This window comes from Periplaneta americana, chromosome 3 (assembly GCF_040183065.1).
Source record: "Periplaneta americana isolate PAMFEO1 chromosome 3, P.americana_PAMFEO1_priV1, whole genome shotgun sequence".
NCBI lineage: Eukaryota > Metazoa > Arthropoda > Insecta > Blattodea > Blattidae > Periplaneta > Periplaneta americana.
Window position 1 is genome coordinate 206,525,760 of NC_091119.1, and position 144,179 is coordinate 206,669,938.

At 34.9% G+C, this 144,179-nt stretch overlaps 4 protein-coding genes and 1 non-coding gene across 7 annotated transcripts in view; 4 read left to right on the forward strand and 1 right to left on the reverse strand.

Annotated features, from left to right (window-relative positions):
- The first annotated feature begins 8,779 nt into the window (after positions 1 to 8,779).
- On the forward strand, positions 8,780 to 31,990 carry LOC138697188 (uncharacterized). The gene is made up of 9 exons (XM_069822756.1): positions 8,780 to 8,859; positions 17,176 to 17,315; positions 19,390 to 19,486; positions 21,172 to 21,218; positions 22,368 to 22,403; positions 23,954 to 24,071; positions 25,876 to 25,958; positions 28,142 to 28,169; positions 31,060 to 31,990. Exons 1-9 carry the CDS (start codon positions 8,781 to 8,783, stop codon positions 31,110 to 31,112), a joined length of 681 nt encoding a protein of 226 aa, XP_069678857.1. The 5' UTR covers position 8,780; the 3' UTR covers positions 31,113 to 31,990.
- TRNAY-AUA (transfer RNA tyrosine (anticodon AUA)) lies at positions 13,462 to 13,534 on the reverse strand. Its single transcript has one exon. It is a non-coding gene; the product is annotated as a tRNA-Tyr (tRNA).
- Positions 31,991 to 36,757: 4,767 nt separating the features above from the next.
- On the forward strand, positions 36,758 to 55,890 carry LOC138697189 (uncharacterized). The gene is made up of 9 exons (XM_069822757.1): positions 36,758 to 37,097; positions 41,386 to 41,483; positions 43,241 to 43,346; positions 45,939 to 46,039; positions 50,743 to 50,778; positions 51,053 to 51,164; positions 52,558 to 52,640; positions 52,759 to 52,786; positions 55,747 to 55,890. Exons 1-9 carry the CDS (start codon positions 37,028 to 37,030, stop codon positions 55,800 to 55,802), a joined length of 690 nt encoding a protein of 229 aa, XP_069678858.1. The 5' UTR covers positions 36,758 to 37,027; the 3' UTR covers positions 55,803 to 55,890.
- Positions 55,891 to 64,450: 8,560 nt separating this feature from the next.
- LOC138696974 (uncharacterized) lies at positions 64,451 to 89,907 on the forward strand. Its single transcript, XM_069822519.1, has 9 exons — positions 64,451 to 64,592; positions 68,925 to 69,019; positions 73,293 to 73,404; positions 76,984 to 77,048; positions 78,085 to 78,120; positions 78,227 to 78,338; positions 83,988 to 84,070; positions 85,339 to 85,366; positions 89,699 to 89,907. The coding sequence occupies exons 1-9, from the start codon at positions 64,520 to 64,522 to the stop codon at positions 89,752 to 89,754; spliced, it is 660 nt and encodes a 219-aa protein (XP_069678620.1). The 5' UTR covers positions 64,451 to 64,519; the 3' UTR covers positions 89,755 to 89,907.
- Positions 89,908 to 110,553: 20,646 nt separating this feature from the next.
- LOC138696975 (uncharacterized) overlaps positions 110,554 to 144,179 on the forward strand; it is a 49,539-nt gene continuing 15,913 nt past the window's right edge. For 2 of the 3 annotated variants that reach the window (XM_069822522.1, XM_069822520.1), the window contains exons 1-6: positions 110,554 to 110,639; positions 113,186 to 113,280; positions 136,118 to 136,238; positions 139,458 to 139,522; positions 139,914 to 139,949; positions 140,057 to 140,168. In XM_069822522.1, coding sequence (XP_069678623.1) covers positions 110,567 to 110,639; positions 113,186 to 113,280; positions 136,118 to 136,238; positions 139,458 to 139,522; positions 139,914 to 139,949; positions 140,057 to 140,168 — 502 coding nt within the window. In that variant the 5' untranslated portion in view covers positions 110,554 to 110,566. The remainder of the gene's footprint in view (positions 110,640 to 113,185; positions 113,281 to 136,117; positions 136,239 to 139,457; positions 139,523 to 139,913; positions 139,950 to 140,056; positions 140,169 to 144,179) is intronic. The other variant, XM_069822521.1, reaches the window with a different exon arrangement.

A 144,179-nucleotide genomic window follows, 5' to 3' on the forward strand; every position in this document is an offset into this window, starting at 1 on the left:
TAAAAATATTTTAATTTTTCCATCTTGTCAAAGGATAAATTTCCAACTTATATATTTCCATTTCTTACTATGTTTTCAAATCGTTTGTGAATTTTCTCAAAGCATATTTTCGTCATCCGCATAAACAAGCAGCTGATATAACCCGCTGAATTCCAAACTCTCTCTTTTGTCCTGGACTTTCCTTATGGTATATTCTAGAACAAAGTTAAAAATTAAAAATGTGATGGTGGATCTCCTTGCTTTAGCCCGAAGTGAATTGGAAATGCATCAGATAGAAACTGACCTATACGGACTCTGCTGTATGTTTCACTGAGACATATTTTAATTAATCGAACTAGCTTCTTGGGAATACCAAATTCAATAAAAATATCATATAAAACTTCTCTCTTAACCGAGTCATAGGGGAGAGTCGGGTAGTATCGGACAGCGGGTAATATCGGACAGTGCGTTTATTTCATCTACCACCATATGGTAGTACCTGAATGACATGGTTACGTTCCTCTATGCGACATCACAGAAGCGTAACCATGTCAATCAGGTACTATCATCGTGTGGTAGATGAAAGAAACTCACTGTCCGATATTACCCGACGTCCGATACTACCCGACTCTCCCCTATGCCTTTTTTAAATCTATGAATAACTGATGTACTGTACCTTTATAGTCCCATTTTTTCTCCAATATCTATCGAATAAAAAAATGTGATCAATAGTCGATCTATTAGCCTTAAAACAACATTGATGAACCCCAATAATTTTGTCTACATAGGGAGTTAATCCTCTCAAAATAATATTTGACAAAATTGTGTACGAGAAAATGTTTTACTCCTCGAAAGTTACAACAGTTAGTATTTTCCTGTACCGTAAAGATAGGTGCAGGGACATCATTTTATTTTGACTTCAATTTTTATTGTACCTGAGTTTTTAATGCACTCCACTCCCACACCTTCTACTAACGAAGTCCAACCGTCCTTCACACAGATCCAAGACCGCATATTCAGTCATAGTAGGCATACGGTCATAGTAAACAGTACGTTCCAAAAATATGTTCGCGTTTTCCAGTAACGAAAGGGCTTTTAATATTGAATCATTTTCGCATAGGTACTGCCGTCCATTTGCCTATGTCACATCCTTGTTTCCCCCACATGCTTCTATTCGCCTCTCTGTAAAGGTAGTGGCTGGGATGTCTTAGCTCTTTTCTAAGAACATTAATTGTTGTTAGGAATTGGACGTCTACGTAATATTATACCCATACAGCTGCTTAAAATAACTTAAATAAAAGGGCCTAGTTAAGTAATTAACTGTCACGTGATTTCCCCCCCCCCTTTCTACGACCCTGCGACATAACCACTTGGACGGACAGTAGATAGTATGTCTGAGTAATTTTATTTTTTCGGATCGGACAGAAGTGTAGATTGAATTTACAGTACGTAAGGTACTCTTTTATAGAGTAGGTACAGAATTATTTCAACATGAGTTAGTACGAAGGACGAATCTGGTAATTGGGATTAGGTACAATAGTCTATAGTGCGATAATATGCACATTAGAACTGAAGCCTGTATGGAAATGAACGGCCACGTTTTTTAAAAATGTGTTTAAATATCCATATTATGATTATTTTTCAATTTAACTTCATTCTCTATATTGTACGCTAATGTGATGTAGACAGTATAATATACACTGCATAATGAATACGTCCGCATGGACAGCTCAGTTCGTGAGTAAAGCACTCATTGTTAATACGGTACTGTATTTTGATTAAACAAAAACCTAATGGAAATTATCACTCTCAAAAGCGTGATATTTCCTACTTTACGTAAATGGATCAACTACTTTTCTTCCCTCCTATACCTAGTAAAGTGATTTGTTTGTATTTTACGCCAGTATCATCGAACTCAAGTCGTGGAAGGGGGTAGCAAACTGTGTTTTCGGTTCTCAACAAAGTATAGCTAGGTTAATATTAGAAATGTTAGTAAAAATAAAATGATGTCACTGTACTATTATGATATGCTACCTAGATAATTATCCACAGGATCCCCTTTCAATCCCAGACACGAAAATGCAAATATTATAGGAAATAGCGAACTTTTGGCGACTGATCAGCAAGTTTGGTTCTTATAAATGCGTATTTTCATATTTATAATCCTCGCAGGAGAGAGGATGAACTGGTGTAATTCATCCAAGGTACTCGATGAAGGAGTGGTGGTGATGAGTCCATGTCCACAACTCTACTGACCTACAATCGGGACTAAAACAACTAGCTATAAAACTGGCCATAAAGCAGACCCACACTGTTTACACCTGACTTCTTGTTTCATAATAATGACTTCACGCACTGCTTCCACCCGTGACCTAATTCATGTGTTTATTCCCCTCATTCGCGATGGATGAAATCGTGTGCTCGAGTACAAGAAACCAATGCCTACAGTTCTTGAAGAATTCTATCGTTTCTGCTATATTATCTATATTCATATTCATATTTATTGTCATCACACGGCTTTCAGGTAGTGGTTTCCCACACATTTCTGCATACGGTCCACCACTACCTTGCTTACATTCCATCATACTGGGTGTTCAGTTCAAAATGTGTCTTGGCTCGCTGCATGACGTCATGTGGCTAGCTGATGAGCCTAGAGAATTCAATCTTCCTACATTTCCGCAGCTCAGGTGTGTAATCTAAGAGGCAGAGAAGTTGGCTAGCAAGTACGGCGTTCATTCTGAAGAGTACGTGCCGATACGTACGGTAACGCCAGTAGTGGCAGGAATGTGAACTGTTTGGAAATACGTACTGTCGAGATATGGGGAGAGGGTTAAGACGATTACTTACGTATTTGTTGACATTAACTTCGACGGTCAACATGGACATGGAGCATTTGATTTGTGTTGTGGAATGTTACCATACGCAACCGATGATAACAAATACCCTGCGTACGACTTGCCGGCGCAAAACACAGTTCGAAAGAGGTTATGGTAGCACACAGACCGTACAGACCGCCATCTGTTGCTACGACGTTCAAGTTATACCGTACACGTTCTCAAGTTCAGATTGAAGAACGCCTTAAATAATAGGCAACTTCTCTAACATATAAACTGAAACTCGCTTCAAATCGGTGACCCAACAACAGTGACGTCATGACACACTTTGAAATGAACATCCAGTATATCCTTTATATTTCTCTTATCATCTATGTCTCCCCAGATCATTCAATTATCTAAAGTTTAATCCTGCTTCTGTCTATTTCTTCCTCCATCCTTTCTGATGTACAGTATTTACAACTCTTAACCTTCTTTATCATCCTTCAATATAATTTCCTAATGCTATGCAATACTGTCCACTTTACTCTTATATAGAAACATTCTCGTCTACATCTACTCCTCCATCTCTACTACTATCATTGTCATCTTTCATTACTGTTATTCCTGCTTTTATGTTTATCGTTAAAAACCTTTTTATCTCTGACTAGTATTCACTAATATTTCTACTATCTCATCTACTTTATCTTATTATATTATTTGTCTCAATTATTATTGCAATGTTCTAATGTTTGTGATACCTCCTTGCTATTTCTTGTTCGATTCACTTATCACTCTCACTACTTGCACTCACTTTCTACCTCCTCACTTCCCATATTTTCCCTCTGAATTACATCAAACCCTACCTATTATTTACATACTATCTCCAACTCTTATTAGTCTCACTACCATGTTGCTTTTCTTCTCTCTAATTTACTCTATTCATCTTCTATTAACACTTCATTACTTGTTCCTCTATATTATTCACAGTTCCATTTCAGTTACACTAATTGATCTAATACTCACATTTTTGGCCGCATCTAATGCCTCAGACTAAGTCAGATCTCTCCTCTAGTTCACTTGTTACACTTCACACGTCTTAGTTTGCACTTCCTTGTTTCTTTAACTATCACATAACTCGCTGAATTTTTATGTAAGTTTCATCAAGTTTTTCGCACATCTTTTTTAGTTCCCTCTCAAAATGATCCACGGCTGCTGGACTTTGACCATCTACGCTCTCGTTGTCTGTTGCATTCTCGACTTCTTTCTTCTCTTCCCCGCAGTCCCTTTCGTGACTTACACTCGGACCTGCACTCGCAAAGACTCCTTTCCTTATACTCTCCATATTCCCCTTAGATGATTCTCCTATTATTTCCAACCCTGGACTCCTCTCCTTCTCTTTCCTTCTTCTTACCTCTATTATCCCCTCACTTGATTCATAGCAATCAGTAGCTCCCCCTTCTTCACTAGACTCATTCATCATTACACAACTTAAACTTTTCTTTCTCTTATCATTCGCATATTTTTTACCGCTGTAGCCTTTATGCCACTCTTCTTATATTATCTATATCTAAAATACAACTTCACAGTTTCCATTCAACAGATCCACATTTATATGACATTCAGAGGGACTGGAGAAAGATTTGGTTATTTTCTTTGACTGAGTGTCTTACCAATGAAAAGTGTGTTTTGTACACCGAGAAGTCCATTTGAACACATGAATGAAATCATTCATTTGAACGAATATAAAGTACACGTCCGGCAACATAGCTGACGCTGGTTGAGTTTCTATATCGGAAGTTAATCTAAATCTCTCTTCTTGAATTGATTTATTTTATGACGCTTTATCAACTGCGATGAAATGAAGGTGATAATGTCAGCGAAATGAGTGCAGGGTCCAGCGCCGAAGTTACCCGGCATTTGTTGTTACTAGGTTGAGGAAAAAATCCGGAAGAAAACTCAACCAGATAACTTGTTCCAACTAGGATTTGAAACCGGACCCTAAATCTCTCTCCAGCAATATCAGTTATCTCGATGATCACGACGAACAATAACAATTGCCGTTCTTTTCATCATATTACTATTGCAATATTTATACCTTGGAAGTAAATCCCGAAAAGACAAAGTATATGATTATGTCTCGTGACGAGAATATTGTAAGAAATGGAAATATAAAAATTGGAAATTTATCTTTTGAAGAGGTGGAGAAGTTCAAATGTCTTGGAGCAACAGTAACAAATATAAATTATACTCGGGAGGAAATTAAGCACAGAATAAATATGGAAAATGCGTGTTATTATTCGGTTGAGAAACTTTTGTCATCTAGTCTGCTGTCAAAAAGTCTGAAAGTTAGAATTTATAAAACAGTTATATTATTATTATTACTATGTTCTACGTACTTCTTAAAAAGACGCAACCGTCGTCACGTATTAATTATGATACGAGAGATTCCGAATTCAATGAACCTTTTTCGTACCCTCTGCTTCAATCTTTGAGTTAATTACGTACTACTAGTATGGTACTACCGTTTTAGATAATTATTTCGCACTTTCACTCATTGTGCAATAGTACGCGTATATTACGATAGAAGTTTGAGAAGTATTTTAACAAAATCGAGAAAAAGTTTGAAAAAGGACCAGAGCGAGTTTTTCAATTTCTGAGATTCTGTAATGCACTTCACAAACGTGTACTGTACAGTATTTCTTGTACTATAGTATATTTTGAAAATAAGGTAGGTAAAGGTATCCCCGTAACATGCCATGAAGGCACTTGAGGGGCATGGAGGTAGAGCCCCATGCTTTCCATGACCTCGGCACTAGAATGAGGTGGTGTGGTCGGCACCACGCTCCGACCGCTTTTTACCCCCGGAAAAGACCCGGTACTTAATTTTATAGGAGGCTGAGTGAACCTCGGGACCCTTCTGAAAGTTTGGCAACGAGAAAAAGTCCTGTCACCACTTGGGATCGAACCCTGGACCTTCCAGTCCGTAGTCAGCTGCTTTATCAACTGAGCTACCCAGCCGCCCATTTTGAAGTAAGTACTTCTCAAAAAGACGAAACCGTCGTCACGTATTAGATTGTGATACGAGAGGTTCCGAGTTCAATAAACCTTTTTCGTACCCTTTGCTTCAATCTTTGAGTTAGTTTACGTAACTACTAGTATGGTAGGCCTACTACCGTTCTAGATTATTATTTCGCACTTTCACTCATTGTGCAATATTACGCGTATATTACGATAGAAGTTTGAGAAGTATTTTTACAAAATCGAGAAAAAGTTTGAAAAAGGACCAGAGCGAGTTTTTCAATTTCTGAGATATTATAATGCACTTCACAAACGTGTATTGTACAGTATTTCTTGCAAGTATATTTTGAAAATAATATTTTTAAAAATCTTTATATACAGTACGTAGCTGCACCACACTATGAACAGCTGACTGATGTTAGCAGTCTGGCCAACGTACAAACTTCACCATCAACTTCAATATGAAGTTGTAAAAATGATTCAGGTACTTGTAATATTTCGTGTTCAATTGGAATAATGTCCATTTCCTTTTGTTAAATGAAGTTTCAATTGTTTAAATAAAGTTCAGTAAATTTCAAATGCAGTGATTTGTTTAGTATAATGTATACTTGTCCACACCTGTGGAGTAACGGTTAGCGCGTCTATCCATGAAACCAGATCGCCCGGGTTCGATTCCCGGTCGGGACAATTTACCTGGTTGAGGTTTTTTCCGGGGTTTCCCCTCAACCCAATATGAGCAAATGCTGGGTAACTTTCGGTGTTGGACTCCGGACTCATTTCACTGCCATTATCACTTTCATCTCATTCAGGCGCTAAATAACCTAAGCTGTTGATAAAGCGTCATAAAATAACCTACTAAAATAAATAAATAAATAAATAATGTATATTAATTAACATTGCCTTTTGCATATCAATTTTAGATGCATTGTAGTATTGTAACATACATAGGAGGCAGTGGTTTTCATTACATATATAGAGCAGTTATTTGTAATATTTCAACATACGCATAGCCTATAGGTTGGCAATTCTGAATTAAGTGACGACGAGGCCCTCTTATTTAAAGAATAAAGAAGAAATATAATTACAAAACAAACAAAGAGAAATACAAATAAAATAATACAAGCAATATAAAAAGAAGATACAGTAGTATTAACAAAATAAACAAAGTAAAATCAACATTCACTCGTAGCGGCCGTTTGCTGTAACGACGAGAAAATACACTATCGTGCAAAATTGCTTATTTGTTTATATTTTAATCACCATCGTCGATATCATCAAAATCACCATCCTGACATGCGGTGCCCCTTACTAGCCTGTTACAACCCCCAAAATAAATAAATACAATCGTTGTCCACGCTTCTCTGCCATATATCAAGCACAAGTTGAGACACTGTTTTATAGACTATTATTCTGACGACTTTTTGGACGAAGCTCAATTTTGAAACTTGGCTCATTGTACCCATAACTGAATTATAATTCCAATTATCCACCCCATTATTCACTGATGCCAAGAAAAACATCATAGAGACGCAATAAATATATCACTGGATCAGCAAGAACAAACTGCCATCTCTAGATCATGAAATTTGTGGAAGGAATTTAAAAATTCCCACTGCATGAAGTAAGAAATTGAACAATCTCCTCCACAAATGACGAAGAGATGATGAGGAGCAAATTCAAATAGACATCATTAAAAAATTAAAGTACATAATATCATGCATATGATTTAAGGGTTATATGTACGTGAACGACCACAAATGTCAGAAAATGCAGGCTCTAAATTTCTAAAATTTTATAAGAAAATGAACTCACAATTGGACAAAAATTACAAGGTACCACAACAAGACTTATTAGAACTTAAATATCCGATAAAAGTATAAAAAAGGTTACTAATAATATCTTTCAAACCAGTTTTATCAAAGTAAGAAAAAAAAATTCTGCAGTTACATCATTTGGTAACCATAACATTGTTATGGTTTCTCTGACATCTTTAATATTTTTTCTGCGTGTAATGAACACTTACTTATGAAAAGTAGACTACTCTCAGACTTGTAGAGTTGTTTATTTTAATGCAATTAATTTTTTATTTGTCCTATATAAAATATATTAAGATTTACATAATGTTTTGTGACCTAATTTTTCTATTTTCAAAGAAATAGGCATTATTGTATTCTACCTTTTGCATAAATGCATGTTAAATCAGTGTACAAAATTTCAGAATTCTCTCTCTCATGGTTGTGGAGTTCTGAAATAATGTGTGTGAAAATTTTCAAATTTTGGAAAATTTAATTCAAAGTAAAAAGTGAATTCTAAAAAAAATATTATTAGTAATCTTTTTTATACTTTTATCAGATATTTAAGTTCTAATAAGTATTGTTGTGGTATCTTGTAATTTTTGTCCAATTGTGAGTTCATTTTCTTATAAAATTTTAGAAATTTAGAGCCTGCATTTTCCGATAATATTTGTTGTCGTTCAAGTACATATGCCCTTAATGTAACCTGGAATAAGCAGCAACAACAACAACGAAGAACGACACAATGTCGGCCACATTTAAATTAGTATTTGCCCTGCAAAGTTATTTTGAAGTGAAATTCTTACTTAGATTTTCATCTTCCCAATGTTTTACAGTCAAATGTAATTAATAATATTCAGGAATAATAAACATACAATATATTATCTAACCCATGAACACTGTTCAATTGACCTTACATGTGTGATTTAAATATTCAGCAATATTTCTGATACTGGAAATTACACAGAAGTAATCTTTCGCTAAAATACTGCCAATTATCTGCAGGCTTTTTAACATAAACATTTCACTCGGCTTTGTGTGGCCTGACAGTTGTCGGCTGTGACCTCATTCATCTGCCACCCACAATCCGTTATGCATTGACCCGACGGAAGATGGCTTCCGCACAACGTTGCGTGTGATAGCAAACCGATTCATTTGTCATTTTATCGCCGCCATGGCCGCGAGCAGCGTCACGCTGTGGTTGTCGCTCTTCTGCATTCTTCCGAGAGGTCTTCAACATGCGCTGCACCCAGGTTTGTGTCACTCAGTATTTAAAGGCCATATTCGTAAGTTTACTAGATCTCACATCTGTCACTATGCTGACATTTAGACGTTATAGTAGAACCTCTATTATCCGTGGTAATGAAGTGGGTGAGCTGAACGGTTAATCCAAAAAGTCGGATAACCCATACCATAGAAGACTTTCATAAATTAAGTGTTGCATAATGCAGTTTCGTAATTTTCTCAGTGGTCATATGTTTTAACACATTAGGTAGTGGTTCAGAAGTTTCAAGCATAATAGCTCTGAATAATTTAAGGAAAAATTGTTTCGGGGCCGGGTATCGATCCCCGGACCCTTCGCTTAGCGCGCGAACGCTCTACCGACTGAGCTACCCCAGGAACTATACACGACAACGTCACAATTTTTCCTTTTATATCCACACAACTCACATGAGCTGACAAGACGCCAGAACTCAACTATGAGTGCACTCAAATACTGTGTGACTTAAATTGTGGCTTTCTCTTCTGGGGTAGCTCAGTCGGTAGAGAGTTCGCACGCTAAGCGAAGGGTTCCGGGATCGATACTCGGCCCCGGAACAATTTTTTCTTGAACTTGCTCAAACTTGCTTTACAGGGAGCTACTACCTGAAAGACAGATTTGTATAATACATTCGTTACTGGAGGTACGTTAACAGAAAGCCACAATTTAAGTCACACAGAATTGTGTGCACTCACTGTTGAGTTCTGGTGTCTTGTCAGCTCATGTGAGTTGTGTGGATATAAAAGGAAAAATTGTGACGGTGTCGTGTCGTCCTCGGGTAGCTCAGTCGGTAGAGCGTTCGCGCGCTAAGCGAAGGGTCCCGGGACCGATACCCGGCCCCGGAACAATTTTTCCTTGAAATTATTCAAATCTGCTTTACAGGGAGCTACTATCTGAAAGCCAGATTTGTATAATAGCTGTGTTGGAAAGAGTGGATGAAGAAAGAATAATGCTGAAACTGATCAGGAAGAGAAAATGGAATTGGCTGGGTCACTGGCTGAAAAGAAACTGCCTACTGAAGGATGCACTGGAAGGAATGGTGAACGGGAGAAGATTTCGGGGCAGAAGAAGAGATCAAATAATAGACGGCATTGAGATATATGGATCATATACGGAGACTAAGAGGAACGCAGAAAGTAGAAAAGACTGAAGAATGCTGGGTTTGCAGTGAATGAATGATTTTTTTTTTATTTTATTGGGTTATTTTACAACGCTGTTATCAACATCTAGGTTATTTAGCGTCTGAATGAAATGAAGGTGATAATGCCGGTGAAATGAGTCCGGGGTCCAGCACCGAATGTTACCCAGCATTTGCTCGTATTGGGTTGAAGGAAAACCCCGGAAAAAACCTCAACCAGGTAACTTGCCCCGACCGGGGTTCGAACCCGGACCACCTGGTTTCGCGATCAGACGCGCTGACCGTTACTCCACAGGTGTGGACTAAATGAATTAATGAATTAATTAATTAATTAATTACGGTTTCTAAGGATCAAAGAAACTTCCTATGGTGGATTTCTGTGGAAAGATAGGAAAAATATAGGTCTCAGTTTGTAGATGTAAGTAATTTATACACTTTATTTTGTTTTTTATTAAATCTCGCACAGTTTAACTCTAATCTCGTATTCTGATGTGAGATGAACCACAGTTCCTCTTTTCCAAAACCACTCAATTATGCACTTCTCTTCTATACTTAGCACAACATGTATTCTTTTGGCACTTCTAGAAGACGTTTTGCAGAGAAATTAAACAGGTCAGTCGAACAGTAGACCATAATGTGTAAGGGCAAATGCTTGTAAATCACTCTCTATAAAAAATTACGTAGTAATGTATTGTGCAGTACTCAATATTTTTTCTGCAACAAAAATAGGAGAGAATGACAGACGGATAATCCAACAATCGGTTACTAGGGTGACGGATAATCGGGGTTCTACTGTATTAATAAATTGCAAAGCAAGGATTGCAGAAGTAAGAAAATTAAAAACATACAGAGAAGTATTTAGACCTATTACATAGTCAGCAGCTGGCAAAGAACCTCCAAACCATCCCGTGCCCTTGGACATAAAACGAGTCAGATGACGAGAAAACATTTTTGTTGCAGCAATCGGTGACCTATCAGTTTCATTTCATTATTGTATTCCATAACCTTATATCAGCATTGCAGCTTTGAGATGCTGAACAAGTCAAAAGTTAAACAAAAATATGTAATATATTACATGTGCACATACAAACCTAAATAAGTCATCAGTTGAATAGAAGGTATGAGTTAACTCTGAAACGCAATATCAGAATAAGGAGAGATTTTCCAAAATAATCTATACTTCGAAAACGTGTATTGTACAATATTTTTTGTACGATACCATATTTTCAAAATAATATTTTAAAAAATCTTAATATACAGTACGCACATTATACTATGAACAGCTGACTGAAGGTTAGCAGTGTAGCCAACGTACTAACTTCACCATCAACTTCAATGTGAAGGAGTAAAATTGATTTAGGAACTTGTAATATTTCGTGTTCAATTGGAATAATTTTTATTTCTCTTGTTAAGTGAAATTTCAATTGTTTAAATGAAGTTCAGTAGATTTAAAATGCAGTGATATCCTTCGTATAATGTATATTAACACTGCCTTTTGCAAATTAATTTTACATGCATTGTAGCATTCATAGAAGGCACTGGTTTTCATTACATATATACAGAGCAGTTATTTGTAATATTTCAATATACTTATCTAGGTTGGCAACTCTGAAATCAGTAAAAATCAACTTTCAATCGTGACGGCCATTTGCTGTAACGACGAGACAACATATTATCGTGAAAAAAATTGATTACACATGTCTGTTAAAGTACTTTCCATCCACATTACCCTTTTAAATTAATGAATTGCTATCACAGATGTGCAGAAAATAATTACACAACTACATCAAATCTTCATAACTGTAAATCTGCAGGGAAAACGAATCAAGAATGACTGTCCTAATGCCGATAATGAAATACTGGTCACTGCGAAATAATAGCAATGTAAGAAAAATTGTGATCAGACCTAGTTTGTTTCTCGTCAGTAAATTCACTAACTAGACAACCTGATTTTCATAAATTATAACTGGAAAGTCCCACAGTATTATTTCTTAACAAATCTGACTCCCGCGTCCGAATTGTGCAATGTTTCAAACAAAACAAAGAAAATAGCATCACTCACCACAAAACTGAGTCTTCTAGCGACATCCACAGTCTCCAGACTTATGTATAGATGCTGCATCCAGGCTTCCCTGAAAGTAGAAGATTAAAACAATTTTACTGTATAGTTTGGTAGTATTTACCATAAATAAATACATTAGATCTCCAGCTCAATGTAAAGTCTCGAGAAACTCTTGAAATTGTAAGAAAATATTATTGCCATTGGTGGCAAAAATCGGAACTATACTCATGTTACGTAGCCCGATTGATATTACAGGTATCTATTATACCAACAATTTTATTATTAATAGCATTTTTCATATTACTTTTCAAAGCTAGATCGCACAAAGATTTATCTACATAATTTCACTAGAATTTTTTATTTATCAAGAGAAAATCAAAACTCGAGTGGGATTTAATGCACTATTACACGATTAGAAGAAAGTATATAAAGATTAGAAGAAATAAAGTGTTTTAATACAATAAAATATTAATTGACTTACTAAAATACTAAACTGTCTTGGAAATGTATTTTTGTACCATCTCATCATTACAAATATTCCGCTAGATGGCAGTAGTGTGTTTGATCAGCTGTTCTCTTTTTACCACTTGTGCCAACTATACAATCTTCATTTAACTCTATGGACGATTACTAGTCAAGAAGGCTTTGTTATTCAGTTTCATTTTTATTAAAACAGTTGCATTCCACTTCAATTATTATCAATATATATTAAACAATCTCTGATACGTGACTATCCATAATGTCATGCAGCAGAAGCTGTAACATAACCTAAATAATATAAACAATATAAATGATATAAAAGTTTTAATTAAGGATGATGAAATAAACATGAATCATTTTAAAAGGTACAATTATTGAAAGCTGACAACAAACAAATGCTAGGGAGATGATAAAAACAAACAAATGCTAAGGAGGTGATACAAATTGTAAGATACGCAGCCATGATTGATTGAAACACGTCGTGCCGTACCGTTTTATTGGTCAAATGTAGTATGACGTAGTAAAAGTGTAATAGTCAGTTCAAATGAAATGTTTAAGCACAACATGCAAACTACATAATTATGGTTTTTAATTTAACACATGCCTATGAATATAATGATTGAACATTAAACTGAAATCATTCACAACAGATTTCCTCTGCTATCTGAACTGTTCATATCAACGACCTCTGTCTAATTTTAAAACATATGAGAATCGCCAACACCTAGTTAGACCAGCTGAAGAAAAGTGACCAATATGGCTACTTCGTATTTGAATGAAATTTTAAATCGACTATACAAAAGACGATTTTACACTTCATTATTAATAACAATGTTATAAAACTGGCAAATTATTCAAAACGTTATTCATAATATAGGCTAAGTCTAAAATTAATATTTGAGGAGAAAAATTCGCTCCGGCGCCGGGGATCGAACCCGGGTCCTTGGTTCTATGTACCAAGCGCTCTGACCACTGAGCTACGCCGAATTCAATCCACAGCACGGAACGGAACCCTCCCCCTTCAATGTTTCCCTTTTGGCCTGACTCCAAGTTAGGCATATATGTTGACGTATATGTCCAATGTCAACTGCCATTATACAAGGGCGCACTCAGCTGAGTGACTTGTTTCGCCGGGAATGCGCAGTTTAGTGCACAGTAATCTGTACAGAAATATGCACTGCTAGCTATGACAATATTAAAGATATATATATATATATATATATATATATATATTTTAATTTGTCCTACAGAATATCTGTAATACTGACAATTAATATTTGAGGAGAAAAATTCGCTCCGGCGCACAGTGGTCTAGAATGCAAATTTAGCGGGACATATTAATAACTTTTCAGCTACATAACAGATTTTTATGAAATTTTACACAGTAGTTACAGGTAGCATATATGTTTTGTATACAAACTCTCGTTACGTTGGTATAAGGGGAACTACCCCTTATAGGGGGCGCAATTATGCAAAATTAGAAACTTTTCTCCCATCTGACAGATTTTTATGAAATTTTACACAGTAGTTACAGGTAGCATATATGTTTTGTATACAAACTCTCGTTACGTTGGTATAAGGGGAACTACCCCTTATAGGGGGCGCAATTATGCAAAATTAGAAACTTTTCTCCCATCTGACAGATTTTTATGAAATTTTACACAGTAGTTACAGGTAGCATATATGTTTTGTATGCAAGCTCTGATTACGTTCGTATAAGGGGAACTACCCCTTATAGGGGGCGCAATTATACAAAATTACAAACTTTTCTCCCATCTGACAGATTTTTATGAAATTTTACAAAGCAGTTACAAGTAGCATATATGTTTTGTATACAAGCTCTGATTACGTTCGTATAAGGGGAACTACCTCTTATAGGGGGCGCAATTATACAAAATTAGAAACTTTCCTCCCAACTGACAGATTTTTATGAAATTTTACAAAGCAGTTACAAGTAGCATATATGTTTTGTATACAAGCTCTGATTACGTTCGTATAAGGGGAACTACCCCTTATAGGGGGCGCAATTATGCAAAATTAGAAACTTTCCTCCCATCTGACAGATTTTTATGAAATTTTACACAGTAGTTACAGGTAGCATATATGTTTTGTATAGAAGCTCTGATTACGTTCGTATAAGGGGAACTACCCCTTATAGGGGGCGCAATTATACAAAATTACAAACTTTTCTCCCATCTGACAGATTTTTATGAAATTTTACAAAGCAGTTACAAGTAGCATATATGTTTTGTATACAAGCTCTGATTACGTTCGTATAAGGGGAACTACCCCTTACAGGGGGCGCAATTATACAAAATTATAAACTTCTCTCCCATTTGACAGATTTTTATGAAATTTTACACAGTAGTTACAGGTAGCATATATGTTTTGTATACAAGCTCTGATTACGTTCGTATAAGGGGAACTACCCCTTATAGGGGGCGCAATTATACAAAATTAGAAACTTTTGTCCCATCTGACAGATTTTTATGAAATTTTACAAAGCAGTTACAAGTAGCATATATGTTTTGTCTGCAAGCTCTGATTACGTTCGTATAAGGGGAACTACCCCTTATAGAGGGCGCAATTATACAAAATTAGAAACTTTTCTCCCATCTGACAGATTTTTATGAAATTTTACACAGTAGTTACAGGTAGCATATATGTTTTGTATACAAACTCTGATTACGTTCGTATAAGGGAACTACCCCTTATAGGGGGCGCAATTATACAAAATTAGTAACTTTTCTCATATTTAACAGATTTTTATGAAATTTTACAAAGTAGTTACAGGTAGCATATATGTTTTGTATACAAGTTCTGATTACGTTGGTATAAGGGGAACCACCCCTTATAGTGGGGGCGCAATTAGACAAAATTAGTAACTTTTCTCCTATTTGATAGATTTGTATGAAATTTTACAAAACAGTTACAAGGAACATATATGTTTTGTATACAAGCTCTGATTACGTTCGTATAAGGGAACTACCCCTTATAGGGGGCGCAATTATACAAAATTAGTAACTTTTCTCATATTTAACAGATTTTTATGAAATTTTACAAAGTAGTTACAGGTAGCATATATGTTTTGTATACAAGTTCTGATTACGTTGGTATAAGGGGAACCACCCCTTATAGTGGGGGCGCAATTAGACAAAATTAGTAACTTTTCTCCTATTTGATAGATTTGTATGAAATTTTACAAAACAGTCACAAGGAACATATATGTTTTGTATACAAGTTCTGATTACGTTGGTATAAGGAGAACTACCCCTTTTAGGGGGCACAATTAGACAAAATTAGTAACTTTTCTCCTATCTAACAGATTTTTATGAAATTTTACAAAGTAGTTACAGGTAGCATGTATGTTTTGTATACAAGCTCTCATTACGTTGGTCAAAGTGTAAGTACCCCTTATAGGGGGGGCGCAATTAGACAAAATTAGTAACTTTTGTCCTATTTGAAATTTTATACAGTAGTTACACTTAGTACATTTTATTTGTGTACAAACTCTGTTTACGTTGGTATGAACAGAAGCGCCCCATACAGGGGGATGCATCTAGACAAAATCTTATAGGGGAGAAAATGTAACATTTTAGGTACTATTGCACCTTTTGGACACTCGGAAAGCTTATTTGGTACATAATTGACAAGCTGTCATCTTGAATTCCCTGAATTATATTGCGGAAGTAGATTCGGCTCACAGATATTGAAATAACTGCAACCGAGAAAAATTGCACTACTGCACCTCGAAAGAATAGTGCTCATGAATTATTACTTCCGCAAATCTTCGCACCTTAAGACTAGATTTAAAATAGAGGTAAATAGTGGAGGAAGTGAAAAAAAATCATTTTTGGACGAACCAAAGGGGTTTTTTTTTTCTCTACCTTAGCAAAGTCTGCCCTCAATGGTTATATTTATATTTTGTCCCGTGTCCATTCATGCTAATTTTACATACTATAATAACATTAAATGTAACACAAACAAACAGTGTTACATACCCAAAGAACTACTTGACATGTTGGTACCAAATATGAATGGAATCGACCACTTACAACAGAGTTACAGCACAAGGAAAACGGCAGACTCGCGGCGCTTGCTGAGTAAGAACGCTGGGTGGCGAAATGTGGCATGTTACCGGCTTCTTATCTCGCTATGCAGCCACCTCCGCTGATTAAGATTATCAATTGAGTGTTACTCAGTTATATAGGTAAAATAATTTAAGGGTTTAATTTCATTTTTTTACATGTCATTTTTCTGCATTTGCCTCCTAAATATGGATTTTAAACCACTGTGGGCGCCGGGGATCAAACCGGGGTCCTTGGTACGTAGAACCAAGGACCCGGGTTCGATTCCCGGCGCCGGAGCGAATTTTTCTCCTCAAATATTAATTGTCGATATTACGGATATTATCCTGTAGGGCAAATTAAAAAAAAAATCTTTAATAAGTCTAAAATTGTCAGATTGGCAACACTTATCATCACCATTTTTTCCCACCATTCCCATCTGAACTCAGCTAGCAACACTCCGATCCCAATGCAGCAAACTGTCTAACTTCCATGATGATACACCTTGCATGATAAGAGTAAAATCTTCTTGGTACTTTTACAGTATTTTGTTCATTGCAGAGGACTCGAGACTGGTGCCAGTTGGCAGCCCTGGAGAGGTGCACAGTAACACTACCCGTGGAAACGTAAAGTCTCTGACAGACAGCACAACGGAGAATATGAACGTTGAAGATGAAGACGACTCGATGAAGGAGCTTGTGGTACGGACTTCGTTTTCATTACTTCCTAAGTCAGAAACCTCACGTTATAAATTCGCTTCTGAAGACCACAATTAAGGTTATGAGTTCGTTCACTGAAGTATCAACTAATGCTAGGCTACAATGAATACTTATTATTGAAAAAAAATCGTTGCGGCACTGGGAATCCAACTCAGGACCTTCAGGTTGGTGCGCTGAGTGCTCTTACCATCTGAGCTTTGCCGGGGCGAATTTTTCTCTATTAATAAGTACCTACGTGATGACTACATAAAGTCACTGATTACACAATGTTCAATAGAGGACGGCGAGGTCCTCTGATAAAGAATATGTATAAATCTAAAATGAACAGTTTTACACAGAACATATGTACGTGTTTAGTTTTTCGTTAGTAAAAATATGTCTGCGGGCAAATAAATTGCGAGAACAGGTATTTTCGGAGTATTTTCCTTTATTCTGTCATTAAAAAATCTTAAAAAGAAAGGAACAAAAAAAACTACTGTACTACATCATTTGTCACAACACAAATTCTATGTGATTTGTACAGAAACTAACAGAAGAAATCTTTGGAAATGGCACCAACGTTTAAGTCTGATGATAACTTCGGGCACTCCAAGTCAGCTATTTTTCTTATCAACTCTGTTATACAGGGACATCATTTTATTTTTACTTCAATTTTTATTGTACCTGAGTTTTTGAATGTACTTCACTCCCACCCCTTCTACTAATGAAGTTCCAACTCCAGACAGAATCAAGGCCGCCTATAGTAAACAGCACTGAGTTAGTGAGTATAGTACGTTCCAGAAATATGTTCGCGTTTTCCAGTGACGAAAGAACTTTCCATATTGAATCATATTTTCGCACAGGTACTGTCCGTTTGCCTACGTCGCATCCCGATTTCCCCCACCTGCTTCTGCACGCCCCTCTGTAAAAGCAGGTCTGTCTTAGCTCTTTTCTGAAAACATTAATTTCTGTTAGGAATTGGACGTTTACGTAATATTGCACAACTGTTTAAAATAACTTAAATAAAAGGGCCTCGTTAAGTAATTAACTGTCACGTGAGTTCCCCCTTTCTACGATCCTGCGGCATAACCACTTGGACTGACAGTAGATAGCATGTCTGAGTAATTTTATCTGTGCGGGTCGGGCAGAAGTGAAGATAGAATTTACGGTACTCTTTTATAGAGTAGGTACAGAATTATATCAACATGAGTTACTAGTACGAAGGACGAAACTGGCAATTGGAATTAGATGCAATAGTCTATAGTGCGATATTATGCACAAAAGAACTGAAGCTTGTATCGAAATGAACGGCCACTATTTTCAAAAATGTGTTTAAATATACATATTATGATTATTTTTCAATTGAACTTCATTCTCTTATTGTACGCTAATGTACTGTAGACAGTATAATAGACACTGCACAATGAATACGTTCGCATGAATAGCTCAGTTCGTGAGTAAAAACACTTATTCTTAATACAGTACTGCATTTTGAGTAAACAAAAACCTAATGAAAATTATCGAACTCAAAATCGCGATATTACCCAGTTTACGTAAATGGATGAACTACTTTTCTTCCCTCCTATACCTAGTAAAGTGATTTGTTTGTGTTTTACGCCGGTATCATCGAACTCCAGTCGTGGAAGGAGGTAGCGAAAGATGTTTCCGGTTCTCTAAAGGTATAGCCAGGTTAATATTAAAAATGTTAGTAAAAATAAAATGATGTCCCCGTATTTTCTAACATGGAAAGAAAGGATAAACGGACGGGTCTCGAACTCCCGATTTCTACATTATCTATCCAATACTTATGCTCTGGAGGTTAGAGATTAACTAAGTACTTTGCAGGCAGCTTATTTAGGTGCCAGTAACTTTGAGACTTGTATAATTTGGCAGTGCTTTGTTTAATTTAATATTCTTCCTACCTCATATATGTTGCCTATCAACAGAAGCAACTCACTTTTAAAATCAGCATACATAAAGAAATCTTGGCATGCATGGATATTATAGCTTCATTTTTTCAGATACAGAAAATAATCTTTTAATACGTATCTTAAAGTGTACCATCGTCATTTTCCAGTGGTGCTGCAATGGTCCTTCTAGTGATAAAAATGACACAAAGGAATACGAAGGAATTATGCAGGAATGCAGGACTGAAGTAAGCAAGAAGCTGGAAAGTAAGTAGACTTAATTACTTCATGTGATGATATTACTAATTTTTCATCCTACAGAATTCTCCGTTATTAATAAACAATTAATTACTTTACTGACGGGTTCGCTTGTATAAGAATAAATTCACAGGATGTTCCAATGAACATGCAACAAATTACCTAGTACAAATGTAATGTTTAAGTTTACTATCTGATCAATTAATCCGTTCCGTCCTTGCTGTTTTTAGTCGCTAATACATAGCAAGTTTCAAAGTGGTAGAGTAAGTGGATGGTTTTGATAGACTGTGGTTCTCCTAAACGGCCTCACGTGATGAAACGTTCAGAACTTGATGAACTTCGACATTTATGTTGAAACGATGGCTGAATATCTGGAGTTTTCACAAAACTCAACATTTCCATATGAAGAGTCCACTGCAAAAATGATGGATGTCACTTTCTTGTCGAAAATGAACCAAGACTGTCAATGCATAGCTTAAGACATATAGAATGTACATACAGAGTTATATGGCATTAACACTGATAGTCATTGTCCAGTAATGATCGGAAAATCACAGTTAAGCTTTGAGCGCTAAGCATTTCAGACTTTCAATTGCGTCTCCTGCAAAATGTATTCCAAATGACATCCATCATTCTTGCAGTGGACTCTTCATTTCTTTCCGTTATTATAAGATTTTTTTCCTAGATTCATGTGGCTCTCAGAATGAAAGTTTTACCATAATTGCTATGCTTACTGGTTATCTAGAAGATTCCGCAGTTTAAAATAAACTTTCTTCCTATCCCTTGTAATAGTTACCATAATCGAGTCATTGGTTTGTCTACTTTCTAGCGAAATAAACTATGTCGTCATGGTCAAATGTATTCTAAGATCCACACAAAAATGTTCTACAATTCTACTGAAAACACCGCATTTGTGGCTTAGCACTATCGCTCTAGTTTTTCATCCAGACTATCCGTGTGAAATTTGTAGTGGACAAAGCAGACGCAGAAATTTTGTCGGGATACTCCCGTTTTCCTTTTCCATTCCACTAACATTCTCCATCTTTCCCTCATGTATCTATCATTTCCAGTAATTAAAAATAAGCTCGGGGTTTGTATGGGTGTCCGATGTTGATAGAGACTTAATGGACCCAGGAATGGAACCTGGCTCTGTCAAGACTGATGCAGTATGACTCGCATGTCGGCACCTGGACACGAATACCAACCAGGTCACCTGTCAGACTAGAATAATCGCGTATAGGATATAAAATTAGCCCTAAGTGCATAGGTGCATTGCGGCACCGGTCCTTGAAAACCCAGCCAGCTAAACGGTCTATTGAAGTCACCTTCCGCTATGCGAGACAATTAAATATTCGCTTAAATTCCACACATTATGCAGTCTATTCGATTGTGACCTTCGAAAATTAGTCATAACTTGAAAAGAGTTACAACTGCAGTACAGAAATATCTTAATTCTTTGAACAACCAAAAAAAGAAACAAAAGTGTCACATTTTAAAGCCAAAATTACAAGTTGTTACGCAGATATATATTAATGAAGTGGGAAATGTACACTAATTTCAATCTTTTGCGTCTTACTTTATATTAACCAATTCTTTTTATTCTTCTTCCTCACCAACACCACCAAACCCCTCTCACATTGAATATTCCGACCGTGAATAATGTCACACTCATTAACTGTTGTCTAAATTTTCAGATATGACACATTTACCGAACAAACAACGCACTCGCAATGAAATGGACGTAAGTATCAATGTCTTAAATTTTTGTAACACTATCGAAATGTACGACGAATATTGGGATAAAAGCATTGTTGTGTTAAAGGAATATTCATTTAACAACACTTGCGTTTAAGAAATATTCATTTAACAACATTGTTATGTTTAAGAAACAATCATTTAACTACATTTTGTGTCCAAGGAACATTCCTTTAACAATATTGTTGAGTGTAAGGAATATTCTTTTAACAATATTGTTGTCAGCAAGAAATATTCCTTTAACTACATTGTTGTGTCTAAGGAATAATCTTTTAACAATATTGTTGTCTGCAAGGAATATTCCTTTAACAGCATTGTTGAGTGTAAGGAATAATCTTTTAACAATATTGTTGTCTGCAAGGAATATTCCTTTAACAGCATTGTTGACTGTAAGGAATAATCTTTTAACAATATTGTTGTCTGCAAGGAATATTCTTTTAACAGCATTGTTGAGTGTAAGGAATAATCTTTTAACAATATTGTTGTATGCAAGGAATATCCCTTTAACAACATTGTTGAGTGTAAGGAATAATATTTTAACAATATTGTTGTCTGCAAGGAATATTCCTTTAACAACATTGTTGAGTGTAAGGAATAATATTTTAACAATATTGTTGTCTGCAAGGAATATCCCTTTAACAACATTGTTGAGTGTAAGGAATAATATTTTAACAATATTGTTGTCTGCAAGGAATATTCCTTTAACAGCATTGTTGTGTATGAGAAATATTTAAAAAGTCATAAAAATATCAACAAAATTATCAACAAGCGACAACCTAATTCAAAAGCAGAAGCACACATTTTTTGAATGGGATGTAGATCCTATGTTATATGCAGCAGCAGCAGCTGATTATTAATAATTTAGTAACAGTAACAGTAGTACAGTATAATCGTGAAGATTTATGTATTTCACTTCAATAATTGTTGTGCTCATTTCTATTTTTACAACGCTAATTTTTCAATGGGTTTGGTGTTCACCTTTCGTCTATCTATCTCAAACAAAAATCTTACTAAGTCACAACTTGTATGAGAGCCAAAACAAATCATGCAAAAGGCCGAAAAGTAGTAGCACAATAAAATATAACAGTAAGTTTTGTGTTATACTGAGGTTCATTACTTCACTGCTTTCTTTCAGTGCCTCATGCAGTGTACGTTTCGGAGATATAAAGCGGTGAGTACTCGACTGAACCATTTCACATCATAAAATTATGAACATTTACATTATTATGGTTTCGAACCCCGTATTGGGCACTGATGTTTGTAGATTTCACAGGTTTATACTGAGACTTGGCATCCACCAGACCTCAAAGACACCTGGTTGAGTTCGCAGGAAAATTTTATGATTAATCATTATCGAAAAAAGTCAGTTTTCTCTATAACTACATTACCTAGGATAACAAATGTTTTCACTGCCCATTATGGAATGTTTTCTTGAGTACACTGCTATCAAAGATTTCTAGCTAGTATTACTTCCTTTAGTTGTACAATTGTGTTAATCTGTGCAATAATTTCTAAACCAAATATCAGTTTCCAATGCACTTACATTTTCAGAACTTCACAAATTTTTATATTAATGCTTCTGATAAGTGCCCTGATGGTGTTAGTTGGGAGGCCGGAGGGAAAAAGACCTTTAGGGAGGCCGAAACGTAGATGGGAAGATAATATTAAAATGGACTTGAGGGAGGTGGGATATGATGATAGAGAATGGATTAATCTATCTCAGGATAGGGACCGATGGCGGGCGTATGTGGGGACGGCAATGAACCTCCGGATTCCTTAAAAGCCAGTAAGTAAGTGTCCTGATATAGCGAGTTAACCATTAGGTCACTTCAGGGCATGACTTGTGTTTTAATCCATTTTTTTTTCACAAAAATTGTTTGTTGTAATTTTTTTAATATTTATAATTTTTTTCCTTCGGAATGGTGTACTTTTTTATCAAAATCTTTCACCTATTGTATGTAGTTAAATGTTCTGTACACCCACAAAAAATATCAGAGATTTAAGTTGAATACTTTTTCAGAAAAGTGTACATGAAATGTAAAAAAAATCAAACTTTCGGGAAATGGCAAAAAAAATGGGCTTCTTTTAAATACTAACTAGAAATCTTTGATAGCAATGGACTCAGAAAACATTCCATAATGGGCAGTAAAAAAATTATTATCCTAGATATTGTAGTTTTAGAGAAAACTAACTTTCTTTCAACAGTGATTAATTATGAAATTGCCCTGAGAATTCTACCAGTTGGCCTTAAAGGATTCAAGTCAGGAGTATTAAAGGGAATGCTGTAGCTCAGGAGAACTTTAGCGAGCAACGTGTATATGAGCGCAAGCAAATGGCAATCAAAGTCCAAATCTTCCCAACCTCGTATCATAATATACTGTACTATTACAGCTTATGCTCCAGAATACTATTAACGCAAGTTTGATCTATTGTTAAAGCTTACACTTTAAGCGTAAGACACTCGCATTACGCGTGGTCAACACGACGCTAAGGCCTTCATCAAAGCAATATCGAACAAGACACTGACAATACATAAACATCTATGCCCTGAAGAGAATTCGAACTCATGAACGTGCTCACCAATTCTATATCTTACCTATCTGAATAACACGATCTATAAAGTGTATTTATATTTAATTAATCATAAATTATAATTTTAAAATACCAGCCTTCATTAGGCGGAATACACTGTTATCAGCAATTTGCTTATTTTTGTTTCAGGTGGATGACGAAGGTAACATTCAGAAGTCCGCTTACGATATAATTACAAATCAATTAGACCTCAGAGACCAGCTGATACTAGAGAAAATATCACAAGTTTGTGTCAAATCACACGAAGGTAAAAATAAGAACAATGTTACGCCTGATATTTTCAAAAGTACTATTACTGTTCAGAACATGGAATAAATGTCATAATTTTCTTCAAAAAACTATGCAAATACTTCAACTTTAATCATTCATTCATGCCCAACGTCAGGTCTTTCACTGCAAATCCAGCATTCTCCAGTCTTTCCTATTTTCTGCCTCCCTCTTAGTCTCCTCATATGATCCATATATCTTATTTTCGTCTATCACCTGATATCTTCTTCTGTCTCGAACTCTTCTCCCGTTCACCATTCCTTCCAGTGCATCTTTCAGAGGACAGTTTCTTCTTAAACGGTGATCCAGCCAATTCCTTTTTCTCTTCCTGATCAGTTTCAGCATCATTCTTTCTTCATGCACTCTTTTCAACACAGCTTCATTTCTTAGTCTGTCTGTCCATTTCAGACGCTCTAGCCTTCTCCATATCCACATTTCAAATACTTCTAGTCGCTTCTCTTCACTTCGTCGTTATGTACATATTTCTGACCCATACAATTCTACACTCCATACAAAGCACTTCACTAGCCTTTTATATATATTATTACAATTATTATTATTATTATTATTATTATTATTATTATTATTATTATTATTATTTTCTCATGAGCTGAACTGTCATCTGCCTCTGGCTGTTGCACAGTACATTAAATATTAGTAAATAAACAAATAAATTAGTAAATAAATAAATAATTATTATGCATGATCTAGGCGTTAGCGATTAAGTTTATATGAATTGTTATCCCTTGCATATAATGTTAGTTGGGAGGCCGGAGGGAAAAAGACCTTTGGGGAGGCCGAGACGTAGATGGGAAGATAATATTAAAATGGATTTGAGGGAGGTGGGATATGATGGTAGAGACTGGATTAATCTTGCTCAGGATAGGGACCAATGGCGGGCTTATGTGAGGGCGGCAATGAACCTCCGGGTTTCTTAAAAGCCAGTAAGTAAGTAAATCATCCCTTGTTCAGGTGTCCTAATGACATACATTTATGTACCTATACACACATACATTCAGGGATTTTTTGGGTGACTGTGTGACAAACTTTGAGATGAGATAGGTGCTACCAAATGGAACAACTTTTGCTTACAAACCCATATCCAGTACGAAGCTACATATCGTTGAAAGCAGCGAGTTTTTCGCATGACAGTTTTGACTCATCATCTTTCTTATTAAATGCCTGAAATTACAGCAACCTGATGGACGTATCTCCATCTTCGGTTGCGTAATACTAAGGGGTTCTTGAAAGTATTCGACAGTTAATGATGACACGATGCAATGTATGAAACGAGCTGGGTGGACGCCAGGTTGTAAACCGACTTTAAACCACAGACAATGTATTGTACGTACATTAATTGTGTAAAAATATACTGACATGTAATCACTTGTAAATTGTGTAGTACATTTGTTAATTTAGAACATGTACGCACTTGAGCTGTAAATAAAGGAGAGAGAAAAAGAGTCCCCCCCAAACAAAGTAGTTACTTCCTCGTTCAACGCATCCTACCTTGCAAACGAGAAAATACTTATTGAATAATAGTCATGAATGAAACTGTTTTCAAAGTTATGTAAATCTGTACTGGAATAACACAAGATATGGATTTATAAGTAAACCTTGACACCACACCTCAAAGTTTGTCACACACTCACTCAAACTCCCTGTATACACATACACGAATTCATACATACATACATACATACATACATACATACATACATACATACATACATACATACATACATATCCGCATACATTTCTCATGTCAATTTGCATTGTTACAGAAAACGGCAGATACAGTATGCACCATGTCTGTAGGCCTGCTGCCAACCAGTTCATCCATTGTGTGTACGACATGATGAACATGGTAAGTCTTTGGACCTGAACAACTTATCAATGTCTTTCACCAGTTATTTCTTGAGTTGAATAAAACATTTGGTTATCCATCGCTGGTAGAATTTGTGATGGCGAGATGAGGCGGAAGATTCGCCATAGATTACCTGATATTCACCTTAAGGTTGGGGAAAACCTCGGAAAAATCAACCGTTAATCAGCCCAAGCGGGAATAGAACCCGAGCCTGAGTGCAATTCCGGATCGGCAGGCAAGCTGCTTAGCCGACTAAGATCCAGTTAAATGCACGGAGAGAACAAATTAATATCACTAAAGTCAAAACAAGTTAAGAACAACCGGAGACAACTTCGTTAGATGCTATACACAACAAACCAATTAAACTGAAGAACCATACTTCCAATTTTTTTAATTTAATTTTTATTTTTGTATTTATTTATATAGTTATTCATTCATTCATTTGTGCCCTGACTGATTTAGAGATTCATTTATCCATCCTTTAATTTACTCGATTTTTTATTTTATTTATTTATTTTTATTGCCTTGCAACACAGAATATCTCACAATAAAATTTAAAACGAAAAATTATATAAACAGGTTTATTTATTTATTTACTTACTTATTTATTTACTTCCTTACTTATTTATTTACTTCCCTACTTACTTATTTATTTATTTATTTATCTATTTATTTATTTACTTACTTATTTACTTACTTATTTACTTACTTCTTATTTATTTATTTACTTCCTTATTTATTTATTTACTTCCTTACTCATTTATTTACTTCCTTACTCATTTATTTATTTACATATTTATTTATTTACTTACTTATTTACTTACTTATTTGCTTGTTTATTTACTTATTTATTTATTTATTCATTTATTCATTCATTCATTTAATTATTCATTTATTCATATACCTACTTATTCATTTATTTATTCATTCACTTATTTATTTACTTATTCATTTATTCATTCATTCATTCACTTATTTATTTACTTATTAATTTATTCATTCATTCATTCACTTATTTATTTACTTATTCATTTATTCATTCATTCACTTATTTATTTACTTATTCATTTATTCATTCATTCATTCACTTATTTATTTACTTATACATTTATTCATTCATTCATTCATTCACTTATTTATTTACTTATTCATTTATTCATTCATTCATTCACTTATTTATTTACTTATTCATTTATTCATTCATTCATTTAATTATTCATTTATTCATTCATTCATATACTTACTTATTCATTTATTTATTCCTTCATTCATTTATTTACTTATTCATTTATTTATTCCTTCATTCATTTATTTACTTATTCATTTATTCATTCATTCTTTCATTCATTCATTTATTTACTTATTCATTTATTCATTCATTCATTCATTCACTTATTTATTTACTTAATCATTTATTCATTCATTCACTTATTTATTTACTTAGTCATTTATTCATTCATTCATTCATTCATTCACTTATTTATTTACTTATTCATTTATTCATTCATTCAATTATTTATTTACTTATTCATTTATTCAACCATTCATTCACTTATTTATTTACTTATTCATTTATTCAACCATTCATTCACTTATTTATTTACATATTCATTTATTCATTCATTCACTTATTTATTTACTTATTAATTTATTCATTCATTTATTTACTTATTCATTTATTTACTTACTTATTCATTTATTCATTCATTCACTTATTTATTTACTTATTAATTTATTGATTCATTTATTTACTTATTCAGTTATTTACTTACTTATTCATTTATTCATTTATTTACTTATTTATTTATTCATTTATTTACTTATTCATTTATTCATTTATTTACTTATTCATTTATTCATTTATTTATTTATTAATTCATTCATTCATTTATTTATTTACTTATTCATTTATTTATTCATTCATTCATTTACTTATTCATTTATTTATTCATTCATTCATTTACTTATTCATTTATTTATTTATTTATTTTATTTATTTATCTATCTATTCATTTATTTCATTACTTTTTTTCCCCGCACTAAAAATTTACATAAATAAATTGCAATGGTGCATTTCAAAATTACATGTACTGTATCTAGTTTACAATTGCATTAATAAATCTAGTATTTACGTCGATACACAGTTATATAGGCTTGCTTCATTAATTTTTTTTATTTTACAGCACTGTCCAAAGGAGAAGCAACCAAATAGTAAGTTTTTCTCTCTTTCTGTCTATGCTGATTTTACTCACTAGTAATAACAAATAATCAGCAAGTCAAGTTATGGTTATATAAAAGATACAAATACTTCTTTTTGTTTCCTATATTTTAGTGTAACACAACTGACTGCTTCCTCGGGAATCAGCGTATAATTTTCTCATTTATCTCACACATTAATTGCAAATTTTTCTACCTCTATAGCTTTCTATTATAATCACAATTTTCTTTAGACGTAATTTACAAAATTGATTAAGCCTGTTGTCAAAATAATTCCAACTTAAATGACAACAAATTATCCAAGTACAGTATTCGAAAATGTATAGTGTTAACATAAATTGTTAAACGTACAAATGAGTTAGGGTAATTCTAAAGATCATAATATTTTTCTTCGTTCAATGATCAAAGCCAAGGCACGGCAATATTTGTAACAGATTTTTTATGATGTCACATCATGATGTACAAGGGATGGATAAAAAGTTATGGCAACACTACTGTCACGTGACGATGGTGCGCTCGAGAGCTGCCAGCTGTGCGGACATGAACAAGGACTGTTAGACGAGTTAGTGCAGCCAGCGGCGACAGTACTCTGTCAATCTACTGCAGTGTGTAAAATGTTGACTTTTATAGGGAGAGTGCGAGCGCCCTAAGATCACGTTTACAAAACTAGACCAACGTTCCTGCATCAAAATTGATGTGGCACGAGGTCGTAGTGCACAAGAATGTTTTCAGGGACTGCGTGAAGCACTACCACCTTCGTCCAGCTCTCAGGAGAAAACGACGACACTTGGTGGTACAGAACCCCATCATTCTTCATGACAATGCAAGGAGTCACACCGCTGCTACTGTCAAGGACCTCTTGCGCCGCTGGCAATGGGAGATTCTGGAACATCCACAGTAGTCACTCGATATGAGTCCATGCGATTACGATCTTTTCGCCAAAGTGAAAGAAAAACTGTGAGGGACCCGGTGCAATACCAGAGATGAAGTTATCTGTGCTATAGGGCGGTCAATACGGAACATCAACAAAGATGGACACGCTGATGGTGTACGACTTAATTTAAATGCAAGTAAATCGCAGGCAACCTTAATAGAACATCAAAGATCGAAGTGTGACAAACAAAATTTGCCACCGATAATTGTAAATAATACTACTATTCCATACAGTACGACTGTGAAGAACCTTGGTATTTATATGGATTGTCACGTGGAATGGAATAAACAAGTGAATCACACTTCCAAAAAAATATTTTCCATTATTCACTCATTAAAGCGACTGAAGCACTTTCTTCCTGATAAATTAAAATTAATCCTTGTACAAACACTCGTGATGCCACACTTTGACTACTGCGATATTATATTAAGTAACCTAAATGCAAATTTGAGCAGCAGGCTACGTGTGCATAATGCGTGCGTCCGTTATATTTGTAATATTCGTAAGTATGATCATGTTTCCCCGTCTTTCCAAACTCTGTCTTGGCTAAGGCTAAGCGATCGACGAGCCCTGCATTCTCTTGTTCTCTTATTTCAAATTCTGCGCACCGCTACCCCAATCTATTTGGCTTCTCGTTTTCAAAATTTATCCGCATATCATCAGCTAAGTACAAGATCTCATTATAACAATTTACTCTTTATATCCTACCACAAGACATCTTTATATTCTTCATCCTATACAGTTTCAGTTGCTAGAAATTGGAACTCGCTTCCGAGTGATATAAGGTGTTGTTGGACAATAGCTTCATTTAGGTCAAAATTACATAAATTCTTACTTAACAGATGAATTGCTGATTAATATTTGTTGCTTATAATGAAACTAACATCTGTCCATTCTTATTATTATTATCTTTAATTTCTCTAAATAGATTTACAAAACCTCTAATGGCAATTACATTAATATTCTCATTATAGAAATAGAAATATATATATTCTCCCTGTAATATAGTCCTAGTAACCTCATATTAAATTAATTTTCATTATTTTACTATCTCAAATAATAAATTAATTATAATTCATTGAATTAAATTAGCTCATAAATTAAGTTACTACTTTACCTTATAGATTTATCTAAATTTAAATAAATGTGTAGTGAAGATTATTGCTGGAGAACCTTTTAAGTGTAGTGAAAATATTTGTAATTTAAATTTATGTATTGTATTGATTAAGGCTGGTTGAGTGGAAGAGAAGGCCTTATGGCCTTAACTCTGCCAGCGAAAATAAAACATTATTATTATTATTATTATTATTATTATTATTATTATTATTATTATTATTACGACGCCTTCCAAACATTTGGTAAAAGGTGATAAATAATGGGGGTGACTATATTCAAGGTACGTAAATGTTGTATCCCTGTGAATAAAGCCATGTCGGAATTATCGAACTGTTGCCATTATTTTTTATCCAACGTTTTGTAGATGTATTCATAATTTGCGAAATTTAATTTAGTTCTACAAATTACTGAAACACGGATGAGTATTTTGAATATATATATATATATATATATATATATATATATATATATATATATATATATACACACACACACACACACACACACACACACATAATCAGTGGGTCATGTTTAGAAATGACCAGGCTTTGACACTTTGTAAAACAAGACAACTTCAATCTTTCATAGCTGATGGTTAATGTCTTACATATGTCAACGAGAAGTAATTAAAAGCTGATTCGTTTTTTTTTCCCCGCACGAAACAGCTGAGCGTTAGTATGCTGTAACACATCAGGAATATTTCATTTCTCATATTGTCCCCTATTACTCAAAGATTACTCGCACTTATTCCCTTATAGCCTAAACCTGCACATATGCGCACGTATGTATACCTCTGTGTGTCTTAACTCATACAATCTCGTAATTTTATTCCAGATGAGATATGCAACATGCATCGTGAGGAACTGAAGATGAAGTATAATATATGAATATGAAGGAACAAAAGGAACAATGTATTACGCAGAAAGTAAACGGCAAGCTTGTCTTATATTACTTCCGAATTTCGGAGAATAATCAACTCTCAAGTTTCGAACAGCTGTTATTTCACTTGAAATACAATCTTGTGTCACAATGGAGTATGTGCAATAGATACATTATATTGTAAGTTATTCACATATATGAGAGAAATGTACAATTAAATGAGGTTGTGGAAGCAAATCCGTTTCCGTAATGATGTAACATTCGAAGAGTCCACTTCAAGAATGATGGATGTCGCGTTCTTGTCTAAAATGAACCAAGACTGTCAATGCATAGCTTAAGATATATAGAATGTACATAGAGAGTTATATGGCATTAACACTGATAGTCATTGTCCAGTAATGATCGGAAAATCACAGTTAAGCTTTGAGCGCTAAGCATTTCAAACTTTCAATTGCTTCTCCTGAAAAATGTATTCCAAATGACATCCATCATTCTTGCAGTGACTCTTCATTTGTCCACGTAACAGATACTTCCACAAGATAATTCGTGAAGTCGTTGCATGAATTGTTATGATTTACAGCACATATCCAATGGGTATCGTGGACAGATTTCGCATTGTTGCAATTAATGATAAAGAGTAAAGATGTTAGCATAGTGTTTGTTGTATAACCTAGAAAATAATACTTAAAAGTGGTAGATTTCAAAATATATATATGTTATTTCACAAATTATCTTATCATTGTTAGTATATTTCATCATGAAATTGGTGGCAAATTAACTTGTGTACAACAAACTCTGTTCAGATATTCACAACTCAGGAACGTAGGTAAGACTATAAAGTATAATGGATGTAAGAGTAATAAATGTATTTAAAAATGTAAAGAAATGTTTCACCCTTTAACGCAATTTATGCATATAAGCTTATGAGAATTTACACGGTTGTGAGGATTCATTCATTTAAGATACATTGTCTAGGTTTATTATTTTATTTGTATATACATGACCTGTACGGGAAAAGAATAGCATTTCCAAGTTACTGTAACATTTCACAAATTACACTAATAATATTACTTGTAATTCTTGCTTCTCTTAAGGGGACACTCAACTATATTTTGGAACTTTTTTCCTATTTGACCAATCTTCTTCAAATTTGGAGAAAAAGTTTAATATACACATGGAAAGTAACATGCAAAATCTCAGCTAATTAGATCCAATACTTTTCAAAATAAAAAATATTTCAATTTTTAATCAATTATTAATTGAAATATCACTTTTAATTATCATTTTTTTATTTTTTGGCTTTGTGCATTTGACTGTGACTTCTCAATCAATAGGGGAAGAATTCTGCGTATTGATTTAGTTCTGTCACGTAAATTAGTGTAAATTTTTTTTTCTATGAAATTAAATTTTAAATTTGTTAATGATTAAAAAATCATAAATAGCTTCAAACAGATATATTGTAAAACTGATACACAAAATGATACTTTTTCTCCAATTTTTAAGTTGAGTGTCCCCTTAATGTAATTACACTTTAAAAAACATAATTACCAAGTTTAGGGCAATGAAAATTATGAAAAAATTGTATATCAAATAAAAGATAAAATTAACAATTAATTTTACTGCAGTGTACAGTTAAGACCCGTGTAAGATAAAAATTGTAATATATTATGTGATACTTGCATAAGTGTCACACTTTAATTATTTGGGAAAGATTATATTATATCTACGATAAATTTCTAAAAAGAAAACTTTCTAGATTCCAACTTGTGTGCGGAAAAATTAAGAGAACATATTATTAGATGCGAGAGTATCTATTTTAAAGTTCTTAAACTTTAAGAGTTGTATCATTTATTTCACTTCTTTTCATTTGAAAACTTAAAGACGAAAGAGTAACTGCACTTCTGAGACAAAATCCAGTGTTATACGATTGTTTGCCATTTATCAACTTTTGAGGGCATCAATGTATATTTTGAGCAGGTTACTTCAAAGTTAGTATTTTTCGTCACTTTCAAAAAAATATTGTGATTTAGAATATTTTCTATGCTTTCCTTTCCTTCCTTTTTATGATTAATTTACTTGTATCTATGAATCCTAAAAATTACAGAGCGTTTGACACGATAATGTTTAACGGTGCTACAAATAGCGCCTTCGTCTACAGCTACTGACTACTCTCCACTGATCGCCTGCACCAGGTACGGCAGCTTTATCCCTCTCCCTTCTACACCACGGTGCATGTTCAGATACACTCCTTATCCGATACTCATTTCAGGTAGTGTTGTCAACCACTGCCTTAGACCGACTACAAAAGCAAGCACATATCTATCATTCTCTAGGAAAGCGTGACCTGAGTAGACCAAGGAAGAGATGGACGGATTCAATTAGCCTCGGAATGGGATGGCAATGACCCAGCTTCCATAGGGGGAGGGGAAGAAGAAGAAGAATAATAATAATAAAGGAAATTATAATTTTCAACTTTTATTTTACAAAGGACTAGATCTATTATAGTTGCGACGCTGTTATTCCCGGCGTGACTCCTCCTCTTTGCTTACCTCTTAGGAAGTGAAGGTTCTATAAAGTCTAGGTAGGTAGTATCGTTCGCCATTTTTGTTCTTTCGTTGCCGAGCTACAATACGAGGAATCTATTTACCACACCGTTAAACATTATCATGTCGTAGCTCCTATGATAATAAATCAAACGCACTGCAATTCAGAAAATAATTGAGCGGCAAATAACGTCCTCGTGTGCTTTCTGCGAACGCCAACGAAAGAGCCAAAATGGCGGGCGATTATATTAAGTGTTTATAGAGCCTTAGGAAATGTTTAACGTCTTCATCAGCGAATCACAAGACGCAAACTTTTAAATGCAGCCGACCTGCAACGTGATTGGCTGCCGGAAATCAGAGCGACGGGACTATAGTAGTGATTTTCAGCAGCAACGATTTTAAAACCTTTCAGACCCGACTACTCCTAACGTCTTGTGACAAAGAATTCCAGGACTGACTATAGCTGTTGTTAAGGAAACAGAGTAGAGAGATGTCTTATGTTTAGGTATTGACAGGAGCATATTACGCTGCGAGCATGTACCAGGGTTGTGATGGGAAGCCAGTAGTGTGAAGGGGGAAGCCAGGTAATTAGGCTTGCAAATATTTAGAATTTGATATAGCAGGCACAGAGAATGGAGTGGAGTGCACTTCTGCATTCGAGTCGAAGTCGAGATAGTTATAGGAAGTAAGGGGAGACATGATCATAGCGGCGAGTGTAAAAAATAAAGCGGATACAAGCATCACGAACACATTTAAGTATCGACGGCAATTCAACACTAAGATCACTATAGAGAATATTGAAAATGTCAATATGGAACATTACTACGGTCTGTAAAGCAAGTTCACGGTAAGGATGAGCAAGGAAAGTGAGAACACAACGTAAGAATGTGGTCCCAAAACTCGTTCAGTCTATTTTTATGAAAGGAATGGTCTAATTCTTTTTCATCCACCAGCCTATGGACTGAGCGAGTTTTCAAGTGATATTCACAATTAAACAAGCTTTCAGGCAAGGATTGGCGTTGTTTTGGAAGAAAACAAGCTAAGATATTATAATGATAGAGGTCTCAAAAAAACATAACTACTTACAAATGGCTTTTACAGAACCCGGAGGTTCATTGTCGCCCTCACAAAAGCCTCCCATCCATCCCTATCATGGCGAGATTAATCCAGCCCCTAGCATCATAGCCCACCTCAAATCCATTTTAATATTATCCTCCCATCTACATCTCGGCATCCCCAAAGGTATTCTTCCCTCCGGCTTTCCAACTAACACTCTATATATATATATATATATATATATATATATATATATATATGGATTCACCACACGTGCTACATGCCCTGCCCATCTCAAACGTCTGGATTTAATGTTCCTAATTATGTCAGGTGAAGAATACAATGCATGCAGTTATGCGTTGTGTAACTTTCTCCATTCTCCTGTAACTTCATCCCTCTTAGCCCCAAATATTTTCCTAAGCACCTTATTCTTAAATACCCTTAACTTGTTCCCATCTCAAAGTGAGAGTCCAAGTTTCACAACTATACAGAACAACCGGTAATATAACTGTTTTATAAATTCTAAATTTCAGATTTTTTGACAGCAGACTGGATGATAAAAGCTTCTCAACCGAATAATAACAGGCATTTCCCATATTTATTCTGCGTTTAATTTTCTCCCGAGTGTCACTTATATTTGTTACTGTTGCTCCGAGATATTTGAATTTTTCCACCATTTCAAACGACAAATTTGCCATTTTTATATTTCCATTTCGTACTATATAAATATATATATTAAGTAGGTTATTTTACGACGCTGCATCAATATCTTAGGTTATTTAGCGTCTGAATGAGATGAAGGTGATAATGCCGGTGAAATGAGTCCGGGGTCCAGCACCGAAAGTTACCCAGCATTTGCTCAAATTGGGTTGACGGAAAACCCCGGAAAAAAACCTCAACCAGGTAATTTTCCCCGACCAGGATTCGAACCCGGGCCACCTGGTTTCGCGGCCAGACGTGCTAACCGTTACTCCACAGGTGTGGACTTCAATTTATATTACTGACACAGGACGGATAGGAAAGGTAGATGTACAGTGTAAAGCAACATTTAAGGATATATATACGTGAACGACCACAAATATTATCAGAAAATGCAGGCTCTAAATTTCTAAAATTTTATAAGGAAATGAACTCACAATTGGACAAAAATTACAAGGTACCACAACAAGACTTATTAGAACTTAAATATCTGATAAAAGTGTAAAAAAGGTTACTAATAATATTTTTTTAGAATTCACTTTTTACTTTAAATTAAATTTTCCAAAATTTGAAAATTTTACACATATTATTTCATAACTCTACAACCATTAGAGACAGAATTCTGATATTTTGTACACTGATTTAGCATGCATTTATGCAAAAGGTAGACTATAATAATGCCCATTTCTTTGAATATAGAAAAATTAGGTCACAAAACTTTATCTAAATTGTAATACATTTATATAGGACAAATAAAAAATTAACTGTATTAAAATAAACAACTCTACATGTCTGAGAGTAGTCTACTTTTCAGAAATAAGTGTTTATAAAAATAAAAATAATAATAATAATAATAATAATAATAATAATAATGGTTTATTTTAACTGGCAGAGTTAAGGCCATTCGGCCTTCTCTTCCACTCAACCAGTAAACTTTATTACATGCAGGAAAAATATTAAAGATGTCAGAGAGACCATAACAATGTTATGGTTACCAAATGATGTAACTGCAGAATTTTTTGTCATACTTTGATAAAACCGGTTTGAAAAACATTATTAGTAACCTTTTTCATACTTTTATCAGATATTTAAGTTCTAATAAGTCTTGTTGTGATACCTTGTAAATTTTGTCCAATTGTGAGTTCATTTTGTTATAAAATTTTAGAAATTTAGAACCTGCATTTTCTGATAATATTTGTGGTAGTTCACGTAAATATACCCTTAAGCAGTCCTAGCGAGGAATAGACAAATCACTACTACCAGCATTAATGGCAAGCCGAATGCAAACAGGATGCTTCTTACGTCTTTGTGTGTCATTTCTATCATTTTATTAATAAGTTGTTTTTGCACATACTATATGACCTTCTATTTTATGAATTAATATTACGCAATGTGATGTCAGGCACAGAGTAGAAATTCCATTTAAAACTCATTTGAGCCACTTCCTTGCTTTTTCCGACACAATGCTATAGGTGCCTTCATCCACAAAGGACGCAGGCTCCACGTATCGCTAGGAAAAAATTTAACATGAAATGCATTAGTGAGAGTTTGATACAAGCAACGCTACGTGTCTCATATTGGAACCCAGCGGTCGTCAAGCTACACACTCTCATCCAGAAGCAGACATGTTGACTTTCAAGAGAGTGCTCTTACTGGTGATAAGCTTAGCAGCGTGGATCTGTTTGTTTGACATTAGTAAGTTAATTTTCGGTAGATTTTTAAAATGTGCTGATTTTCATACATCAATCAATCAATCAATCAATCAACTCCTGTATCTCCTCATGAGGAGCATAGGGCATTCACAAAGTGCCTTCATCGGACCCTATTTGTAGCCAACTTCTTCACTTCGCTCCATGTTTTCCCCTCCCTAGCAATTTCCTCCAAAACTGTTCTCTTCCATGTATTTTTTGGCCTTCCTCTTGTCTAACTACCCTAGGGGTTCCAATCCAAAGCCATTCTTTCTACTGCTCCATCTTCTTTCCTGATTGTGTGCCGTATCCAATTCCACTTTCGTCTTTTGATTTCTATTGCGATTTCTTTCTGATTTGTTATCTTCCATAGTTCTGAGTTTGTGATTATATCTGGCCATCTAATTTTTAAGATTCTTCGTAAACATCTATTAACAAATGTTTGCAGTTTATTTTGTATAATTTTACTTGTTTTCCATGTCTCACAGCCATATAATAAGACTGATTTCATATTACTGTTAAAGATTTTAATTTTTGTAGATCTAGATATAATATACGATTTCCATGTTGGGTACAACTGGACAAATGCACTAATTTGCATTTTTTATTCGGTTCTTTACATCCTCAAAGGCTCCACCATCCTTGTCAATTATGCTACCCAAATATTTAAATTCTTGAACAGTATCAATGTTATTATTATTTATTATAACGTTATCTGTCTTTTTACTATTTAATCTCATTTCTTTAGTTTCTTTACGTTTATTTTCATACGAGCCCCTTTTATTACTTCTAATAAAGTATTAACTTTATTCTGCATATCACCAAACCTATGGGGAAGCAAACAGATATCACCAGCGAAATCCAGATCTTCCAAGGTATCGTTTAATCCCCATCTTATACCTCTTCTAACATTGCCAACAGACCTTTCCATAATATCATTCATAATAATCAGAAATATGATCGGAGAGAGAATACAACCGTGTTTCACTCCGCATGTAGTTGTTATATTTTCTGACAGCATACCTTTATGTATGACATTACAAGTATAATTTTCATACATAAGTTTAATTAGTCTACAAATTTTTTCTGGTATACCAAATTTTGTTATTGTTCTCCATATATAATCTCTATTAAGCGAGTCAAACGCTTTCTCAAAATCGAGTTTCATACATGGATTGCGTAAAATTGTAAAAGCACAAATTTACTACGATAACTGCGTTGAAGATGTAACTCCGTAGGGGGAAGGTGACGCACAATTTTTTGTTATTTTTCTATGAATATTCAAACCATTCATTCTTTATTCAAGTTACGAAAGATATTGCATTCCCAGCATGTTCCCTTTATCACTTAGAAACATTCGAAAGTGAAATAATTTATTCATCATCATCATCACCATCTTCTTCTTCACGGTATAGGCCTCATGGCCTGTTCCGGCTCAATACTCCATCGCTTTCTTGGTCTGCACAGGGTTCCGTCTTCCTCGTGGTTCATAATTCCATGCCAACATCGGAAACCTTCCATAATCCATTCTCTGTAAATGGTCGATCCATCTTTTCTTATAATCACAGACTTGCTGAATTATAGATTTAATTTCTAATTCCTCCCTTATACTTTCATTTCTTATATGCTCTAGTCTCGTACAGCCCTTGACTGCTCTTAGAAATTTCATTTCCGATGCCTGTATATTATTAATTTATTTCTGTCTTAGGACCCAATTCTCACTACCATACAAGAGGGGTGAAACTGCTATAGCCTTATAGAATTTTAATTGTGTTTCTTTCCTCGTTTTATTTCGTAAAACTCTTCTGATTGTACCACACATATATTGGTACTTGGAAAGTTTTATTTGTACATCTCTATCATAGCTATAGGATAAATCATTTCCCAAATAATTAATTATGGAATTAAAATAAATACAAGATTAAACTTTTTGGTATCCCACTGTGCCCTGGAACTTGACATCAGAGCACCTGCCCTGATTATGGAACCTGTACAATTTTAGAAAAAAGTTTTGTCGCACAGATATTTTGTAAGTCCCAGTGCGCATGATCAGAGGACGAGCGGCCTGGTTCAAAAGAGAAGGACTAGTTGAGGTAATAAAATTAGTTTTGTTTCGTTGTATGTCTGATTATGCGCACTGTCTCATTTCTGGGACTTACAAAGTACCTATGCGACAAAAAGTTTTTCTAAGACTGTACATAGTTCCGAAAAACAGCACATGTTAATTTCCAGGACATGGAGGAATACACAAAATGTTATATCCGATCACATTTTTCCGTGAAAGCCTAACAACGCATATAGACTAAAAGAAAATAAATTATTATTAAACATATAATTATTAATAAAATAAATTTCATTATTTCGTTAATAGTAATTGTATCATTAACAACATCATATTATTATTTACGAATTTGCTATGCAAGCTTCAAAATTCTACATTTTTAACCAAAATGAAATATTCAATTTCATAATAATAAAGACAGTTCTGTTGTATGAGCATCATAATAAATAGGCCTAAAGCACTGGAAGCCATGTATAAAGTAAAATATCTGAGTGCAATATCCCATAACGGAGTACAGATTTGAAGTTGAAACTTGTGTGTTTTCTTGACCTCGGCGCAAAAAGTCGACGTGATCAGCGAGGGTTTTCAGTTGGGCGAATTTGGCGAGGCATTTCAGAATTCTGAATATTGGACAACTACAAATTAAAACATACATGCAATATGTTAATAGATATTTAAAAATATAAGCCTAAACAAAGCAAGAGTGACATTCAGTCAAAAAAGAAAATAATAGTCCACCTATTATTTCAATTCAAAATGTTTATTTCTTGTCTCGATATTTAGAATGCCAACCTGAATGTAATCCAAGCAACTAATTCCACTCTTCTCAAATGTTTTCCGTGTATCCTTCCTTCTAACCAACGGTGAGTACTTCACTGTTTGTCATTCACTCATATCAAATCAGTTGTGTAGTTCAATAGACGAATTTCAGGATTCGGTTGGCTTTTTTCTGTAATTTAAACACCTTAGGCTGGTATTACGATATGTCAAAGATATTTTATAAAATATATGACAGTGTAATGGGGTTTCTTTTATAAAAGTTTTTTTGATAAAAGGTCTTTTGTAAAATCTAAGTGCATCTCTTTATTTTTATATAATATCTCAATAGCTTGAAACTAACATAGTGGAACGTAAATGTTGTTGGACTGTTAACTGTGACCAAAATTCTTATATGAGAATATGAAGTAAAATAAATTTTATAAAATATAAAACATGGACTACCAAAACAGAAATGAAAGACGAGAAGTGTACATAAAAATAGCAGATATTGTAATTTTACTGATGAACCATACAGGAAGGATGCATATGCCTGGAGAAACTAAAAATTATCTTCATCCATTCTCAAATAATTTATATAACCTTTCAAACTCCTCGCATTATAGCTTTTTTTTTTAGCAAGTTTTGATGCAAACTTTTCTTGTGACGTCTTGTAATCCATGGCTTAACCCACAGGCGTTTTCTTTTCTGTTTCTTTTTCAGCAATATACATATTGTAATATTTCGAACTAATTGTAGCTTAACATGCATAATACTGTTCTTCATTCATTTTTTCATATCTGTGATCAAAAGAAATTTTATTTTATTTTGTTTAACTATAAATCGAGGCAGATTATTCTCGTCCCTTAATTTTAGATTATCTTTAATAAAGTTTTTTATGTAGTGTAATATACTCAAAATCTTACATTTTACAACAGATCTTTGATCAAATATTTTATCATATTCTTTCACAGAACTTTGACAGTGTATTACCAGCCTTATTGCTGTGATACTATTGCTCCATAACATTAGCATATACTTCGTAATACTCTGGAAATAGGCAAAGTAGACTACTTTAACATGCTTAGATGGGACAACTGTTTTTAACTGTCTCTGAAATTTCTGAGTTTATAGTCAATGTATCTTTCCTAAGTTAATTATTAATCGATAAATACACGTAACATCTTAAAAGTACTGAAGGAATCCTCCTTAGCTGCGAATACAATCATTGCAGAGAAGGCTGTACGACCTACACCATAAAGTGAAGGCCGAGGAGAAAAAAAACGCATTTCTGTGCACTGGAGTGCAGTTCATAACTCGACTGCAATCTGAGTAGAAGCAGCATAGAGTTGGTCAACTTCGAGACTGCTTCAGTTGGACATTGCACGATATAACCAACTTTTTTCAAAGCCCACTCCTTTTTCAGGCTCCTAACCAGAATAATTAGCATGTCTTTTCTTCGCAATGTCAATTTCAGTGTATCTGCAGATCGGGTCACACCAGGAAGACTACCAGAGAAGTCTATTGAGGAGGCGTCGTTATTCTGCTGATATAAATGGCACTGACGAGTACTGGGTAAGTACTATCGTACATTATTGAAGGAATTTAGGAAGTAACTTTCAACCCGCAACTAAATCGTAACTGGGTTGCATTAGTGAACAAATTTACGGAGTTTTCCACTGGAGTAACTTTCAACCGCAACTGAACCGTAATTGAGTTCTATTATTTGAGGAATTTAGGGGCCTTTCCCTGAAATAACTTTCAACCGCAACTGAACCGTAATTGAGTTATATTATTTAAGGAATTTAGGGGCCTTTCCCTGAAATAACTTTCAACCGCAACTGAACCGTAATTGAGTTACATTATTTAAGGAATTTAGGGGCCTTTCCCTGAAATAACTTTCAACCGCAACTGAACCGTAATTGAGTTACATTATTTAAGGAATTTAGGGGCCTTTCCCTGAAATAACTTTCAACCGCAACTGAACCGTAATTGAGTTACATTATTTAAGGAATTTAGGGGCCTTTCCCTGAAATAACTTTCAACCGCAACTGAACCGTAATTGAGTTACATTATTTAAGGAATTTAGGGGCCTTTCCCTGAAGTAACTTTCAACCGCAACTGAACCGTAATTGAATTGCACTGAAGGAATTTAGAGAATTTTCCCACTGGAATAACTTTCCATCGCAACTGAACAGTAATTGAGTTACATTCCGGAAGAAATTTAGGGAATTTTCTCACTGGAGTAACTTTCAACAGCAACTAAAGAGTAATTGAGTTGCATTATTGAAGGAATTTAGGGAACTTTCCCACTCCAATAACTTTAATCGTAACTGAATCGTAATTGGGTTGCATTATTGAAAGAATTTAAGAAGTTTTCCCACTGGAGTAACTTTCAACCGCAACCGAATCGTAATTGGTTTCCATTACTGAAGAAATTTAGGGAGTTTTGCCACTGAAGTAACTTTCAAACGCAACTGAACCGTAATTGAGTTGCATTATTGAAGGAATTTAGGGAATTTTCCCACTAGAGTAACTTTAACCGCAACTGAATCGTAATTGGGTTGCATTATTGGAGGAATTTAGGGAATTTTCCCACTGGAGTAACTTTCAACCGCAACTGAAACGTAACTGGTTTCCATTACTGAAGGTATTTAGGGAGTTTTGCCACTGTAGTAAGTTTCAACAGCAACTGAACCTTAATTGAGTTATAGCTGAAGCTTAATTAAATTGAAAATTCACATCTGTCGCATCTGAGCAACTTTGAATTTAGTGACTGCAAATTCGGTATCACCTTTAGAGTATGAACATGCCATTTTGTATTACGAAGAGCAACTGTCAACTGCAACCACTAAAATACATCAAACACCCAGTTACTATCAACTGAGTTGATAACTGAAATCTCAGTGAAGTTGAGATTGAAAGAGTATAAACATGTGCACCTTGTTGCATTGTTGTATTAATTGCAACTGTAGATGCACTTAAGTGCAGTTGGGTTGCGGTTGAGAGTTGCTCCAGTGGGAGACTTCTCTAAGACTTTCAACGTGTTCCACCAATGCGAGTTTTATGGATATCTTCACAATCTCATTGAAGTAGAGGTATTCAATATCTGGGATGAGCATTAGCTCCATCATCAGTAAAAGCAAGGCAAGACGAACATATCTGTGACAGTGTGAGTACCCATACAGCTCTCAGCACAAATGATTGAACCACTTATACATACATAATGTTGTTACTAATTGACAATGGTTGCTCTAACGTTTAAATTCAATGGCGGGAAGTTTCCTTCTTTATAAAGAAGAATATGAAAGAGTTGTCGTTGTGTGTTGCAGAGATGCTGTGATTTTGACAAAGAAGTGAACGAGACGAATGCACAGGAGTGCCGCAACTTCACCTACCATATCCTCCAAGAATGGAGTAATTACATGATGATTGGAAGTATGCTGCACTTTGGTCTATATTCTATAAAGTACCAGTTTGAGAAGTCTTACTTTGAATCAATTTTTGCAATGTCATGTTTCACTTACTACATAACTTCTTTTTTTACTTATTTATTAATTAACTTAGTGCTTACATTGACATAGATTTAATTGAACATAATATATTATACTATATTCAAAAATACATCAGCATACATAGGTTTATATGTACATTTTTAATACACAGTAATAAAAGTAAATGGGTATATTATATTCAAATATTTTGTGCATGTATAATGTCTCCAGTATAATACAACTAGCACAAAATAGCAACAATAATGAATCATACAATATACATCCATATCCAAAATTATTTACTTTTTATTACTTTGTTTACATTTTCTGAATATACAAAATAAACTTTAATTCAATTCTGAAATTAAATTAAACAATTGAGTAAGGAACAAACTAGAAATTAGCAACAAAACTAAAGGATGTGAAATACTCTCTACAGCTCTACACGAAATAAAATATTTCTTCCAACGATTTAGATTCTGGAAAAGTCCCCATAACACTTATAGCGTTCCCTCGTTGAATGGCAGTACTAATTCTTTGGCGGAGGAAAGCCGTAGAGCGACAGTCACACAACTTTTATATTTCAAAGCATTAATTTACAATCTTGTATAAAATTCTTCTTCCTAATGTATTTCAAATTCTGATATCAACATTCATTAACATCTAAATTCCTCATGATTTGGAATTCAATGTACGTACCTATTCAATAATTAAAGAATCATATAAAAACATATCTGCCTATCTACCTATGTACTACATGTTGTGGACATACTTTTGCAACATTTGACAATATTTCGCAATATCTATCAAATAAAATAATATATATAAAATATCCTACTGCTAGAAGTCCACTATGTTTCTCGTAACACAACATATAAAACCTACAGAACTCTATTAAAGAATAGGTCTATGCGAACAATATGACGTCAATAAATTGTGTGAAATTTGCAAGTAGCCTTCCCCGCGAGCCGACAGATTGACTTAACGACAATAAATGATGTTCTCTTGTTTTACGAATTGTCAAAGCCTGTTAATTTCTAAACATGACCCTTTGATGAAGTATGTTTCTTCAATGTTTTTATACATAGGTTTCTTATGACAATGTTAAATTCTTTATCCTATATCCAGAAAAACACACGGTAGACGTTAAATCGATGGTGTTTGGGTTAAGGGAAGTAAAGTCATAAAATTAGTTTTGAAGTAAATTAAAATTAAAATTAAATTTCGGATCCTTATTGCAAATAATTTTCTGCATAAGTAAAACACATCAAGTGTTAGTATTATTATTACTTTTTTTTTGTGCATCCAGTTGCTGAATTTCGCTTGTGTGTTCATCTGAGGAACAAAACTCCATTTGCACAAAAATGGCTTGAACCACTTTACCCCAGCATCATCGAAATAACCCTATCTTACTTCTCGTGCATTTCATTTTTGTATCACTTTTTAGCAGAATGTTTAAAATTAATTTTCGAAAACTAGAATTTTGGGCACTGGAAGATGGGTACATATTTTTAAACGAGTTTTAGATAGAATATTTATTTTCTAGTACATGTTTGCATAACTTCGATTAAATAATTTAGGCGATGCATACGTTAAATTATAAATATTCACTATTCATAGCAAAGGACCAGATAGGTTCTCGTTGTTTTAATGCCTAATCGTGGTTCTTTACCAGAAGCTAGAACGAAATAACCCAATGGGCCGAATTCTCGAAATAGGCTGTAGGACATAAGGATAATGATACGAATGATTCTTACAAGTATAGGCCTACAGTACAGAAACGAAAATCTGAATGAATTCGATTTATTGAGGGAGGAGATGACTGAAATTTTTATTATTTTTTGTGGAAAAAGTTTTTTTTTTTTTTTTTTTTTTTTTTTTTTGCAAAAATATAATCAGTAACCTTTCTTTTATATGTCGGCTAAGCATAATCGTCCTAAGAATTCATTATCGTTACATTTGACAAATACAAACAGGTTTTCATGACTGAAAATCGACATTTTAAAGTAATTTTTTCGCACTTTTAATTTTTACTGCAGTTACTCTCATTCAAATGGGTTGCAACAAATTTCATGCTAAAAAATTGAAATTTTAATTACATATTCTGAAAAATATGATTAACAAATCTCCAGAGCCTCTTTTTATGCAAAGTGAATATTTTCAAAATGAAAAAAATAAAATATACTCTCCGAACACTAAAAAAAAGATATACTTTTTTTTTAAACTGACTGCGTTAAATGTTTTCATGTTACTCATAAATTCAAATTCAAATCATTATTCCGCTGTTGAATTACATGCATGTGAAAGATGCTGTACATTTTCTTTCAGGTCCATAACTTAAATTTTGTGGGATTACATACATTTTCAAAGGGTCAATTCTTTAATAATTCAAAAATTACTAAACTCATAGTAATGAAATTTGGGGTATTTGTATTATTAACAAGAAATTGCTGTGTACAAAAAATTAAGTTTCTAGCTTAAAAATGTAGAAAATATAATTTTCGTGCCTGAACAATGTATCCATTTCTGTACTCAGACGCAAGCTGGACGACTAATTACACATCGACAAACTTCACAGATTATGATTACGAAGATAATGATTACTATGATGACTCCTTCATCGCCAATGCTTCTGCTGTGAGTATAAATATAATATGTACAATTACGATTTTTACAATAATTCCAATTAGTGGATATATTTCATATGAAGCTACATACCTCTGAGCTTAAAATACAGTGTGTCCCAAAACAGATAGAGAAATTAATTTTGGTAGCAGCCACAGAGTACAGAAATATGCCACACTCCTATATTAAATATTTTTCAAGTTATAGTTCTGTGCGTTTGTTGAAGTTCAGTGTTCCAATAATGAAAGACTTAAAAAAGGGAAAAGGTATGTGTGATTTGTAGGAAAGACACTCGCGATGTTTTGTTTCTTTTCGCTAAAATGGTTTCCATTTCTTAAGTGTTAGCCAAAATTATAAAAATAAATATTTTCGCTATTTTAAATAAATAATTACGTTATATATTTGTTTAAAATTCTGCCATATATTTAGCCCACCACCTACTACGTTTTAAGGTCTGGCGACCATTTTTAAAATTCCACAACCACTAAAAATGCGTTTACTCAAAACTAATAATAAAATTCCTAGTAGTTTTCATTTGCCCCGATTTACACGAAACTTTGCAAGAATACTCAGCATATTGCAATACACAAGGCTGTGCATGGAATCAGCTATTCACTGAACAAATTTCATAATATGAATTCTTAACTTCTAAAAATTAAAGAAAACTATCAATCAAAAATTATGTTTTCTAAGAAAATTTTCATCTTATGAACCAATTCTCAAATTTAAAAATCAATACGCAATTTTCTTTATGATGAAATGTAAGTCCTTTACAGAAGATTTTTAAAAGCAAAAACAATTCTGAAGGTGTCACGGATGTTTTCAATTTACGCATAATTTAATATCGGTACGTGAAAATTAATATCTAAGTAACTAATGAATGAAACTTGATGAACTTTGGTACTGTTATTTAAATGTACAGACAGAACAAACCCACCGAATCTGAAACAAATTAATAAAAAACTTCGAAAATTTCAAAACTCAGTCCCAGTGTCGTTTATATATATAAAATTATGTAAACTCAACCTAACTTAGAGAAATTATGCAGTGAATGGAAACATGTTCTCGGATCAACAGATCGATATCAGACAGTAAAATGTCCAATACGTATTATGTACACCAACACACTGGCTACTCGCGAATCATGTACACAGACATCATTTTATTTTTACTTGCATTTTTATTGTACCTGCATTTCTGAATGTACTTCACTCCTACCCCTTCACTAAAGTCCTTGCTCCCGTCAGACACACAAACTTACGGCTGCTGTTGCATTCGAAGTCTTCAAGCAGTGAAGTAAACACTGCAGTGTACAGTGTGTTTCATAAATATGATTGCGTTTTCTATAGAAGAAAGAACCTATATTAATAATATCGTACTAAAAAATTATATTCAAGAAACGATAAATTCAATTTCAGAGAATATGCTTCAAAATGTTTTTAATAATATGCATAAAAGAATTGAAGCCTGCATTGTAATGAACGGCAACCATTTTCAGCAACTTGTTTAAAAATTCAGATTAGCTTTTTTTTGAATTGAGGTGGCTAGAAGCAAAGGAATGCTAGTGACATTTGTAATAACATGAGTTAAGTGCATCCTGTGTAAGCAAAAGTATCTAAAATTTTAGTGGCAAAGGGATATTTTAATCTCATCACACATTAAAATTTAAATAAAAATTTCGCCGATTTTACGAAAGATTAAATATTTAAACCCTATTTTCTCAAAAGTAACTTAAGTGCACTTACAGCCCTTTTCTTACGACCCTCTCAATTTAAATGCACTCTCTATATTGTATGTTAACATCAATAATTAATATGCTAAATAAAGTAGACATTACATAACGAACATAGCCGCCTGAAAAGTTGAGTTTCTGAAAAATAATGTTACTACTCTACTGTATTTTGATAAATTCCATAAAAGTGATGATCAAACTGAAAATCGTAATATCGTATTTCCTTGTAACATAAGTGGATAGACTACTTTTCTCTCCTCCTATAACTAGTAAAATGATTTGTTTACATATTGCACTAGTAACACCAAACTCCTGTAATGGAAGGGGGCAACAGTGTTTCCGAGTATAGCCAGGTTAATGTTAAAAATGTTGGTAAAAATAAAGTGATGTCCCTGTATATTAAATCTAAAGATCTATTTGAGTTAGAAGTTTGAAATCTTTGGTTTTGTTATTTCTTTATTAAAGAACATTCCAGAAAATTTTGTCGACGTATTTCTGTGACACCCTGTATAAATAAAGAAGCCCAAATATACACGGACATATTACTGTATAGGTACAGAAGGATGGAAAACATTTAGAATTTCGATAAACCCACGAATGCTTAACCACTTGTAGATCTCATTGCTCTAATTCAACGTAGGCAAAGAATGAAAGAAAAATTAACTTGAAGCCTTCACATATTGAGCCAAAGTTCCTTCATATGGCGTATATCTGCAGAATATGTTTTTCCATGTTAGCCACGCTTCGGATCCTTATTTTATAAATTATAACGCCCTCGAGATGAAGGTAAGATGGCTCAAAAGTTAGAAAAATGATATTCCTTGAAATACAGCACACATCTATTGACACTGTTTTATTTTCTATTACTTACAAAGGAATATTTCTATTTTAATAAAATCATAAAAGTAAAGTCAAGATAAATAAATACTCAACAAGTTGTTTATTATTTTGAATACTCTCGTGTATACTGTATTGCTAGCGTGGCTTTTACCGTAAGTAGGCAATGTAATATTTTATTTAACATGCATTTCGTAAAAGACTGCACAAAAGCAGAGATAGTGCTCAACTTAGTTTCTATGGTAACGCAGCTCATGCAGTTATAAATAACACTATCAACGTCGATATGCACACTACATGCACTATACAGCTAACTAGTAAACATGCTAAGCGATGTGCTTCTGCAATTTGTTTATTAATGTAAACAATTTTCACAATTCGAATAACAGAATATTTTCTTATAAGTGTTACTATATTCACTGTGTTAATGAATATGAAGGCAGTCTGAAAATTGTTACATTAATATAGGATTAATTCTAAATGTATTTGTAATATATTTTAATCGAAATACAGTGTGTTTATTTTATAACCTTACCAGCAAGAGGCACTTCACTCTCGCGGCTATGTTAAGAGTTTCCATTACGCATACTCCGGCTAAGAACAAGGCCTGAAGTGAAAATCGTAAGAAAATTTCACTGCTGCTGTCCTTATGCAAGGAAGTATACATCCTTGAAAGATCGACATTTCGAACGAATATTTATTTATTGTTTTTTTTAAGGAGTGATTTTAATGGATGTTGCTAAGTTTTGTCTACGAGCACAACGTCCTATGTTCTTTATCCCTATACTCACTAATTCTGTCTGAGAAGTAAAAACGTTTTCAGAGGTTTCTTAGTCGTCCTATAGTGCATAACCCTTTTTACAGACTGCAAATATACAAGACAGAAAGCGTAGTAGGAATGACGATATTTTATTTTGGAAACTCTATTCTAATTACAGGTGCAAAAGTTTTGAAATGCATAAAGCTATTTAGGTCTATTTTACTTCTTTTTATGTAATGATAGCGGCACTGAGTGTACAAAAGATTTTTTATGCTCGACCATGCCGAAATGTAGTAATTATAACCTGGTAGCAGCCCTTTAATGCACCACATTAAAGTACACCTATTCATTAAAGTTCAGGTGTTCCACCAATCAGAAAACACTATTGTAGCAATATGAAAGCGCAAGTATCGATTATTCTCGGATATACAATGGAAAGACAACTAGCGAAATGTCACGGAGGCTGGAAATCCAATACTCTCGCAGAAGGTTATGTTCTGTTACTATAATAATTAGCGTTAATTGTAAATAATATTCAAATAAATTCAATTTGTCATCTCGTTTTTCAATGCCTAAGTTAATTTCAAGGTTATATCTAGATTAAAGTTTATTTTACTCTCTATATTATATCAAGGTCAATGATATCTGTTTCTCGGAAAAAATCAATACTTTCGCGTCTGCGCACATCTCACAATTTACGAGATATTGCACAAGGTCAGTTCCGCTCCCCAGTCAGATAAGAATAACATGAATACTTATGAATAATTTCAAGTTAGAAATATGGTCGAGCATAAAAAGTCGTATGAAACTTGACTATAATTGTAATTAAGACGCTCGTATGAAAATTATGAAACTCGCTTGCGCTCGTTTCATAAACATACTCGCGTCTTAATTACTACCATTATAGGCTCGTTGCATAATGTACTATTTTCTTACTATCTTGGGAGCTTCATAACAAAAACCTGCTAAACAGATTCAGAACGGTGACGATGCCTCTTAGCGGTAAGGTTACAAATCTGGCGCAGTGTCCAAGTTTAATTGAAGACCCCTTTCCCCTGAATAAGGATGTAACCAACAAAACTGTCATTTCTGTTTCAGGAGAAAGGAAAATAATGTCAGGGGCATATTTTGTTCGGCCTATATTTACAAGCAGTACCATTCGACTAAATAAGGATACGAGTTTATTTTGCTATTAAATGCAATAATTGATTGTTATGATTATATGAAGGCTTCAAAATTACTTCTTCCACCTAAGTCATACATTTCAATAATTTGATGTTACATCCTTTTCCCAGGAAGTTCTTCAATTGTTGCCTGGTAATAGTTATATAATGATGACATACGCATTTCTGAAGACGTTTATTCTAATTGAATATGTTTCTTTAGTGTTACAGCGAATGTATTTTCGCAAGAGCGGGAGCCGTAAGTAATCAATTAACTTATTTATTATATTAATCACAAAGAATATAACTTATTTATGAAGTAGGCACAACAATGGAGGAAAACTAATGATAGAGTTTTAAGGAAATAAATTACTGCATTTGATATTAATTTATTAATCATTATTTACCTCAACTTACTACCTAGTGAGAAGATATATTGCACTTTGAAAGCACAGCTATAACTTGTTTACTTACGCAAACACGCCGTATTTAAAGTATATACTTTTCAAAATGTGATTCCTCCAATATTTCAGATTGGCAGGTATAGGAACATTGACTACAAGACTGCATTGCAATACATTAAGTCGTTGCACCTCGTAGACGACGCCATTATTTGGGAACGAGCAGAAGAGAAATGCAGAACAGGTGACGTCCCTTGCCTTACTGCTCCCACGTTCCCTTTCCTTACATCTCCACGCTGAAGAATGCGATAAGACGAACCTAGCGGATACAAATTATGAAGATGATGTTTTATGAAGGTTCTCCCTCGAACACAAATACTGAAAATTGATCAACTTCAAGTTGATTGGTCCTCATCACTGCATGACATCAAGGGACAACAATGAGTTCGCCTTGCAAATTCATCACCTTTTCGGTCTTCAAAATTCATCACTCCTACTCTAACATCCATAATTTCTATTAAGCCACCCACTTCCATATAATTCATCTTCCCAGTTCTTCTCCAAAGCTCGTCAACTCCTCTATTTCTGCAGTTTCCACTCCTGATACTAATACTTTTACACTTCCCTAGTCACCATAATTCCTCTGTTCCCCCTGATACTAATAATTTTACAACTTCCCTAGACACAATACTTCCTCTGTTCCCGATAATTTTACAACTTTCCTAGTCATCATATTTCCTCTACTCATGACACTAACAATTGGACTACTTGCTTAATCTCCATACTTCCTCTGTTTCTGATACTAATAATTTTACAACTTCCCTAGTCATAATACTTCATCTACTCCTGATACTAATAATTTTACAACTTCCCTAGTCACAATACTTCCTATGTTCCTGACACTAATAATTTTATAATTCTGTAGTCACAATACTTCCTCTGTTCCTAATACTAATAATTTTACAACTTCTCTAGTTATCATACTTCCTCTACTCATGACACTAACAATTTGACTACTTTCTTAGTCTCCATTCTTCCTCTGTTTCTGATACTAATAATAATTTACAACTTCCCTAGTCACAATACTTCCTCTACTCCTGACACTAATAATTTATTACTTCCCTAGTCACCAGAATTCCTCTACACATAATGATATACTTTTCTTACTACTTTTCCACTTCCAACATTACCAATAATCCTGATAATAATGCTTCTACTATATTTTCAGGTCCATATTGTTTGTACTCCCGACAACACTACCTCCACTACTTTTCCAGTTCCCATATTACCTCTATTCTTTATTCACTTTTCCAGTGTCCGTACTTCTTCTCCTGCGAGTTCTTACTTCTATACTTCCTGTACTTCCAATACTTGTCCTATTCCTCCAGGTCCCTGTTAGAGTCAATTCCCCTAGTTGATATTGGTAACAAATTCTATGATAAGATGATTTTTGTTATGTGTATAATCACTGACATATTTATGACCACAACATTTTTCTTTTTTCGAAATGCTACAATGATTCAACAGTTGTGTAGCAAGCCACACTTAAGAACTCATAATTATATCAGTGTTGTTGAAAGCAAATTTCCACCTTCTCGCACACTATAGTACTGACTAGTTTGTTTCTTTCTTCACAGTTAAACCGGATCCAAATCGTCGGTATATATGCGATCCGTTAGCACTGAGTTTCGAGGAGTGCGTGGTTGATTTCATTGTTCTTGTAAGTTCACTGCCTTCTCCATTTAAGTATTACGACACAATTAACTGAGGGTTAGTAATCTATTAGTTGAAATGTACATGGTGTGCAAGCTATTTACTTCAATTTTTTACCGTTTCAGTATTGTCCGGTGAGCAAAAGACACGAAGGTAAGAAATATATTGGAATGCTTGAAGTTTCCTTTCTCGCAAGAAGTTACGATCATCAAATATCCACACTATCACAAACAATACGAACATACACGAGTCTAGATACTTCTGTGATGCAGAAACAGAGGGACATCTGTACTCCATTTTATTTACTGAAGTTTGAGCTAATCCCAAATTGAAGCTATTACTTCAATTCCTATGTTGTGACACAAACTGTCGACAGTGCAAAAGTGCCGGGTCGATCTCAGAATCGTAAAGTACGGAAATGATTTAACCCTTTGATGCACGCATTTGGGAAGGAAATAAAAAATTATGTTTGCAATGACATTAAACTTTTGCTTGTCTAAGAGAAGCGCCTCAAATTTTAAAAATCTTAAAAACTTCCATTTTTTACACAGAAAATGGGTGGTTTCGTGGTAAAACCACTATGCAATACTGCGGAACACAATGTCTTCAGACTTATTGCGAATGATACGAAAGGAAGCAGTTTCTGGTTTCATTAAGGCAAAGTGCCACTTCACATGTGTTGCGTGGTAATTAGAAAGGAAAAGAATGGACCTTCTATCCTTCCACTTGAGCCAGGACACTCCAGCTTATGACGTACGGTTATCACTCTCACCAGGTTTCATGTCGCGGTCTCTTTCTTCGTCGTGTGGTAAAATAATACGCCCATGTCTAACTGTACCACATGCATAGATATTTTGCGATCATCAGATTCAAACTTGTGAAAAAGTTGTCAAAAACACTTTGTGATTGTCACCAACCATCTCTTCCTTGTAGCCATGATGAATAAGCTGACAAAAAAAAAATGGAACATTTTGTTGGATATGTTATGCATAACTACCCTGTTTGCGTAGTGGTTACGTTTTGAAACCACCACATTATTTCTATATTGACGCCACATGTGTCGAAGAAATTACAATCTTGTTACTGAAATATGTTCTAAAAGACCGAAAGATAGATAATACTAAATAGAAACTTACGTAACTGTGATATTTTAGCATACAACTGAAATAAAAACACATAGCGAGTCTTCCACACTCCAACTATACACAACAACATCGGCCATCTTAGTGGAGCAACACTAATGTAGGGAAAATAAAATTCTTCTACAGTTACTAGGGAACAGTGAATGCAGCGCAGTAGTTTTGCAATGAAAATCACACTGTAAATAGGCAGGAAACTCAAATTTAAAAGGTGGTTATGTACTGTAACCACTGCGCTTCAAAGGGTTAAGTCACATTTTCGAATAATATTGGCACAGAGATTTCAATAGACAAGGCGCGATTCACGTTATGTCTAAGGAAGCTGTGATTTTTTATCAATGCTTAAGATATAGATTATTACCTCTTACATGATGCAGTAGGCCACGTTCTCATATGGATGCTTTCCTTTCAAAATTGAATCGTAAATTTAAAAAACCCCACAAGTCACAATTTTCTGTCAAATTCAGTTTTCCATATGGTTATAATACTCATACAAGGGTCTTTCAACTGGTGTAGAAATCCTCTACGTCCAGTGATCAGTGTATATTTCACTGCAGCAACTAGTAAATTGCAGGAACACCACAAATCCTGGGCATGTGGAATTTTGAACAAACTAAAATAAATTTTGCTTTTCACGGTTTTTTTTATAACTTTAAAAGCACTTTAAAATTAAATATGCTATTTACGTAATTCTGTATTTTTATGTATCTGCAGTTTTTTCACCTTTTTGACTTAGGCCTAAATATACTGTACATTTAAAGTTGTTGATGAGATAAAAGTTGTCCTTCCCCGTTTCTTTTACCTAAAAATTGTTTTGAAGAAATAAAATTATTCTTACAAGTCGTGAGTGAGCTGCAGAAGCCCCTCATATCCAGGCAATTCAGATTTTTTCCACAGAACATTAAAAAATTTAATGTTAAACATAGAACTTATTATTATTATTATTATTATTATTATTATTATTATTATTATTATTATTATTATTATTGTCCCGCGCCGTGGCGTCGCGGTCTAAGGCATCCCGCCTAGGACTCGCGTTACGGAATGCGCGCTGGTTCGAGTCCTCATGGGGGAAGAAATTTTCTCATGAAATATCGGCAAGTGTATGGAACCGGTGCCCACCCAGCATCGTGATGCACTTGGGGAGCTACGATAGGTAGCGAAATCCGGTTGCGAATGCCAGCTATAACGGCTGGGGGATCATCGTGCTAATCACACCATACCTCCATTCTGGTTGGATGATTGTCCACCTCTGCTTCGGCATGTGGGCGTGAAGCCAGCAGCCGGCTGGTCGGTCTGGGCCCTTCACGGGCTGTAGCGCCTCGGATTATTTTATTATTATTATTATTATTATTATTATTATTATTATTATATTATTATTATTCATAGTTTTCTGCCAAAGATTAGGTCTTTAACTGCAAACTCACCATTATCTAACCTTTCTCGTAGTCTGCCTTCCTCTTTATTTTCGCATATGATTCATATATCTTAATGTCTTCTATCATTTGATATTTTATTCTGCCCCGAACTGTTCTCCCGTTCTCCCTTTCAGTACATCCTTCAGTAGGCAGTTCCTTCTCGGCTAATAACCCAACCAATTCCTTTATTATCATTATCATTATCATTATTATTATTATTATTATTATTACTATTATGCTTTAATAAACAAAATAGTCACATCAAAACACCAAACGCTTTTGGAGATAATCCTGAAGAACTTACTGCAATGAACAAGTGGGGTTTTTGCAACTCACGACTTAATTATTTCGAGATATGATGTAACCAGCGGTGAGAGGAGTGAGAAATTTGGAGCCTACGAACGTTTACGTGTTCCACACAGAATAATAACTGGAATTGTTTTATCAGAAAATGTTATGCAATATAATGTGTTACAAATTGCCACTTCAGCCAACCTCTTTCTATTTATTTTCTTAATTGAATTTGTAGTAAGATGTACAATAATTTTCTTTGCAGGGAAAATGTGCGATGCCATAAGGGAAGACATAAGGAAGACCTACGAGGAATATTAGGGTAGTTAACAGACAAACGTAAACGATGTCATTTTGTATACAGATATTATGTATCAAGCTTACAGAAATATTAAACTATGTCAACATTTTGTTCTATTATTGCACACACACTTGCGAGTTACTTTCAACTCTGATACCTCCTGAAACTCATAACAGAGCTTCTCCCGCTGTATATTTATATTAATATCAATATATTTCGATAAAATACATCATTAATAAGAGAGACAACATTTATGAATGCACATACCGTCGGTTTATACTACCGGTTGTTCTGTATGGTTGTGAAACTGGGGCTCTCACTTTGAGAGAGTAGCAAAGACTAAGGGTGTTAGAGAATAAGGTGCTTAGGAAAATATTTGGAGCTAAGAGGGATGAAGTCACACAACGCAGAACTGTACGTATTCTATTTTCACCTGACAATTAGAAACCATTAAATCCAGAGATGGGCAGGACATGTAGCACGTATGGGTGAATCCAGAAATGTATATAGAGTGTTAGTTGGGAGGCCTGAGGGAAAAAGATCTTTAGGGAGGCCGAGACATAGACGGGAGGATAATATTAAAATGGATTTGAGGGAGGTGGGATATGATGGTAGGGACTGGATTAATCTTGCTCAGAATAGGGACCGATGACGGGCTTTTGTGAGGGCGGCAATGAACCTCCGGCTTCTCTAAAAGCTATTTGTAAGTATATCATCGGTTTACAAGTAAAACACATTGTCAAAAATATTACTTCTGAGAAAAAGGGGTATATAATGTACATAATGTATGTATATAAACTTAGAATTTGAAAATGAAATGCATACAGTATAAAGAGAGACAACTTATAAAAAAAATGTTTTAACGATTCAGTTTTAGTTTTGCCAAGAGCTTTCAAAACGCTTTTTTTTAAGAGGTAATATTTTTTTTTCCTTAATATGTTTTGCTTGTAAGCCGACGATGTGTACGATATGTAGTGTACTATTACGTACGCATATATTTTTGTGCCTGGACATTGACTCGTGCCCTAAAGTATAACATGACTTCACCTCCGCTTGAAGTTGTGGTTGAAATGTACACAAGTTATACAGGGACGTCATTTTATTTTTACTAACATTTTTAATATTAACCTGGCTATACCTTTGGATCAACGACGTTTGCTACCCCCTTCCACGACTGGAGTTCTATGGTACTGGCGTACTATACAAACAAATCACTTTACTAGGTATAGGAGGGAAGAAAAGTAGTTCATACATTTACGTAAACTAGAAAATATCGCGCTTTTGAGTTTCATAATTTTCATTACGTTTTTGTTTAATCAAAATACAGTACAGTATTAATAATGAATGCTTTTACTCACGAACTGAGCTATCCATGTGGACGTATTCATTATGTAGTGTATATTATACTGTCTACAGCACATTAGCGTACACTATAGAGAATGAAGTTAAATTGAAAAATAATCATAATATGGATATTTAAAAACATTTTTGAAAATGGTGGCCGTTCATTTCGATACAGGCATCAGTTCTAATGTGCATATTATCGGACTACAGACTATTCTATCTAATCCCAATTACCAGTTTCATTCTTCGTACTAGTAACTCATGTTGAAATAATTCTGTGCCTACTCTATAAAAGAGTACCTTACGTACTGTAAATTCAATCTTCACTTCTGCCCAATCCGAAAAGATGAAATTATTCAGACATACTATCTACTGTCCGTCCAAGTGGTTATGTCGTAGGGTCGTAAAAAGGGAGGAAATCGCGTGACAGTTAATTACTTAACGAGGCCCTTTTATTTAAGTTGTTTTAAACAGTTGTATAATATTACCTAAACGCCCAATTCCTAACAGAAATTAATGTTCTCAGAAAAGAGCTAAGGCAGCCCAGCCACTAGCTGGCGAATAAAAGCTGGTGGGGAAACCGGGATACGACGTAGGCAATTGGACGGCAGTACCTGTGCGAAAATGATTCAATATTGAAAGCTCTTTCGTCACTGAAAAACGCGAACATATTTTTGGAACGTAGTGTTTAGTATGACCGTAAGGCTACTATGTCTGTATATGCGGTCTTGGATCTGTGTGGAGGACGGTTGAACTTCATTAGTAGAAGGGGTGGGAGTGAAGTACATTAAAAAACTCAGGTACAATAAAAATTGAAGTAAATTTAAAATGATGTCCCTGTATTGTCATGCAGTACATCTCACTTGACGATATGTGTCAGAGGAAGAACAACTGTTTTGTATGTATCTGAAGTGTGATTAGTGTAATATGTTACTAGTATGCCATGGAAGGGGAATAGAACTGGTCATCCTACCTATTATCTCCTGGCTTAGTTACTTAAAAGTGATGCCTTATTGGTGTGAGAGAGGTTCCAACCTGTCTTCAGACAGTTAACTAAACAATAACAATATCGACATTTATTTTATCATGGTAAATACATTGTTCATCAAATCTCGAAAATAGTAATTCTTTCCCTGAAATAAGTGATTCTAAAGGCAGCTTTGCATCTGATATTCAAGAAGCAGCTTCAGTTATTTTATGCCTTTTACCATAAAAATTGAGAGTTAAATACGAATTGACGTATAAGTGCTTCCTGAAATAGTGCGAAGGTAAGAAAGTACGTAGTATTACAAATGAGAGGGTTTTGCTAGCTTATTTCGAGTATTTGTCTAAATGTCATATAGGTCAACCTTGGTCTCTGAGGGTGTATTAATGCATGTTGCAAAGTATAATGCCCATGAAAACAAATGCTAATACATGTTTAAGCGAAAGAATAAATATTTTTACTTGCAGCTAGAAATATATCAATTATAAATATCATGAATATTATTAGGTTGCCAAGTCAACGAACGACTTACTATGATCTGAATAAAATTGTCAACGGAGAAGGAGAGCGACTTTGTCCCCTTTGCAGAGAAAAGGACTCCTACAGACATATTTTATTACAATATGTCGAATTGGAACAATTACGGAGAAAATATCTACCACCCTCGATGCTAAGTCAGAATAGGAGTTTGCGTGCATGTCTTGACCTCAAGGGGAATAGAGAATGGGAACAAAAGACTCGATTGTTCCTCTTGAAGGCGAGAAAGATCAGAACTTCAGCTGTTGAAGTTTGAGACGCGAACTCAGGAAGGGATAATAGTATCCACCCAACTGTACACTTTTATGTCTTTTAGGTCAGGATATATATTATATAATGTGTTTTATTGTACCATTTCCATTTTAATATGTGTGTTCTTTTAGAGAGTGGTTTGATAGAATCATAGGTGAGAGGAGTGAAACCTACAAAGTAGGACTTGTTTTAGGTACAAATCATATACGGTCAGAAAATTACTATAATATACTATGATCTTAGGAATCCAGGGTCTAACTTACATTGGAATGATGATAATATTAATTTAAAATTAATTGTAGGAATTAGTGGATGAAGTAACATTTGAGTTTTCTTAGTGAATGAAGGTAGTATGTACTATTCTTGCACACAGCATCTTATTGCAGTTTGTCTTGTCATATAATACAAAAATACAAAAATTATGAAAAACGTAGGCTATCCTACAGATGCAAGTCTGTTTTAGTCGATAAAAGTATTATTTTACTACAGTAATATTTCAAGAGTCCACTGCAAGAATGATGGATGTCATTTGGAATACATTTTGCAGGAGAAGCAATTGAAAGTTTGAAATGCTTAGCGCTCAAAGTTTAACTGTGATTTTCCGATCATTACTGGACAATGACTATCAGTGTTAATGCCATATAACTCTGTATGTACATTCTATATGTCTTAAGCTATGCATTGACAGTCTTGGTTCATTTTCGACAAGAAAGTGACACCCATCATTCTTGCAGTGGACTCTTCATTTGTAACATAACTTCTTCATCCACTAACGCTTTCAATTATTATAGATTACTATTAAAATAAATAATCGTGGATGAAATATTGTATGCAACTAGTGGATGTACAGTGATAGAAACGAAAAAATTACGTCTCCTGTGGAGTGAATTTGTCTAATTTCACTTCGAGACAGCCAACGCCTCGTTTTTGAAAGACACACTTCAGTAAAAATAAAGTACTTATCCCATTGGTTGCATAAACAATTATTACAGAATTCAGAGTAGAATGATTAGGCTATAGTTATTTAGGAACGAGCCGATTGTATAGTCAGGAGTCTCGTGCTCAGGAGAACGCACATATTACAACATGCGATAATAAAATTAGAGAATGTCACCAAGGAAAATACAACCTAGCAACCCTACGTCAGAGAGTCACGTTTCCATTCACCTAGCAACATAAACAGCATTCCAGATGACTGTAGATTTCTTTCACCGAGCTCTACTATGACAAGTATGATAGGATATCATGTTTAGTAACATTTTTTTTTTTCATTATTGACGTTACATCCGCAATTCTTTGTCTCTCATTATGAATTGGTCGCGTGACATTGTGCAAAATAAATTCACTGAAAGCTAGTATTTCCGCTGAACTTCCATAGACCCACAGGAAGCGAGACGCTTTTCAGCATTAAAATATATATTTTAAATTTGTTCGCAAGTTTATGTTAGTAGAACTGTATCCAATAGGCTTCAAGACCGAAATTATATACCCAATGAGATCAGAGGGCGAAAATGTAAAAATGTTGGAATAACAAAATGGTACGTGGAACCAGGGTACTGTGAAAAACCCATCACCCTCCTACAGAATCCTCATTCAACACGAATAAGATCGAAGGTTGTTTCAACACAAGTTGTTTAAGTACAATCGGTATATCCAAGGTTGGATCGGTAGGAAGTACGTGGTCCACTGTGTATTGTAATGTAGTAGAGTAGGCCTATATAATGAAGAATATTACTGTTACATGATCTACATACAGCGAATTGTAAATTTATGTTACAGAAATGAATTTCTGAGAATTACAACAGAAACGAGAATATTGTATATTAGTTTGTAATACTTTAATTTATTATTTTACGACTCTTTATCAACTGGTATGGTTGTACAACGTCTGAATAAGATGAAGGTGATAATGCCAGCGAAATGAATCCAGGGTCCAGCGCCGAAAGTTGCCCAGCATTTGTTTTCAGTGGGTTGAGAGAAAACCCCGAAAAAAATTTCATCTAGGTAACTTTCCCAAACAGGATTTGAACCCGGTTCCGCTCACTTTGCGGTTAAACATCCTAACCGTTATTTATTTATTTATTTATTTATTTATGTATTTATTCATTTATTTATTCATTTATTTATTTATTTACTTATTTGTTTATTTATTTATTTATTTATTTATTTATTTATTCTGGCGTAGTTAAGGCCATCAGGCCTTCTCTTCCACAACACCAGGAATACAGATACAATACAATACAATTATGAACCAACACTAGACATTCACTTGCAGGTTAACATGGAGTAAGATCGTCACCTAAACGAAAGCACTTCCCACACGTCCATGAACCTTGAATCAGCCGCGTGGAGGACAATATTGGTCATAAATTATGAGCTTCACCTTGCCAAGCAGCAACAATAAAATTGTTTCTACAAACTGCAATAGTAATTTATGTATCAAGGGCGAAATGATGATGTTTATATCGAGGACTAAGGGGTTGCTGCCGAGGGCCTGAGGGTGAAAGTGGCCCCAAATTTAAACATGAAATGTCGTCAAAGATTCGTACATTATTTTGTGGCGCAATAGTTCGTAAATAAATTGAAACTTTTTGATAATGTTTTCAAATTAGAAATTTGCTTAGTGTTTGTATATCTTGTTTAGGGTGTTTTGTTTTGGTATCTAGGGACGGTGTATACTAGAAAAAAAAAAGAATACGCAGAATAAAAATTATTCATTGAGGGAGGCCATGCACGATGTTATTATTTCTTTGTTGCTAAGTTACCAGTCTCTGGATGTAATAGATAATGTTATATTATGTTGAAAATAATGTCGGGATCTGTTGAATGCGAAATTCCTTCTGGAGTTGTTATTAAAGCCAAACAAGCTGAAGATAAGCTGTTGGAATTGTTAAGAGAATAGATATAAGTAAACAAACGACGTATTTTTACATCTTGATTACACAACTTTTAGCACAGTATCACTTCGGAATATGTGTGGTAAGACTTTCCTCAGTTAAATTACAACGTACCTCGTTTACATGTTTCAACCTATTTATGGGTCATCTTCAGAACTGGTCGTTGTTGGTCTTGGCGCCACTTGTTCTATTTCTTGTGAGGGTGTGTTCCTGTGGTATAGTGTAGAGTCAAAGAATATGTGTGTTTTGAAATTGAGTTGTGTGTTGAGAATTTCGTTGGGGTGTGTTTTCGTGTGTCTGTATATTTCATATTGTTCTAGTGTGTTGAGTTTCTGGTTTTTTGGTTGGATGTGCAGTATTTCCATGTCTGTGTTGATGTCTCTGTGGATGTGGTTAGCATTTGTGATGTGTTCTGCATATGTGGAAGTGTTTTGTAATTTTGTTATGGGTGTGATGTGTTCTTTGTAACGTGTTTGAAACGATCTGTCTGTCTGTCCTATGTAGAAGTTGTTGCAGGTGTTACATTTGAGTTTGTATACGCCTGTGTGGTTGTATTTGTTTGTTTGTGTTTGTGTGTTGAGATATTTTTGTAGAGTGTTATTTGTTCTGTATGCGATGTTGTAATTTAATTTCTTGAATGAGGTTGCAATTTTGTGTGTGTTTTTGTTTTCGTATGTTAGTGTGATGTATTTTTTGTATTCTTGTGTTTGTGTTGTATTCTTACGTTTTTTGTGATTATGTTTTGTCTTACGTATTATGTTGTCTATTGTGTTATATCTGTTTTCTTGTGCTATGTATTTGACTGTGTTTAGCTCTTCGTTGTAATCCTGTTGGTTCATTGGTATGTTGAGTAGTCTATGTACCATTGTTCGGAATGCAGCTTGTTTGTGTTGTGTGGGGTGGTTGGATGTGTTGTGTATGTGTGTTGTTGTTGTTGTGGGTTTTCTGTATACTTTGAATGTGTGTTTGTTGTCTACTTTTGTTCTGAAGATGACCCATAAATAGGTCGAAACATGTAAACAAGGTACGTTGAAATTTAACACAGGAAAGTCTTATCATACATATTCCGACATATTTTAGGCCCTTGATCCTATAAAAGGCTTTTTAAGCCCGCAAAGGTATTAATGGACTGTATTACTTATATCATATCCTGGAGAAATTGATCAATTATAGACTAGTACGTCACAATAAAATGGATGGATGGATCGACAGACAGACAGGCAGGCAGACAGACAGACAGACAGACAGACAGACAGACAGACAGACAGACAGACAGACAGACAGACAGACAGACAGACAGACAGATAGATAGATAGATAGATAGATAGATAGATAGATATATAGATATATAGATATATAGATATATAGATATATAGATAGATAGATATATAGATATATAGATAGATAGATATATAGATATATAGATAGATAGATAGATAGATAGATAGATAGATAGATAGATAGATAGATAGATAGATAGATAGATAGATAGATAGATAGATAGATAGATAGATAGATAGGTAGATAGGTAGATAGGTAGATAGGTAGATAGGTAGATAGGTAGATAGGCAGGCAGGCAGGCAGGCAGGCAGGCAGGCAGACAGCCAGACAGACAGACAGACAGACAGACAGACAGACAGACAGACAGACAGACAGATAGATAGATAGATAGATAGATAGATAGATAGATAGATAGATAGATAGATAGATAGATAGATAGATAGATAGATAGATAGATAGATAGATAGATAGACGGACGGACGGACGGACGGACGGACAGACAGATAGAAATGTTATGTTTTATTTAACAACGCTCGCAACTGCAGAGGTTATATGAGCGTCGCCGGATGTGTCGGAATTTTGTCCCGCAGGAGTTCTTTTACATGCCAGTAAATCTACTGACATGAGCCTGTCGCATTTAAGCACACTTAAATGTCATCGACCTGACCCGGGATCGAACCCGCAACCTAGGGCATAGAAGGCCAGCGCTACCAACTCGCCAAGCAGGTCGATTAGAGATAGATAGATTTATGGAGTAATATTATACATACAGATTTTATATCATCATAATTTTCTCTAAAATCCAATGCACGGGTCTTCTGACCGTACGTGCTTTGTACCCGAAACAAGTCCTCCTTTGTAGGATCCCCCCCACCTATGATTACATCCAACTACTCTCTAAAAGAACACACATATTAAAATGAAAATGGCACAATAAAACACATTATATAATACGTCCTAACCTAAAAGACATAAAAGTGTACAGTTGGGTGGATACTATTATTCCTTTCTCAGTTCGCGTCACAAACTTCAACAGCTGAAGTTCTAATCTTTCTCGCCTTCAAGAGGAACAATCCAGTCTTTTGTTCCATTCTCTATTCCCCATGAGGTCAAGGCATGCAAGCGAACTCCTATTCTGACTTAGCATCGAGGGTGGTAGATATTTTCTCCGTACATGTTCCAATTCGACACACTGTAATAAAATATGTTTATAGCATTCCTTTTCTTTGCAAAGCGGACTAACTTCCTGAAGACATTTTTCAGCCTGTTGTTGCATGTTATATAAGGACTCGGTTCCGCCGCTGACGTCATTTCTGTCAGTCGCTTTGTCTTTGTTCTGCTGAATTGAGCGTGTTTCCTGAGCAGTATGGACAATGAATCAATTTTTACGCCGCCATATAAACAGGCTCATCTCGTGTCGGAACAATACTTCCGTTTCACAATGACGACAAGCATCAGGATTCTCGTGTTAGTAGCTGCGTTCTGTATAGGACTACAGCAAGCGGCAGATTCAGGTATGTTGCCCGCAAATAAGTGAAGATCAATCCTTAATACGCGTTCAGTGACATCTGGAAAGAAGCGGACATTATTCTTCGCCAAAGTTCACTTTTCGCAACTGTGCAGTAGTGCTTACTTTCAACGGTCTTGTAGCATTCTTTTAATTCACCGCAATCATATTATTATTATTATTATTATTATTATTATTATTATTATTATTATTATTACTACAGTGAAACCTGTTCAAATCGTAATCTGAATAATCCGGAATCCTGTCTATTTCGGAACAATTTATTGGTCCCGGCAAAATTCGTATTTATTATGTGTAATTTTTTCTGAATAAAACGGAAACTGTCCAACGCGGAAACGGAAACTGTCTGCTTCTGTTCAAAACGGAAATAATATTTTCGACACACTACTTTAATGTAAACTATATTTTGAAACAGTATGTGCTTTCAAGGAATGTACGAAATACGTAGGTCACTGAGATAAAAACAAAATTGTTGAGGGTGCCAGGGTGTGTTGGCCTGGTGGTCATAAATTTTATTACCCTATTGACTATAAGCAGACGAGTCCCTTCAAAGATGTTCAATGCTTCACCCCTGTATACTGTTGTAGCTGGGTAGAACGTAAGTGTATTTGCGATTTCGTGATTAAAAAAAGGTTGCGTAAAAATGTTGCACTATCATTAACTGATGAAGTAAAAGTTATCGAGGAAAATGAGAAACGAAGAGTATGGAAAATAATGTTTAAATTTAGGAATGGAAAACTCAGGTGTAACTGAACTCTTTAAAAAATAAAGGCCATATCATGAGTGAGAGGCTTGCGGTCAATAATGGTAACACAAAAAGGAAACAGAAAACAACTGGTTACATAGAAATAAATTAACTGTTGTGGGAGTGGATTATTCTTGCTCTTTCAAACATCATCAATTTCTTCACCTATTCTGCAAAGCAAACCATTGAACTGGCAAAGAAATTAGATAATCCAGAATTCAAGGCTTCTAACAGATGGCTCCTAGTCCAACTAAATAATGTGTTGTGATATACAGTACAATATTATAGTATAGTGTTAGATATTAAATTTAGTGTAATTAAAAAACCTTATAGTGTTTAATGAGTGAGTTAGGATACAATTTATACACGAAATAAGATTTTCATCAAGATCATTCACCAATTAAATAAGCGGCAGGAAACCGATTTAATGTCAGTAGTGTTAAACGGAATATTCTGTAATTCCTACAATTTGCAGCATGCCATTTTGTTTTTCATTTATACAAATGATAAAATATTCCATTTCAACTTCACACCTGAATAACACGGAAACCTGTCCACAACGGAAAAAAAATTAGGACCATGTCACTTCCGTCTTGCACAGGTTTCACTGTATTAGCACATTATTCAAATAACATGCGATTTCTCACATCTTCGAATAATTCGTGAGCATGGTATTGATATTCCTTATGAGTTATGACATTATATGCAACAAACAATTAGAAAATCAATATGCAAATACAACATTCAAATAGAACAGTGATGTCAAAGCAAGCGCATTTTTCTGACCTTGACGTCGTGCGCGGGCATCAAGCGCTACGAATGGAAGGAGGAAGGATTATGTATATGAATAAGCAACCTTTTGAGTTAAGAAAAACGGTGCTGCACAAACTTCAGACGAAACGTGAAATTTTATGTCGTTATTTTTATATGGCTTCTTTCTGTTTGATTTACTTATATTGTGTATAAAACAAAAGTACTAACAGCAATTTCTTAAAATTGCAGTTGTATTTTAAACGTTAATAACATAATAAAGAGTTAAGAAGGAATATTCACTTATATTTCATAGTAGTACAACTATACTGTACTAAGTGAATGAAACACATCATTCATAAATAGAAAGAGACTGAGTATGACATGGTAAGTTGGAATTGATTTTGATGGTATATTTAGCGTTAAAAAAGTAATCAAAAACTAATCAAAACAATATTATAGTACAAAGCAAAGTTACCTAGGTATATGTTTTATCTGCAACTAATATTACACAACAAAACTCTTATCTCATTATGCTTTTAAGTTGATTTTGGTGCGCAACTTCCTATCATAAGAATATTAAATTATTTTCTCGAAATTTGTTGAAGCTATAGAGCTGACGTTTTACAACATATGGGCACGTATCTTTTGCTTATGGTGTAACACTAGTTGCTTTGTTAATTCATGTCCTTACAAACATTTTCCATGCGAATATTTTCAAAATTTTCAGTACATTATCTTCAGTAATATACGTATTTACGATAATATATTGGATTCACGAAAACACGGTTTCAGTTCCTATAAGGCTACTAAATAAACATATCTGAAAATTTCACTTTTCTAAAAAAAGTTGAGAACATATTCCTTTTGAACAAAGAGCAAGCATGTGGAAAGTAAGCATTAAAATTAAAACTTACAGTCTTATAATGCACAAATCTACAAATTAACATGGATACAGTTTTAATAAGTTCTCTTCCCTTTATCCATTGAATCAGTGCTGGCCATCCCTGTACATAGCTCGACCAAGCGGCATATACTACCTCTTTCGTCTGTCTCTTTTCTTTCCACTATAAAGCGCTCAGGCTCTCCTGAGCTCTAAAGCGCGCGCTTGCGCCTAAGGACATGACTCAAATAGAGTAATGACAAGTTGAAGTCTTGTTTGGTATACATTGTAACAGGCAACTGCTAATTGTCAAGTAGACAAGAGACACATTGTCTGAAAGCAATACGACTCATATTATAGTCACACCAGACGTACCCGTGCGCTCCGCTGCACCCGTTAGAAACAAATATAAAATAATTACATAAATAAAATAGAACATTTGATCCAGGGAACATTCGTGTTTGATAAAAGGATAAATCGTTTATTATGTTACTTAATTTAAATTGTATTTAAATAATTAAAATGCGATCATTTTGGTCCAGAGACACTCATTTGGTGCAATGACAATTCCTTTAACATGTTTCTTAATTTTTATTACATGCAACCATAGTTTAATGAACATTGACATCATTTAGATTTAATGTGTATGCTTTATTTTACTTGTTATAGGTTTCCATTGAATTATGGTAATAACTTAATTTTAACCCTTGTTTTCTACGTATTCAGTAAATGGCGCTGGCCCACTATGGTTCTGAACCCTTCAAATAACTTAAATTATAATATTATATAATATTACATTACATTATATATTATATTATATTATATTACATTATAAATTATATTATATTATGTTATATTATATTATATTATATTATATTATATTATATTATATTATATTATATTATATTATATTATATTATATTATATTATATTATATTATATTATATTATATTATATTATATTATATACTATATCAGAAGTTACTGTAATATCATTATAGCATTATGTCCATCTAGAGAAGCTACACTTTGCAATGGTGAAATAATAATTAATTATACAAATCGGTTAATTTAGCTTCCGTTATTACTTCATACAAACACAGAAACATTCTCTGTAGGCTATCTTTCATAGCTTTCGATTATTGCTGTCCAAGGCCCCTTATAGACGAAGTCATTTGTTTTTTAATTCATTACACGGCCTTAGATGGCAGTTATTTTAATTTCAAAACTCATTTATCTCATTAAATATCAGTCCTATCAAAATTTTTCACGGAATAAAACTTATCGCAAATTATTTTTAAAGAAAGTTTTGATATGTAACATTTTTCACAAAAATCAATAATAAGCCAGATATTTCGATTTATTTAATTTAGGCCCCCTTATAACCCCCCTTTTAAATAATGTATTTTGAATGTCATATAGCCTAAAATCTAAGTTACAACGAACTTAATTTATATTCTAATTTTGATCGAAATCCGTTCAGCCATTATCGCGTGAAACGCTAAAAAACATTCAGACAGACAGACAGACATAGAAACAAAATTTTCAAAAAAGTGATTTTCGGTTTCAGGGTGGTTAATTATATATGTTAGGACCAATTATTTTTGGAAAATCGAAAATTACCAGAAAATTTTCGGCTACAGATTTATTATTAGTATAGATTAGACGCATAACTTTTTGTAAGATTTTTCTCTAATTTGTAAATATTGTATTTTAAACGTCTTTATAAATAATCACAATATCATGCTTGCAATCTTATCTGCTCGTCCTTCAATGATGCTAATGCAATATACATCTACATAAAGAGAAAATTTGTTGATTTCTTGATGGAAGACACTGCCACCTTTGTCGTTAGAAAATAACTCTGTATGTACAGCCACCCAACACAACTTCTCATAAAAGGTGAGAGTACGTATTAAATCGTAATTTTTCTTGTTCCAGCACACAGCGGAACATCGCAAATGATTGACCTGTCTTCTTCACCTCTCGCGTCATTGAGGAGACCAAGGCGTGAAGCTGACGGAGAAAATGAGATGGTGAGGGACCAGATACATTATTTTTTATTGTAACAATAAATTCATTTTTTTAGCTTTATCTGAAAGACTAATTTCCTATTAATATTTTATTATTACTAATACTATTACATTATATTATTATTCTTATTCTTATTCTTATTCTTATTCTTATTCTTATTATTATTATTATTATTATTATTCTTATTATTCTTATTATTATTATTATTCTTATTATTATTATTATTCTTATTATTCTTATTATTATTATTATTATTATTATTATTAGTACTGCTAATACTACTACTATTACGGTCTATTATTTTCATCTGAAAATGAATGAAGAAGGAATATTTGATTTTTTAATATTGGCTATGTTGTAAATTTAATATTTGAGGAGAAAAATTCGCTCCGGGGCCGGAGATCGAACCCGGGTCCTTGGTTCTACGTTCCAAGCGCTCTGATCACTGAGCTACGCCGAATTCAATCCACAGCACCGGATCGAACTTTCCTCCTTAGAGAATATCGTCGCTTCATAGCTTGTGAACTACGCTTTTAATTTCTTTGAGTAACGCTCCCAACTTTTCGATTCTTGCTCTACACGTTTTCAAATAAACTATACGTGAATTTAAATTCTAAGCTATTAATATTAATTTATAATGACATACAACAAAAAAATTATTTCAGTGTGAAAACTTCACAATGTCCTACTGCATGTAATTAATTGGGAGTATAATATTTTCTTCAACATTTGTGCTCCAATGGCCACAGTAAATAATAATGCTTGACGAGCAATGAAAGAGCAGGGTCTATTACTTTAAAATAATTATTACCTACTACGTAAAATGAAATACTTGTTCGTTTCTTGTTGTTTCGAAATTACTGCAATTTTTTTTTCTTCAAATACTGTACAAAAATCATATTAATAAATTATGTTTTACAACCACTACTTTGTGAAGTACAGACGTGGACAAATTATTAGCAAAATTGAAGATTTTTATTACATATTTTTACAAAATATGATTCTTCAGTTTAGACTACAGATGACATTTTTGCGTATTTCGAAATTATTAGCAAAATTTAAGATTTGTATTGTATATTTTTTTACAAATTTGACTCTTCAATTTGGACTACATTTTATATTTTTGCATATTTACAAATTATTAGCAAAACTGAAGATTTTTGTTATATATTTTTACAGAATTTGACTCTTCAATTTGGACTACAGTTTACATTTTGGGTATTTCCAAATTATTAGCAAAACTGAAGATTTTTATTTTATATTTTTACAAAATTTGACTCTTCAATTTAGACTGCAGTTGACATTTTTGCATATTTACAAATTATTAGCAAAATATGAAGATTTTTATTTTATATTTTTACAAAATTTGACTCTTCAATTTAAACTACAGTTGACATTTTTGCACATTTCTATCTACTGTAATGATAGAAATATGTAAAATTGTCAACTGTAGTCTAAGTTGAAAAGTCAAATTTTGTAAACAGAATTATCATAAAAATCGTCAATTTTGTTAATAATTTGTCCACGTCTGTATAACTGAGTAATCCTAGAGTTTCTTGTATTACAATTGTCAAATATAGGCACTGATAATAACTGTGTTTTTTTCCTTCTGCTAACTATATTTATAATGTCCAAATGCCTATTTAACCCAACCCTAGAAGAGCAGAATAGATTATTGTACACCCCTCCAGCTAAGAACGGGTAAGAGCAACGCTTGATTGATGCACCCCGCACAGACCGGCGATCCGTGCACATAACTGCACATTTCGGGCCGTATTCATAGACATTTTTAGCGCGGGCTTCCGGTGGATGATCAGCGTTTTTCGTATTCATAAACCAGTGTTAGCGATAGCATATGATTTGAATTCTGTACTAGTAACCAGTGGATAGCCGGGGCTAGCTTAGTACGCTCGTAGCGCCTGCTGCGAAATGTCTATGAATACCACCCTAAAGAGTCTGATTTCTGACATACCTGACGAAGAATAAAAGCGACTCATCAGGGTTCCTATCCTTAAAATGAATAACCAGATCAAACCTATCATCCCTAAAAATTTCTGTACTTATTTCTGAAACATCTTGAATTTGTATATACATAATCTTGAACAGTTAATGTCCGCATTATGTTTATACTACTTTAAAGTTAAAAAATTAAGTTTCTACTCCGGGTACCGATATTGAATGTTGTACTACTAGAACAGACTGTTTTCTGAGAGGGATATTCCATATGAAATCGATCAATAAAAAACCTCGCATTTTTTTATACTCTAATTTTTTCCCTACTTATACAAGGTGCTGAGGGGAGTGCATTTTCAAAAATATACTATCGAAAGTCAAACGGTTATAAAAACAAGCCTCTTTCAGCGCTCAGAACCCTGGAACCATTTACTGCAGAACATTGAACGAGAACTCATTTTGAAGCTGACATTTGGTAGGTTATGTTAAGAAGTAATCCTTATTTTTATTGTATACACAGAGAGAAAGATAATCTGATTTTACTTACTTTTAGGCTTTTTGCCAATTTGTAAAAATGTAAAAAAAATATTGAGAAAAAACCTCGCATTATTAAGAGGGATTCGGCATTGTTTGCTTAGTGGCTCGGCAATAAGTTTCGAGGGTATTAAATAGGTTATTTTCACACGCCTAGACTTGAACAGGCGCAGTACCGCACGCACTGGCCGAGAGCTGAAGATAAGCGACCGTTTCGAGTTATTTTACTCCTGTGTTTAAGAAAACCTGTGATAAAGCCAGCACAGCTATGACTGCTAGACGACACATCACATGTTTGTCTCCTGGCCTTGCTTGTCTCGACTACCTACAGTCAGCTGGTTAGTTCACGCGCGTACTATTTATTTTCTTTATTTGATATTTTCAATACTTTCTTATCAACGAACCACCAGTAAAAAAATATGTATTTATTTGTACTTTCAATGCGGAATCTAACCATATATTTTAAAAATATTTTTTCGTGGCCAACGGCGCCTTAATGAAAAAAATCTACATTTCTCCATTTCCATTAAAAGTAAGAAAAACTGTTTACATGTCAATATAAACTTTAAGTTCTTAGCATCAAAATAAAGCATGATTTTGATCATTGGGTTATAGGGTTTCGGAGCCACAACAGTTTAAATTTGCTAATTTTATGAAAATGCAATAAATTGAAATATTATTAATTTAATAGTACATTATGCAACGAGCCTATAATGAAGGTAATTAAGAAGTGAGTATGGATATTTATGAAACGAGCGCAAGCGAGTTTCATAATTTTCACACGAGCTTCTTAATTACCATTATAGGCGAGTTTCATACGACTTTTTATGCTCGACCATATTTCTAACTTGATATTATTAATTTTAATTGTATCTGACCTTCAGCAATGATCCGTATGTTGTGAGATGTGCGCAGACGCGAAAGTATTGATTTTTTCCGAGGAACAGATGTCCACATTGACCTTGCTAGGCCATAAGAACCTACAGAGATAACATTGAAATTAAATTAGACATTGAAAAACGAGATGACAAATTGAATTTATTTCAATATTATTTACAATTAACGCTAATTATTATAGTAACAGAACATAACCTTCTGCGACAGTATTGGATTTCCAGCTTCCGTGACTTTTCGCTAATTCTCTTTCGATTGCATATCCGAGAATAATCGATACTTGCGGTTTTATAACGGTAGAAAGCTGACCTGTCATTGTAACCTGAGTCGTCATTGGCTGAAATACCTGACCTTTAATGAGTAGATGTACTTTAATGACATGCATTAAAGGTCTGCTACCAGGTGTATAATTACTACATTTCGGCATGGTCGAGCATAAACACTATGAAGTTCTGATGCCTCAAACTTTGCACAAAGCATTGTATCACAGTTGTCTACGGACAGAAAATGTTTCATTGTATTTAAAAATTGCAAGGTCAATTTTCTCTATATTTCGGTCGATTTGAGATGGAATAGCCCGAGAAGCCGTTGTACTGGTGAGTGTCCCGTTTTGAGCTTCAGAAGCTCTGGTGACATTAAAAATTACAAAAAATGTGAAATATGCTAAATGAGCAAGCTGTTAGACTCCAATAGCAAGTGTAATCACAACAGCTATGTGGAGCAGCTCACCACACGATATACGTAAGTAAACCTTTCCCTCCTTAGGAGGTCTTAGCTCTTTATGGAAAACAACGCGCTCAATCATTCTTGCTTGCAATCACTTTATGTACAAAACACTTCATTTCTGAAGTAGGCAGAAACGACTCAGTCCTAGTACTCTGTTATTATTTTCAGTTTTGTTGCAATTTTGATTTAAAGAACGGAACAAAGGAGGAAGACGAAGCTGAGGATAAATGTGACAGCGAAGTGAGGAAGAAGCTTGGAATCAAAGAAAGAGGAGCGGAAGGTAAGCTGCTAATATAGAGAGAACCGCGAGTAATGTCATTAATTTCAGGGGGTTATTCTTTGACATGTTTCAAACAAAAAAAATTCAGTACAAATTTGCCTCCTTTTAGAGATAAAAATTGTTTTATATTAAACATTTTGATTAATTAAAATGTATTTCAGTGAAACGTACAGCAGAGTTCGTATAGGTCAGATTCTGTCAGACGCGCTTCCAATTCACTGCGGGCTAAAGCAAGGAGATGCACTATCACCTTTACTTTTTAACTTTTCTCTAGAGTATGCCATTAGGAAAGTCCAGGATAACAGAGAGGGCTTGGAATTGAACGGGTTACATCAGCTGCTTGTCTATGCGGGTGACGTGAATATGTTAGGAGAAAATCCACAAACGATTAGGGAAAACACGGAAATTTTACTGGAAGCAAGTAAGAGATAGGTTTGGAAGTAAATCCCGAAAAGAAAAAGTATATGAGTATGTCTCGTGACGAGAATATTGTACGAAATAGAAATATAAAAATTGGAAATTTAACTTTTCAAGAGATGGAGAAGTTCAAATATCTTGGAGCAACAGTAACAAATATAAATGATACTCGGGAGGAAATTAAGCGCAGACTAAATATGGGAAATGCCTGTTATTATTCGGTTGAGAAGCTTTCATCATCTAATCTGCTGTCAAAATATATGAAAGTTAGAATTTATAAAACAGTCACATTACCGATTGTTCTTTATGGTTGTGAAACTTGGACTCTCAGTTTGAGAGAGGAACATAGGTTAAGGGTGTTTGAGATTAAGGTGCTTAGGAAAATATTAGGGGCTAAGAGGGATAAAGTTACAGGAGAATGGAGAAAGTTACACAACACAGAACTGCACGCATTGTATTCTTCACCTGACATAATTAGGAACACTGAATCCAGACGATTGAGATGGGCAGGGCATGTAGCACTTATAGGCGAATCCAGAAATGTGCATATAGAGTGTTAGTTGGGAGGCCGGAGGGAAAAGACCTTTAGGGAGGCCGAGACGTAGATGGGAAGATAATATTAAAATGGATTTGAGGGAGGTGGGATATGATGATAGAGAATGGATTAATCTTGCTCGGGATAGGGACCAATGGCGGGCTTATGTGAGGACGGCAATGAACCTCCGGGTTCCTTAAAAGCCAGTAAGTAAGTAAGTAAGTAAGTAAGTAAGTATGAAACATTTCATAGCGTGTTTCGGGAAAGCCACTGATTTAATTTCCAACATGATCAGTCAATTTAAGAGAGCAATGTACTATGATAATAAATGTCTGAAATAATTTTAGTTTTGTCCCTTAAATGTACAGAAATTTGATCCGAACAAACGTAACTTTTCGTTCTGAAAGGAATTTTAAAATGTTAATTTGTTCACATCAAATTTCTGCACACTTAAAGAACAAAACTAAAATTATTTCAGACATTTATTATCATAATACATTGCTCTCTTAAATTGACTGATCATGTTGGAAATTAAATCAATTGATTTTCCCAAAACATGCTATGAAATCTAAAACAATTATTATCTCGGAAAAGAAGCAAAAACGGGCAAAATTGTATAAAATTTTCTTTTAAATACTACAAAGAATAATCCTTTGGAATTAATGACATTACTTACCAATCACCCTGTATAAATTTCATCACAGTAGTTTAAGAAACGTTCACTTTCGTTCATTATTTCAGAATACTTGGTCCTCATATTGCCACGTAATGTGAGAATTTAAGGTTATACTGGATCGGAACAAAATTAAGTGCCAACTTAGGGTGCAATACTATTGCAATAAATTTGTTAATAATTTAAATATATATGTTCGATTTATAGCTACATGAAGTTTCATATGTGAATATAAAGCCATACGAACTCAGATTTTTTTAAAGATTCTACCGCTACATCAAGACGACTGTCATACGCTACTTTTTTTTTTTTCAATGTCTGGTTATCAAGAGTAATTCTACACTACACACCAGCTGGAACGAGGCATTTGGGAGGAACTTTGAGAAGATAGGAAGACGAGTAAATTATTAGTAAATGTTTCGAATCGGAAAGGTTCCAAAAGAAACCAATCCTTCACGACGACGATGATAATGATGGTGATGGTGATGATGATGATGATGGTGATGGTGATGATGGTGATGGTGGTGATTGTGATGGTCCTGATGGTGATGATGGTGGTGAAGATGGTGATGGTGAAGGTGATGATGGTAATGGTGGTGATGGTGATGATGGTGATGATAGTGATGATGGTGATGATGGTGATGGTGATGATGGTGATGGTGTTGGTGATTGTGATGGTGGTGATGGTGGTGGTGATGATGATGGTGATGGTGGTGATGGTGATGATGATGGTAATGGTGGTGATGGTGATGGTGGTGGTGATGCTGATGATGGTGACGATGGTGATTATTGTGATGATGGTGATGATGGTAATGATGATGATTGTGGTGATAGTGACAGTGTAAGTGATGGTGATGGTGACGATGATGATGGTGACGATGATGATGGTGACGATGATGATGGTGATGGTGATGATTGTGATGGTGGTGATGGTGATGATGGTGATGATGATGGTGATGGTGGTGATGATGTTGATGATGGTGATGATGATGATGGTGGTGATGATGATGGTGGCGATGATGGTGATGATGGTGATGATGATGGTTATGATTATTATGGTGATGGTGGTGATAGTGATGATGGTGATGATGATGGTGGTGATGTGATGATGATGGTGATGATTATGATGGTGATGATTATGATGGTGATGGTGATGATGGTGATGATGATGGTGATGGTAACGATGATGGTGATGGCGATAATGATGGTGGTGATGATGATGATGATGATGATTGTGATGATGATTGTGATGATGATTGTGATGGTGATGATGATAGCGATGATGATGGTGATGATGTGATGGTGATGGTGATAATGGTGATGGTGATGATGGTGATGGTGATGGTGATGATGGTGATGGCGATAATGATGGTGATGGTGATGATGATTGTGATGGTGTTGGTGATGATGATGGTGATGATTATGATTATGATGATGATGATGATGATGATGATGTGTAAACGTCATCACAGTTTCAAATTGCTCCCATTTCGGCCATTTATATATTAAATTTAATCTTGGAGATGGACGTAGGTAAAGGAAGAGGTTCATATTCCAATATTAAAACCTCGTCTCTCGACTAAATTTAAATGCTGTAAGCTACACGATTTTGAATTAAATGATGGTACTTCACCTGATATTTCTATTTCTTACTGTAATGTAAGTGAATTCTACTATGAACGAAGGTTGGCCTCGATGGTGCAGACGGTATAGTGCCCGAGATTGCGGGTTCGATTCCGGCTCAGGTCGATGGTATTTAAGTGTGCTCATGTCAGTAGATTTACTGGCATGTAAAAGAACTCCTGCGAGACAAAATTCCAGCATATCGGCGACGCTGATATAACCTCGGCAGATGCGAGCGTCGTTAAGTAAAACATAATTTAATTTTAAACTTAGGAATTATGTCGGTACAAACAAAAATATGAGATGACCTGACTTTTAACGTTTATTCCAGCACAAGAGAATACCAAAGACACAAATGATGGTCAAGAATATGAACTTCCCGAGAATTACGCTGTGGTAAGTAGCTGCAACCACAGGGAACGCCAAGAAAGCAAGTGTTAGAGTGAGTTCACTAGCGTACGTGCAGGTCCTATGTATTTTTCACAGATGTAAGATCATTATGTTTGCAGTATGAAGGAAACTTACTAATTATTGTGTCTCTAACTCCGTTACAAAGTGTTATGTTATTCTTAATTTTGTAAGTGAGGCATTCTTTTAAGTTATTTTGTTCGTTTAGCTATGGTTTTAGCCTCTGTACTTGTATCCATTCAAAATCCTTCCTTAAGCGTTAATAATTTCCAAAAATAAGAATACGAGGCTCATCCAGAAAGTAAGTTTCCCGATTTTCCCCCTTGAAATTAAACGTAATTAGCCGTGTCAATTGCGCATGCGTAACAGATCTATAACGTATCAATCATATGCCAGCCGGACAGGTCCCGCCTGGTGCCAGTAGCGTGGCAGCAGTGGTCCGAAATGAAAGCTCTTATTCCTTCTCCCGCCGCCTGCGAGGTTCGGTCGATGATAAAGTTCTTTAATGCACAAAGCATTGCGCCAATTCAAATTCATCGGCAGCTCTGTCAGGTCTATGGGCCGAACAAACAGTATATATCTCTCTCTCCCCTCTTTCCCTCTCCCTTTCCCTTTCCCTCCCTCCCTCCCCCTCCATCGCTCCCTCTCTCTCTCTCTCTCTCTTTCTCCTCAAGAAATTCCTGTCCTCCGGTGCGCGTTTTGGCAACGACGAAGAGCTGAAGACGTCTGTCACACGCTGGTTCCATTCACAGGCGGCAGAGTTCTACGACAGAGGAATACAAAAGTTGATCCCACGATACGACAAGTGTCTCGATTCTGATGGTGGCTATGTTGAAAAATAGCTGAAACATTGCTGTACCTGTTGCCAATAAATGTTTTCCTGAAAGTGTGTGTTCTTTTTTTTTTAATAGGGAAACTTATTTTCTGGGTGCGCCTCGTATACTTTATTAAGTTGTACAAATATTATATAAATTATATAATTGCACGAACTGCTCACGACATTGAAGTCTCGTTTATTTTTCAGTGCATGGAGGAATGCCTCTTTAAAGTATTTAAGGCGGTAAGTAGGCTGGAATTTGGTTAATTGAAATGTTCAACATGGAACCAAAATATCATAAACTATAAAATAATGGTAGTTTTTAATTTGGAACTATCTGCAATTGTAGGCGGATAGCAATGGCAATGTCATCCCTGACGAAGCATTAAAACAAGTAAAGTTAGCCTTGATCCTTGAAGACGAGAAGATATGGAATGGGGTTCAAAATGAATGCGGCAAAGGTAACTTACTAAAAAATATGAGTTATTTAAAGTTATGCAACAGAAGTACAGGGATATCATTTTATTTTTACTTGCATTTTTATTGTATCTGCATTTCTGAATGTACTTCACTCTCACCCCTTCACTAATGTCCTTGCTCCCGACAGACACACAAACTTACGGCCGCTGTTGCATTCGAAGTCTTCAAGCAGTGAAGTAAACACTGCAGTGTATAGTGTGTTTCATAAATATGATTGCGTTTTCTATAGAAGAAAGAACCTATATTAATAATATCGTACTAAAAAATTATATTCAAGAAAGGATAAATTCAATTTCAGAGAATATGCTTCAAAATGTTTTTAATAATATGCGAACTGAATTGAAGCCTGCATTGTAATGAACGGCAACCATTTTCACCAACTTGTTTAAAAATTCAGTTCAGCTTTTTTTGAATTGAGGTGGCTAGAAGCAAAGGAATGCTAGTGACATTTGTAATAACATGAGTTAAGTGCATCCAGTGTAAGCTAAAGTATCTCAAATTTAAGTGGCAAAGGGATATTTTAATCGCATCACACATTAAAATTTAAATAAAAATTTCACCGATTTTACAAAAGCTTAAATATTTAAACCCCATTTTCTCAAAAGTAACTTAAGTACACTTACAGCCCTTTACTTATGTCCCCCTCAATTTAAATGCACTCTCTATATTGTATGTTAACACCAATAACTAATATGCTAAATAAAGTAGACATTACATAACGAACATAGCCGCCTGAAAAGTTGAGTTTTTGAAGAAAAAAAATGTTACTACTCTACTGTATTTTAATAAATTCCGTAAAAGTGATGATCAAACTGAAAATCGTAATATCGTATTTCCCTACAACATAAATGGATACACTACTTTTCTCTCCTCCTATACCTAGTAAAATGATTTGTTTACATATTGCACTAGTAACATCAAACTCCTGCAATGGAAGGGGGCAACAGTGTTTCCGAGTATAGCCAGGTTAATGTTAAAAATGTTGGTAAAAATAAAGTGATGTCCCTGTACAAAGTTAACGTTATTCATAGCAGAAAAAGAAGTTAGTGATTATGTTTCCAGGAGCTGGAAGTCTGAAATATGATATTGGGTATGTGAACCTTGAGTTGCAATGAGTGCCTGGAAACTTTCTTCTGAAGTCATTTCCTGATATCCATCAAACATATATTGTTTGTATTAAACTATCTTGTTCGAAATATCTAAAAAATAACTCCCTGAAAAACACGCTTTCAAACGTTTAATATACAACAGTTTTTATCTCGGAAAGGAAGCAAAAACGAGCAAAATTGTACTAAACTTTTTACTTCAAAATATCTGAAAGAATAACCCCCTGAAAAAACCGCTATGAAATGTTTTATTCATACAATTTTTATCTCGGAAAGGAAGCAAAAACGAGCAAAATTGTATTAAACGGTTTTGTTCGAAATATCTCACAGAATAACCGCCTGAAATTAATGACAATACTTACCGTTGACTCTGTATGTCATGGCGGCCCTTGATATTCCTGTGTTCGGTACCCCCTTCATCATTATCCTTTCCTTCCTATCTCTATCACTATCTGTACATCTTAATAAATACTTAGTTTAGTAATAAAACTTAATACAAGATATACCCCTTGTCATTTGCCTTCACCGCACCTGAAGTTTTATAGTTCCTTCCTTATCATCTGTATTCTTATATTTTCATACTTACGTCTTTATTATCCATCATCCCGAAAGAGTTCTTCCACTATTACAGACAGTTCAATACAATCCCATAAATTAATTTTTTTAATTCCTCTGTCCCTCTCAGTTCATCATAACTACACTCTCTTAATACTTCTCTTGCACAACTTGTCCAGTCTACCTATTAATGCCATTTCATTCTTATTCTTCTAGATCATCTTTTGTCCCCTCAAAATATCCCTCGTTTTTCTTCCTCTTTTACTGTAACATCACTATATTAGAATATTCGATTTGATATCCAGTTTCTCTTTAGTTCCTGTTATTTTTTTAATACATTTCCACAAGCTATGTTCAGTTAGATATAGTCATACTGTCCTAGCCTACGCTTTTCCCTATCTCTTCAAATGTACAGTGTGTCCACATGAGACCTTTACAATTTCAGGAGTAAATAATTTATTTAGACACGATATCTGAACGCGGTTTTCTGCATGTTAATCAGAAACTGTCAAAGTTCTTATGGGATTTTTTTTTTTTTTTTTTTGGATTGTTGAAAATGCGTTTTCTGTTTTTGGTTGCAGGTGTGAATTTTGGTGAAATCAGAAATTGAAAGAGGTATAGATACCTCATAAGATGGTACAATGTACCCATGTAGCCTGGTTTATAGAGACACGATCAGTAAGCTCTAGTAAGTCCATTCTCAGGGAACTGAACTTGGCGCGTTCGACTGTCCACAAAGTCCTTTACAAGAATCTGGAGCTGTTCGCGAACAAAGTTGAGCCAGAGCAAGCTCTTCAGCCAGATGATCGTCCACGCAGCACAGCATTTCCTGTCGATATTCTGGCTAGAATTGATGCCGAGGAAGGTTTTCTTGCACATGTCCAATGCCCTCCACACGTGTGCTTTTCCACCAACTGCCCTTCTGCCCCAACACACTCCCACTCTCTATAAATTTTCGGTGTCACGCCCGAATTATTGTCCGTGATGACAGTTTTGTTGCATATTGGGTCCGGACGTGAATCTGATCGTGTCTCGATAAACCAGGATACACATTGTGCCATGTCCTGAGGTGTCCACATCTTCCATTGTCATATTTCAGATTTCACCAAAATTTACAATCCAATACACTCATTTTAACAATCCAACAAAATTCCCATAAAACTTTGTCAGTTTCTGAAAACCACATTCAGATATCTTGTCTCAATAATTATTTGTTACTTACACCTAAAGTTGTAAATGTTTTATGTTGACACCCTGTATATCATTGCATATATTTTGCTATACAATGTACAGGGACATCATTTTATTTTACTAACATTTCTAATATTAACCTGGCTATACCTTTGGATCAACGATTAAGAACCGGAAACACCGTTTGCTACGACCTCCCACGACTGGAGTTCGATGATACTGGCGTAATATACAAACAAATCACTTTACTAGGTATAGGAGGGAAGAAAAGTAGTTCACCCATTTACGTAAACTAGGAAATATCGCGATTTTGAGTTTGATTAGGTTTTTGTACAGTACTGTATTAACAATGCGTGTTTTTACTCACAAACTGAGCTTTCCATGCGGATGTATTCATTATCCAGTGTATATTATGCTGTCTACAACACATTAGCGTACAATATAGAGAATGAAGTTAAATTGAAAAATAATCATAATATATTTATTTAAACACATTTTTCAAAATGGTGGCCGTTCATTTCAATACAGTGTTCAGTTCTTTTGTGCATATTATCGTACTATAGACAATTGTACGTAATTCCAATTACCAGGTTCGTACTTCGTATCAGTAACTCATGTTGAAATAATTCTCTACCTACTCTATAAAAGAGACCTTACGTACTGTAAATTCAATTTTCACTTCTGTCCGGTCCGAAAAGATAAAATTACTCAGACATGATATGTATTGTCCGTCCAAGTAGCAGCGTCGTAGAAAGGGAGGAAATCACGTGACAGTTAATTACCTAACGAGGCCCTTTTATTTAAGTTATTTTATACAATTGCATGGGTGAATATTACGTAGACGTCCAATTCCTAACAGAAATTAATGTTCTCAGAAAATAGCTAAGACAACCCAGCCACTAGCATTTACAGAGAGGCGAATAGAAGCAGGTGGGGGAAACCGGGATGCGATGTAGGCAAATGGAAAATGGTTCAATATTGAAGGCTCTTTAGTCACTGGAAAACGCGAACATATTTTTGGAACGTTGTGTTTACTATGACCGTAAGGCTACTATGACGGTATTTGCGGTGTTGGATCTGTGTGGAGGACGGTTGAACTTCATTAGTAGAAGGGGTGGAAGTGAAGTACATTAAAAAACTCAGGTACAATAAAAATTGAGGTAAAAATAAAATGATGTCCCTGTACAAAGCCGTCTCTAATTGTGAAATTGATATGACAAACTTCTGTAATGTTCTAGAAATGTTTATTATATTCAATTCAATTAACTCATAAGAGTCTGAAGGGTGTTCCTCTAAGTGGTGATAAACTTTTACTGCATTTTATCGTATGAGTATGATCAAACTAATTACTATTCTAACAAAAATGAACACTTGATTATTATTAGAGAGTCTCGAACATTCTTGGTCCGCTAAATGGCTAACGTCATGTTGACGTCAATAGTGACGTATGTTCACGTTCGTAAAACATTGGAAAGAATCTTAAGGGATCTGTGCACATAGGGCTCTATTATAGATATTTCCAGCTCCTTTAAATATTTAACATGTCGTAGCTTGTATGATTGTCAATCAATCGCGCTGGATGTTTTTTTTTTAATTGATAGCTTAATGTCTAAGGAAAGCATAGGACCAAATTCGAAATGAAAATCCTTTTTTTGAAAAGTGAGGAAAAAACACTAACTTCGATGTTACCAGTTCAGAACAGAGATTTATACCTTCTAAAGTTGGTAAGCGGCAAACTTTTTTATTTTTCACTTTATATAGGGGTCAAACAGCGTATTCCGAATCTCACCGGACAGGTGGACAACAATGACATCACACTGCAGCGAAATAGGAACAAAACTGCTGGAAGGATCGATGGCTGTCATGTCGACTGTATAAGTTGTTGTCTGTGCTACGCTAGCAAAATTTTGCGAAATTTCCGTACTGCCATCTCGTTCAAAGAAGAGAGATCATAAATAATTTATTTCTTGAACCGGTAGTAATAACTGGTCCGTTGACATGTTCGCTCATAAGCCATTAACATATTGTTTTTACGTTGTGCTCATTACAAACAATACAGCAGAACACACCGCCATGACACAACAGTGCACCATGTCATTTGTCTGCTAATTCCCGCCCTTTACAAGAACCAATCAGATTCACTGATGGCGGTTGATGGAGACTGCCACCACCTCTGCAAGCTGATGGCACCGGTGCGACACCGGTGGAGCATCAATGACGTCATCGGTGGAATTCGGAACACCGTGATGCCATCGGATTGCTCAGCGCTGAGATTCGGAATACGCTCAAAGCGAGAGAAATGTTGAGAAAGAATGGAAATTACTTTTAAAAGTGGTCGCTACTCAAAATCTTTACTAGATTCCGAGTTGCGGTGAGTTAAAAAAGGAGCATTTTCGCTTGGTGGAGTACTCACGACTCATCTTTTTGTCTGTTGGAATCTCAACGGAAAATTCTTTTCTGAGCTTTCTTGTACTTCTCATTTAATAATTTATGCATCTTGAGATGTTCTAAGTAGATGAACATCGTCCACAGTGGTAAATCTCAAACGACATGTCATGTTTAAACATCGAATTAGGTCTACGGTAAACTTCGTTCACGTCCCCGTTATATGGCTAGAGATAGCGGGTCCACTATTAAAATAACGTGAGGTGAATGGCTCTGATTGGCTCTTTCATCAATGACGTCAACATAGCGTTAACGTTTAGGGTACCAGTAATGTGCGAAAACTCTGCATTGCTCGATCACAGAAATTAATGTCAGTAATATATATTATGTCAGTAAAAACAGACTCCGAGCAGAATAGCGTGTGCAACAGACAGAGCAACCAGTACCTCGACTGCGCGCTGGACTTCATTGAAATGGTGAGTAAACATTCGCATGCATGATTCATTTACAGAATGATAGTTACAGTTAATCTTTTAGTACTTTGATTTTTATTGTATTTGTAAATTTAATATTAATTGTAATTATAATTCTAATTTATTCTTAATATTGTAGTTGTAATTCCCTGGTACAAGGGAAGGGAAGGCCTGATGGCCTTATCTCTATAAGATTAAATAAATCAATAAATAAATAAATAAATAAATAACTAGATAAATAAATAACTAAATAAATAAATAAATAACTAAATAAATAAATAAATAAATAAATAAATAACTAAATACATAAATAAATCACTAAATAAATAACTAAATAACTAAATAAATAAATAAATAAATAACTAAATAAAAAAATAAATAAATAACTAAATAATAAATAACTAAATAAATAACTAAATAATAAATAGCTAAATAAATAAATAACTAAATAAATAACTAAATAATAAATAGCTAAATAAATAAATAACTAAATAAATAAATAACTAAATAATAAATAACTAAATAAATAAATAACTAAATAAATAAATAAATAAATAACTAAATAAATAACTAAATAAATAAATAAACTAAATAAATAACTAAATAAATAAATAAATAACTAAATAAATAATTAAATAAATAAATAAATAACTAAATGAATAAATAACTAAATGAATAAATAAATAAATAACTAAATAAATAAATAAATAAATAACTAAATAAATAAATAACTAAATAAATAACTAAATAACTAAAATAACTAAATAACTATATAAATAAATAACTAAATAAATAACTAAATAAATAAATAAATAACTAGATAAATAAATAAATAAATAACTAAATAAATAAATAAGGAAATAAATAAATAACTAAATAAATATATAAATAAGTATATAAATAAATAAATAAATAAAGAAGTAAATAAGTAAATAAATAAATAACTAAATAAATAAATAAATAACTAAATAAATAAATAAATAACAGCATTGCGCATTCAAATGTTTCTAGAGGGGAGTGTGTTTGTTGGAGGTATATAGTATGTTTTTAGGAGGGAAATATGTAGCCAATGTTACTAAAATTGAACATACGTTTAAAACTTAAGAAGCGATGTAATGTACGTTAAGTTGTTATTCCAGTGAATGTCTCTAGTTGAACAAGTCAAGTAGCCTGTCCCCATTTTCTGTTAGTTCGTTTAATTTCGTTTATCTATAACTTAGAAGCAGATAATGTTCGACATACACTAACTAAATGTATTTCAATTTTTACAGTATTGCCCGGCAGATAAACAAGTCAAAGGTAAGAAACAAAATACAGCACTTGTATGTGTGCAACACTGTAGCTACTGCATTTTAAATTTTAGTGTAACACACAGTGAACGATTACAAAATAATATAACTTCTGAAGGAAAAATAAGTACTTGTATCAAAAGAAGAAGAAGAAGTACAATTGAGGAGCGTTTTTGCAAAAGTCGATACATGCAGAAATCAAGATTTTATAGAAATTACACTAAGTGACAGGATCTATCGAGTTTTGAAAAAACCTAGAAGGTTTGGTAGTCTCTACATACGGTATGAATCAAGTTTTGGTAAATCTCATTTCATAGATCGATTCCGGAGGTAGAAAACATACGATATACATATGTAACTCACTTTAAAAAATTTCTGCATCTATTGACTTTTGCAAAAACGCTCCTCAATTTTGTGTAATTTCAGTTATACTTTTGCAAGCACCAAACCCTGCATAACCTCAGTATAAATGTCTCAGTTGACGACGTTCCTAAAATCTCAAATCTCACTGATATTGAAATCATTAAACTCCTTGCTGAATTCTAGAGGTTTCTGTCAGAAGTTATCACAATAGTAGATAGCGAGAGTCGCTATTAATTTTCAGCAATCAATAAAATTTTGTCTCTCTTTTGTTGGTAAATTATTTCTTCTATCTGTTATAAAACGACTACAAGCCAGAAAATATCTTCTCAAAGAGTAAAAGAAAAGCAAAGAAAGAAAGGAAATTTACTTATTAATGGTGAGGCAACTAATTTAACTATGGCAACACTGTAGCCTACTGCGTGCATCGGTAAAACTTCAGCATAATTGTGGAACAGAAATACGCAAAAGAAATTGAAATAAAGTTCTATAAAGATTAACTGATGTTGGATTCAAAACTCTCGAAGTTAAAGGAACAAGATGAGACTAAAATAAATGAATAGAGATAAAAATGCTATCAGCCAATCCACGCAACTGGGAACTCCAATGAAAAAGTCTTTTTCAGAAATATTTCTTTATTATTAGCGTAAAGCATAGATAAGGCTGGAAATATAAATATTTTAATGTTTTATTTTCAAAAGGAAGATAGTTTATGGATATTGAATATAAGTGATCTTGTCTAGGTAATGGGTACTTTTTGTTTCCCTAAGTTTGCAGCACTTACTCATAGAGAGATCAGCTGTTAAGGGGAGGCAGAGGTGAAATTTTGAACAAAACTGAAGAAAATTTGTTTTTTTTTTCCAATTTTATTACCTTTATACACTATATTTTCATATTCCGATGTTAGTTTTTGATTTCGTTCCCTTTAAAGTATGAAATTAAAACCAAGATAACTGTATTACTGTATTATTCCCAGAATAAACTAATACTTATCATTATTTATATACCTTCTCTGAACTTATAAATAAAAAGAAATATTCAAAATTTCTTACAATATGGTGCACGGAGGATTTTATATCAAACGATATAAAGTTTTATAAAATTATTAATATTTACAGAACTATTGTACTTAGAAAGTTGAAACTTGGTATGTCCATTACTAATAACATACTTAGTATCCATGATCAATTTTAAAAAAATCGGATAAATTTGGGGATTTTGAAATATTCACCTCTGCCTCCCCTTAATGTATGTTTTTCAAGGAGCGATTGTTGAAGAAATATTTTGAGAGTTGCACTGTTAATTCCAGAGCTCCAAGATTAACGAAATTTTACTCTATACTAGATTCTTTCTATCATTTGTTTCATTTAGTTTGAGTTAATAACAATTAGCAATCTTACAGTTCAAGTCAATATTTTGACTTAGAAATGTCACAGTTGTTTTGAAACTGGAAAAATGAAGAATATTAATTCATCTGTAATATCTGTGACAAAATGTGTGTAACATCCCTGGCATGGAAGAAACGGCTATGAAATATTTACCGATTATGATTTTGAGACTTATGAGATTTGTACAGCTTTCACATAGACACTATGAGAATGCATCTCTTTTTGCTTGATGCAGAGACCTGAGTTTTACACTTTTTGTTAATAAGACGTGAAGTGAGTTCACAAATCTTGTAAAATCTATGACGGAATCTTTTCTTTATTTTATGCAATAATAATAAATTGGGTTCAACAACTTTTTTTCTATAAAATGATACAGTTCTTCTAAATTTATTCTAATAATAAAATTTGACAAAAGTAATTTCATTTTCAATATATTGAGTTTGAAAATAGCAAAAATGTAACATCCGTGACAACTGAAATAGCTGTACGGTCAGTTAAATTCTGTACAAAGTGCAACATCAGGCAGAACCTCGAAAAACTGTGTAAAACTTATCTAGTAAAATGTGAAATATACGAATACTAAAAGTAAATGATAGGCAATTAAAAATAAAGGAGAAATGAAGTCGAAACAAATATTAAGGTCGTGTCTCAAAGGTACATTTACAGCTCAAGTGAACTAGACGTTGACTAAATAGTCGGATGTAACATTGTTAATGCCTGTTTACATTTTTTTTAATATTGTAAAATTTCAGGTCATTATCTTTTCAACATATTTCGATTATAGATAGGAAAACGAAATTTGATGTAGCCTAGGTATATTTCGAACATCTTTTAAACTTCTACATCTTTCTACGTTTCTTTTTTAGGGTCTGAGGAAATTACCATTCAGTTCATAAACCTGAGAATCATGTTTCAGGAATTCTTCGCTAGGAAATTGTTCACAGCTGATAACTGCAGATGAAACTGCATTAATTCTCAATTTAATGCTATACTGTAATGTCATGGTTTTTATAAAAAATATTCTGTGAAGCAGGTCAACATTCCAGCATACATGTCCAAAGCTCTCTAGTGTGTGGTATACAAGATAAGGCTGGTTCACAATAAACCGGGAACGAGAACCTGAATGAAAACGAGAAGCAGAGCACGTCAATATGAAAATTTTTGATTCACAATAAACCGAGAACGTAGACGACTATGCATATCGATATGTATGTCAATAACGATATGTAAAGTCGATATTACGCATTCTGATGTTAGTTGTGTATAATTGACCAATGGCGTTCTCTCATGAGTACAAGGCAGCGAAAATAAACACAGGTTAACCAACTTCGAAATTTCAACTGAAACATTTCATTAGGTACGGTACTATAAATATGCCCATGCATCTTTATTATCACAACCTATTTTAAGTCTACCATAACGTAAAATAACTAGAGACGAAATATTTGTAATAGAACAAAAATAAACACAACAGTAGTTATTGAATTGAAGCATGAATATGTAGTGTGTACTACAACCAATACAGTAATAAAGTATGATTCGCTTACGATCGGTGTTCAAAGATGCAGCTATTGGAAGCCACGTATTTTCCGTCACTTTCTCATCTTTATGCGAGGCACGCCGCTTATCATAAACGTGAGGATTTTCCTCAACACTCAATATTAGAATCTCATCAAATAAAACTTGCTCCATGATGCACAGCACAGAACAAAATAATGCATAGGTTATGTCACGGTCTTCTTGCTACAAAATATACGACAAAATAGCTTTCAGATGGCAATAGAATGAATCTAGTGGGCTGTGATCGGAAACGTGAACGCCAAAGTTGAAACTTGGCCAACTCTCCGTTCCCGATCCCGGGCTCCTGCAAGCTTTTCGTTAATTGTGAATGCTCACATTTAAATGTATACATTTTAACAATTTTACCATTTCGTTCCGATTCTCGTTTCCAGTTTATTGTGAACCAGCCTTTAGTTAGTTTCTAGTCACTACCTTGCAGTGTAGACTTAAGCTTTGGGATACGGCCTAAGTAGAAGACGTGATGTGGATAAACTTGTTTTGGTACAATACTCCTATCGAAACTGGTTCTACACCGTGATTAAGGAAATTTATTGTTGTTACTAATTTCAATTAAAAATATAAATATAATATTTAGTATTTCATGATTACAAATTATTTATAATAAAAGAACGTTCCCAAATTATCATGTTTAACGTCGCACATGGTTAAATATCACAAAGATATACTCGCACTCAACCCAGAAAGTGGCTATTTGTGTCACTATTGAAACACTCGTGTTTGACACGACCCTCTGTATTTTTTTTTTCTGACGTGGATACCAAATGTAAACATACTACGTTCTACTTCTTCCATCATAGTACTCGGTTACTCTTTGACGTAAGAAGTCTGTCTCTATGGCATCGTAAGATGTGAAGCTTCTCACTTGTTCCTCTTAAAACAACTAGAAATGTCATCCAGACACTAATGGAAAGAACATTTACGCTCTTTATAAAAACTGCTATCACCTTACATTTGTATTGAAGCAACCCGTATTGGTCACTTTTTTTATTACTGTTAAATATTCTTTGTTCCAGACCCTACTTGCGATGACCGGAGAGTGGCACTTCGGAAGAAATACAACGTGGAATAGACTCGTAACTAAGGTGCAATGATGTAACCTGCATAAGTGACAACATCCATGCCAAGAAATATTTAGCTCATTTATGTTAAGGCAAAGGTTTTGTAATTACCTTGTAAATTGTCTGTCTGAACTTCATTAAATATCTTAATTCTAAAGTAATAACATTTCAAATTTTGTAATAATTGTCACAAAAGTTCTTAAGGATTCACGGAAGTTTAGATACTGTAAATATAAACTAAACAAGGTATCTTGGTTAGGATATAATTTGAATTTCATATAGGTTACCAGAGTTTCAGAATATAAATAAGAAAGAATTGCAACATTTAACTCCAGAAAATTACGAAGAACTTCTAAGACAGAGAGAGTTCTGTGAGCTTCATCTCAGACCATATACTAGCACCTTAAAGCACAGGGCAGGTCTTTCACTGCAAACCCAGAATTCTCCAATCTTTCCTATATTCTGTCTTCCTTTTCGTTTCCTCATATGATCCAAATATCTTAATGTCGTCTATCATCTGATATCTTCTTCTGCCCCGAACTCTTTTCCCGTTCACCATTCCTTCCAGTTCATCCTTCAGTAGGCAGTTTCTCCACAGCCAGTGACCCAGCCATTTCCTTTTTCTCTTTCTGATCAGTTTCAGCATCATTCTTTCTTCACCTACTCTTTCCAACACAGGTCCGTTTCTTATTCTGTCTGTCCACTTCACACGTTTCATTCTTCTCCATATCCACATTTCAAATGATTCTATTTGCTTCTATTCACTTCGTTGCAATGTCCATTTTCTGTCCCATACAATACCACACTCCACATAAAGCACTTCACTAGTCTCTTCCTTAGTTCTTTTAAATTTATGTTAGAGAAATGAATCTGTAAGAATTACAATAACAGAACTGAGAATACTCTATATTAATTTGTAATTGTTTAATTCATTACTCTACGACTCTTTATCTACTGCTATGGCTATCTAGCGTCTGAGTGTGATGAAGGTGGTAATGCCAACCAAATGAGTCCAGAGTCCAACGCCGCAAGTTACTCAGCATTTGCTCTTACTGGGTTGAGAGAAAGCCCCGGAAATAAATCTCCTCTAAATAACTTTCCTAAACAGGATTTGAACCCGGGTCCGCTCGTTTCGAGGTCACACATCCTAACCGTTATTCATGTTACGGTACTATTTCATTATTATTAATAGTTGCAATGATAATAATGTTCAGCAAGTCTGGCGACTGATGTTAGCTATTAGAGATGCCGGCGTGCTGTAATCTTGTCGGGCTAGCATTTTTTAACGGTACCGGTGGTTTTTATTCCCTATTTTTAGGTCTGTATGTCCAGATATTTCACGTCCCATACCACAGACACACATGTAGTGTCATTTCATGGAATTTTTGTAATCAAGTTAAAAGGTTATATGTTAAGTATATTGTAATCTCTGAAGTAAACTAACCTTATTTTGTTTATTTTGGTACATGCAAGATCATGTGTTCTTCAGGCATAGCACTACTAGATCTACTAAATAAAAATTTAGAGCAATTCTTGTGCATATACTTAAACTGACAATTGTTATATGAGAAGCATTTATTTCAAACTATAGATAAGAACCGCTGTATGTATGTATGTTCCCAATACAAATCTACACGCTTTGGCCGATATATGCCAAAGTTTGCACGTATAACCTTCATAACCAGGAGAAGAACACAGGCTATACTAAAATTGTTAAAATGGACGTTAAATTAATTAAAAATGTAAAAAATAAAAATAAATACGATCAAACATTCATGTATAACACTAAAATGCAATCTTCTATAGTCAATTGTTTTTTATTATTGTCTGTTGTATTCAATATCGACTTTCACGAGGCCGTGGAAATTATAACACGATATTAAATAACATTGTTGATACGCATCACGAAGGCTAAAACTAGACAATTCGTGCAATAAGTAGGTATCTTTACGCAGTTGTAGGTAGTGAGCGGACTGTGTTTTATCAAACTGAATTCCTGAATTCTTTGAAACCACAAGGATTGCTACTATATAATTTAATACTTAACATTGAATCACCTATAGTACTACTGCAAAACATTGGCCCGCCAAAATTATGCAATGGAACAAGAATTGGCGTGAAAAAACTCATTCCAACGTAAGAAATGACAATATTAACTGGCAAGACGAACGGAGAAGATGTTTTTATCCCACGCATTCCTATGATACCTGCTAATATGTCTTTCCATTTTAAATAACAGCAATTTCAGTGCGACTAGCATTTGTAATGGCCATATTAAAATTAAGCTCAAGGACAGTTGCTCAAAGTTGCGGACATTAACTTAAAAACTCCGTGTTTTCTCATTCTCAACAATACTTTATGCAAAGAAGTCGGGAAAAAAAAGATTTTACACACATAAAACGCAATTCGATGATTGATTAATTAAAAAAAATAAGCAAAAAGGACAACCCGGACAACGCCGGGTGCTTTCAGCTAGTTAATTATATAATTTTCTCCATATTTTGCACAATCTAAATGATTGCCTATAATTATGTAGATAGGAAAACAATATTCTACGCGTAATAATAATAATAATAATAATAATAATAATAATGAATTATTTTAACTGGCAGAGTTAAGGCTGTAAGGCCTTCTCTTCCACTCAACCAGCAAAACGTATATATACATATGCATGAACTTACAAAGAATTCAGCAATTTGATTTAGATGAGAGTTACATGTATACAAGAGTCATTTACGAATTAAACAACAAAATACTATGAACTATTACTTAAACACTGAAATAAACTGTGTAGCAGAATTAAACTCAAATACATAGAATGTTAATATAATTCAAATAATATTAGATAATAGAAAAAGATTATTATGAGACAATTTTGAAAATACAGCACAATCAGGATGATGTCTAAAGAAAAAAGTAACAGTGTAGTCAGTGATAGTTTAAATCAGTATGATTGGAGTGAAATGCTAATAAGGTTATCTTTTAAGCTGTTCTTAAAGGTGTTTGTTGTCTTGCAGCCCCTAATACTTTGTAACAAGGAATTCCATAGACGCGAGGTGGATACTGTAAAAGATGATGAATAATAAGATGTTCTATGAAGAGGTATACTTAGCGTGCCACAGATAAGTGATCTGGTATTTACGTCGTGGTTGGAGTATAGATAAGAGAAACGAGACGAAAGGTAATTTGGTGTTGAGGTGTGCAGAATTCGAAAGAGTAAAGACAAAGAGTGTAAAGTTCTGCGTTCTTTATGACGGAGCCACGAGAGACTTGCGAAGGACGGTGATATGTGATCATATCGTCGGATGTTGCACACGTATCTGACCCACATATTCTGAGCTCGCTGTAACTTGACTGACAGTTCAGAACTTAGGTCGCTTAACAAAACGTCACAATAATCGAAGTGCGGCATTACTAGGGTTTGTACTAGGGTAAGTTTTAGTTGCTGGGGCAAGAAGCTTCTCAAGCGACTCAAACAGTGAATGGAGAAACAGATTTATTTTTATCGTTTCTTTAACTTGAAAATTCCAATTTAAATTTTTATCAAAAAGAAGCCAAGATTTTTTACGACAGATGAATAAGGGATTAGCGTAATGATGAAACCCTGAGTGTACTTCATTGTAACCATGTTCTTTTATAGTTTATTATTTAACGACAGTATCACATGTTTGTTATTATTCGGTTCAGAAACTTTGTCATCGAGTCTGTTTTCACAAAAAAAAAATTGAACTTAGAATTTATAAAACAGTTATAATACCGGTTGTTCTGTATGGTTGTGAAACTTGGACTCTCACTTTGAGAGAGGAACAGAGATTAAGGCTGTTCGAGAATAAGGTGTTTACAAGAATATCTGGGGCTAAGAGATTTGAAGTTACAGGAGAATGGAGAAAGTTACACAACACAGAACTGCACGCATTTTATTCTTTACCTGATATAATTAGGAACATTAAATCCAGACGTTTGAGATGGAAGAGCATGTAGCACGTATGGGTGAATCCAGAAATGCATATTGAGTGTTAGTTGGGGGACCTGATGAAAAAAAGACCTTTGGGCAAACCGACACGTAGATGGGAGTATAATATTAAAATGGATTTGAGGGAGATGGTGTATAATTGTAGGGTCTGGATTAATCTTGTCAGGATATGGATCGATGGCGGGCTTATGTGAGGGCGGCAATGAACCTCCGAGTTCTTTAAAAGCCAGTAAGTAAGTATCAACTACTTGATTATTTAACTTCGATCGGATTGGTTATAGCAAGGTGTTATTGGCGAGATGATACTGAGGATTCGCCATAGATTACCTGACATTTGCCTTCGATACTCTATGGCGAGTTTACTCTGATGCCATTCGCACAGAGCAAGAGCTCGGATCCCTTCTCTTGCGAGGACTGCGGCGGCCCTCTCTCCACTGGCTGCCCTGACTTATAGCATACCTGCCCTACTGATTTTCTTTTATGTTTAATGCCCTCCTTATGTGTTAGCTATTAGGTTGTCCATTTTTTACTTTCCCCTACAAATTCTTTATGTTCCTTCATATGGAATAGCGAAAATAGGAGTGAGACAAGTGGCGAACAGGCTTGGAGCTCACACAGACTTTTCGTCTGAGCTCCAAATTGCCTTGCAAGGATGCGTTTACGCGTATATTTTAAATATTCCTCCATCATTCCCAAATTAATTCATTTATTCATGTTGCGAAACGTTGATGTGTCTACATCCTGGTACGGAGCTAAAAATAAAAAAATTCTCACCGCATGTTGGGACTCTTAAGACACTTTGCTAGGGACTGTGTACATTAGGGAAAAAATAATACGCAGTATAAAATTATTCGTGGAGGAAGGCCATGCATAATGCTATTATTTCCTTGTTGCTAAGTTACCAGTCTCTAAATTTACATAGCAGGGCACGGATAATTATATAATTACAGTTTTTTTTTCTATTAACATTAAGATGCGACATTTGTGATATGTTGGAGTTTCATGCCAATTAGAGTCTAAAAACGTAAACTTTAATGTCCATATATTTACATATTTTGCTCCTAAGTACATATTCTCACATATTTTACTCTTAAGTGCGTAGTTTTACATATTTATTAACATTTCCATGCTTACTTTCAATTTTATTCAAATTCATAAAGTATCCTGGAAGTGTATGCCCTTGCGTGACACGGTCAAAAAGGTTTCCTGTCTTGAATCTCACTCCCCGTCCGTCGGTAACGTGATGTTCATCTTGCTACTGCGTGTCCGTCGGTCGCGTAATGCGCAATTTGTCACCGCGCGCACTGTGCAATTTTCTCTATGCTCGACCATGCCGAAATGTAGTAATTATACTCATCGCAGAAATCCTTTAATGCATATCATTAAAGTACACCTACTCGTTAAAGTTCAGGTTTTCGATTATTCACGGATATGCAATCGAAAGACAACTAGCGAAACGTCACGCAGGCTGGAAATCCAATATTGTCGCAGAAGGTTATGTTCTGTTACTATAATAATTAACGTTAATTGTAAATAATATTCAAACAAATTCAATTTGTCATCTCGTTTTTCAATGTCGAATTCAATTTCAAGATTATATCAAGTTTAACGTTTATCTTACTCTCGAATTTATATCAAGGTCGTCGACATTCGTTGCCCGGAAAAAATCAATACTTTCGCGTCTGCGCACATCTCACAATTTACGAGATTGCACAAGGTCAATTCGCTCCCCAGTCACATAAGAATAACATGAATACTTATGAATAATTTCATGTTAGAAATATGGTCGAGCATAAAATGTCGTATGAAACTTGCCTATATTGGTAATTAAGACGCCCGTATGAAAATTATGAAACTCGCTTGCGCTCGTTTCATAAACATCCTCGCGTCTTAATTACTATCATTATAGGCTCGTTGCATAATGTAGTATAATCTGGTTGGACAAAATTAATAACTTCTTTCCCATTGAACAGATTTTCATGAAATTTTATCCAGAACTTCATTGTAACGTATTTCGTTTCAGGACAAACTCTGATTACGTTTGTATAAGTTAAACTACCCCTTTATAGGGAATAAGTTTACAAAAAATTATTTTCTTTTCTATCTAACATATTTTATAAAACTTTATGCAGAACTTTAAGGCAGCATATTTTGTGTACAAACTTTTATTACATTTGCGTAAAGAGAACTACCCCTTTGTAGAGTATGAATTTAAACAAAATTAATAACATTTCTCCTATCTAATATATTTTCATGAAACGTTATGAAGAACTTATATGTAGCGTATTCGATTTGTTTAACAACACTCTGAGTACATACATTTATGCAAGAAAAATTCTCTCTTTGTAGGGGTTCAATTAAACAAAATTAGTAACTATCAATACAAATGAATATATAAAAAAAGTTGTTATAAAATATGTAGGCCTACCTTATCCTGCTTAATTAATGGTATATGTTATGAATTGTTGAAATATATCCACATTTATGTCAAATCTTACTTACATGCTTACCTACTGGCTTTCAAGGAACCCGGAGGTTCATTGCCGTCCTCACATAAGCCCACCGAGCAAGATTAATCCAGTCTCTATCATCATATCCCACCTCCCTCAAATCCATTTTAATATTGTCTTCCCATCTTGGCCTCCCCAATGGTCTTTTTTCCTCCGGCCTCCCAACTAACACTCTATATGCATTTCTGGATTCGCCCATACGTACTACATGCCCTGCCCATCTCAAACGTCTGGATTTAATGTTCCTAATTATGTCATGTGAAGGATACAATGTGTGCAGTTCTGTGTTGTGTAACTTTCTCCATTCTCCTGTAACTTCATCCGTCTTAGGCCCGTATTCACCAACGTCAGTCATATTTGCTATTATCTCAGATTTCTAAAACTCTGGTAACACCATTATCTCAGATAACGCTCAGTTCTGTATTCACCGCATAATTTATTATCCTGGTTTTCAAAAACGGAGTTTTCGTTTCACAATTCTCAAAAGCGAAATTTGAAGGACATCAATATTTCTATTCAAGATCAATACTTATGTAAATGGGAAACTACTAAATTCTTGGGCGTTACATTTGATGATTGTTTGTCTTGGAGACCCCATTGCACAAGTTTAATTTCTAAGCTCAATAGCATTTGTTATCAAATCAGAATTTTGAAGACGATAATAAATCACGATGTATTAATGTCTTATTATTTCGCACACGTCGAGTCTAGGCTTTCATATGGTATTTGTTTTGGGGATCTGGAACCATGCTGAATGATATATTTATTGCTCAAAAGCGTATTGTCAGATGCATAGCGGGTGTTGACAGTAGGACCTCTTGTAGGGAACATTTTTTACAATATAATATTCTTACTGTTTATGGTTTATACATTCTTAATGTTTTACTACTAATTTATAAAAATCTGTCTGATTTTCATCAAAATTGTGATTTCCATACCTGCGACACTCGTAACAAAAATAGTTTAACTATTCCAGTTCACCACCTTACAAACACTAGTAGAACATATATGGTCTTTGGTATTAAAATATACAACAGTTTGCCTGATGACATCAAATATACAAAAAATTCTCTGAAATTTAAGAATTATATAAAAACGAAATTAATAAAATTGTGTCCCTACAGTCTTGAGGATGCACGCATGGGCCGTTCAAATGAATAACGTTTTTTTTTTATATTTGACTTATTTTACATTAAATTGTAATTGTATATATTTGACTATGTCTATGCATACATTATGCCATCGACAATAAAGTTTTATCTATCTATCTATCTATCTATCTATCTATCTATCTATCTATCTATCTATCTATCTATCTATCTATCTATCTATCTATCTATCTATCTATCTATCTATCTATCTATCTATCTATCTATCTATCTATCTATCTATCTATCTATCTATCTATCTATCTATCTATCTATCTATCTATTATCTATCTATCTATCTATCTATCTATCTATCTATCTATCTATCTATCTATCTATCTATCTATCTATCTATCTATCTATCTATCTATCTATCTATCTATCTATCTATCTATCTATCTATCTATCTATCTATCTATCTATCTATCTATCTATCTATCTATCTATCTATCTATCTATCTATCTATCTATCTATCTATCTATCTATCATATTGCATTTGATCGTTAATTGTTTCATAATGAAGCACGGAAAGCATAAAGGGAAACAAGTGACTATCGCCATGGAAACTATAAATTCATTATGAAAATAAGCAAGTTTACGAGTGTATATAGGTTAGGTGTCCGAAAATAGTTTATCTACCCGTAAGTTATGGCTAGTGTTGATCAGAAACGTAGAAAGAAACCTAATATGACATGTCAAGAGAAGGAATTGCTATTGGATTTGGTGGCAGAAAATATAAATGTGACAGAAAATAAAAATACAGATGGTGTAACAACTCAAATGAAAAATGAACAGTGGCAAACAATTTCAATTAGTTTTAATTCTCGAGGAAACGGGCCTGTTCGGGATGCTACAAACTTGAGAAATGTTTGGGAAAATTTAAAGAAAGCTTCTAGAAAGGCATCGGCGGAAATCAAGGTGGAAGCATTGAAAACAGGTGGGGGCACTATTAAAGGTTATTACAATTGATCCTATCCTTGACAGGGTAATAGAACTTATTCGGCCCCATATGACGGTCACAGTGAACCGTTAGATATTGTAGTTGTTAATAATGGTGATACAATTGTGCTGCCAGAAGGATCTGCGGAAATAAGTAGTAATTTTAAGATTCATCCACACAATTCGATTGGGGTCAATATACACTAAATATGCTTAAGTCTGCCAAGCATCCAGCACTACAATCGACTGTGACTGTAAGCTGCAGTGGAGCCGCCGGCAGCGCTAATGTTCAAGCCATAAAAAAAAACTGCTCCACTGAAGCTACAAGTGAAGTTGCCTGTGACGACTCGACCAACGTGTGTTACAGCTCCTTCAACTTCTTAAAAAAATGTCCCCCCAAGCTCGACTACACGCAAAAGACCGATGCTTAGCAAAAATCCAGAAGTTGAAGGCTGAGCAATAATGAAGAGCATTGAACAAGCAACACAAGAACACTTGTGGAACAAGGAGCTTCGACTAGAGCAGGAAAAATTAAAACTCGAAATTGAAAGAGTAAAACTTGAAAGAGAAAATGAACTACTCAAATACGAGAAAATGAAAACTGAAATATTATTAAACAACAATTAAAATTGTTACAACGCATTATGCTGATAATTATTAATTCAATTTCACTGTTTTCATTATATCAAAAAATAATTTAGCCGTGTCTGTGCATTAAAAGATATGAATAAGTAATATGTAAATAGTACATTTGTTTACAGAATTGAACCATCAAAAAAGCCAATTATTTCTTATGTTTTGTAATATAACAACAATGTGTAAGAAAAAATAGACAACATTTATGCAAGACCTTTTAATAATGTGAAATGCTGTGCTGCTACTGAAGTAGGAGTCTTCTGAAGTAGGTACCAATTATTGTTCGTCTCACTAGATTGTCGCTGCGAGATATAGTCGTCCATCAATGTGCCCTTCTCCTAAGAGTTCAGACCATGGTGCAGGTAACTGTAGATCTGGATCGTCCTGAGGTAATTCTTCTCCAGCTCGACGAAGAATATTATGCTGCACCGCTGTAGCAGTTATCACGGCAAACGTGTGATCTAATGTCACATTCATCCCCAAAGCAAGAACCGGAAATTTTCGTTTCCATAAGCCAAACGTTCTGTCTATTACATTTCTTGATCTGCTTTGCGATTCATTATAGAGATTCTCTGCCGGTTTATAAACTATATCCAGAGGAGGCATTAGGTAAGATCTGCAGGGGTAACCTGCATCTACTAGTAACACTGAATCCCCATAGATCCCCTGTTCGAACCTGGCTCGTTGTACAAAATTATAGAAAATGGTACTGTCGTGACTACTGCCTGGACATCTAGCCACTATGTCGCTAAATTCCATATTAGCATTACATATTGCTTACACATTTAGCAAAAAGTAAGTCTTCCTGTTTCGGAAGAGTTCCGCATTATTACCTCCAGGGGATCGTATCCTAATATGGGTACAGTCCATTGCTCCTATTACTTTTGGAAATCTGGCTATGCTGTAAAAACACATCTGCGTTTGAAGTACAGACTGAGGTGTTTGCGGAAGATTAATATATTGGCATCGTGAAGCAGCTATGGCACTGCTGGCTCTATGTACAATTCGGGAAGTTGTAGACTGACTCACACCAGCCCCAGCGTAATCTGCAGCGCTGAACTGGTCACCACCAGTAGCGTAAAATCTTAGTGCTAGTAGCAGCTGATTTATGGGCGATACCGCGTTATTCCTAAAATGGGAGAAAAGTAACTTCAATGTAATTTTAATTTTCTTAATTTTATGAAGAAATGTAACGATACATAGCCAACCACGATGCCTGTCAATACGATCGTTAGTATGCATGTACAGTGAATCAATTTAATATTGGGCCAGTGTCGCACTACCACTTTGTACGTCTTTATTTGACATTTGAAGAAAACATATACAAGAAATTGAAGCTCAGAACATTATTCCAATTTAGACAACACAAACTCACTTCGTAAAGAAGACGAATTGTTACTTGAAGAAATAAAACGACTCTCTCAAAAAATGACCTAATATATATGCACACAATTTAATATTGGGCCAGAGAAATTAAACGTTTCCTCTACTGCACAAAAATCTGATCCCTGGTATTTAGTTTGGTTCCCTTTCTGTCTAATGACGGCCCTCAACCGTTGCGGCAATTCTCAATTATTTTCTTGGTATAATTTGAGTCAATAAGTGCCCATTCTTCCTGCAGTCTCTTTTTCAGCTAACATTTTGACTTTATTGCTGTTTATCGCAGTCCCCTTTTCAGTTCTTGCCAACAATTTTCGATTGGGTTTAAGTCTGAACTTTGGAGAGGTGTGTCTATTACTTTCAGGCAGTTATATAACAACCACATCCTGTTCTTTCCAGCTTTATGTTTTGGGTCGTTGTTCTGGTATAACTTAAAAGTGTCTCTAATACTCAACTTTTCAGCACTGTTATGAAGATTGCTCTTCAGAAGATTCAGATAGTCATTTTGATTCATTTTAACCTCGATGAAGGCCATCTCCCCCACCCCAGCTGAAGATATGCACCTCAGATCATCACATGTTTAACTGTAGGCTGTAAGTTCTTAGTTTTTAGTTCGTCATTTAATCTGCGCCATACAGTTATTCTATTATCAGAACCAAAAACATTTACCTTACTTTCATCCGCAAAAAGCACATCTTTCCACCAGTTTTTATCCTTATTAACATATTCTTTTGCGAATTGAACTATTGAACTCTCTTCCTTCTATTCACTTCACTTATGTATGGCTTTCTTCTGGCAGCTCTGCCATTGTACCCTGCTTTCCTAATTACACAACACACTATTTCTGGATTTACTTTCTTATTAAACTTGTCCAACAATTCGGAAGCAAGTTTTGGTTCACTTATTCTTGGGTTAGTTTTAACCATTCTTAGTATGAACCGTTCTTCACGATTAGTTAATTTCTTTAGTTGACCTGTTTGTGGTACTTTCTATTCTATCTACTTTTTGGTATAGTCTTAAAATATTTCCAACATTACTCTTGGGCAAATTTAGCGAATTGCCTATTTGTCTTCGACTTTTACTTCTTGCACCATGGTATATAATCATTTGTCGCTGCTCAAATGTAATGTTGAGTCCTCTTCGCCCCATGCCACTCTTGTTAACTTCTGTATGTCCACACAGCACAGAGATCACATCTGAGAGTACATCTGACTCCACCTGAGACTGAACTGAATACCTTGATTGGACAATAACACTGAATGGCCCAATATTAAATTGACGTACTGTTACGGTATTTCGAGGAATTAATGCAAATAATGCCTCCTTATGATTGAAATATTTTTACCATGTCATAGTGACTATAGTACAATAATGCAGTTTTATTACTTTTAATTGTACAATATATTTATATCCATGTATTTTACAATACATTTATTTTAATGCAAAATGTGATTCCGCACATACAGTAAGGATAACATTGGCCCAATATTAAATTGATTCACTGTATATGCGTGTGTGTATTAATAGCACTAACTTATAGGTATATAAATTAGGTAACTACAGAGAGAGGAAGCGAAAAGTTACCGCACTATACAGAAGACGTCGGGGAACAGATTGCCCGCAATCCATTGCTCGACTCACCGGTCAGCTGTAGCAGTGCGGACGGGCCAGGCGTTCAGTTTTATTACGGTAGGCCTAAAATTCCAAATGGTGGGACAGCGGGAAGCGTATGGAGTGTTTAGTTGACGAGTGGAGTGTTTATTGAGTGCACGTTATTACGTAGTGTTGCATTACTACACTTGTTATTGAACATTATTTGTGTTCGCTGTCGGTATAGTGACGTATAGTATTGTACAACGAATATTTCTAGTTGAGACATTTCTCCTAAAAAACAAATCTTATGACTGTACTGTTCGCAAATTTCTACATCAGTTTCGTGACGCTGCAATGCTTTCGAGACAATATATAACCAAGTTATTCAGAAAATGGCGAGAAACTAATAATTTAGGCCTACAGTAATGAAACTGAATGCTCAGCCCGCACGCCCTGCTACAGCTGATCGGTGAGTCGAGCAATGGATTGCTGTTCCCAGACGTCCCCTGTAAAGTGCGGTAATTTTTTGCTGCCTCTCTCTGGTATAAACAATACGTATTGTAGAGTATATAGCTTACCTATTTGTTGTAAATTCCAGGTTATGTTCTATCATTGATAAGACTGATAAAGCTGAAGTTTTAGATAATCTAAAATGTGTTACAAAATCTGAATCATCGTAGTCCTGAAAGTATGTAGCGCGTTCTTTTAGCCACCTGGACGTCGTCTTTTGTACTCTTGGCCATATTCCTCATCATTGTCATTTTCCCTTTCATCAATTAAATATTCCAGTCGTCTACGCGCCATCTTGTTATTACGATTATCTCAGTTTTTCCTATTTTATCGACCAACATTTCTCCGGTAAAATTTCAAACCGAGATAATTTTGTTGGTGAATACAAATGTAGCTAGGTATTATCTAAGTTTTTGTAGCTAAAAACTGAGATAAAATTTTTCCGACGTTCGTGAATACGGGCCTTAGACCCAAATATTTTCCTAAGCACCTTATTCTCAAACATCCTTAACCTATTATGCAAATCTAGTCTTTCAGGTAAAGCTCCCAGTAAAGCAGATTTGAATAATTGCAAGGGAAAAATTGTTCCGAGGCCGGGTATCGATCCCGGGACCTCTGGTTGAACGTACCAGCGCTCTACCAACTGAGCTACCCGGGAACTCCACCCGACACCGTCTTAACTTTTCCCTTTATATCCACACAACTCGCGTGGGCTGACGAAACGCCAGAGACCCACATCGAGTGCAGACAATCTCTGTGTGACTTGGAATTGTGGTTGTGTGCATAATATATACGTCACTGTCTACGTTAACAGAAAACCACAATTTCAAGTCACACAGAGATTGTGTGCACTCGTTGTGGGTCTCTGGCGTTTCGTCAGCCCACGCGAGTTGTGTGGATATAAAGGGAAAAGTTGAGACGGTGTCGGGTGGAGTTCCCGGGTAGCTCAGTTGGTAGAGCGCTGGTACGTTCAACCAGAGGTCCTGGGATCGATACCCGGCCCCGAAACAATTTTTCCCTTGAAATTATTCAAATCTGTATACAGGGAGCTTTACCTGAAAGACTAGATTTGCATAATATATACGTCACTGTGTACGTTAACAGAAAACCACAATTTCAAGTCACACAGAGATTGTGTGCACTCGATGTGGGTCTCTGGCGTTTCGTCAGCCCACGCGAGTTGTATGGATATAAAGGGAAAAGTTGAGACGGTGTCGGGTGGAGTTCCCGGGTAGCTCAGTTGGTAGAGCGCTGGTACGTTCAACCAGAGGTGCCGGGATCGATAACAGGCCCCAGAACAATTTTTCCCTTGAAATTATTCATCCTTAACCTATGTTCCTCTCTCAAAGTGAGAGTCCAAGTTTCACAACCATAAAGAACAATTGATAAGATAACTGTTTTATAAATTCTAACTTTCAGATTTTTTGACAGCAGACTGAATGATAAGAGCTTCTCAAACGAATAATAACAGGCATTTATTCTGTGTTTAATTTTCCCCCGAGTATCATTTATATTTGTTACTGTTGTTCCCAGGTATTTGAATTTTTCCACCACTTCAGAAGAAAAATTTCCAATTTTTATATTTCCATGTCGTACAATATTCTCGTCACGACATATAATCGTATAATTTGTCTTTTCGAGATTTACTTCCAAACCTATCGCTTTACTTGCTTCAAGTAAAATTTCCGTGTTTTCCCTAATTGTTTGTGGATTTTCTCCTAACATATACACGTCATCCGCATAGACAAGAAGCTGATGTAACCCGTTCAATTCCAAATCCTCTCTGTTATCCTGGACTTTCCTAATGGCATACTCTAGAGAAAAGTTAAAAAGTAAAGGTGATAGTGCATCTCCTTGCTTTGACCCACAGTGAACTGGAAACGCATCTCACAGAAACTGACCTATACGGACTCTGCTGTACGTTTCTCTGAGACACATTTTAATTAATCGAACTAGTTTCTTGGGAATACCAAATTCAATAAGAATATCATATAAAACTTGTCTCTTAATAGAGTCATATGCCTTTTTGAAATCTATGAATAACTTTACGTCAAATCTGCACGATAATATTTGCAGAATCACACAGTATCGCTCGATAAGGTCTTCATTTATTTCTATTGTTTTAGCGCTTTGGGTCGAATTTTACAAAATCTTCTAGCCGTATTGCTATCATTAGTGGTCCCACATATAAGCTTCATTCTATCAAACAGAATATCCATTTTACTTTGGAATTTTTCTCTAATTATTTTCATCCTGGATTCGCAATTCGATTTGTCAGTTTCACCCGTAATCTCTAATCTGTAGGCGATATGTAGAGGGTATTCGAAACAACGAATCTTGGCGTAAAGTGTACAGAGACAAACTGTAAGTGGTGTCCGCAATGTTTGTGTCTTTCGTGTCTTGGTCCTTATTTAAATCTTTGGGTACTACACCCCAAATATAGTATTTCTTAGAAATGTTATTCTCTGTTAGGATACGCATCTCTGTTGGTTACAGAACATAGATTTAATGTTCTGTCTCTTCTCTGATTAACTGTGACGTTTCTTTCTGGAAGAGGATTTTAATGGATATGCAAAATCTCGTAGAAGATGGCCGAAGATTTTGTTACACGATTCCTTTTACAGGCTCACTTGTATGTATTTGAAGAGAAACTAATGAAATTGAGAATACATTTTCATTAACACCTTTCTCCCTTCCTTCCTGCTCAAATTTTTGCTTGTATCTGATATGGCCCGAACTAACGACGTACCCCACTTGCAATTTACAGTTAATTCAAAATTACGTTCTGCCACAACATGACTGAAAATATCTCACTGCACACTAACAATACATTGCGAAGAATGATCCAGTTGGTCCTGCTAAAGTTGATTCTGCAGAGAAGTAAATTTCTTCCGCACTAAGGTCTCCTAGTAAACTCTGAACTTATATTTTGTTTGCTCCTACTGCTGTTTTTAAATACTGAAAAGTTTCCTTGGATAACCGCTACTCGGCCGCGGTATCGCATCCTCAGACACGGAAACAAAAGAATTGCATATTTTGTCCGGAAAACTAAAGGAATCGATTAAGCAGTCAGCATTACGTTTTATGATTTTTTTCTAACTTCTATGGCACATGCCAGTGCAGTGATGAGATGAGAGTGACGTGAAAGGTTATCAGCAGACTTCGGACCCGATAGAGCAGTTCAGTGGGAAATCCCCATAACGGCGTACTGAGTATAGTGGTAAAGCGTACAGTGGGTGGGGGTACTGTAGAATGAATGCCAACAAATACGAAAGGAAAACGCTCTGGGTTTGAAGGTTCTGACGAATAATTTGGTTTTGATACAAACCTATTTTCAAACTGTGTCTGAAACTATTACACGGTTAGAAAAGTCAGAGCAAGAGATGCCGGAAGCCCTCAAATTAATTTAGAAAATGATGCAGAGAATTAATGAGACACCAAGTACACCGGTTACTGAACGTGTGAAACAGAAGTGGAAATCAATGTTATATAAAAATAACGGATATGGAACATTGTGTAACATAAACAGCAAATTAGTGGACATAGAGTCATCCGAGAATAAAGGACTGTCTCTTAGAGACTGCAATGATGTTAGGTTTTTTCGTTTTGCTCCTATCACGTCATGCGACGTAGAGCGCCGCTTTCTACAGTACAAACTGTGTTTGGCAGATAACCGAAAAAGATTTACGTTTGAGACACTGAAAAAGTATCTTGTAGTACATTGCAATTCGGTACTGCAACTGCACTTCCTAAAGACGACCAATAGGATAAATGAAGAAATTAAAATTGCTACATGTTTATTTCCACCATTAACACTGTGTATAGTTAAACACAAATGCTTATAAAAGACAGGAGAATAAATGTTTTTCGCATTCTTTTGACATTGTCATTGTGTAATGTGTATTTACTTTCAGAATGTACATGTGTGTGTTTCCCCATACTACCGTACTCTACTCTAAATAGCAACGTTGTTACCTCAACACATCTCTACCTTTCACTACCTGCATCGAGTCAACAACCTATAGTACAAGCACAGTAAACTTATTTTATCGGGTCCCAAGTCTCGAAGCCTGGTTATCAGTATCAATGTGAAACTTATGTAGGGCCCATACATATGTGTAATAGAAAATTAGGTTCACTTATTAATTAGGTTATTTTATGCATTATTATTCATGTAATTATTGTGTATTATTTGTATTGTGACTTTTAATTCAAACAATAATGTAACTTTTATTGTCAACAATAATAATTTCTATAACTGAATTTAAACACTCCCGCCAACAATGGGTTTTCCACTCCACACAACAACACATTATTCGTTATTGCACTCCACAGTCGACAATGACAATTCACTTGGATTATTGAGAACAACAATGTACTGCTAATCTTAACTAATGTTCACAAAGCACTATTCACAAAACAGAACTGACATTTCTCTGTTCACAGTTCGTTGCCTTGGCTAGTTCTTCTAGCTCATTCAATCAAGTTCACAGTATATCGAACCCAAGACTTCCAGAGATAGTCCACTGCACTCGAACTCAAGACTTCCGGAGACAGTCCACTGCACTCGAACTCAAGACTTCCAACTGCGTTGCTTCCGCCTCGACGCTGCTCAAGTGCACTCGCGTATCGAACCCTAGACTCCTGAGCGCTGCTGACTCACAAGTTGAGCTCGCTGCCCAATACTAACAACTGGCTGGCTCCTTCTTCGCGTCTCCTATTTATCACTAAACCATAGTTTCCAGGGGCCTGTTTCTCAGAAATACTAGTTTAGTAGTTCACCAGTTACTGGTTACCAGAGTATATTTCACCAGCTCTAGTAGATTCTGTTTCTCAAACTATTTTACCAGTCTAGTAACTTGTGACAATTTTTCACTAGTCACATGACCTCTTTCACTAGTCAGCTGATTGAGTTCATTTGTTTATAGTCATTGATAGGTATTGTTATTTGAGGTTAGAAGGCTATTTTTTTTTATTTGTTTTAAATTCTCTTTTCGGTTAAAATTCCATCAATTGAAAGCAAATTGACTATACTGAATATGATTCATGAATCGAAGGATATAATATTCGATGCTTTTTCAAGCATAATAAGAAAAAATTATAAAGTAATCGAATGGACAAAAAATGTTGTATGTGTGAGGCTATGGAACTGATACCTCAGAACAAAGATTATGCATACGTTAGGGACACTTACTGGCCCAACATTAAGAAAGCAACTTTGACGAGTACCAATTCAAGTTCACAGTATCATCACAGTCTAGTATATACAGTCACGAAGCTTGAGTTGTGAGGATGCTAGGAACAATAGACTGAGTCGGTACTATTTCGCATTGTTATGTAATGAGGCGATATTAGCCGACCCTAGTGGTTAGCAACTGTCTATGGATGCATATTTACTACGTATTGAGCTTCGTGACCGTATATACTAGACTGTGGTATCACAATATAAATATATTATATAGTTAGTGGGTCTACTGCCGACATCAATGCCACTTATAACTTGATGAAAAATTCGCTATTTTTTTTTTTTTCAGTTTTACATTTAATCTATTCATAAATTAGTGTCGTTTTATATTTAATTTGTAGGCTAAAGTTGACAATACCAGAAGAACTGGCAGTGGAGGAGGAAAACCAGCAAAATTCACTGCAGTTGATGAATTGGTATTAGATTATTAGTAAAATATTCTGCATGTGTTGCTGGTCTAGGACAGAAAGACCAGATGGCATTGGAAAATAATCAACATCCCAATTTGAAGAGCAATTTGTATTTGAAGCCTTGCTGATAATGCATGACTTCTATTGTTATGTCTTGTTATAGCAGGTTCCACTACATTTAACAACTCTTCAAGCTTTTCAAAATTCAAATTATGGTTTATTTAACGATGCTCGCAACTGCAGAGGTTATATCAGCGTCGCCGGTGTGCCGGAATTTTGTCCCGCAGGAGTTCTTTTACATGCCAGTAAATCTACTGACATGAGCCTGTCGCATTCAAACACACTTAAATGCCATCGACGTAGCTCTGGATCTAACCAGCAACCTCGAGCATAGAAGGCCAGCGCTATACCAAGTACGCTACCGAGACTGACTCCAAGCTTTTCAGTACTTTACCTAAACCGTTCATTATATTTAAATAAATGCTCCCGTAAAGGAACAATAATTGTTCTTTCTCGATATAGTTTTAGCTCTTCTCACAACAACTTCATCACTTCAATCGGAATCACTAAACCACATGTATTAAAAACATAAATACAATATTTTGTTTTGATTATCTGAGAAAGGTTGTCACTGGTAACTGATAACATAGAAATCACCAGTCTTTAGAGTCTTGTAGGAATATTCCTGTTGAATACTAGTGTAATCAACTAGATTAGCATTTTGAGAAACAGAATCACTTACGAACTGGTGAAATCGACCAATATTACTAGTCTGTGAACTGGTAACTATTATTTTACCCTTGTAGTTTCTAGAAACACAGACTTGTAAAATAAACTAATATTACTACTGTACAGACTAGTATTACTAGCCCATGAGCTTTGAGAAACAGGCCCCAGAAAGTACTGTTTCCAGTGTCTTCCACCTGTTACTCGCAGCTTCTGTTTCCGCACGATTATGTTCGGGAGGTTTCGTCCCCCCCTTCACCTCGCACAGCGAAGCACCTGCAGCTTTGCCTCCCCCATGCTTCGCGCCACACCGCACCTCCCCTTGCCCTCTCGGCATGCAGACGTTCCCCTTACGTCCGTCCCCTCCAGACCCGCGCGGCTGCAGCCTCCTTCGCCGCGCCGCCCGTCTTCTCGCGCGCCCCGTCCTCTGTGGGACGCGTGATCGACTCCCGGCTGTCACAGTATTGTGTATTATTTTTATTGTGTGTAATTAAGTTACCACTGCCACAGGGTGTTTGCCCACTTGTAGTGTAAATAAATACATACAAACATTAACTAGAATTACACATAGAAAAATCTCCGATAACGTTTTTAATTTTATTTTGAATATCACTGGGAATATCTTTTAATCCTAATGGTACTATAACATTATTTAAAAGTTCATAATTCCGTGATTCAGCAGTAGTGCGACACCAAACTCCAAAAAGTTGCCGGTCACTTCTCTGGAAAGTCTACAAGGCCCGGTTGTAGCTTCAGTGAATGATAAGCTCTATTCCAGTTTGAAGAAAAACCCAGGATTCAAAACAATCAGCGCTAAGTGAAGGTAGAACTGAAGTCTTTGAAATTGAGATTTGTGCAAGTTTAAATCTGCATCCATTACTTCATGTAAAGTTGAACGATCATTTAGTCAGTACAAAGCCATGTTACGCGATAACAGGAGAAGTTTTCTACTAAGTATTTGACAATTTGAAACATAGCTATGTTTGTTCCTTATTTTATGGGGATCGTAATTCGGAAAATTAACAGCAATATGTAATTTTCAATTTTTGAGTTATTTACATACATCTCCAGATTATTATACCTAATTGTAGTATTGTATCCATAATATGCTATGTGTTAAGACAGCAACATATTTCAAGAAAATGTAGGGAAATTCTGATATTATGATGTTACAAATTTTTTTGGTATTTTAATGGCTTTATTACATATTTCAAGACTTCTAAGTACATATATATATGTACATATTTTACTGATCTTTAGTACGTAACTCTCCGGGCCTTGTTAATAAGCAATGTTCTGTATATTGGAAATGATGTCGGGATCTGTTGAAACCGAAATTCTTTCTGAAGTTGTTAAAGCCAAACAAGCTGAAAATAAGTTGTTGCCAATTAAATAAATATAAGTATAAATAAACAAACGACATATTTTTTTTTGTCCTAGGGCTTATACAAATTATTTTAGGCCCGCAAAGGTATAGTGGATTGTATTACATATATACTATGCATGGAGAAATTGAACAATTATGGAAGAGTGCGTCATAATGAAATTGATAACTTGCTAAAGACATTTTCTCAACCTTTTCCTGCAGGTTATATAAGGACACGGTTCACCGCTGACGTCAATTTGTCAGTTGCTTTATCTTTGTTCTGCTCAATTGAGCATGTTTCCTGACTTATGACCAATTAATTAATTTTAGGCAGCTATATATAGGCCTACAGGCTCTCCTCGTTGTCACAATACGTCCGTTTCACAATGACGACAAGCATCAGGATTCTCGTGTTCGTAGCTGTCTTCTGTGTAGGACTACAGCACGTGGCAGACTCAGGTATGTAGCCCGCAAGTAAGTGTACTGTAGATCAATCCCCAATACGCGTTGCACGACATCTGGAAAAACGCGGACATTCTTCTTCGCCGAAGTTCACGTTTCGCAACCGTGCTGTAGGGCTTAATTTCAACTGTCTTGAGCATTCTTTTAATTCACCGCAATCAATTATTATTATTATTATTATTATTATTATTATTATTATTATTATTACTTATGACATTATTTGCAACAAACAATTAGAAAACTAATATGCAAATATAACATTCAAATTGAGTAATGACAATTTTAAATCCTGTGTGGTGTACGTTGTAACAGCCAACCAGTAATTTTCAAGGAAATATGATATGAAGTAATAAAACTCGAATATATTATAGAGACATTATACGCATAATTTTTTTAAGAATTTCTCTAATTTGTAAGTTTAGTATTTTAAACATCTTTATAAATGAAGGTCATGGGCCAATAAGACAAGTCACAGTTATGTTTAAATTGAGGTATTTGTATTTAAATGTGGAGAGAAATTTCCCGCACCATTTGTGAAAACAGTGTCATGATTCCTCAACAGATAGCAATCAATAAGTTTTTCTATTGTCCGATAGATTTTTTGTCAGTTTCTGTGAAAGCACCATAGAGTTAGATGAATATAGGTTAGTATAATATAGAGAGCGCGTACAGCTGCCCAGAAGGCTGCTAAGGGGTATCAACATCGAAACACGGGCGAGTCACGTGACTTTGGGACGACCGCAGCCGATTTCTGTTGACTGACAAAGGCGCGTAAAGATTTTTTATAGGAAATACATTATTTTTTCTATCTAGCACAAGTAGAAATATTACGTTGTTCCTATTATACCTACGTATAAAGAAGTTCACTGATTGTCTAAACTCCCGCTATTCGTCCCATATTATTATTTATACTTAATACCCAGACACTTGGCCCGCTGTATCATTATAAAGGAGAGGAACAAATTGAACAACAGTTATGCGTGTTTCATATAATAATAATAATAATAATAATAATAATATCTAATATATGAGTCGCCTAGAATCAAACTGTACTTTATAAAAGAATCTGATTTTTCAGGAAAGACGAAAAACTAGTGCAGTTAGACTTCAAACGGTGATTTTACTAATAAAATTAAGACAGATAAATTGCAGTTTGACTCCAAACGAGCAGTTTATCACATTCCCTGGAAAATTCTGCACTGAAACATATCTTAAACCCATATTTCATAATTTGGAGAAAGTGGAGTTTGATTCTAAGCGAATCATATACACTATAATGAAACTAGTACCTACTTCAAAGACCTATTCTTAATACCTTGTGAAATGAAAAATATTTTTCATTACTCTACTTAATCATTATTGTAACGCGACGAGACTTCTACACAATTATGTAATATTTTAGTTGTAACTTTCTTATATGTTATTCTGTTGTTTAGTTTAATAATTTTCTTTTTTATAAACAATAAACCATTTTCTGAAATTTTGAGTGACCTTCACATTCATTTTTATATTGGTATGGACTTTTACTTTGAGAGAGTATGTCACGTTATTAAGTCAGTACTGATCATTTTTAATGTGTAAAAGAGCCAATTACTACGTTTAGCCAAAGGAGAAATGACTGTAAAAAATCGCTGAGGACGAATACTGAAGGAACGAAATGAAGAGCTAACTCAACTCATTAAGAGGAATATATTAAAATACAAATGTCGCGAAGTTCATTATTCTCGACTAGACTCCTGTCGTTCTTACCTCCCACCAGAACTAAATATTAAGTTAATGTGGAGAAGATAGTGTAATGAAAATGTTCGCCATGGCTATTTTCCCTGTTCCCTCTCAAAATAGAAATTAGTTTTCTACAAACATTTTAATCTTGACTTTGGAAATCCTCGCTCGTTTACCTGTTCTGTATGTGCCGAGTTCTTGATGAGAATTAAATCAACTTCTAATTTAGAAGAAAAGAACAAAGTCAGAACTGAACATAGTCTCCATAAGCTGAAGTCAAATAAGTTTTTTTCAAATAATGAAGGAGACAAAAGAATATGAAATAAATATCTGTACTATTTATTCCTTTTCCAATCTAAAATTTATTGCAAAATAAAAAGAGGCAATAATATGACAAGCCACAAAATAATTGTCACTTATCTATAAAAATATCTATCGATAAACACGACATATGCCTTTTAATTTCAACTGAAGCAAAATACATGAAATAATGGTTAAAATAATAATTCTAAAGTAAAATTGATAATTACAGAATTTTTCCAATCATAAAAATGGTTATATCTCAAAACATGCAATATGTGGCTTGTCTTGTTATTGCCCCAACTCTTCAAATAATCACAACATCATGCTTGCAATCTTATCTGCTCGTCCTTCAATGATGCTAATGCAATATACATCTACGTAAAGAGAAAATTTGTTGAATACTTGATGGAAGACACTGCCAACTTTGTCGTTAGAAAATAACTGTATGTACAGCCACTCAATACAACTTCTCATAAAAGGTAAGAGTATGTATTAAATCGCAATTTTTCTTGTTCCAGCACACACCGGCACATCGCAAATGATTGACCAGTCTTCTTCATCTCTCGCGCAATTGAGGAGACCAAGGCGTGAAGTTTACCGGGAAATTAAGAAGGTGAGGGAGAAGATAGACCTACATTATCTTATTGCAATAATAAATTCACTTCTTTAGCTTTATCTCAAAGACTATTTTCCCATTCATGTTTTACTACTACTGTCACTGCTACTGCTACCTAGAAATGAATATAAAGTAATTATTACATAATTAAAATAGGACATTTGATCAAGATGACATTCGTGTTTGATAGAAGGATAAATCGTTATATTATATTATATTATATTATATTATATTATATTATATTATATTATATTATATTATATTGGCGGCCGGGTAGCTCAGTTGGTAGAGCAGCTGGCTACGGACTGGAAGGTCCGGGGTTCGATCCCAGGTGGCGACAGGATTTTTTCTCGTTGCCAAACTTTCAGAACGGCCCCGAGGTTCACTCAGCCTCCTATAAAAATTGAGTACCGGGTCTTTCCCGGGGGTAAAAGGCGGCCAGAGCGTGGTGCCGACCACATCACCTCATTCTAGTGCCGAGGTCATGGAAAGCATGGGGCTTTACCTCCATGCCCCCCAAGTGACTTCATGGCATGTTACGGGGATATCTTTACCTTTTATATTATATTATATTATATTATATTATATTATATTATATTATATTATACTATATTATATTATCTGACATAATTAGGAACATTAAATTCAGACGTTTGAGATGGCCAGGGCATGTAGCACGTATGGGCGAATCCAGAAATGCATATAAAGTGTTAGTTGGGAGGCCGGAGGGAAAAGGACCATTAGGGAGGCCGAGACGTAGATGGGAAGATAATATTAAAATGGATTTGAGGGAGGTGGGATATGATGCTAGAGAATGGATTAATTTTGCTCAGGATAGGGACCAATGGCGGGCTTATGTAAGGGCGCCAATGAACTTCCGGGTTCCTTAAAAGTCAGTAAGTAAGTATTATTATTATATTATATTATATTATATTATATTATATTATATTATATTATATATTATATTATATTATATTATATTTTACGCTCGACCATGCCAAAATGTAGTAATTATACACCTGGTAGCAGTCCTTTAATGCATGTCATTAAAGTACGCCTATTCATTATAGTTCAGGTGTTCAGCCAATGACAAATCACCTTTGTACCGTTATAAAACCGCAAGTATCGATTATTCTCGGATATGCAATCGAAAGACAATTAGCGAAAAGTCACGGAGGCTGGAAATCCAATACTGTCGCAGAAGGTTATGTTCTGTTACTATAATAATTAGCGTTAATTGTAAATAATATTCAAATAAAATCAATTTGCCATCTCGTTTTTCAATTCTAAATCAATTTCCAGGTTATATCAGACTAATGTTCATCTTATTCTCTGTCAAAGTCAATGACATTCGACCTCGGAAAAAATCAATACTTTCGCGTCTGCGCACATCTCACAATTCAGTTCAGTTCGCACATAACCATAAGAAGACCTAATTTTGAATAATTTCAAGTTAGAAATATGGTCGAGCATAAAAAGTCGTATGAAACTTGCCTATAATGGTAATTAAGACGCTAGTATGAAAATTATGAAACTCGCTTGCGCTCGTTTCATAAACAAACATACTTGCGTCTTAATTGCTACCATTATAGGCTCGTTGCATAATGTACTAATATTGTATTGTATCGTATCGTATCATATCATATATCATATCATATCACATCATATATCATATCATATCATATCATATATCATATCATATCATATATCATATCATATCATATATCACATCATATCATATCATATCATATTATATAATATTATATATTACTTAAAAAGTGTGCTGATAACGTACGTACGTAAGTAAGTTTTTAATTTGTTGTGGGAGCTCTTGAATCTCAGGAGGAACAACTTTTACAACAGCGCAACATAATCTGCTTCGCTCATTACCCAATTTTTTTGCATTGCATTTATTACATATGTATTTTAACACGATTCAATTGAGCATAGTTAAAATTTGAATTATAAAATAATGGATTGCTAAGCTAACGTACTATTACTGCATACTAAATCAATACACTCGCATTGTTCGTTAATTATCTGAGATGAAAATGAATGTGTACATAAACACTATTTTAAGATATACAGGAAACGAATATACAGAATAGCCTATCAAGTTCTCTGTGCATAAGAGCCTATTTTAATCTTACCTGTCCTCGATTCACTCAGAAGTTACTGTAATAACATTATAGCATTATGTCCATATAGAGAAACTACAGTTTCCAATGATGAAATATTCATTAATTATACAAATCGGTTAATTTAGCTTCCGATATTACTTCATACAAACACAGAAACATTCTCTGTAGGCTATGTTTAATAGCTTTCGTTTGTTCTTGTCCAAGGCCCCTTATAGACGAAGTCACTTGTTTTTATTTCATTACAGCCCGTTAGGTGGCATTGTTATTTTAATTTTAAAACACATTTATCTCATTAAATATCAGTCCCATAACAATTTTGCTTAGAATAAAACTTATCGGAAATCATTTTTAAAGAAACTTTTGTTATGTAATATTTTAATGAACCTTAATAATACGGGAGATATTTCGATTTATTTAATTCAAACCCCCTTATAACCCCCCTTTTAAATATAGTGCTTTGAATGTCATATAGCCTAAAATCTAAGTTACAACGAACGTAATTTATATTCCAGTTTTCATATAAATCGGTCCAGCCATTATCGCGTGAAAAGGTAACAAACATCCAGACACACAGACCGACAGACAGACAGACAGACAGACAGACATACATACATACATACATACATACATACATACATACATACATACAAAAAAAATTTCAAAAAAAAAGTTTTTCGGTTTCAGGATGGTTAAATATATATGTTAACACTAATTATTTTTGGAAAACCGAAAATTACCAGAAAAATTTTGCTTACAGATTTATTATTAGTATAGGTTATTATTATTATTATTATTATTATTATTATTATTATTATTATTATTATTATTTGAACAGAGCATAGGTTATTATGACACTAAGAACAAGAAACCGTGGTTTGATGAAGATTGTTGCATGGTAGTAGAAAGAAGGAAACAGGCAAAATTGAAATTCTTACAGGATTCAGTTGAGGCGAATAGAGATAATTATTTCAATAAAAGACGGGAAGCAAGTCGTACACTTAGGAATAAAAAGAGAGGTTACTTGAAGGAAAAACTGAATGAGGTAGAAACAAACAGTAAGAATAAAAACATTCGAGATTTATATAAGGGTATAAAGGAATTTAAGAACGGATATCAGCCAAGGGTAAACGTGATCAAGGATGAGAATGGTGACTTGCTTGCAGACTCTTCATCAATCCTAAACAGATGGAAAAACTATTTTGCGCAACTACTAAATGTACATAGGCCAAATAGAAATGATCGGGACGAAATTGAAATACAAACTGCTGAGCCACTTTCTGAAGTCGAAATTGCGATAGCAACTCTGAAAAATTATAAGTCTCCAGGTATCGATCAAATTCCAGCAGAATTAATACAAGAGGGTGGAAGTGCATTATCTAGCGAAATTTATAAACCTGTACTTGCTATTTGGGAAAAGGAAATTGTACCAGATCAATGGAAGGAGTCCATAATCGTACCTATCTTTAAAAAGGGGGACAAGACTAACTGTAGTAACTTTCGAGGAATATCACTTTTGTTGACGTCGTACAATATTTTGTCCAATATTCTTATGAGAAGATTAACTCCATATGTAGATGAAATTATTTGGGATCATCAGTGTGGTTTTAGGCGTAGTAGATCAACTATTGACTAGATATTTTGTATTCGACAGATATTGGAGAAAAAATGGGAGTATAAGGGTAGAGTGCATCAGTTATTCATAGATTTCAAAAAGGCATATGACTCGGTTAAGAGAGAAGTTTTGTATGATATTCTTATTGAATTTGGTATTCCCAAGAAACTAGTACGATTAATTAAAATGTCTCAGTGAAACGTACAGCAGAATTCGTATAGGTCAGTTTCTGTCAGATGCGTTTCCAATTCACTGTGGGCTAAAGTAAGGAGATGCACTATTACCTTTACTTTTTAACTTTGCTCTAGAGTATGCCATTAGGAAAGTCTAGGATAACAGAGAGGGTTTGGAATTGAACGGGTTACATCAGCTGCTTGTCTATGCGGATGACGTGAATATGTTAGGAGAAAATCCACAAACAATTAGGGAAAACACGGGAATTTTATTGGAAGCAAGTAAAGAGATAGGGTTGGAAGTAAATCCCGAAAAGACAAAGTATATGATTATGTCTCGTGACCAGAATATTGTACGAAATGGAAATATAAAAATTGGAAATTTATCTTTTGAAGAGGTGGAGAAGTTCAAATATCTGGGAGCAACAGTAACAAATATAAATAATACTCGGGAGGAAATTAAACACAGAATAAATATGGGAAATGCGTGTTATTATTCGGTTGAGAAGCTTTTATCATCCAGTCTGTTGTCAAAAAATCTGAAAGTTAGAATTTCTAAAACAGTTATATTACCGGTTGTTCTGTATGGTTGTGAAACTTGGACTCTCACTTTGAGAGAGGAACAGAGACTACGGGTGTTTGAGAATAAGATTCTTAGGAAAATATTTGGGGTTAAGAGGGATGAAGTTACAGGAGAATGGAGAAAGTTACATAACACAGAATTGCACGCATTGTATTCTTCACCTGACATAATTAGGAACATTAAATCCAGACGTTTGAGATGGGCAGGGCATGTAGCACGTATGGGCGAATCCAGAAATGCATATTATAGAGTGTTAGTTGGGAGGCCGGAGGGAAAAAGACGTTTAGGGAGGCCGAGACGTAGATGGGAAGATAATATTAAAATGGATTTGAGGTAGGTGGGATATGATGATAGAGAATGGATTAATTTTGCTCAGAATAGGGACCGATGGCGGGCTTATGTGAGGGCGGCAATGAACCTTCGGGTTCCTTAAAGGCCAGTAAGTAGGTATTATTATTATTATTATTATTATTATTATTATTATTATTATTATTATTATTATTACAGAGTTGACCAGTCTCATAGGCTAGTGGTCAGAGCTCCTGACTACAGTTCCTTAAAGGGGAATATTCCTGTATTCGTTCATGGATAGTCATAGGTTTAAGAGCTCTTCTGGCACTTCATAATCATCCTATCATAATATCATCGGGGCAGCTTAACTCCGTCTTCCAGGCGCCCCAACCTCAGAAGTGGGTTACAAATAAGCCATTGCTAGGAGAGACCAGAAATGTCAAATGAAAACCTGGGGGCAAGGGATAAAAGAATTATTATTATAGAATGATTGATACTTGGAATGTGACAAGTCTGTGTAGAAAAGAAGGGGTACCATTAGTAGCAAAAGAACTAGCTAGATGTGCAAACAATAGACTTTGTGGGAGTGGCTAAAAGAGTGAAGAAAGTTACACAACGCAGAACTGCACGCATTGTATTGTTCATGTAACATAATTAGGAGCATTAAATCCAGACGTTTGATATGGGCAGGGCATGCAGCATGTAAGGATGAAACCAGAAATGCATATAGAGCAGCGGTCATCAGAACACTGCATTCTCGGGCTAGCGTTTCTTACCCGCAGATCTCTTACAGCACCAGCGTGCATTTGTGGCCGCTGGCGGGTATGCTTCCTCCTGGACGAGGGTGCACACTGCTTACCCGTAACCAATTTCAACGAGTGCTGACGACCACTGATATAGAGTGTTAGTTGCGAAGCCGGAGAGAAAAAGACCTTTGGGGGGGGGGGGGGCCGAGAATGGCAGAATAATATTAACATTGATTTGAGAGAGATGGGATATGAGGTAGAGACTGGACTGATCTTGCTCAGGATAGAGACCGATGGCAGATTTATGTGAGGGCGGCAATGAACTCCGGGTTCTTTAAAAGCCGTAAGTACACTTAACGACAAAAAGAATGGACCGCGGACAATTTCTAAGCTCCAGATACATACATTGCGCATGCTCGTCTCGTCAAAGCCGTAGTTCACTAGGTAACACATAATTAAACCATTTAAATTTGCTGTATTTTGTTTAAGAGTCTAAAAATATGTTATGAAATCAAATGTAGAGTTGATTCTAGATACATCAGGGCCCTTGAAGTGTGAAATAATAATAACATCGATAAATACAAAATTAACCGAAGCGAATATGAACTGGAAAACCATGTATTATGCCGAAACGATATTAACAGTCTCAGTAGTGTAAGTCGCTGCGACATTGGTCTGTTGAACGAGTGAAGGCTGGTTCACAATAAACCGGCAACGGAAACGACAACGAGAACGAAAACGGAAATAATGCTAAAATAAATGCAATTAAATGGGAGCATTCACAAATAACTATTGTGAATACTCATATTCAAAAACACATATTTTAACATTATTTCCGTTCCCGTTTTCGTTCTCGTTTCTGTTTCCGGTTTATTGTGAACCAGCCTTTAATAGTAGTAGCTCAAGGTTGGAATCTCCCACAATCTTCTTTTTTTAATAACAAATTTGCGATTACATATGTCTCGCAAAGCAATATTTATCTTAGAATATGTCCAAACTCTAATAAATAATAAACCTCCCTCTCTCTTGCAAGCCAACTTGTAAGGTTGACTACATTGTAGACGGACGACTTTCAATGAAGAGACACCACAGCAATGCCTAGAAGTGCGTTGCGTTTACACGAGTGAACCGCGCGATAGAACTTAGCATTTCTATCGACCAAGAGTCGGCCCATTCTTTTTGCCGCTAAGTGTACAGTCAATATTATTTTTACAACTATTATTATTATTATTATTATTATTATTATTATTATTACTACTACACTAAATAATATTATTATTTTTACGCACATCACAAAAGTTTGGAAACATATATTGTGTTATAGTGGTAAACATGTTTAATAACATTCCTCTTTGGTTTTCATATTCATTATTATCATCTCCTTTGACGTTATTGGTATTTTAACCGGTATGGCATAGTTGCGCCCCGCGGTCAATTGGGAGGCCTAGGCATGGCATAATTGCGCCCCGAAGAAATCAGGTAGCAGATGAGACATGGCATAGTTGCGCCCCGATGAGCGTAGTACACACGAAAGTGATTGTCATAATATAAAGAAATTACTTACAAATATTACAGTGATAGCTGCATTGAAATCAGGTAGGACTAGCATATGATCAATTTTGCTATTTAAAATAACACTTTTTTATTGATCACACACAATAAATGAACTGCATTTTTTGTTTGTACATCGATATCTTAACCCTACGGTACAGGGTTTCGAAAATTGAAACTTAGAACCATTATCAATTATTAACTCTTCACCATTTTCACCAAACTTAACATTCATTTTAAATTAACCTCACTATACGCCACAGACGGTGTGAAAATCACTAATAAAATGTCAAGACTGCTAAGGCCCCATATTCCAACGGCTCACTCATTTGAATATGTCAGTTAATAAAGTACTGCCAACTTCATGGTGTTCATTTTAACGGTAGGCTATTGATAATCACTGCATAAACAGTAGAAAAACAGTTAATAAAGTACTGCCAACTTCATGGTGTTCATTTTAACGGTAGGCTATCGATAATCATTGCATAAACAGTAGAAAAACAGTTAATAAAGTACTGCCAACTTCATGGTGTTCATTTTAACGGTAGGCTATCGATAATCATTGCATAAACAGTAGAAAAACAGTTAATAAAATACTGCCAACTTCATGGTGTTCATTTTAACGGTAGGCTATCGATAATCATTGCATAAACAGTAGAAAAACAGTTAATAAAGTACTGCCAACTTCATGGTGTTCATTTTAACGGTAGGCTATCGATAATCATTGCATAAACAGTAGAAAAACAGTTAATAAAGTACTCCCAACTTCATGGTGTTCATTTTAACGGTAGGCTATCGATAATCATTGCATAAACAGTAGAAAAACAGTTAATAAAATACTGCCAACTTCATGGTGTTCATTTTAACGGTAGGCTATCGATAATCATTGCATAAACAGTAGAAAAACAGTTAATAAAGTACTCCCAACTTCATGGTGTTCATTTTAACGGTAGGCTATCGATAATCATTGCATAAACAGTAGAAAAACAGTTAATAAAATACTGCCAACTTCATGGTGTTCATTTTAACGGTAGGCTATTGATAATCACTGCATAAACAGTAGAAAAACAGTTAATAAAGTACTGCCAACTTCATGGTGTTCATTTTAACGGTAGGCTATTGATAATCATTGCATAAACAGTAGAAAAACAGTTAATAAAGTACTGCCAACTTCATGGTGTTCATTTTAACGGTAGGCTATCGATAATCATTGCATAAACAGTAGAAAAACAGTTAATAAAATACTGCCAACTTCATGGTGTTCATTTTAACGGTAGGCTATTGATAATCACTGCATAAACAGTAGAAAAACAGTTAATAAAGTACTGCCAACTTCATGGTGTTCATTTTAACGGTAGGCTATTGATAATCATTGCATAAACAGTAGAAAAACAGTTAATAAAGTACTGCCAACTTCATGGTGTTCATTTTAACGGTAGGCTATCGATAATCATTGCATAAACAGTAGAAAAACAGTTAATAAAATACTGCCAACTTCATGGTGTTCATTTTAACGGTATCGATAATGAATATAAATCGAATAAGAAATCAATAAGGTTGGTTGATTACGGGGGTCGAGTTCCCGTAGTGTCTTTTTCTGTACCTATTTCATCGGGGCGCAACTATGCCATGACCTTTTTTTCTACCTGAAGGGAACGGGGCGCAACTATGCCATGCCTTTTTCTCTACCTGATGGGAACGGGACGCAACTATGCCCACAAAACAGGGACCCTTTTTACATGCTGCATTTTATCTGACCGTGTGGCGCAACTATGCCCTTATATTTTAACAATAGCAATGAAAAGAAAATGACAGACATTAATAGGGCAATAAGCTTCAAATAAGTTATCCGTAAGTGTGAATAGAGTTGTAAAAGTTGAAAATTTAAAATCTGTTTTAATTATCATTAAAATCATTAGTAATGGCACATCGACTACCACCACTTAGGCGAATGCGCATCACTGCAAAGTGCGTAGGAGGCCTACCATATCGGGAAACACCTTCTAGTTTCTCCTAGTGGTGCATTGAATACCTGGAGACCTTTACCAAGACATTCAATTGAAGGGTTCAGAACCATAGTGGGCCAAGCGCCATTTAATAAAACCGTAGAAAACAAGGATTATTACCATAATTCAACGGAAACATATGGCAAGTAATATAAAGTATACACATTAAAACTAAACGATATGTCAATCTTCATTAAATTATGGTATTCACTTAATTTTAAGCCTTGCTTTCTCCGTTTTTAATAAATGGCGCTTGGCCCACTATGGCTCTGAATAGGGCTGGGGAAGGAGCTGTTCGGTTCGGAGCAGATACTGTGACGTCATTACTCGGTTGAACCGAGTACAGTACAGAGTACAAATTTGTGGTGGCAGATTTAAAATTTAGATAGATTGAGTCGATTTTAGAACGTACTTTGAAAGTGAAACCAAGCGTGTTTTAAAAGAGTCGTAGTAATGCACTTTCGCTTTGCAAATTGACGAGAAAAAAGTGCGTTTGCAAATTTCATTTGCGTGATTACAACTATTTGCGGAGTTATTTTGTATGAAAGGCCTATTTAACTTTCAGTGTTGTTATATATGACAGACGAAATAAAATTGATGAAATAATTTATAATACTAACAGCTAATAAATTAACATGTGAGGTAAACGTTAAACGCTGCAGCTAATTAAAAAAGAAGATAGAAAGAAACGGACTCCACGAAGCGCTGCCTAAAACACTTAAAAATAACACACAGAATTATTTACTACTAGCCGTACCCGTGCGCTCCGCTGCACCCGTTACAAATAAATATAAAGTAATTACATAATTAAAATAGGACATTTGATCCAGGGAACATTCGTGTTTGATAGAAGGATAAATCGTTTAATATGTTACTTCATTTAAATTGCATCCAAATAATTAAAATGCGATCATTTTGGTCCAGAGACACTCATTTGGTGCAATGACAATTCCTTTAATATGTTTCTTAATTTTTATTACATGCAACCATAGTTTAATGAAGATTGACATCATTTAGATTTAATGTGTAGCCTATGCTTTATTTTACTTGTTATAGGTTTCCATTGAATTATGGTATTAACTTAATTTTAACCCTTGTTTTCTAACGTATTCAGTGGGCGCTTGGCCCACTATGGTTCCGAACCCTTCAAATAACTTAAATTATATTATATAATATTACATATATTATATTATATTATATTATATTATATTATATTATATTATATTATATTATATTATATTATATTACAGTATATTACATTACATTACATTACATTATATTATATTATATCAGAAGTTACTGTAATAACTTTATAGCATTATTTCCATCTAGAGAAACTACACTTTCCAATGGTGAAATAATAATTAATTATACAAATCGGTTAATTTAGCTTCTGATATTACTTCATACAAACACAGAAACATTCTCTGTAGGCTATCTTTCATAGCTTTCGATTGTTGCTGTCCAAGGCCCCTTATATACGAAATCATTTGTTTTTTATTTCATTATACGGCCTTAAATGACAGTTATTTTAATTTTAAAACTCCTTTATCTCATTAAATATCAGTCCTATCAAAATTTTTGTAAGAATAAAACTTATCGAAACTTATTTTTAAAGAAACTTTTGTTATGTAACATTTTTCACAAAAATCAATAATAAGCGAGATATTTCGATTTATTTAATTCAGGCCCCCTTATAACCACCCTTTTAAATAATGTATTTTGAAGCCATATAGCCTAAAATCTAAGTTACAACGAACTTAATTTATATTCCAATTTTCATCGAAATCCGTTCAGCCATTATCGCGTGAAAAGGTAACAAACATACAGACAGACAGACAGACAGACAGACATACAAACAAAAATTTCAAAAAAGCGATTTTCGGTTTCAGGGTGGTTAATTATATATGTTAGGACCAATTATTTTTGGAAAATCGAAAATTACCAGAAAAATTTCGGCTACAGATTTATTATTAGTATAGATTAGGGAGAGTGGATAAAATAATCAATAAAACGTGGAATCTTAAACTGAAGAACATAAGGTTTATTTATTTTAAAACATTACTAGCCTTCAATACAACCATGTTCTCTTTGGTGAGGAGTAATATTATTGATAAATTAAAGTAATTAGGTAACATAATTCGTAGAAATAAATACAAATAAAATTATGACTGATGAGGTATCACAAATCCAATAAACACAAATAGAAGAAAAATATAATGCACTTCCTTTTTTAACATTTTTAATATTAATCAAACACTCTAATATGATGATCATAATAATAATAATAATAATAATAATAATAATAACAATAACAATACTTGTGGCTTTTAAGGAACCCGGAGGTTCATTGCCGCCCTCACATAAACCTGCCATCGGTCCCTATTCTGAGCAAGATTAATCCAATCTCTATAATCATATCTCACCTCCCTCAAATACATTTCAATAGTATTCTCCCATTTACGTCTCGGCCTCCCCAAAGGTATTATTTCCTCCGGCCTCTCAACTAACACTCTATATGCATTTCTGGATTCGCCCATACGTGCTAAATGCCCTGCCCATCTCAAACGTCTGGATTTAATGTTCCTAATAATGTCAGGTGAAGAATACAATGTATGCAGTTCTGCGTTGTGTAACTTTCTCCATTCTCCTGTAACTTCATTCTTCTTAGCCCCAACTATTTTCCTAAGCATCTTATTCCCAAACACCCTTAACCTCTGTTCCTCTCTCAAAGCGAGAGTCCAAGTTTCACAACTATATAAAAGAACCGGTAATATAATTGTTTTATAAATTCTAACTTTTAGCTTTTCTAAGAGAAGATTGGATGATAAAAGCTTCTCAACCGAATAATAACACGCATTTCCCATATTTATTCTACGTTTAATTTCCTCATGAGTGTCATTTATATTTGTTACTGTTGCTCCAAGATATTTGAATTTTTCCAGCTCTTCAAAGGATAAATTTCCAACAATTATATTTCCATTTCGTACAATATTCTAGTCACGAGACATAATCATATACCTTGTCTTTTCGGAATTTACTTTCACACCTATCTCTTTACTTGCTTCAAGTAAAATTCCCGTGTTTTCCCTAATTTTTTGTGTATTTTCTCCTAATATAGTCACGTCATCCGCATAAACAAGGAGCTGATGTAACCCGTTCAATTCCATACTTTGTTATCCTGGACTTCAATAGTAATAATAATAATAATTATTATTATTATTATTATTATTATTATTATTATTACTATTATTATTATTATGTACAGTACAGTAATATGTTCAGACTGTCAGTGTTCATTAGGCCCACTTGACAGGTCATATAATAGGATGAACTCCTCTTCAATACTAGAGGTCTTTCAGCCTGCCTTGTGGATAAGGAAATAATTTGTCCTGCACCAGAAAATATTTAAATACAACAGTACCTACGTTGTTGTCTGCTAGAACTAAGTAAAACACGTGAACTCTGTTTCAACGTTTGAACTGACCGGTAACGGCTACGGTTAACCGAGCAACTTCGGTGCTCCGCTGCCAAGCACATAAACCGATAGAATCGAGTAACTCAACAGTTCTACTTGCTCCGTCCCCAGCTCTAGCTCTGAACCCTTCAATTAGTCTCCAACAGACCTCGAGAAGGACGGCCACGGTAACTACACCAGAGCAAGATCTCTACATTTATTTATTGGCTCGAAGGAGGTCAACAATATTAATGCCACGGAAGTTCAAAAGATCCTACAACCAATTATTGGAAGACATATTGTACAGCCACACAAACCATCAGAAACCGTCTTTATGAAGTCAGTCTGCATGCTAGATTACTTGGCGAGCACCTTCGTTGACCAGACAACACAGAATTGCAAGATTGAGATGGGCAAGAGAACATGAAAACCGGTGGAACTGTGTACTGTTGTAGGATGAAACCAGAATTTGTTTTAATCCAGATTCAGGACGAATTCTCATCTGGAAAGAGTCGGGTAACGTTGCAAGATTTCGCCATGCAGTTACACATTACAAACAAGGTGAAGGTTCCATCATGTTTTGGGGTAGCATCATACACATCTCATGCCAGTCGAGGGTAATATGACGGCAATATTGTATTACAACCAGATTCTGGAAACCATCGTTGAGTCATTTCAAAGACAGTTTGGCGGTGGATTAATTTTCCAAGATGATAATGCTAGGGAACACCCAGCAAGACGTGTGGATGAGTTCTTCGATCATGCTCATGTCAGGAGAATGGAGTGGCCAGCATGTTCACCTGACATGAACCCGATAGAGCATGCTTGGGATAGGCTCAAAGTCTTCATTCGACAACGCAATTCTCCTGTGCATACTGTCGAAGTCCTCCGAGAAACCGCTGTTGAAGAGTGAGACCATCTTGATCAGTAGGTACTTGATGACTCTATTAGCAGTATGCCAAGACGTATTGCTGCATTGATTCAAGCCGAGGGGGTGTAACCAATTAATGATACTCTAAAAAATGTGGTTTCACGGTCAATTCATATCAAAGCCAAATTGTGATGTTTCTCCATTAAATTATTCAATTTGTTTATTTAGTCGTCTTATGAAATTTTAAGAGTTTAATCAATAAAAATTATCAAATAAATTCATTTTTCAAATAAGTTAAATTATTTTATTAGTTAGGCCTACATTCAGTAGTTTTAAAGAAAACTCTAAGAAAAAGTTGCAAAACTTGAAAAATAGGATATTTTCAAACCTTTTGTGCTGCTGCTGTTACTGCTATTATTATTATTATTATTATTATTATTATTATTATTATTTTTATTACGGTCTATTATTTCATCTGACAATCAATGAAGAAATACTTGATTTTTTAACATTGGCTAAGTTGTAAATGTTTATAATATAACACAGTGGAGTTTAAAAAAAGTACCTATAATATATTATCACTTTTTCATCTTAGATTAAATATTAGTTATGATCTTATATTAATACACTTTATCCAACATAAGGCTAAGATCCTAATGCAATTTTCATGTAATTAATATTATCATTATTACTTGTATTACTGATGGCGTAGAAGACAAAGCCCCGATGGCCTTAACACCACCAGAATAAATAAATTTATTACCATTATTACTATTACTGTTATTGTTGTTATGAATATTACTATTACTATTATTATTGTTGTTAATAATATTACTATTATTATTATTATTGTTGTTAATAATATTACTATTACTATTATTATTGTTGTTAATAATATTACTATTACTATTATTATTGTTGTTAATAATATTACTATTACTATTATTATTATTGTTGTTAATAATATTACTATTACTATTATTATTGTTGTTAATAATATTACTATTACTATTATTATTGTTGTTAATAATATTACTATTATTATTATTATTATTGTTGTTATGAATATTACTATTACTATTATTATTGTTGTTAATAATATTACTATTACTATTATTATTGTTGTTATGAATATTACTATTACTATTATTATTGTTGTTATGAATATTACTATTACTATTATTATTGTTGTTAATAATATTACTATTACTATTATTATTGTTGTTAATAATATTACTATTACTATTATTATTGTTGTTAATAATATTACTATTACTATTATTATTGTTGTTAATAATATTACTATTACTATTATTATTGTTGTTAATAATATTACTATTATTATTATTGTTATTATTATTGTTATTGTTATTATTATTATTATTATTATTATTATTATTATTATTATTATTATTATATTTCTTTGTGCTCTAAATTTTGTACCATTTCATCTTTTTTCGAAACCTAAACGACGTTTGATTTCCCATTTCCCACCACGTCTTTATATTTGTAAGAATGTTCTTGCATGTAGCCCCACGCTTACATCTGTGGACCTTCCAATTTCAATGGGTATTCTTAAAAGTAAGGAGTTTGGAACAAAATGTAGTCAGACACGAATAAAATGTTTCCACACTTTCCGTATGGAGCGGCTGTGGGCTGGAAGCACTACGTCATCATGTGGCGAAGTCGAACACCACCCAACTTCAGACTTGACGAATTCAAGATGAAGTTAAATCACGTTCTTGAGTAAGACCCTATATTAATAATATCTGCATCTCACGCATATCACAGCTGTTGAGTCCTCTTGTACTGTGAGTCCTAAAACTGGAGACATACAGTACTTAATACAGATATTCGATACACTCTGCTAGTGCCATTAAATCCCTTAATATAGATAAATCACTAGCAGCGTAAAATGTAATTTTAGCGCTTCCTTGTCGATTTACGATGAGGTCATAGATTTTCTCCAGCTGTCCTCTGGACTTGCAAGGCCAGTAATATTGATCAATTTACTCACTATATTTTATCTATAGTTGCAATATGTGGGTGACTATGTCTGTCTGGGTCAGCTTTTATCATTCAACCACAAAATGGGCAAAGAAGTAGAGGCGAGAATGGCTCAAGCTTGGGAAGTCACTGAAATTCATAGTCCTAGAATGTAAACTGAGATTACAGGCACTCCACACTTGTGTCCTGTCAATGCTGTTATTTAGATGTCAGACTTGGTCCCTTACAAAAAGACATGGAAGCAAGCCAAAGAAGAACATAAATTAAAGTATTGAACACAAAAATAAGAGACAGGATTTCTAAAAAGGAACTCCAAGAATTTACAGCTCCAGAGTGCAAAGGTCAGTGTGCTGCAACCATGAAGTGAAAGAGGGGAGGACAAGTGACGAAACAAAACAGGAGAGATGGGTACAGGCAACCAGCATGTGGGGCCAATACACAGGCCAGAGTATCCAAGCAGGGCCTTGGAAGGAACTAGAACATAGAATAAAAAATATAACGTGATCAGACGTCCTGTTTTGAGAGGGGGAGTCCCGTTACAAAATGGAAGAAACTATTTTTGTTGAACAATGTTCCAAAGTTAAATTATGTTAATATATATATATATATATATATATATATATATATATATATATATATATATACAGGGTGTATCAAAAATACGTGTACAAACTTCAGGCATGGGTTCCTTAGACCAAAAGAAGGAAAAAAGTTCATATGAACATATGTCCCATAATCCTTTGTTTCCCCGTTAGGAACTGTTCAACACATTGGTACACTCATAATGTGCCAACACACAAAACTCATAACCAATGCTCGAAATGTCCTCCTCTTGCTTCTAGACATGCATGCACTCGTCGAATAATGGACTGTCGCACCCTTTCAAATACTCCGGGATGATGTCGAATTGTTTCGCAGGCTTCCATGACACGTCGATGAAGAGTTTCTTGATCCGGGATGTCTGCTCCATAAACTAATTGTTTAAGGTGCCCCCAAAGATAAAAATCCAAAGGATTGAGGTCGGGAGAACGTGCTGGCCATTGAACTGGTCCTCCTCTGCCTATCCATCTGTCATGGTAGACACCAGTCAGTGTATCTCGAACAAGGCGACTAAAATGTGCTGGAGCCCCATCATGCATGAACCACATGTTTCGTCTTATGTTCAGAGGCACATCTTCGTGCAGTAATTCTGGAAGAGTGTTTTGGATAAAGTCCCTGTAGATAGCACCTGTAAGACGTGCTGGTAGAACGTATGGACCTACCAGACAGTCACCTACAATTCCAGCCCACACATTAATCCTAAATTGTTGCTGATGTCTAGCCTGAAATACAGCACGAGGATTACGATCTGCCCATAGTGTTCATTGTGGAAATTGGTAATTCCATCTCTCCCAAATGTTGCCTCATCTGTAAACAAAACTAATGAGACAAACAATGGATTGGCTATTTGTGCTAGAAACCATCGGCAAAAGTTCTCCCGTGGTGGATAATCGGCAGGCGAAAGGCCCTGCACACGTTGCATATGATACGGATACAAGAGCTGCTCCATGCTGTACTGTGTGATGTACCAGTTGCCACAGCCAATTGTCTTGTACTGATACCTGGATCGTCGTCGGCACAGTGTAAAATGTCTTCTTCGAGGTTCGGCGTACGAACAATTCTTGGTCTTCCACGATCACCAGTCTGTGGTGCAACAGTTCCTGTCTCAGCAACGCGACGATACACAGCAACAAAGGTTTGATGATTCGGTTGTCTTCGGTCTGGAAACGCCATCTGATACAGCCGTACAGCCTCGCGTCCATTACCATTCGCGCGACCATACATAAAAATGATGTCAGCCTGCTCACGAAATGAATATCGTCCTGACATGGTTGAACGAAACACGTTAACTCACTCCACGTTCACAATTGCAACGTTGAAGACAGACTAATGACAAATGACACATGTAAACAAGTCTCCATGGCAACACTTCGCCATCTGCAGTCCATTTCTGATACAATGAGTCACAGCCTTCTATGAATGAGTGCATAAAGAAATGAAGTTTTGAGGTTGGACCTCGAAGGCCGTTGAACGCAAACTTTTAGTAATAAATGAATAACGGGGAAACAAAGGATTATGGGACATATGTTCATATTAACTTTTTTCCTTCTTTTGGTGTAAGGAACCCATGCCTGAAGTTTGTACACGTATTTTTGATACACCCTGTATATATATAGATATCATTACACACGCTTTTGGCAATGGTGACATTGATAACAAAGCCACGTTCGCTGAATTGGTTTGTGTGCAGTAGGCCTAATTTGCTAGTGCAAAGTCACTCAATCCAAAAGAGAGGAGAAAAAAAAAGAATATACGGGATGGGTAGAAATGTTTCAGCATTTCTCTTCTAACGCCGAGTTCACACAGAATCAGACGCGGCGCGACGCACGTTTTGCTTTACAACGCCTCGCGACAGCTTAAAACTGTCTGCTCGCGACAACTAATTTGCTGGCTGTGTGGGTTTGGAAAACTGGCCTAGGCTAGAAAATGGCGTCAATAAAAGAGGACTGTCTATATGAGAAATTCTATTGCATTTGCTTATTATTTGTTAAGGACGCAAGCTCCTAAAAATCTATACGATTGATTGAGTCTTAAAATTAAAATATACTGCACAAACGTAGTTTTTTATGTTTATGAGTATTTCACCACTCACAATAAAGAAAAATAATATATTAAATCAATAATGAGTGATATTATAGAGCAGAGAATTAGGCTTACTACAAATTACACTGGTCAACAGTCATTTTGCGCCAGACATAAAACAAATTCTTACTAATTTCGACCTCCTGAATTAAAAAATAACAAGCAAAATGTTCCATCACTTCGGGTTTTCGAGATGCACAATACAATTAATTTTCTATGCATTTTATTTAAAAATTACCGTATTTCGTGTGTAACTATTTTGTTTTACAAATGTGAAGACCCATTATGTGAAAACAATATTAGTATAACTAGGGCACCATGTTAGAAGCACTTGTAGAAAGGGAAATTATTTTATTGCCCTTCTACGAGTCTATTTCGTGGCACCAATTCACTTGGGTTTACCTGATTTTACTTGAGATGTGCATTTATTTCACGGTGAGCTTAATTACATTACTGTAGTTTATATTTTGCAATATATCACCATGTCAAAACCACTTCTAGAAGCGTAAATTGTTTTATTGGCTTTTTCGGTTCCATTTGGAGGGGAAGAAACAGGTTCGCCGTATGAAAACGCTTCAGTTTACCAGGATATTTCTGTGGTGTTAGTATTCTGTGTAGGACGTGTAGGCTATTTCTTTAAAGTGTGCTTTAATGATAATATTCGAAGTACGAATGGTTTATATGTGCGAATTTGAAGGTTGTAGCATTGCTTTTTGGAATGCAATTAGGTTACACAAAATTTTGCTGCTTTCTGTAAAATTGGACAGTCGCGCTCGAGATATTTTATTTTTATTTTTTTTATTGGGTTACTTTACGACGCTTTTCACCATCTAGGTTATTTAGCGTCTGAATGAAATGAAGGTGATAATGCCGGTGAAATGAGTCCAGAGTCCAGCACCGAAAGTTACCCAGCATTTTCTCGTATTGGGTTGAGGGAAAACCCAGGAAAAAACCTCAACCAGGTAACTTGCCCCAATCGGGATTCGAACCCGGGCCACCTGGTTTCGCGGCCAGACGCGCTCACCGTTACTCCACAGGTGTGGACTCGCGCTCGAGATAAGCATTATAAAATAAAATGACAATCACTAGAGCCAAGGAAGAAAAATATTATACACCAACCCCTCGTACCTCAAAGCGAAGTAATTTTACCCCTTTTACACAATAAGTTAGGGTTAATGAATTTTATTAAAGGAACAATTTATAAAACTGAAGCATTTTAAAATATCCATGAACATTTCCTGCTATTAATAATCCGTGGCGCTACACCCCGTGAAGAGCCCAGACCGACCAGCCGGCTGCTGGCCTCACGTCCACATGCCAAAACAGAGGTGGACGATCATCCAACTAGAATGGAGGTATTGTGTGGTTAGTACGATGATCTCCCCAGTCGTTATATCTGGCTTTCGCAACCGGCTTTCGCTACCTATCGTAGCTCCCCAAGTGCATCACGATGCTAGGTGGGCACCGGTCCCATACACTGGCCGAAATTTCATGAGAAAATTTCTTCCCCCATGAGGACTCGGACCAGCGCGCATTCCTTAACGTTTCCTGCTATTAGTGATTCAAAAATAAAAGAGGGAGTTCTCAATGGACCACAAATTAGAGAAATAATGGACAATCACTTCGAATCTTTGCTGGAAGGAAAAGAGACAGTCGTCTGGATTGCATTCAAGGAGGTTGTATTAATTTTCTGGATAACTGTAGAAGTGAGAACTATGAAGAACTAGTGAAAAAATTACTGTTGGCGTATTAAACTAGGGGTTGTAAAATTTCCCTGAAAATTCATTCCTTCACTCACATCTTGACTTTTTTTTTCCCGAGAATTGTGCGATTTCAGTGATGAGCATGATGAGCGCTTCCTTCAAGAAATTTCAACTATGGAAAAAAGATACCAAGGACAGTGGAGTACCAATATGCTAGCAGACTATTGTTGGACTTTAGCTCGTGATGTACCTGATACCCAGTGTAAAAGAAAATGAAGAAAAAGAAAGCTGTAATCTTCTGAACAGTGAATATTTAGCCTTATTGTCATTATATAAAACAATATTTTGAATAGATATAAATTCCAAAATTTCTCAAAAAACCGTAACTAACAACTGTTTTTATTGTCATATTCGTATTCAGGAGGCTCAAATTATATAGAAAACATATATCACATGCCTAGCGCAAAAAAAATGTTAACATTTGTTACGCAGCGTTTTTATTATAAATTATGATTCACCTGGTGCTTTCATCTCATTTGCAATTTTTCACATATTTTCAGAAACCACATTATTCTCGTGATATTGTTTCAAAGATTGTACAGAATGTATCTTTCCTGTACTAAATCAACTAATTTTTCCGCATCCAGTTCCATTATGAATAATGTGCACTACACAACAATAGTATTTTTGTAGTTAATGAACGCGTGCAATCATAGCCACTACTAACGCATGCGCAGTACACTGCAGCTATCAGACAGTCTCCTCGCGACGAACTTCTAGCAGTCATTCGATGTTGTCTCTTCGTGTCGCCTTGTGTCTACTCGCGACCGTCGCGCCGCGTCTGATTCTGTGTGCACCCGGCCTTAACGATTGTCATTCCAGACTCTGACTTATTCCTGCCTGGAACCAATGCTCCTATAGAAAGAGTTTTTGCCAGAATGAACAACGTATGAACATCAGAGAAAACGTAATTGAAGGTTACCACCATTGCAGGCAATGTTAATTACCGAAGTTAAATTCAAATACAGTTTCCTTGTTTTCGTCAACGTCTACTGGGTGTTCAGTTCAAAGTGTGTCATGGCTCGCTGTATGCCGTCATATGGCTAGTCGATGAGCGTAGAGAATTCAATCTTCCTACACTTCCGCAGAGGTGTAAAACCAATGTGTCAGAGAAGTTGCCTAGCAAGTACGGCGTTCATTCTGAAGAGTACTTACCGATACGTACGGTAACGCCGGTAGTGGCAGGAATGTGAACTGTTTGGAAAGATGTACTGAGGTGGGTTTTTTTCTTACTGTCGGGATATGGGGAGAGGGTTAAGACGATTACTTACGTATTTGTTGACATTAACTTCGACGGTCAATATGGACACGGAGCATTTGATTTGTATAGTGGAATGTTACCGTACGCAACTGATAACAAATACCCTGCGTACGACTTGCCCGCGCAAAACACAGTTCGAAAGAGGTTATGGTAGCACACAGACCGTACAGACCGCCATCTGTTGCTACGACGTTCAAGTTATATCGTACATGTCCTCAAGTTCAGATTGAACGTCTTGATTAATAAGCAACTTCTCTGACATAAAAGCTGAAATTCGCTTCAAATCGCTGACTCACAACAGTGACGTCATGACACACTTTGAAATAAACACCCAATAGAAGGAGAATATGAAATTTCTTATGGATTTTCATTCATCAGAAAAAAATTTATCCCAATAGATTTTTTCTGGGTAGACTGAAATTTTGTGTTTTGCGTGCGGTCCGAAACGTGTGCATTTAATCAGAAAATTTACTGGAAAGTGTTTTGTATAAATAAATCTTGAAGCAGTAACTATGGCAACAAGATTGACTGTGTATGATCGTAACAGAATTTGTACTCAAACGAAGGTGGGATGATGCTGACGCTGTGCACTCCATGCATGATGGTTCCATTTTGCATTGATAACACGAAAATGACTTAACAATGCTTTTCCTGGCCAGGTCATCGGGCGCCTTGTGAATGTCAAGTGGCCTGCAAGCAGGGGCGTATACTGGTTAAAGGGTTTGGGCTACCGCTGACCCTATTATTACACAAAATATATCTAACAATTACTTTAATTTTAATTAATACGGTAAAACTAATAATACAAAATTATTACATTATGTTATATTATAAACTTTTTCTTTTGTAATTTCCTTGGGCTACCGCCGGTAGTCCCGGTAGCCCGCAAAATACGCCCCTGCGGCTGCAAGAAGCCCAGATTTACACCTTGGATTTGTTTTCTGTGGAGATACCTTAGACCTCGGGATGTGATTACTTTGGAAGCGTGATGCAGTACAGAACGCACAGCTACGTCTGGAAAAATGTGCTGCAAATGCTGGTGCTTACGTTGAATTTTAAATAAACCCAATGACTACGGTATTTTATTCCAATTTGATCCTCTCATGTAATGTCATTTATGTGTAATAAATAAATGAAAAGTTAGATATAGATAGGCCTATGGGTTGCCCTGTATGTGTGTATATCCCAGTTCTCATTTATTTATTACACATACCGGTACCGGAAGTAGAAACTTAATTGTATAATATGTATATAATATATATACGTGTATAATCTTGAACAATTAATGTCTGCATTATGTTTATACTACTTTAAAGTTAAAAAATTAAGTTTCTACTCCCGGTACCGGTACTGAATGTTGTACTACTACAAGATACTGTTTTCTGAGATGCTGCTGTACTGGTAAGTGTCCCGTTTTGGGCTTCAGAAGTTCTGGTCACATTAAAAACGACAAAAAAACGCGAAATGTGCTAAGTGAACCAGTAGTTAGACTCAAATAGCAAGTGTAATCACCACAATTACGTGGAGTAGCTCGCTACATGATATACGTAAGTGAGCCTTTCCTTCTTAGGAAGTCCTAGCCCTTTATGGGACACATTGGGCTCATTAAATCATTCTTGCAATCACTTCATGTACAAAATACTTCATTTCTGAAGCAGGCAAGAAAGATTTATTCCTAGTGCTCTGTTAGTTTCAGCTTTGTTGCGAACAAACATACGAGGAAGAGGAAGAGGAAGAGGAAGACGAAGTTGTGGAGAAATGTTACATCCAAGCAATGAACAAGCTTGGAATCGAAGAAAGAGAATCGAAAGGTAAGCTGCTACGTGTACTGCTACTAATATACGCGCTGAACCGTAAGTAATGTCATCAATTTCAGGGGGTTATTCTTTGAGATATTTTAAACAAAGAAGTTCAATACAATTTCGTTCCTTTTTGCTTCCTCTTCGAGATAAAAATTGTTACATAGCATGTTTTGGGAAAGCCAGTGATTTAATTCTCAACTTAATCAGTCAACTTAAGAGAGCAGTGTATTATGATAAAGAATGATTGAAAGAACTTTAGTTTTGTCCTTTAAATGTGCAGAAATTGTATCCGAACAAATGTAACTTTTAGTTCTGAAAGGAATTTTAAAATGTTACATCTGTTCGGATCAAATTTCTTCACATTTAAAAGACAAAAATAAAATTCTTTCAATCATTTGTTACCATAACACCCTGCTCTCTTAAATTGACTGAGCATATTGGAAATTTAATCAATGGCTTTCTCAAAACACGCTATGAAATGTTTCATGTAAAACAATTATTATTATCTCGAAAAGCAAGCAAAAACGAGCAAAACTGTATGAAACTTTCTTTTAAATACCTCAAAGAACAATTCCTTGGAATTAATGACATTACTTACGAATCACCCTGTATAAATTTCATCACAGTAGTTTAAGAAACGTTCACTTTCGTTCATTGCTGTCAGAATACTTGATCCTCCATATTGCCACGTAATGTGAGAATTTAAGGTTATATTGAATCGGAACAAAACTAAATGCGAACTTCAGATGCAATACTTTTGCAATAAATTTGTTAATAAATAATTAAAAATTTATGTTCGATTTATTGCTATATAGAGTCTATGTGAATATAAAGCGATACAAAGGCAGACGGAGAGATATTCTTGCTGAATTAAGACCTCTATAATGTTTCTACCGCTCTATCAAGATCACTGTCACATAATATTTTTTTAAATTATTTCCAGTTATCAAGGGAAATTCGACACAACACACCAGCTTGGGAAAGGCATTTGGGAAGATCTCTGAAAAGATGGGAAGACCAGTAAATTATACTAAACAACAAAATTGGCCTTTAAAAACCTTTTTTACACAATATATAATTTGTTATGTATTGTGATGCGCTGAGTTCAAATATGCACTTAGATTTTATGTAGGACCCTTATATTTTTATTACATCACATATTTTTATTTTTTTTAGAGCAAGAAATAAAATGACCACAGATAGACGAGTTGTACTTGTTATAATGCAGTTTTTTAAAGAGCAGTTCCATATTGTCATAACTTTCTTTCATTTGCACTGCATGACCAATGGATACGATGGTTGTATGTTTCCATTATGTAAGAGCACAGCTTTCAGGATTAACTTTGATACGTCTGTGAAGGGACTCCATTCATTTGGGTTGTGACTTTTACCAAGAGCATTCACTAAAACATGAGCATCACAACAGTAACACAGGGAATCCTCCATTTTGAAGTACAGTATTTAACCAGCTGCTCCTCTCGTTTTCTAAATACAGATATGCTTGTATCTCTGTGCAAGAAATTCCAGTCTTTTAGCATACAGCCTAAAAGTTCTGCATGGGCTTTGAAAGATTTAAATCTCGGACTAGATCATTTAACTCTCCCTGAATTACCTGATGACGCACATTCGGTCTGTGTCTTCAAACTCTGAACCAGAGTATTCAATTTTCTTACTGTCTTTTCCTTTAAGCCCCCCTATTTTAGACATACAAAAATAAAAGTCATCAATATGGTTGGTTGGTTCCTTCCATACTATCAGAATTCCGAAAGGCATAGAAACTTTTCTCTGTTCTTTAGTCGCCCGCTTACACGGCTAGCACAATTACACATGAGCAGCCCACCTCCTATTTTGATCACCTAGTTTACAGCCAAAATATAATTCGTAAACCTTTTCTATAGATTTAACTGCATATTCACCACACACAAAACAGTAATTGTCAGGATCACTAATACACTTGCGCGAAATATTTAACTCTGTGTTCTAGTACTTTAATTTAATAGAACACAAACATAACATATGGATTCCACTACACACAAAGCTAAATGATGGCTGTATCAACCACATACTTCTTTACAGCAGTAAAACTTGTAAGTTACTGAGTCTCCTAACAAGGAACTGAAGACATTTCTCTGGAGTGGCCTTGACCTTCAGAGTGGTGCAATAAATAAGATAAGGAGTGGAGATACATAAAGTTAAAGGATACTTAGAAGGGAGTTTTGTATCATAACTTAAATGTGAGGGGCTGGAAAAGTAAACAAACAAAACCTTTTGAAAGTGTTATCTTTACTACATTTTAAGAGGCTGTGAAAGGAAATAAAGTTATGTGGGGCAAAAATATCGTCACACCAGAGTCCTTGTCCACTAAAGCAGTAAATTAATAAAATAAATTAATTTGATTACTACTATTAGCTTTTGATTATTGTACCATTTAGTATCAAAGAAATATTAGCATTTATAGCCCACCCAAAAATCAAAAGCAGACTTAAAAAAAAAAACAAAGTGCCAGACAAAAATGGATTGCACCATTATTAAATTCAGCGCTAAAAGCTGAATTAGACGGATCTTACTTCGTGCAAGAAAAAATTTCACTGTTGTTCAGTATAATTAGTAAAATTTTGGAGTCGGAACGAATCCAAAAGGAACCAACCTTGATTATGATTATAATGATGATGATGATAATGATGACGGTGATGATGACTGTGTAACTTTTAACGTTATCACCGTTTCAAATTGTATCCCATTCTGGCCATATATGTATATATATTTAATCTTGAGATCGACGTAGGTAAATGAAAACGTTCATATTCCAATATTAAAGCTGGTCTCTGGAGTATTTGAAACGCTGCAAGCTACACGATTTTGAATTAATTGATGGTACTTTATCCAATGTTTCTATTTCTTACTGTATTGTGACCCAAGTCCACTTTGAAGGGTCGGCCTGGATGGCGCAGTCGTATAGTACTGGCCTTTTGTGCCCGAGATTGCGGGTTCGATCCCGGCCCAAGTAAATGGCATTTAAATGTGCTTAAATGCGACAGGCTCATGTCAGTACATTTACTGGCATGTAAAAGAACTCCTGCGGGACAAAATTCCGGCACACCGGCGACGCTGATATAACCTCGGCAGTTGCGAGCGTCGTTAAATAAAATATAATTTAATTTTGTACGAAGGAATTGTGTCAGTACAAAGAAAATTATGAGATGACCTGACTTTTAACTTCTATTCCAGCAGAAGAGAATACGAAAGGCCCAAATGATGGTGCAGAACGTGAAAGATTCGGGAATTACAGTGTGGTAAGTAGCTGCAACCACAGGGAACGCCAAGAAAGCAAGTATTACACTAGATTGGCAAGCGAGATCATCTGACGGGCAGCTTCTATGTACTTTCCACAGATGTAAGATCATCCTGTTTACAGGATGAAGGAAACTTATAAGATTATTGTGTGTCTAACTTCATTACAAAGTGTTATATTATTCTTGATTTTGTCAGTGAGGCAATGTTTTACGTTATTTTGTTCGTTTAGCTATGGTTTTAGCCTCTGTACTTGTATCCATTCAAAATTCTTCCTTAAGCGTTAATAATTTCCAAAAACAAGATCCAGACAATATACTTTATTAAATTGTACAAATATTATACAAGTGATAAAATTGTGCGAACTACATTAAAGTCACTTTTACTTTTCAGTGCTTCGTGGAATGCGTGTTTAAAGAATTTAAGATGGTAAGTACGCTGGAATTTGGTGAATTCAGATGTTCAACACGGACCAAACCATCATAAATTATAAAATAATGATATTTTTTTAAATTTGGAACTATTTGTGATTATAGGCGGACTGCAATGGCAATGTCATCCCTGACGAAGCTATCAAATTTATGGACCCATCCACATTCGTTGAAAGCGACAAGCTCTGGAATGGAGTTCGCAATAAATGCTTCAAAGGTAACTTACTAAAAATATGAGTTATTTAACGTTGAAATTACACTCAAGTTATGCAACAGAAGTAGAAAGTTAATGTTATTCATAGCAAAAGAAGAAGTAAGTGATTATGCGTGCATGAGCTAATAATCTGAAATAATGATAGGCCTATTGGGTATGTGAACCTTGGGTTGCAATGAGTGCCTGGAATTTTTCTTCGGGTGTCATTTCCTGATATACATCATACAGTGATTAAAGAAGATAGATTATGACTTTACGTGTGATTTAAAAAAAAAAAAAAGAAATAGTAAAACGTTCATATTAACGTAGGTTCAATTTCGAAACGCTATGACCTACGGAACTGACCAAGCATATTGGGATTTAAATCAATGGCCTTTGAAAACAAGCCATGAAATATATATTTTGATGTACCGAAGTACATATGATATTTCCATGCAGATGTTCTGCGTCATCACATGATGAAAGAGAGATGGAACGGAGAAAAATTCGCTCCGGCGCCGGGATTTTAACCCGGCGTGGCTTAGTGGATAAAGCATCAGCACGTAGAGCTGAAAACCCGGGTTCAAATCCCGGCGCCGGAGCGAATTTTCTCCGTTCCATCTCTCTTTCATCATGTGATGACGCAGAATATCTGCATGGAAATATCATATGTACTTCGGTACATCAAAATATATATGATATGCGTAATAAATCACTTTGTGATTTAAGACGGCGCCAATACCGTCGGATCCCGGCCAATCAGTCACTCATCTGAGTGCACCTCAACACATGTATGGACTTCGGTCCTGCGTTCATAGACATCTATGACGTAGTGCAGAGGGCGGCCACTAGAGGGAACCCAAGAGATGGAGCTTAATCTGAGACGATTCTAAACGGCGTCGGGATTGTATCCGGCGTAGCTTAGTGGATAAAGCATCAGCAAGTAGAGCTGAAAACCCGGGTTCAAATCCCGGCGCCGGAGCGAATTTTTCTCCGTTCCATCTCTCTTTCATCATGTGATGACGCAGAATATCTGCATGGAAATATCATATGTACTTCGGTACATCAAAATATATATGATATGCGTAATAAATCACTTTGTGATTTAAGACGGCGCCAATACCGTCGGATCCCGGCCAATCAGTCACTCATCTGAGTGCACCTCAACACATGTATGGACTTCGGTCCTGCGTTCATAGACATCTATGACGTAGTGCAGAGGGCGGCCACTAGAGGGAACCCAAGAGATGGAGCTTAATCTGAGACGATTCTAAACGGCGTCGGGATTGTATCCGGCGTGGCTTAGTGGATAAAGCATCAGCACGTAGAGCTGAAAACCCGGGTTCAAATCCCGGCGCCGGAGCGAATTTTTCTCCGTTCCATCTCTCTTTCATCAAGCCATGAAATGTTTCATGTAAAACAATTTTTATCTCGGAAAAGAAGCAAAAACGAGCAAAATTGTATTAAACTTTTTTGTTCAAAATATCTCAAAGAACAACTCCTTGAAAAACACTCTTTAAAAGGTTTTATACAAAACAATTTTTATTTCGGAAGGGAAGCAAAAACGAGCAAAATTTCATTAAACTTTTTGTTCGAAATATCTCAAAGGACAACCCCCTGAAGAACACGCTTTGAAATGTTTTATGTTAAACAATGTTTATCTCGGAAAAAGAGCAAAAACGAGCAAAATTGTATTAAACGTTTTTGTTTCAAATATCTCACAGAATAACCCCCTGAAATTAATGACATTTACTATTTATTCTGTATATGTGTCACGGCGGCCCTTGATATTCCTACATTTGGTACCCCCTTCATCATTATCCTTCTTCTTTTTATCTCTATCATTATCTGTACATCTTAATAAATACTTAGTTTAGTAATAAAACTTAATACAAGATATACCCCCTGTCATTGCTTTCACCGTACCTGAACTTTTATAGTCCCTTCCTTATCATCTGTATTACTATATGTTCATACTTACGTCTTTATTATCTATCCTTATTTACTATCATCCCGCAAGAGTTCTTCCACTATTACAGACACTTCAAAAGAATCTCTATACCTTATTTTTTTTTTAATTCCTCTATCCCTCTCGGTTCATCACAACTACATTCTCTTAATACTTCTCTTACACAACTTTTCCAGTCTACCTATTACTTTTCTTTTATTCTTATTCTTCTAAGTTCTCCTTCGTTCAATCTAAATATCCATCGTTTCTCCTCCTCTTTTACTTTAACATCACTATATTAGAATATTCGATTTGATACCCAGTTTCCCCTCAGTTCCTGTCATTGTTTAATACATTTCCACAAGCTATGTTCATTTCTGCCTCTTAGATATAGTCACACTGTCCTATCCTACAACACACTTCTTCAATCTCCATTAAGCTTTTCTTTATCTCTTCAAATGTACAGGGTGTCCACATGAAACCTTTACAACTTCAAGTGTAAGTAAAAAAATTATTGAGACACGATATCTGAATGCGGTTTTATGGGAATTTTGTTGCATTGTTGAAATTCTTTCTTTTTTTTTTTTTGTTTCAAATGTGAATTTTTGTGAAATCTGACATTGAAGGAGATGTGGATACCTCAGCAGATGGCACAATGTGTATCCTGGTTTATCGACACACGATCAGTAAGCCCTGGTAAGTCCATTCTCTGTGCCACCAGGGAATTGAACTTGGCACGTTCGACTATCCACAAAGCCCTTTACAAGAATCTGAGGCTGTTTGCGAACAAAGTTCAGGTAGAGAAAGCTCTTCAGCCTGATGATCGTGCACGCCGCACAGCATTTGCTGTCGACATGCTGGCTAGAATTGATGCCGAGGAAGGCTTTCTTGCACGTGTTCAATGTCCTCCACACTTGTGCTTTTCCGCCCACTACCTTTCTGTCTCAGCACACTCCCACTCTCTATAAATTTTCGATGTCACCCCCCGAATTATTGGCCGTGATGGCGGTTCTTTTCCATATTGGGTCCGGACGTGAAGCTGACCCTGTGTTTCTGATCGTGCCTCGATAAACCAGGATACACATTGTGCCATGTCCACTGCCACATTTCAGATTTCACCAAAATTTACAATCCAATGCACTCATTTTAACAATCCAAAAAAATTCCCACAAACCTTTTGTCAGTTTCTGAAAACCACATTCAGGTATCGTGTCTCAATAATTTGTTAGTTACACGTGAAGTTGTACGTGTTTCATGTGGACACCCGGTATATCATTACATATATTTTGCTGTACAATGTACAAAGCCATCTCTAATTGTGAAACTGATATAATGACAAACTTCTGTAATGTTATACAAATGTTTATTACATTCAATTCAATTAACTCATAAGTCTGAAGAGTGTTCCTCTAAGTGGTGATGAACTGTCACTGCATTTTATCATATGAATATCATAAAACTAATTACTTTTCTAACAAAAATGAACACTTGATTATTAGAGATTTCACACCTTCCTGGTCCGCTAAACGGCTAACGCTATGTTGACGTCAATAGTGACGTTTTTGGTGACGTACCGTATGTTACGTTCGTAAAACATTGAAAAGAATCGGAAGGGATCATTGCAAGTGTTCCTTTAACGTACGGCTTTATTATACGATATTTCCAGCGTCTTTAAATATTTATCATGTCGTAACTGCTATGATTGTCAATCAATCGCGGTGGATGTTATTTTATATAATTGATAGCTCAATCTCTAAGGAAAGTATACAACCAAATTCGAAATGAAAATATTTTTTGAAAAGTGAGAAAAAAATACTAACTGCGATGTGCTCGCTACTCAAAACCTTTACTAAATTCAGAGTTGCGGCGAGTTGAACAAAAGCGTCTTTGCTTGGCGGAGTACTCACGACTCAACCCTTTGTCGGTTGGAATTTCCACGAAAAATTCTTTCCTGAGCCTTCTTGTACTTCTGATAGAATAATGTATCCATCTTGAGCGGTTCTAAGTAGATGAACATCGTCCACAGTGGTAAATCTCAAACGACATGCCATGTTTAAACACCGAATTAGCCCTGCGGTAAACTTCGT

Excerpts from the sequence above, each read along its gene's own strand:
- LOC138697189 (XM_069822757.1), top strand. The coding sequence starts at position 37,028 with ATGTTGACTTTCAAGAGAGTGCTCTTACTGGTGATAAGCTTAGCAGCG. Across the intron at positions 37,098-41,385 it reads GATCTGTTTGTTTGACATTA|TGTATCTGCAGATCGGGTCA; the intron begins GTAAGTTAATTT and ends TGTCAATTTCAG. Across the intron at positions 41,484-43,240 it reads ATGGCACTGACGAGTACTGG|AGATGCTGTGATTTTGACAA; the intron begins GTAAGTACTATC and ends TGTGTGTTGCAG.
- LOC138697188 (XM_069822756.1), top strand. The coding sequence starts at position 8,781 with ATGGCCGCGAGCAGCGTCACGCTGTGGTTGTCGCTCTTCTGCATTCTT. Across the intron at positions 8,860-17,175 it reads TCAACATGCGCTGCACCCAG|AGGACTCGAGACTGGTGCCA; the intron begins GTTTGTGTCACT and ends TGTTCATTGCAG. Across the intron at positions 21,219-22,367 it reads GCACTCGCAATGAAATGGAC|TGCCTCATGCAGTGTACGTT; the intron begins GTAAGTATCAAT and ends GCTTTCTTTCAG.
- LOC138696974 (XM_069822519.1), top strand. The coding sequence starts at position 64,520 with ATGACGACAAGCATCAGGATTCTCGTGTTAGTAGCTGCGTTCTGTATA. Across the intron at positions 78,339-83,987 it reads TCAAAATGAATGCGGCAAAG|TAAAAACAGACTCCGAGCAG; the intron begins GTAACTTACTAA and ends ATATTATGTCAG. Across the intron at positions 84,071-85,338 it reads CGCTGGACTTCATTGAAATG|TATTGCCCGGCAGATAAACA; the intron begins GTGAGTAAACAT and ends CAATTTTTACAG.